Source organism: Geotrypetes seraphini, chromosome 10 (assembly GCF_902459505.1).
Source record: "Geotrypetes seraphini chromosome 10, aGeoSer1.1, whole genome shotgun sequence".
NCBI lineage: Eukaryota > Metazoa > Chordata > Amphibia > Gymnophiona > Dermophiidae > Geotrypetes > Geotrypetes seraphini.
In genome coordinates, this window is record NC_047093.1 from 81,898,949 (window position 1) to 82,043,127 (window position 144,179).

Consider the following 144,179-nt stretch of genomic DNA (forward strand, 5'->3'; position numbering starts at 1 on the left):
TCCATTCCTTCCTCAGCCCCATCCCCCATATGAACCTCCTTGAGCTCGAAGGCCATATTTGGAAGCCTTTGTGCATGCACATGCATTCAGGTGTGTGTATGATATTATCACGATGATGGCTGTGCATGCACAAAGGCTTCCAGATGCGGCCTCTGAGCTCAGGACTTCCAAAACCCGGACAAACTGCTGTACATATGGTAACCCTAGTTATTAGGTGTTCTGTTAAGGAAAGTAGACACCCACCTCCTTTTATAGAATGAGAACATAAGAATATCCTTACTGGGTCAGACTAATGCTCCATCAAGCCCAGTAGCCCGTCCTCATGGTGGCCAATTCAGGTCACCAGTACCTGGCAAAAACCCAAAGAGTAGCAATATTCCATGCTACCAATCCAGGGTAAGCAATGGCTTCCCCCTTGTCTTTCTCAATAACAGACTGGACTTTTCCTCCAGAAGCCCTCCAGCACAATCCTCGACCCCTGCCCATCCAGCCTCCTACTGTCCACAGAAGACGCCATGGCAGAATCTATCCTCCCCATCATTAACTCTTCCCTCTCCAAGGGGGCATTACCTCTCAGCTGGAACTCGGCTATTATCAAACCCACTCTCAAAAAACCCACCCTCAACCCTAATGAACCTGGCAACTACCGCCTGGTCTTCAAGAAACTCCTAGAATGAATAGTGCTCCGCCGACTACACCCTTTCATTGAAGAACAAGCTGCCTTTGTCCCCTGCACAATCTGGTTTCTGAACAGGCCACAGCACAGAATCGGTACTCCTGGATATCACTGATGACAGCTGGTCGATACTCGACAAAAGCAGCCACCTCCTCTTATTTAGACTCTATGACCTTGGAATCAAGGACTCTGCCTTCCAGTGGTTCACCTCCTTCCTTCATCAAAGAACCCAAACAGTCCTACTAGGGCACACAAATCTAACCCTAAGCCTATCAAATATGGTGTTCCCCAAGGCACCCTCCTATCCCCCCTCCTATTTAACCTTTACTTCAGACCTGTCATTGATATAGCCCAGAAATACAACATTAAAATCCACTCCTACGCTGATGACATCCAGCTGCTCCTCCCACTAGGCAAAAATTTATCATCCCAAATCGCCAACCTCCAACACTGCCTCTCCGAAATGAAAACCTATATGACAAACAACAAACTACAGCTGAACGCCTCCAAGACCGAACTTTTATGGATCAGGAAAAAAAGCACCAAATACACACGCCCAACACTATCATGGGACTCCACCTTACTAACAGCAGCAGATCAGATATGCAGCCTAGGAGTAACATTAGATGGCAACCTGTCCCTGTCTCCACCTCCTTCTACTACCTCCACCAACTGAGAAGGATCAAACCCTACATCTCCACCCCTGACCTGGCCCAACTCCTCTACATCTACGTCCTCTCCAGGATGGACTACAGCAACTCCCTATTTAATGGAGTAGCCAAAAAAGATCTCAAGCGCCTCCAGCTGGTTCAAAACGCAGCAATCTGCCTCCTGCCACGACCCCATCTCCCCAGCCCTCCGCGAAGAGCACTGGCTTCCGATTAACCAACACTGTACATTCAAGGCCCTGGTGATAGTACATAAAATAATTTACGCCCACCACTCCAGCCTACATAGAATCCAAGCTAACCTTGTATACCCCCACCCACCTCCTCCACTTGGAAATGGAGAAACACCTATACATCCTCCCAGGAAGGTATCTCCTGTTAGAAACCGCCCGCAAACACTCCTACAGCCACTTCATCCCCTAACTCTGGAACTCTGGAACCAACTCCCCCCGCAAATCAAGTTACAGAACTCTTTGATGATCTTCCGGAAAGCGATAATGCCCCTCCTCTTCAATTAAAATTCCAACTGCAATCTACCCCTTAAACTCCCCCTTCCTTCTACCCTCCCCTCTCCATTCTGAACCTCTACTTAAATTACTGTATAGTCCATTCTTAACCTGTACTCAAATTGCTGTATAGTTCATTCCTAACCTTACTTAAATTGCTGTATAGTCCTTGTATAGTCCAAATATACTCCATTGTGAATGTTTGCTTCTAGGCCGTTCTGAGCTATTGGGAAGACGGGATAAAAATCGAACTAAATAAATAAATGAATAAACTGTCCAGACCTTTCTGTAATGTTTGTGGCGCGAGCAGCACCCCCCCAACCCGTTGTCATGCCTGTGTGGGATCTACCTCTGTCACTCCCTAGGCATGGGTCCAGGAAATGACATCAGAAGAAGAGCCCATGCAGGTGCGACAGCAGGTTGGGGGTTGCTGCTCATGCCATGACCATTACAGAGGTAGGGAAGCAGTGTGCACTCACGTGCAGCAGTGGGAGGGCAGGGAAGGAGCGGGAGCAAAGAGGAGGATGGGTGCCACGGCCCTATCAAGACGGCATCCGGGGGGGGGGGACAATCCCTTGCTCCTCCCCCTTACTATGCCACTGATCACAAGGAGTAGCAGTGGGATTTGAACTAGGTTCTCCTGGGTCTTAGCCCACTGCTCTAACCATCAGGCTACTCCTGAATTTTTAATGTCACTATAACACAAATCCCCTTTTTTTTACAAAGGTGCGCTAAGCTTTTTAGCCCGTGCTAAATGCTAATGAATGCATGTTATCCTATGGACACGTAACGGTTAGCGCAAGCGTTGATTTAGTGTATGCTAAATCCACGTTAAAACACGTGGAGGGGCATAATCAAAAAAAATGTCTAAGTCCCCTTTTGGCCTAAGGCCTTAAACGTTGAAAGCAGAAGTAGGGAAAATGTCCTTAATAAAAAAAAAACGTCCAAAAGGAAGTTTTTTTTGATAATGGCCTGCCTCTACGTTCAGGCCCAGACCACCACTATATCTAAACTTATACCCCATAATGAAACAAAAAAAACGCCTAAGTCCCAAACGTCCAATACAAGGGCTTTTAGGTGAAGGAGGAGCCAGTCCTTCACCTAAAAGCTGGATTCTGTAACCGGTGTCTGTCAAAAACAACACCGGTTACAGAATCCACCCCCCCCCTTGACATCAGGGCAAGAGGGAGTCCAAGCCCTCTTGCCCCGCAGCACCCCTGACCTCCCCGACAACATCGGGGCAAGAGGGAGTCCAAGCCCTCTTGCCCTGCAGCACCCCCAAACCCCCAATGAAGATCAGGGCAAGAGGGAGCCCAAGCCCTCTTGCCCCGTGATCCCCAACCCCCCCCTGCTGAGTCCGATGGGGCCAGGAGGGAGTCCAGGCCCTCCTGGCATCTCAACCCCCACCCCCCTACAAAATCATGCAGGAGGGAGCCCGACTCCTCCTGCACAGGCGGACTCTAACACAACCCCCCCAACGACCACACCTCTGAACCCCCAATCAGCCCCCCCACCGACCCATGACCCCCCCACCCCCAATCCCACCCCCCATACCTGTTAAATGTTGACCGGACGGACGGGTGCCAAGCCCGCCCGTCCGGCAGGCCAGCCGGCTCCGTAATGGGGCCGGATTGGCCCAGGTGGCTGAAACCCCGCCCACAGGTGGGGCCTAAGGCACCTGGGCCAACCAAAATAGGCCCGGGAGTCTTAGGCCCCTCCTGTTGGCGGGGCCTTAGGCACATAGGCCGGGTTGTGCTTTTGTAAAGAGGGCCAAAGTGTAGAAAAGCATACTTGAACTAACAAGTATGAAACTTGATCATCTTATTTTTTTCAAGAAATCTCCAGATCAAGCCTGTTTTGGGAAGATTCACAAATATGAGCTTTTTTTTTATTTTTATAATGGTGGAACATCTTCTCACACTATGGTGGCACCCATTGAACAAAGAAGAGTTCTAATTTTCTTGAAAGAAGGTCAAAGGTTCAACAAGTCCTAAAGTTATCTGGGTTTTGTAGAAAAAAAAACCATTTTATATGCCATCTATCTGTAGCCAGTTCTCCAAGAAAATGGAAAAAAGAAAAAAACAAAAACTTCCTTTCACACAAACTGCTTCAAGCAAAACTTAATTACTTGTTTCTTGATTACTGGCTTAATGATTTTTCTAAATTTCTGTTTAAAGATGTTTGCATAGCTTGATTAAATGGGTCTAGCAGCACTTGAAGCATGCTTTTCAAGAGCAGCCTCTGTTATTTAGTCCCGTCCTTCATGCCCCACACCCACTCATACCCCTGATTGTCTCTCTTCTGCATGATAGACATCTCATTGTTATTGTTTTACTTAAAGTGGTCTTTTTTTTTTTTTTTTTTGAAATGTAACTTGGCAGAGGCCACTTTCTTTCATGCTTTTTGTCATTGTTCCTCTGTGCAAACCTTTTGGAAGTGTGCTGGAGCCTTTATTACACGCATTCTGGGCCAGCCCTTGCTGCTGTCTCCCGAGGTGTTCCTTTTGGGATTCTTGGGTTCCTGTGGAGTTCGAGGGAAGGGAGCTGGATTGTGGGTTCGGAAGCTTGGTATTTTGGGTTTGAAAGCGATTTTGAAAGTGTGGCTGTCACCGGATTCCCCCTCGTATTGGGTCGGAGACTGGCTATCCTTGAGTTAATAGGTTGGGAGGCTAAGGATGCAAGAGGCACCTCTAAGCAGAAAAAGCAGTTTTTAGCTGTTTGGGATCCCTATTTTAATTCTCTACCACCTCAAAAGCATAGCTAAATTTTGAATTTGCTTTAAGTCTACCCTGTTTTCCACTGCTTTTTGGTTTCCTTTCTACCTCGTCTCTATCCTGGTGGGATTGGGGGGGGCTAGTTTGTGGTGGGGAGTGTTTGGGGGTGGGATAAGGTGTTCTCTTTAGTTCTCTCATGTCTAGTCCTTTTTTTTTTTTTTTCTTTCTTGCTGATGGGCATTGGGATGTGGGACTGGACATGTGTTGGGGGAGAGGTTCTATCTTAGTTTGGAACAAGTGGGAAAATTGTTGATGTCTTGACTGTACCTTTTTGCTTACACTGTTATTATTGTTTTTTTGTCATCAATAAAAATTGTTTCAAATAAAAGGGAAGGGGAGGGGTTTTGGGTTGGCAGTATTTTTGTATTATATTGAACACCAATGTTCATTTGTTGAACATATCTTACTTTATTGTTCAATAAAAATTATATACATTTAAAACTGGAAAAAAAAGCAGACTCTGTCCCCTTGTTCCACTTTTCTGAAAATAATAACTAGTTTGTAAGTTTAGCAGATAAGTTATGGTACTTTTAGGCATCTCTAGTAGAGATGTTTCTATGTAGTAGCACTATATAAATCTTTTACAGTAGTAAAAGTTATTATTCTTTCTAAAAGTCTTCCTTGGAGACTCTATTGTATATGTCAATGTTCAGGTGGGCTGCTGGGTTGCTGATTGGAAGCTTGTTTTTACATGTGTTTACACGCTGGTAAAGCGATTATATATGAGTTTAATGTAAAACCCTGTCAGGCATTAATGTATTGTACATTGCATAGTTCAATGACACCCAATTTGTCTTCTAATGATTCCTCTACACATCATCAAAGCTCAGGTACAGTGTTTATAAATCTCAGTTCCCTGTAGACTGAGTTGGTAAATATAGTATCTTGCTAAAGATTGCTTTATGAGGTAGTGGCTATGGGCTTTGCACAGACTCAAAGTGGAGTTTCTTTTTTTTTTTTTAATTCTTTATTCATTTTATATTTACATCAAGTGCACAGCAAATATCAAACAATTAAAATACATCACTTGAAAATCTACAATAGCATACAACAAGAAGATTTAACCCTTATCCACACCCAAATCATATAAATCATACATATATTACTAGTAAAAATCCAACCCCCCCTCCCCCCTGATCCACATGAAAAAATTAAAATTGGGAAAAGTGTAAATTATTCATTATAATAATTTAATAATGGCCCCCACAGATCCCTAAATTTATTATAGTAACCTTTTTGAACTGCCAACGCTCTTTCCATTTTAAACACATGACAAACTGAATTCCACCAAAAACAATAATTAAGTCTTGTACAATCCTTCCAATTATACGTTATTTGTTGAATGGCAACTCCTGTCAATATCATCAAAGTGGAGTTTCTCTTTGGAAAATTGAACTTCATTGGAATTTATACATTGGAATCCACAGATTCAATGGCTCTTAGTCCTAGGGCTAATGCATTTTGAAAAGGTGCTGGAGGGTCAAATAAAAACCAGCATGACCTATGACCTTTGGAATTCAAAATGTAAAAAATTAATGTTGTCCATTCAGTCTTTGAATCTTTGTCTGTTGCTATTGAGTGGAATTTGAGAAAGGATGTCCAGCTCAGAATAAGGATACCGATGCCCATTTCTCATGTATTTTTAAGGTTAGTAGACTTTACTATAATAAAATCCAGACCCCTAGTTCTACCCTCAGGCTCACCCAGTTCTACCCATCCCCGCCCTGTTATGCCCCAGCCCCGCCCCCGCTGCCTTCTTTCGTCGGGCAGGAGGGCATCTGCACATGCGCGGATGCCCTCCTGCCCGACATGATTTTGAGGAAACTTTTCAAAACCCGGACAAAGTCCTGGGTTTTGAAAAGCCTTCCGGAGCCCTGGACATGTCCTCAAAAAAGGAGCTAACAAATGAAAGAACCTCCCTCACCCCAAGAAGTCTACAAAGATTAGGGAAAAGAGATGAAGTCCAACTCCAAACTAAGCAGAAAATGAAAATAATTCTATAATTTAATTTAAGAGCATTAACCGGACAAGCCCTCAGTCACACAGCAACCTCTGGAAACTCCAGGGAAAAGCTGTCGCGAATTTACACCCAGAAAGGTGTTAACTGCGAAACATCCCCGGGCTTGCTCCGGATAACGTTTGTGGTGCTTAACTAGTGCAAAATGTGCAATGTGTGAAAAAACTCAAATGAAAAAAACACACATTATCAAAATAAAGAAGGAATTCATCTCTTACCCCTAAGCTGGGGGCCAAACTGGAAAGTTAGTGTCCAAATCCAACCAAGCTCAAAAATACACAGGCTGTAAGGACTTAGCTTCTCCGTGTGTAATGGAAATGGTGATCCATAAGCAGTAAATGAAGTAAATGTCCAACGGACTCCGTTTCGGGGGTGAACCCCCTTCCTCAGGAACCGCACTGCTCGATGACTCTCAAGTTCGTGAATGAAGCAGGAAAGAAATGGCACTGGTTTGGAGAGGACGCCCTCTTTTTAACTCGCAGAAACAGAAACAGGTGAAATGAAAGAGTCAGGTGATCAAGCACCTGACCAAAGCAGCTTGCAAAGGAACTTGAAGCAAATCCTTTAAAGAAACATTCACACTTAATAAGTGTGTTGCCACTCTATATAGTCATTCAGACCATTAGGGGTTAAAGATTGAAGCTCGAATATCCAAAATTGTTCTCTGTGTTGAAGTCGAGTCAGTCTGTCTCCCTGGAAATCCTCAAAAACTTGCTCCATAACAAACCACCTGAGATCTTGAAAAGAGTGGTCGGCTAGTATGCAATGAGGGACCATGGGAGCAGTCATGGACCTCGTGTGTATACGTGACCTGTGTTCTATGAGACGGGTCCTAATCGGTCTCTGAGTGTGCCCAACATATAGCATGTCACAAGGGCACAGAATGACATATATCACCCAGTTAGACCTGCATGTTGTTGACGATTTAAAACTGTAGCACTTCTTAGTTCTCGGGTGCTGCCAACTCTTTCCTTCTAAAGTAGAAGTGCAGATGTCACAAGTTGCACTGCATTTAATGTGATGAGCTGTCACCGTGTCGATGTTCCTTGTGGTGTTGCTGGAATAACTGGAATGGACCAAATGGTCCGCCAAATTTCTGGCTCGGGAATAAGCAATCCTAGGAAGATCTTGAAAAGTGGAATGCAGTTGGAGAACGTGCCAGTGCTTACGGATGCTCCGTGCAACCCTGTTGGCATGGTTAGAGAATCTCAAGACGCAAGTGATACCAGACTCCTCTTGTGAGGAACCCGTGGGGGATAATAATAGTTCCCTATTGGCATACAGAGCCCAGTGATAGGCCCTCTGTAAAACCGAATAAGGATAACCCCTTTCCTGGAATCTGGTAAACAGTTCGCGTGCTTGTCTGCGAAATTCTGTTGTATCAGTGCACAGCCGTCTAACCCGTAGGAACTGGCTGATAGGAAGAGATTGTTTCAACCTGGTCGGATGGCAACTTGTATAGTCCAAGTAGTTGTTAACCTCAACAGACTTTCTGTACACAGTGGTCACTAAGGTGTGTTGGGACTTAATAACTGTCACATCTAAAAATGATATTTGACTGGCATTAGACTCCATGGTGAATCTCAGATTGCAATCTAAAGAGTTAAGCCAGTTGAGAAAATGCGGCAGTAATTCAGTTGGACCCGTCCAGACACAAAAGACCGTCAATAAAGCGGCGCCACATCTTAACATAAGTGAACCAGATGGAGTCGTACAGATAGCGTTCCTCAAAACTAGAGACATACAGGTTTGCAATGCTGGGGGCAACAGCAGTGCCCATCGCTACACCATGTTTCTGTAGGTAAAACTGGTGATCAAACTGAAAATAATTGTGATTGAGTACCAGTTGGGCTAGTTGTATAAGGAAATCAGCCCTCACCCGATCATGTTGAACATCCTGCATGAAAATCCTGGAAATTAGTTCCAATGCTGCTGACTGGGGTATGTTTGAATAAAGTGATTCCAGGTCCATGGTGACTAGGATATGAGAGTCCTGTATATCTGTCAGTTGTTCTATGCTGGTCAAAAAATGAGTGGTGTCTTTAAGGTAGGACCTAGCACTGCTTACTTGGGGTTTAAGGAACCAGTCAAGGAAATTGGACAAAGGCTCCAGCACAGTGCCCCTAAGGGACACAATAGGCCTGCCTGGAGGAGGTTTTATCATTTTGTGGATCTTAGGCAAGATATGAAAAGTGGGACGTCTCGGAGAAGTAGATTTGAGAAATTTGGCTTCAGCTTTGGTTAACTGGCCCTCATCGTAGGCCATATCTACTATAGTCGCTATGGTGGAAATCAAGGTCTCAGTGGGGTCCCCTGCGAGGGGAGAATACACCCGGGTATCAGATAAATGACGTTCAACCTCGGTAAGGTATTGCTGAGTACTGAGAATGACAATAGAGCCGCCCTTGTCAGCCGGTTTCACGACACAAGAAGTGTCCTTACTCAACCTGGCAAGAGCGGCTTTTTCTTTGGTGGTCAAATGGGAGTACCTACGAGCATGGATGTTCTCAAAACCCTCCAGTCCCTCCAGGTCTTTAAGAACAAGTTCACGAAATGTGTGGATAGCTGGATCCAGTGGACCTGGAGGGACTGTGTGTTTTTTTCATTTGAGTTTTTTCACACATTGCACATTTTGCACTAGTTAAGCACCACAAACGTTATCCGGAGCAAGCCCGGGGATGTTTCGCAGTTAACACCTTTCTGGGTGTAAATTCGCGACAGCTTTTCCCTGGAGTTTCCAGAGGTTGCTGTGTGACTGAGGGCTTGTCCGGTTAATGCTCTTAAATTAAATTATAGAATTATTTTCATTTTCTGCTTAGTTTGGAGTTGGACTTCATCTCTTTTCCCTAATCTTTGTAGACTTCTTGGGGTGAGGGAGGTTCTTTCATTTGTTAGCTTGTTGTTGTACCTCCTCCATTTAGGGTTCTATTTTTTGTCTTGCTCAAAAAAGGAGGACATGTCCGGAAAAATCCGAACAAGATCTGCCATCACACAACTTGCTCTAAAATACATGAGAAATAAACATTCAAGTGCTGACTAGGTCCAACATGAATATCCATTTTTCAGACTGCGAAGTCAAACTGTGAATGAGGCAAAATATGATTCAGTTTTCAACAAGTGTCAGGGCTTATGTCAGCGGCAGTGGTGATGAACCTACCTACATTTGTGCGCTTTGACATTCAGCCAGCGGTTTTCAGCATTTTTATGGATGCCACTACATTACAAATATCCCCCTCCTTTTACAAAACCGTGCAAGAGAATTTTAGCGCCAAATGGCACGCTAAATGTTCTGTGCTGCTCCAATGCTCATAGGAACTCTGTGACTGTCAGAGCAGCGCAGAGCATTCAGTGCCCTGAGTTGTCGCTGTTCATATACACTATTAATAACAGGTGAACCCCTCCCCCCCCACAAAATTTAGTCGGGTCATGCATGTAGGGAAAAAGAACCCGATGTTCAGCTACAAAATGGGGGGAACACTGCTAGGGGTGAGTAACCTTGAAAGGGACCTGGGGGTGATGGTCGACACATCACTGAAACCATCGGCGTAATGTGCAACAGCCTCAAAGAAAGCAAACAGAATGCTGGGCATCATCAAAAAAGGTATTACAACCAGGACGAAGGAGGTCATCATGCCGCTGTATCGCGCAATGGTGCGCCCGCACCTGGAGTACTGTGTTCAATACTGGTCGCCGTACCTCAAGAAGGACATGGCGATACTCGAGGGAGTGCAGAGGAGGGCGACTAAACTGATAAAAGGTATGGAACATTTTTCATACGCTGACAGGTTAAAAATGCTGGGGCTGTTCTCCCTGGAGAAGAGGAGACTTAGAGGGGACATGATAGAAACCTTCAAAATCCTTAAAGGCATAGAGAAAGTGAATAAGGACAGATTCTTCAAATTGTGGGGAGCCACAAGCACTAGGGGTCACTCGGCGAAATTGAAAGGGGACAGGTTTGGAACAAATGCTAGGAAGTTCTTTTTTTACCCAGAGGGTGGTGGACACATGGAACGCGCTTCCGGAGAATGTGATAGGCCAGAACTCTGTACAGGGGTTCAAGGAGGGTTTGGATAGGTTCCTAGAGGATAAGGGGATAGAGGGGTACAGATATAACTTGAGGTAGGTTACAGAAGTGGTCAGAAACCACTTCACAGGTCGCAGACCTGATGGGCCGCCGCGGGAGCGGACCGCTGGGCGAGATGGACCTCGGTCTGACCCAGTGGAGGCAACTTCTTATGTTCTTATGTTCTTATGGGTCGATATTCAAAACAATTTAACTAGCCAGACATGTTCCTGGCCAGCTAAATTGCCTATTTAGGGCTAACTGGTCATTTTCAGCAGTACTTAATTAGGTTGTACCACTAAAAATGTCCATTATAGAAACATAGAGTATGATGGCAGAAAAGGGCTGGCGGCCCAACAAGTCTGCCCACTCAAGAACCCTCCCTCAGCAAATTTGCCTACTCTAGAGTCTCCTCTCCCATGAGACCATCTTTTAAGCATGACTCTGTAGCGACCCCACTTGTTTGTCCCAACGTCTCTTGAAGTTGAGCACATTACTGAGGGCCAAATTCTATAAACAGCATCCCATTTATATAAACGGCCACTCCCTCCTGCCGGAACCCCCAAAAAGAGGGATGCCTAATCCCTCCTGCCAGGACCCTTGCAACATCCCCAGCAGGAGGGTTGGCCACTCCCTCTTGCCAGCACCCCCCCCCCATTAACCCCAACAGGAGGGATGCCCACTCCCTCCTGCCTGAACCCCTCCAAAACATGACCCCCCACCCACTGAAACCCTAACCCCTAAAGCCCCCCCCCAGACCTTTATCAGCATGGCCGGCTGGAGGGATTTCTACCTCTTCAGAATGAGGGGCTTTAGGCACCTGGGCAACTGGAGTCTTAGGACTGGAAGTGGCCTAATACTCCAATTGGCCAGATGCTTAAAGCCACGCCCATGGAGAGGTAAGTGATGCTTTAATATCATGTTCTCCCGAAAATAAGACAGTGTCTTATATTCATTTGGGGCCCAAAAAAGGCACTAGGTCTTATTTTTGCCATATGCACATGACCATCTTTCCCTTCCTCTCCTTCACCCCAATTCTTCCTCTTTCCTTTCTTCCCCCCACATGTGCAGCATCTTTCCTCCCCTCCCTCCCTCCATCCATCCCATCCCCCTGTGCAGCAGAAGTTTGCCCAGCTTCTATCCTTCCCTCCCTCCCATCCATCATGCAGCATAACCCTTGCCCAGCTTCTATCCTTCCCTCCCTCCCACCCTTGTGCAGCAGAACCCTTGAGCAACCCCCACCTCCATCGCGCAGCCGAACCCCTGCTGACCCTCCATCCTTCCCTCCCCGCCAACCGCAAGCGAGCCCTACCTTCATCCGAAGCAGCATTGGGCCAACAGCACTCTAAACAGGCTGCTTGGCCTTGTCCATCGGGGATTTCACTCTGCTGCGTTACTGATGAGATAATTTTATCCACTAAATAGCATCCTGGCACATGTTCAGACGTGTGACAATATGTTTTTCTGCTCAGACATGCACACAATTCTAGCTGTCCTCCGAGCACAACCTAGTGCATACTACGTAGGCATCTGGTGGGCTCTCCCTGAATAGTACACAATTTTTTCATGGGTCTGATTTCCATACAGTTTGTTTGCTGCATCAGTGAGCAAAAACTGTGTGCTCAACTTGCATTAGAAAACATGAGCTAAACAATTAGCTCATAGCTCTAACACAAGCCTTTTGCATTAACCCTTTATTTAGGGTTCCTATAAAGATATGATCACCATAAGTATACATATCAGAAGTTTAAAAAAAAAAAAGGGTAAATATTCAGTCGGCACTGAGGGTTTTTTTGGCTGACGTTGGCTTTATGTCCAGATATTGAATGCCAGGCCATGTCCAGGCACTGGCATTGAATATTTGAGCAAATGAGGCCCGAAGACAATTATGCAGTTAAATGCAATATTCAGCACTTATCCAGATAAGGTGAATTGTATAAAAATAGGATGCATTTTATGTGATCCTATATACAGTACAGTATGTGGCTAAGCAGTGAATATTGGCACTTAACTGTGTAACTGTCAATTCTATTTCCCAAACGCCCACAGATTAGCTAGTTTCAGCTTAGGTGCTAAGCAAGGATATTCCGTGGCACTGAATATCGCCTGACAAGTGATTAAAATAGCAAAGAGCCTCTTCCAGTCAATTAAATAACTTTTAATGTTGACTCCAATGTGTTTTGTTTTGTTTTTTTGGGGTAAATTGTTCCTCAACTTCTGCAATTGAGGAGTCAGGGGAGTGAGGTTGGGAGGACCATAACAGCAGCAGAACAGGAATACCAGGTACTTTTATGGATATGATTTTATGCTCCCATAAATGCATTTATCTTATCAATAGTGGAAGCTCTTCTGTGGCAACTGATGAATTGTGACTAAATTGTAATCTACAACAGTTCAGAAAGACTAGAGCTGCAGAGAAATGACATCTCAAATCCTGCACTCTACATGACTGAGCAGGAAATGTAAATAATTAGAGGAAGTGGAGTGTCAGGCTTGGAGCAGAATGTCCTTTCCACAAGGTGAGCTTGCAATGGGGAATGAAAAGATTATTGCCTATTAATAGTCTCCGTGTTTGACAATTAATGAAAGGATTTGCAGCCGTGCTAATCTGGTCATGATGGAGAAGGGAAAGAAATTGGATTTAGCCCCTGCCTTTCCAGTAGACGCTCAAGGTGAGTTACATTCAGGTACACTACATAGTAACATCCAGTCTGACCATTAGTTATACCCATTTAAAATATATGATTAAATTAATTTGTCTCTTCTTTGATATTTCTGGGTCATAGACTGTAAAGTCCACCTGGTATTGTCTTAGGTTCCAAATGCTGAAGTTGCCGTCCAAGCTCACTCCAGCCTATCCAACCAGCCTGTTTGCAGGATATCTACTCTAAAGTTTGGCTAGTAACATCCTCATGTTCCAAGTTAGTGTGGTTCCCATTGATGCCCTCACCAGCTCATTCTACACCAAATCACCACTTATGGGACATAGACTGTGCAAATTTGTCCAGACCGGACTTAGTTCTTTAATTTACATCCTTCATTTTCCAATTAGAGATCCTATATGTTTATCCCATGCTTTTTTTATTTTTTATTCCTTTTTTTTTTTTTTTAATAATTTTTATTAGCGAAGGCAACACAGAGTGTACAGAAATCCAACAGTACAAAGACACAAGGTCCAAATATAGTAAGCACAGAACCGAACAGTAAAACGAACTGGCAATCACAGAAAAGAACTAATGGAACGGACTAACGCCATACCCTCCAGTCGCAATCTGAAAATTTTTTCATATAAAGAGCAAAAACAACCCCTCCAGTCATACTACATGGACCCAGACTATAGACACTCCATACAAACCACAACAGACATTCCACAGACATGCCAACACACTCACACAAACACTCACCCCTACGTCGAACTGCACTGAAGGCCCCTAAACGGGAAGAAAGATAGAAAGAGAAAGAGAGAGAGAAGAAAGAGTTTTTTGGAATGTCCGTCCACTGATTTGTATTTTTTATTCTATTACCATTTTCCTTGCCACCACTTCCCTCGGGAGGGCATTCCAGGCATCTACCACTCTTTCCGTGAATAAGAATTTCCTAACATTGCTCCTGAGTTGTCTTCCCTGCAACCTCAAATTATGCCCTCTAGTTTTACCATTTTCTCTTCTCTGAAAAAGATTTGGTTCCATATTAATACCTTTCAAGTATTTAAATGTCTAAATCATATCTCCACTGTCCCTCCTCTCCTTCAGAGTACACATATTTAGGTCTTCCAGTCTGTTCTCATACTTATTTTGGTTCAAACCCCTTACCATTTTCATTGCCTTCCTCTGGACTGTTTTAAGTCTTTTTATATCCTTCACCAGATACAGCCTCCAAAACTAAACACAATACTCCAAGTGGCCTCACCAATGACCTATATAGGGGCATCAACACCTTCCTTCTTCTGCTGTATAGAAAGAGGTTTTTCCTCTTTCTATACAGCCTAGCATCCTTCTGGCTATAGCCACCGCCTTATCACACTGTTTAGATGTCTTTAATCCTCAGACACAATCATCCCAAGGTCCCTCTCTCCATAAGTGGTTATCAGCCTCTCACCTCCCAGCACATATGTTTCCCTCAGATTTCTATCCACTAAATGGATCACTCTGCACTTCTTCGTAATGAATACTAGTTGCCAGATGTTAGATAATTCTTCTAACTTTTGCAGATCCTTTTTCTTCCTTTTGCAGATCCCTCCGGGGTGTCCACTCTGTCTACTTGGTATAATTCGCAAAAAGGCTAACCTTACCTTCTAACCCTTCAGCAATGTCGCTCACAAACATATTGAACAGAATCGGTCCCAGCACCAATCCCTGAGGCACTCCACTAGTCACCTTTCCCTCCTCCGAGAAAATTCCATTAACCACCACCCTCTGGCGTCTGTCCATCAACCAGCTTCTAATCCAGTTCACTATTTTGGGCCCTAACTTTAACCCATGGAGTTTGTTTAAGAGCCTCATTTGAGGAACCATGTCAAAGGCTTTGCTGAAATCTAAGTAAATAAATTACATCTAGCGCAGGTCCTTGATCTAATTCTCTGAACACCCAGTCAAAGAATTCAATCAGATTTGTTTGGAACGATTTATCTCTAGTAAACCCATGTTGCCTCAGATCTTGTAATCCATTAGATTCTAAGAATTTCACTATCTTATCCTTCAGCAACGTTTCCATTATTTTTCCAATAACTGAAGTGAGGCTTACTGGCCTGTAGTTTCCCGCTTCATCTTTGCAACCACTTTTGTGAGGAGGGACCACATCCGTTCTTCTCCAGTCCCGAGGAATCTCTCACATCTCTAAAGATTTATTGAACAAATATTTAATAGGACCCACCAGAACCTCTCAGAGCTCCCTCAATATCCTGGGATGGATCCCGTCTGGTCCCCTAGCTTTGTCCACCTTCTTTTTTTCAAGTTGTTCATAAACACTTTCTTCTGTGAATGGTGCAGTATCCACTCCATTCTCAGGTGTAATTTTGCTAACACTAGGTGCTTCTTTATCCCCAGAGGGCTTATAGTTTTAAAGACACAGTTCTCAAACCTGCCCTGAGGGACTACCAGTCAGTTGTTTTTTTTCAAGATATCCCTAATAATTATTTTAAAATCCTAATTAAAGCACGCTGCTTAACAACTTAGGATTTTTAGGGAGAATTTTTAGTATTGTGGGTGGAGGGTTTTTATTGCTGTATTGGACATATTCACTATATGGTGCTATGACAATATGGAAAATGTATTATTAATGAATGAATAATTTATAGCTTTTATAAATAAATAAGCAAATTCATATATGTGTAAGGTTTTAGCTTCTTTTTTCTTGGAGTTAATAAATATTTTTGATAGAGATTTGAATATAATGGAGATGACAGGTATGTAAATGTGTCTCATGCATATTCATTAGGGATAATCTGAAAATCCTGATTGGCTGGTGGTGCCCCAGTTCAGGATTAAGAACCACTGGTTTAAAGAGGCAATGAAGGATTAATTGACTTGTCCAAGATCACATGAAATATCAGTGGGAGTTGATCCCTGACTTCCCTACTGTTCTAACCAGTGGACTACTCCTCCATGCCAACCTTTTGGCAGAGAGGATTTTCTGGAATTAGAGACTATCCATCTTCCCATTTTCTTATTTTTGAACCTCAAGGCTTACTAAAGGGCTTGTTTACTAAAGTGCACAACACATGCTAATCATTTGCACAGCCCTGAACTATTGTTACTGATGCGACAAGCAGCCATTGCAGTAAAGATGTTGCACTAAGTGATCAGAATGGGATGTTTAGGGACTGAGTGGATTATGGGCAGAGATTGAGAGAGGATTGCACATATCATTTAGCACACAGGGCCATATTCTCCAAACGGCATCCCAAAGTTAGGCGGTGGTAGGCGTCCTACCGCCATCTAATGAACCAATCGGAATGCACTTTAAAAGAAAAAAAAATGCAGGCGTCTGTCTTGCGCCTACAGAGGCGTATAATGATGCTTAAGGCTGGCATGCATGGGCATGGTTTGTGCTGGAAGTGGCCTTAGGTGTTCCTGGGCATCCCTATGCACCTCCACAGGTGCGTGACTGACACCTTAAATGTAGGCCTATAAAATGATGGCCTACATTTATGGCGCTTATGTTAAAAAAAAAAAAGGCATGATTCTGGATGCAGCACCTGCCAGTGATTGGCAAGCAGTAGGCACATGTTTTGCAGGCACCTTCCGCAGCAGGTCCTGCTTCCAGAATCAGGCCCACAGCTACTAGTGCATGCAAGATGTCATGTGTACAGTTAATGCAGGAATACTTGACATCTCCTCAAGAGGAGGCTTTAAAAAGGGCAATGTTGTACAGTAGAGGCTCACATTTATTTATTGAGATTTGTTAACCGCCTTTATGAAGAGATTCACCCAAGGCAGTGTATATTAGGTATAATTCAACATAAAACTTACAATTTTGTTAACAGCATAAGAGTAGTAAAAAGACCAAATATAAACATAAATACAATGAATGAGGCAGAGTTAAAATCAGTAAATTGAAACTTAATAATAGGACTACCATGAAACAATTTCAAAAATATATTTTATAATATAATTTTAATAATAATAATTTATTTTTATATACCCAAGAGTTCTAAGAGGTTCACAACAGTCAAGCTTAATACATGCAATGCTAATGAATACATCAAATTAAAATGAATCAGAAAAATTTGACAAAGTTAAATGCATACAATAGAGAGAAACTACAAACAATTTAAAATAGAATTAAAAAGTATTGAATTAAAAAGTAAGATACATTAAGGGCTCCTTTTACGAAGGTACGCTAGGGTTTTTAGCGCACGCACAAAATTACCGCGCGTAGCTTTGTAAAAGGCACCTTAAGATACCAGCCTGTTAAATAGTTGTGTCTTTAGTTTTCTAAAATCAAGGTAAGAGGTAGCTTCTAACACGAGCCATGTATTCAGTTTGGCCGCCTGAAATGAAAAGGTTGTCTCGAGGAACCTCTTAGAAACATAGAAACATAGAAAGATGACGGCAGATAAGGGCCATATAGCCCATCAAGTCTGCCCACACCATTTACCCACCCTCTTAAGTCTTCTGACCCCTTAAGTATAATTGTAATTATACTGTCACTCTACTGACCCGCTCATTCAAGTCCTAGTGACCCTATCCCTTGGCATGACCCCGTAGGGATCCCACATGGGTATCCCATTTGTTCTTGAAGTCTGGGATGCTGCGTGCCTCGACCACCTGCACTGGAAGCTTGTTCCAATGCTCGATCACTCTCTCCGTGAAGAAGTACTTCCTTGCGTCTCCACGAAACTTCCCTCCCCTGAGTTTGAGCGGATGTCCTCTTGTGGTCGAGGGTCCCCTGAGAAGAAAGATATCCTCTTCCACCTCGACCCGTCCCGTGATGTACTTAAATGTCTCAATCATGTCTCCCCTCTCCCTACGCTCTTCAAGAGTGTAGAGCTGCAATTTGCTCAGTCTTTCCTCGTATGGGAGACCCTTTAGCCCCGAGACCATCCTGGTGGCCATCCGCTGAACCGACTCAATTCTGAGCACATCCTTACGGTAATGTGGCCTCCAGAATTGCAATGACAGGATTTCATAGAAGGATATGCAAACAGATGTATTCTTCGTGAACTCTTATTAGTGTAATTCAAGGTAAAATGAGAAGTAAGATAGCCTGGTAGCATGCCAAAAACTGCTTTATAGCAGATGCATGAAAACTTAAATAAGACTCTAGATTCCAACGGCAACCAATGGAGCTTTTGATAAAAGGGGGTAATGTGCTCCCATTTTTGCAAACCAAAAAATGAGGCGAACAGCAGTGTGGATATGTTACAAGCATAACATGATATATAGGCACATATTTTCAAGAACAAGTTTTTGTTGTTATCAGATCTGGTTTTGTCACTGCAAAAATTGGGCTACTTGTGTAACTACCTCAATTTTCCCACATTGCGGTTGCTCACCCATGCTTTCTTAATTTCACGTCTCGATTATTGCAACACTGTTTACACAGGTATCTCTGACCACTATAAAGTGTCTACAATACGTGCACAACACTGCTGCTAAGCTTCTTTTTAATGCCGCCATCTGCTTCGCTGGCCGCGTGAGGCAGGAGCAGGGCAGATGGAAGACAGAGATGGCTGTGCAATAGATGCACTGATATACAAAAACATATATAATTACATGAAGACATGTAATTTCATAATGATGGCACTGGTAGAAAGTGTAGTTTAAAATTATGGAAAAGTTCCTGGAGGAACAGCTCATGGCTGCCACTGAGACAGACATGGAGAAACCACCGCTTGCCCTGGGATTGGCAGCACGGGATACTGCCACCATTTGGGTGCCCTCCAGTTACTTGTGACCGGATTTAGCACTGTGGAAACAGGACACCAGGCTAAGAGGTTTTACCACAAAACAAATTTTTTGGGTTTAAAATAAAAATTTAAGTTTAAAGAACAATTTTTATCTGATAATTATGTGATGCATTTTTTCTTGAGAAATTGGTAGCAGAAAATAGTCTTAAAATTTGAATCCTGCAATGCAATTGTCCTCAGCAGTGGTCTGCGATAAAACAAACCCCTAATACATGCTACAGAATCTCTCCTAGTTTCTGACTGTGGTAAAAATGTTTATCGTAGTTATTCTGCTCCGTTGTCGTCCCCCACCCTCAAAGCAGCAACCAGACTGCAATACATGCCCACAGCCTTGGGGGTTTTTTTTTGTTTTTTTTTTTACCAAACAATGCCAATCTCTGCCTTGCTTCTTTACTAGACAAACCCTGACCAGGAAAAGCCGTACACCTGGTCCTGTGCACGCGGCAGGAGCAGGGCAGCCGGAAGACAGAGATGGGGCCTTGGGCATAGGCCGTAGAGAGTGTCCGCCGCCCCCCCCCCCCCCGCCGCAGCAGACGGGATGTCGTGTGGCCCAGTGCAGCCCAAGGCTGCCATGGTGCCTGGTTCGGGGTGGGAGCAGGGCGGCTGGGAGGTAGCGACCCAAATCCCCCCTCCCCCACCGCCGAAGTGCTCAGGGGGGGGGGAAGGACACCAGCCACGCGGGGCGGGTGAGACCGCCGCCCCGCCGCGGCCGGAGATGGGACTCACAGCTAAAAAAAAAGAAAAACCGGCCGCGTTGGGGCCAGTAAGTGGCTGGCGCTCCAGGGCGAAGAAAACCCCCGATCCGCCCACACGCGGCCGAGCGGCTGGGACACAGCAATGGGCCCCTTCGGAGCCCGCGGCCGCGTGGCCGCCAGAGGGCGGAGACCCCAATCCCTCTTTTCCCCACCGCCGGACGCAGTGGGCAGGAGTAGTCGGCTGGCGCCACCAGGCCGAAGACCACCCCGATCCTTGCCCACGCGCCCGCGTCGGCTCGAGCCGACTGAGAGTGCACGCAGCAACAGCACTCCTGGCCACAGAGGTTCGCGGCACAGACGGGCCAGCAACGCCTCTCGAGACGCACAACCCCCCCCCCCTCCCGTGGCGTGTGCGGCGGCCCTTTTGAGACGCTCTTACCTCACAGGAACTGAGGGAGAGTCTCGGCGGGCTCTGGCATGCCGCGGTTCGATAAGGAGTCGGGGTGGGTGCGACAGAGTCGGGGTGGGTGCGACGTGACTCCGTAGGAGCCAGTGCACGCCGGGAGCAGAGTGAGCCGGCGAAGCACATGGGGAGACAACCTACTAAGTAGCGATCCCCCCTCCGCTCTCCATGGGTCGGGGACCGCCCCTGGCCGCGTGTGCCGCGGCCCCCACGTTCCAGCCCCAGTCGCTCACAGGACACCGGAGCCGGAGGCGCTCCAAAGACGCCCTGCCAGGCTCCAGCTCCGCGGGAGAGCTCCTGTAAGTTGAGAGGCAGACAAATTGTTGCTGTAGTGGGTGAGCGGAAGGGGAAGCTGCGTCCGCCTCGTGTGAAGCCGGATCGAAGGGGCGACCTCCCCTCCACTCACCCTAATCTATCCTACCTCCCCTTTCCCCCCCCCTGCACCTAGCCGATTGGCCCCCAAGGCTTCGGCCGATTTGTCATCGCTCCTCCCTATGTGGTTCGGAGCTTGTTCTTTTTTAATGCTAGAAAATGTGACCATTTTCATTAAAAATTTTCCTCATTTTATTAAATTACATTGACTTTCCATCCTTTTTCGCATTCAATTTCAAATCCTCTGCTTAACACAATAACTGCCTCTTTTACAAAGCCGTATGGGAACAGCCCCAAAGCCCTCTAAATCTCTATGGGCTTCGGGGCCATTAGTGCAGGGCAGCTGCTAGCCCGGCTTTGTAAAAGAGGCCGTAAGCATATTATCTCAGTGTTCCTTCTTTTCTCCCTTGTTATCCCAAACAGACCTTCTAGGAATTCGATGTCCCCAGATGCCTTATGCTTCCCAACCCTCAGGACAGCCCATTATGAGTCCACTAGGCAATCTGCCTTTTATTTCATAGCCCTAAATTTTGGAATAGCCTTCTACCTCTTATCCACTTAGCGCAGTCATTCCAGAAATTCAAGACTGTTGAAATCTCTTTTTTTTTTTCCAATTAGCTTTTGCACTGCTGTAATTGGTTTGTTTTATCTGCATGATTTTGTCTAGAGCATTTGTGTATCCTTTTATAATTTGGAGTGTCTTTCTTTCTTTTCCACCACTCAGACCTGTTTGCCAGCTTGAGCGGTATATCAAATACAATAAACATAAATATAAACATATATGCAAACATATGCAGGTAAATATTCTGCCTGTGTTCCATTCTGCAAGTAACAGCTTAACTTACAAAATGTGTCTTTTCCAAGGGAGTGGAATATGGGCGGGGCTCCCATGTACTAGCATAAGTTACAAGGGGGTGCTGAAAAGTTCAGAAGAGAATGACGTGGATATGGTTCATTCAATGATCTGAAACAGGGTCAAAACATAGAATTTTGTTTCTTCGGGTTGGCACTTAACGAAATAAGCTAACACTCTTTTTGGCTACAGTGGCAAAATAACGCTCAGAAATCAGGAAGCTGGTTGGTTGGGCTGAGAACTTTTTAGCATCCCCTCATACAGAATACTGTAAATTGCACGTGTTTCTGCTGACCTGAACTTACACCAACACTAAGACTGGAGCTTACATGCTATGTGCACCAATATTGGGTTACAGAACATTCTACAACGGAACATAGGTGCCTTGGTTCTATCATGTGGCCTCAGGGTATCTAAATGGAGGCTCCAAGTTATGGAATTGCTCCCTAAATGCATCCATGCTAATTACGAATAAACTCAACATGCGGTAAGGAACCTTTCTATGGTAAGTGCAGGGAAGACACTGGGCACACCTATAACAGTTACCATATAGCCTTTATACTTACTGCAATCTGCATGTTAACAGTAAAAATTAAGTACAAAAAAATTACCTCTAATAAAAATGCCTAAAGTTGCTTAATAACGTCTATATCAGGGGTTCCTAATAGGTCAATCGCCATCCCGGGCTACCACTTTGCCTTGACGATCTGCCAGGCTGATCAGCCTTCCTCTCCCCGACGTCAATTCTGCCGTCGGAGAGGAAGTTCGTGCCAGCCAATCGCAGCCTGGCTGGGCCGGAACTTCCTCTCCGACGGCAGAACTGACATCGGGGAGAGGAATGCTGGTCAGCCTGACGCAGGGAAGAAGGGAGAGCTTGGGGTGGTGGCGGAGGCTTGGGGGTCTGTTCCCCAATGGCGACGGCAGTGGCTTGGGGGAGGGCAGGGAGAAAGAAAGAAAGGGGGCAGGCAGGGAGACAGAAGGAAAGAAGGGAAACAGAAAAAAAGAAAGGGGGCATGAAGAGAGAAAAAAAGAAAGGGAGGCAGGGAGAGAAGAAGAAAAAGTTGGGGGAGGGAATGAGATCTGGAGGAGAGGAAGCATACAGTCTGAAAGAAGGGAAGAAAGAATGGATGCACGGTCAGAAGAACAAAGTGCAACCAGAGACTTAAGAAATCACCAGACAACAAAGATAGAAAAATGATTTTATTTTCAATTTAGTGATCAAAGTGTGTCTGAATTTTTATCTGCTGTCTATATTTTACACTATGGCCCCCTTTTACTAAACCGCAATAGCGTTTATTAGCGCAGGGAGCCTATAAGCGTCGAGAGCAGCGCTGGGCATTCAGCGCATCTCCCTGCGCTAAAAACTGCTATTGTGGTTTAGTAAAAAGGGAGGGGGTATATTTGTCTATTTTTGAATGGTTGTTACTGAGGTGACAGTGCATAGAGTCATCTGCCTTGACCTCTTTGAAAAAATCCCGGAACAGGAATGATAATTAACATTTTCTCTGCGTACGGTGTGCTTTGTGTTTTTTTAAAATTTTATTGCTGGTAGATCATTTTGACTTGGTCATTTTAAAAGTAGCTCACAAGCCCAAAAAGTGTGGGCATCCCTGGTCTATATAGTGCTGTTTTAACCTAGCACATTGACTGAATGACATGTAGGCAAAACCCCATTAATCATTTCCTATTAATAGCATAACTTTCAGAAATCTTTCTGATTTGTGTGCTTTGTGCGCAAGTTTCCAAGAGGTTCTCATCAGCTCTGCTTCGCCATCTGTTTCTCCTTACATTTTAGAGGACAGATTTTTCTATTTGTCTTGTAACTTAAGAATCAATAAACCAACCTGCAAGTGGTGATTCAGAGGAAATATGCAGCCTCAATGAAAGGGTACTACAGGGGTACAAAACTTCATTTTTGGAGGGATGTCAAGGTTGGTTTTCTGGATATTCACTATAAATATTCGTGAGGTTTATTTGCATGCAAGGGATTCTAGTTTACGATTAACATACTTGTTCTGGATATCCTGAAACTGAGGCCTGTTTATGGTCTTCAAGGACAGGAGTTTGACACTGGATAACTCAATCTGAAAGCAAAAGCAGAACCCAACATTTCCACAGTAAAGGGATAGCAGCCAAAAGCAAAGAAAACTACGGAAATGATGTTCGTGATTCAGGATTTTATTCAAACGGTGGAAAGTACCACATCAATAATATCCATATATGTGTTGAAAGATAGGGACCCAACACGGTCCATGTTTCGACTAAACCGTCTACCTCAGGGGTCCTAAAATTTATATCAATAAAATGTAATATGAATAAAACTGTTGTATGAAAAAGACTATGGGGCTCATAATAAAAAAAAAAAACAACCTTCTAAAAAGTGGCCTAAATGGCTACTTTGACGATCAAAAAGCCTGATCGTCCAAGTACCCATAATCAAAGCTGGTTTTAGACATATCTAAAACCAGCTTAGGCCTTTCCCCTGCCTCTAAATGCACAGAGAGAAAAGAGGCATTTTTAGAGGAGGGGAAAGGGTGGGAGGTGGGCCGACCTACACCTAGGCGTACAACACGTATAACCAAAGATTTTGACAGGTTACCTAGTTGGAACTTATACGTTTTGACTTAGACCAAGTCAAAACAGGTATAAGTGCCGAAAAAGGGGCCGCTGAGCTGATGGCGGCTGGCGCGATCAGTTCGGCAGCCAGGCAACCTACCCACCCCTCCACCGCAACCATCGCGGCAGGAGAGATGCCTCATCTTCCCTGCTGCGATGCAATCACCTCTCTACCTGAACTGCTGCGACCCGTGGCAGGAGAGATGCCCAATCTCTTCTGCCGCGGGTTGTGGCAGTTCGGGTAGAGGAGTGATTGCATCACGGCAAGGGAGATGGCCAATCTCTCCTGCCATGATACATCATCCCTCTTGCCCCGCAATCCCTAACCCCCCCCCCCCCGCCGCCGAGTCCGATTGAGCCAGGAGGGAGCCCAAGCCCTCCTGGCCCAGCAACACGCTCTAACCCCAACCCCCCACTAAAATACGGGCAGGAGGGATTCCAGGCCCTCCTGCCCTCGACACAGCCCCCCCACGACTGCAACCCCTAAACCCCTGATCGGACCCCCCGCCAACCCGCGACCCCCTGTCGACCCCACGACCCCCCCCCCCACCCCCTTTCCCCGTACCTTAAAAATTTTTGGTCAGACGGACGGGTGCCAAGCCTATCCGGCCGACAGGCCAGACATCTCGGGAATGGCGGCTCAAACCCTGCTTGAGGTGCCTGGGCCAACTGGAATCGGCCCAGTTGTCTTAGGAGGTGGGGATGGGGGGTCGTGGGGTCAGCGGGGGGGTCACGGGTCGGCAGGGGGGGCCGATCGGGGGTTCTGGGGGGGCAGTTGTGGGGGGGTTGTGTCGAGGGCAGTTGGGCCTAGGAACCTTCCTGCCCGTATTTTAGTGGGGGGTGGGGGTTAGAGGGTGTCGCCGGGCAAGGAGAGCTTGGGCTCCCTCCTGGCCAGATCGTATGGGGAGGGAGGTGGGTTGGAGATCGCTGGGCCAGGAGGGCTTAGGCTCCCTCCTGGCCCCATCAGACTTGGCGGGGGGGAGGGGTTGGGGATCGCGGGGCAAGAGGGCTTGGGCTCCCTCTTGCCCTGATGTCAGCGGGGAGGTCGCGGTTCGCCAGGGCAGGAGGGCTTGGGCTCCTCCTACCCTGATCGTGTTGCGGGGTTCAAGGGTGCTGTGGGACAGGAGGGCTTGGTCTCCCTCCTGTCCGGATCATTGTAGGGGGCGGGGAGTTCTGTAACCGGTGTTGTTTTTGACAGACACCGGTTACGGAATTCAGCTTTTAGGTGAAGGACTGGCTCCTCCTTCGCCTAAAAGCTCTTGTTTTGAACGTTTGGGGCTTAGGCTTTTTTTAGGTTGATTATATGGTGTAAGTTTAGACATAGTGGTGGTCTGGGCATTTAAACAGCTGAAAGTAGAGGTAGGCCATTATAAAATAAAAACTCCTTTTGGATGTTTTTTTTGATAATGGACATTTTCCCTGCTTCTACTTTCAACGTTTAAGGCCTTAGGCCAAAAGGGAACTTAGATGTTTTATTTTTATTATGATCCTCCACATATCAATTTATGAGTGAGTGTAGGCAATGTGACAATGTTGACCATGTGTGAAATAATGAAGAATAGTGACAAAAATATATCAGTGTTACTGAGTCAAGAGAAATCAGTGGATATAGTGAAAAAGTAAGGAATGTGTACCATGTGATAAGCGTGCTACTCTCGAATCAACCGAAATAGAGATGAAATACTGATTCTCAGTGTTACTCATTTGTATGTGAATACCAAGAAGTGAATTGGAGGGATGAGATGAAGCTATAACGTAGACTGCAGAAAGAGAGGATGAATGGTAATACATACCTAAAATATGAGGATTTGATGGTAAAAATAAATGTGGATATGGAACAAACTACTAGAAATCTCTAAGAAAATAAAGAATACAAATAAAGAATATATACAATTAATAAATATCAAATGAATATATTTTTATTAAAATAATTGTGTAAAAATAAACAAGCTGAAAAAACTAACTGATGGAAAAATGCTCCTGATGTCAAAATGAGTAAGAAACCGTAAGGACACACCAAAATAGTAAGGCATAATGGCTGAGAGCATCATTTATAGAATCAGGGCCTAGCTACCCCTCCACTGTCTAGTTAGATCAGGAACAGTCCATGAGTAGAATCTGGGTGAAACTCGTACTTAACTGGTTAGAGCAACGTTCAGTTCACTAACCAGGAAAGAAAGGGGATAAAGTTAAGACTAACCAGGCAGTGGCTTCAACATCAGCGGGGACTCTGTTAAATTCAAGGTGCCCACACATACCTGGATATTCAATTCTAGAGCCCAAACATGTCCTGGCTTTGAATATCTAGGCTCAGTTTTGCTCGCAGCTATCAGAGGCCTAAAAATCCCTGATTGCTGAGGGCTGAATATTCCCTTGCCAATCAATAGAATTCAGTATGAAGCTCAATCAAAAACAGAATAATAAAGGTTTTAGTGCACCAAAACGAGAACTTTAATTAAAAATTTATATACCAAAATCTCTTGTAAATTCAAAAAGATGGAAAATAAGATCTCAGATATACAATGCTGAGGCCCAAAGACAAAAAAAGGCTACACAGAGCATATCAACAGCAGACTGTCTCTTTTAACTTTGGAAAGGCATAGGGCCTCATTTAGCACAAGGGCCCTTAGATAATTACCTTGATTGAACTCCTGCTCCCTGGTACCAACTTCATTTATGCACGATTGTTTTTCACTGTTGGAATCCTTTTTTGGATTACAAGAACTCAATTACCCTTTTAACAAAACTGTAGCATGGTTTTTAGTACTGTCTACAGCGGTTTTTAGTACTGTCTACAGCGGTAAGAGCGCCGACACTCATAGAATTTCTATGAGCGTCGGAGCTGTAACCGCCACGGCCGGTGCTAAAACCCGTGCTATGGTTTTGTAAAAAAGGGAGGGGGGGAATAAATTACCACAATTGTGAACAATCTGAAAAGATATGGCAAGAAACATTTCCTCTTCTTGGCACATTTTTTGAAAAAAATGATTGCTGTTTAAATATTTTTTAAAAAAATTTATTTATATCATTTTCAAACTTATATCAAGCATAATAACTTGTACAGAAAGAAGTTAAACATAAGAACAAATTCCATCAAAGTTGACATTGCAACAAACAAAAAAAAGAAAAAAAGACATATATATGTTTAACTTTTACTCAAGTCCTACAAAGGGATCCAAGATTAATAAAATGCGAGAAAATGAAATAAATAGTCAAGGATATAAAGCCGTAGGGCTGAGAGCTAATGCCTAAATTAATCTGAAGAGCTAATGATGTTCTTCCTCCAAACGAGATAATGCCAAGAAGTTAGTTAGCTGAAAAGGTTCAAAGATAATATACTTAATTTCACCGTGATACACTAGACACTTGCAAGGGTGCCTTAAATAGAATGTAGCCCCTAAAGGTAAAACACCTGGCTATAAGAGAAGAAATTCACGTTGGCGCTTCTGCGTCTCATGTGAGAGATCGGGAAACATCTGAATTTTAAATACAATAAATTCTTTTTGTCTATTTTTGAAGAATAGTCTCAAAATCCATACTTTGGCTGGCTGAAGAGCCACCGTTAAGATTAATGTCACTGGGATTGCCAATTCTTTTTCTGATGTCTCAAGTAAGGTTGATACATCTAGTGCCTCCTGGTTATTAGTCACTTGACGTTGAACTTGATTTTTTGTAGGCAAGTAATAAACCTGAGAGATTGGAGGTAAGCATTCCTCCGACACTCCCAGTATTTCCTGTAGATATCGTTTAATCATTTCTCTAGGGGACACTATAGCGACCCTTCGGAAATTAATCAATCTTAGGTTGTTACCACAAGCGTTATTTTCCAAAGACTCAATTTTTCTCCTAAGATTTGTATTATCTTTAATTAATGCCTCTTGAATATTTTTAAAAGATACCAAGTCCTGTTCCACTTTTCCAATAGTTACTTTAGAAGAAACCATGTCAATTTTAAGTTCTTTTATCTCTTTTGTTTGTTGAATTAGTTTCCCTTCTATGTATTGAAAATGGGGACTTATGGCTTTACCAAAGTTAGCCTTAAGGTCCTATAATGATTACAGGGTCACTTCAGCGGGTTTAGTTATAACAATTTTTTCTTGCTTAGTGAAAAAAATGCTCACCGTCAGTTGAATCTGCTTGGCGCTTTCCCCTCTGGGCATGTCCTTCACTCAGCATTGATATTGCCTCAGTCTCCATAATGGGGCTTTCCTGCCGAAATTCCCCATCTCCTAGGCTCTCCGATGTTACTATACTTGCCTCCAGAGAAGGAGACAATCCGGACTGCAGGGTCTCCCCACTCCGTGGAGAGCTTGTGGTCCAAGGCTGTGAGGGGGTGCTCTTGCGTCAGGGCTAAGGGTAGTATCTGGCCCAAGGAGAGTCTCCTCGGTCCCGCCTACTCCCAGCGTCTCCAGCAGGTCAACTGCCGACACCAACATCCTCCTCAGCAGCTCATCTATGGTGCCAGCAGAGATTCCTCTGGTGTGCCGCAAGGCAGCAGCGGCGCTCCGGCCACATCTCTTCGGCATTTCTGGTAGGTAATGCCCGAAATTTTCTTCGAAATCGGTCGGACTCTGAGGAGCATTCCTCAGCAGTTCCAATGTGCGGCCATCTTGGATCCGCCTGCTATTTAATGATTTTGTTGCTCATCAATCTATCACTTATCTATCACAGAGAGACTTATAAATAAATCAGTATATCAATAATAATAATAATAAACCTATCTTCTCTTCCATGAATGAGACTCTGTTCAGTTCTACTGAAATTTAATTATTTTTCACATCTCTATCCTGCCTAGGTGGGTTACAATAAAAACAAAAAATAAAGAGGAACTGGAAAAAAATATTCAACTCAGTATATGTGCTGGAAAAAAAGCTCAAAGCTTAACCCCTTATGATTCTGAATATATCTGTCTTATGCAATCAGTTCTAAAGGTATACACAAACTGGGGAAAAAAACGCCTCAGAAGCTGCAGGGCAAACAATGCTCTGGATCTATAAAGGGGAGCTTAAATAGCTCATTAGCTCCCCTCCAACATTCTATCATAGGTGAAAATAACCCTGTCAGAGTAACTTAAAAATTCATTGTAACTTCAAATTGGAGTGAAAACTTCACAACGGGTGATGCAAGCACTAATGCACTAATGATTTCCCCCCCCCCCAGGCATAAGACAGATATTCAGAATCATAAGGAGTTAAGTTTTGAACTTTTTTTTCTAATGGGTATTAATTTATTGAGTTACAATAAAAACACACATAATTGAAATCACAAAATATCATATCAGTAAACACAGATACTGCTCTCAATGATCACAGAAACTACTCTTCATAATCTAGGTTAAAAAGCCTAAAATAAATGTGCTTCCAGAACAAGTCTCACAGTCTCTGGCAACTTGTTCCAAAGCAGGGCTCCACCAATTGAGAATGCTGCATCTCTAGTTGCTATATAGGGAGAATAGTTTATAAATTCTACTGTATTCTATTTAAAATATGGTTTGGATAGATTCCTGATTATATGCTACATCCCATTAAGGGCTCCTTTTTACTAAGATGCGCTAGCGTTTTTAGCGCGCGCTGAAGATTAGCGCGAGCAAACCCGGCGCTATACAGAAAATACAAACGCAAGCTGAGAGTCGAGTCAGTTCAGCGTATGGCCACCAGGATGGTCTTGGGCTCAAGGATCTCTTATACGATGAGAGGCTGAATAAATTGCGGCTGTACTCTCTCGAGGAACGTAGGGAGAGGGGAGACATGATTGAGACATTTAAGTATGTCACCGGTCGTATCGAGGAGGAAGGACCCTCGGCCACAAGGGGGCATCCACTAAAAATCAGGGGCGGGAAATTTCATGGCGACTTCAGGAAGTATTTCTTCACCGAAAGAGTGGTTGATCATTGGAATAGACTTCCTGTGCAGGTTGTCAAGGCCAGCAGCGTGCCAGATTTTAAGAATAAATGGGATGCGCATGTGGGATCTCTAAGAGGGTAATAGTGGGGGGAGAGTCATCGTAATAGGCAGACTCGATGACATCTCTGGGAGAATAAATTTAGGGAAGGGGATCTTGAGTGTGGGCAGACTAGATGGGCTATGGCCCTTTTCTGCCGTCATTTTTCTATGTTTCTATGTTTCTAAGCTCTATGGAGGCTTTAGCGTCTAGCGTGCGCTAAAACTGCTAGCGCACCTTAGTAAAAGGAGCCCTAAATAACCCATCTTAAGAAACATCTTAAGAAACAATGATATTTTTCAATATCCAGTTATTAGGAACATTAGATATGATAGAACTTTTAACTCCAAATGGGCATATCAAGCAGCAAAACTGTGGAAAGCATTACCAACTAATATTAACCAGCAATCTAATTTTAAATGTTTCAAAAAAGACCAAAAAAACCTAAAATCGACTCCATCTAAGTGCAAGTCAGTTAAACACATGCTTCGGTTATCCGCAGCCTACCACCACAGTCCCATTTTTTTAACATTAAAGTCAATGGACGTAAACTCCGGATATGTGCAATTCGGATAAGCACACAATCCGCTTATGCGCACCGATGTCATAGGTCCAACCTCTATTCTTTCACGTTACTTTCACTCCGGTTAAATGCAAGCACGTTCTTACTGGGAATGGCTAGGCTTCACACAGCAGCTTAAGAACTGGGACAGCTGAGAAAGTGTGTATTCCACTTCCACTCAAGCTGTAGGGCTTAACTTTCCTATACTTTAGACTCCAGCAGCCCATGTGCCATATTTAAACTGAGCTGGCTTAACTACAGCTTCCTCCTACCCTTCCACTCTCCCTCCACTCCTGTTAAGCGCACACTCTGTTTAAGCGCACATGGAGACCCGGTCCGAAGGGCGTGCACTTAAGCGGAGTCAACTATATCTATTTCAATAATTTGTTATGAATGATTCCTAAATATTGTAATACTTGTTTTTAATTTGTATCACCATAATTACTGTGAACTTCATGGAGGTATTGGCGGTATAGAAATAAAGATTGTATTCTATTCAAAGAGATGAGGTTTCACAAGACTTCAGATTTTAATGCATAAGCTGGAACATAAAAACACATTGCTTAAATCAAATAAAAAGGTGCCAAACCAGCCAAAATTTTATAAACAAACAATACAAATTTTAAGCTTAATTCTGGCTGGCTGGCTGACCATCCTTACAACAGCATTTTGCACAATCTGTAGTGTCTTACATCTCACTTTTGTCCAGGGCTGGCTTAACCTATTGACCAGGTAAAACTCTGGCCAAGAGAGCTGGTGCTATGAGGTGCCAAACTTCTGAGGCCATGATGTCACTGGCCCATAAGTTAAACTACCTTGTGGCTTTCCTCCTCCTCCTTTGGACGCCACTGACAATTGACCAGTTGCCTTGAGGGGGGAGGGCCAACATCAGCATCAGAGAAGGGAAGTGCAGCACTCTGATGCTACTGCTTGACATTGACGCTGAAACCAGCAGTTGTGTCAGAGGAGGAAGGAGGGAACTGGCTGGGGGCAGGACATGGAACAGGCAGGGAGGGACATGGACTGATGGGTGGGGCATGTTCTAGGGCACTTTAATCTCTTGAGCTGGACCTGCTTGTGTCAAATCCAAAACACGAACTGTTACAGTAATTAATTTTGTTAGCATCAAATTCTCTGAACTACATTAAGACTAGATTATATTAAGCTGCACCAAGGGAAGTTTTTAACCCTCAAGGAGGAATGCCTATTTTTGGCATTAATCACCGGACTTCTTGAATAGAAAACTCTGAAAAGATTAGTTTTTACTTTACGAAAATTAACAAAGCTAGACTTGTTTAAGAGTTGCACTAATCTTGGGGTCAATGCAACATTTCATCTATATAAACATCATGTCTAAACTATTGATCCCTGAATTTCTGTTTGAGAGCTATTGAATCGTTATTGCAAAATTTCAGGGATCACTACACTCACAGTTGTTACCATTCATGTATACAAATCTTATGCAATACATTTATGGAACTAGCAATTTATTTTCTAGCTAAAAAGCATGCTTGGCATTGTTGTCCTGTTTTGCTTTCTGGCTTTGCATAACAAGGGTTTTTGTGACCCAAAGATATGTCCACTGTAGACCCAGGTTGAGAACTATAGACCATAGACCAGGGGTAGGGAACTCTGGTCCTCGAGAGCCGTATTCCAGTTGGGTTTTCAGGATTTCCCCAATGAATATGCATTGAAAGCAGTGTATGCAAATAGATCTCATGCATATTCATTGGGGAAATTCTGAAAATACGGCTCTCGAGGACTGGAGTTCCCTACCCCTGCCATAGACCAAGGGACCCAAACTTTTCAAGATGAGGGTCTCACAGGAGGTTTCAAAACTCTGGATAGGCCAGTGGGGGCTCCCTAGAAGAGCTGGCTGAATTTGTTGCATGCTTTACTTCTATTGTCTTCTTGAACTGGTAGAACTAGGGAGTTCAACTAGATTTGCCGCTTTCACTCATGTCACATGTGCTAAAGAATCTTAAATTTCCTTGATGGGCTAGACTCAGCCACATACATGAAAAGTAATATGAGATAGAAATGGCTAGATCCAGTAAATAGTGCTCAAAAGTCTGTGCTGAAAAACATTGGCACTCATCACTGTTCTATAATGGGTACTCACAGATGAGCGCCCACTATGGGATAGTGTTGGATACTGATTTTGGATATATGCCTGCTGAAAACAGATGCAATTCCTGTCGCTCAATTTGGGCACACATCCCCAGTATTCTATAACACTACATGCAAATTTTAGGAAGGCTCTTGGACCTCCAATGGCCACAGCCCTTTTTTTGGATTGCATGCCATGGGATTTGGGCACATGTTCTTATACAATAGCGCATAGGGAAATGTGTGCCTAGGTCCAAACTGGTGCTGTTTAGTGCCAATTGATGCCCAATTATTGGCACAAATTGGCTCTTTAGCCAATTTAATTGGGCACACATCTTTGATTGGCACCATATATAGAATCCAGGCAAAAATGCACTCTGGGGGAGGTAGTGTTGTATCTGGCCTTTGGGTTATAGTTTACTGCCGTAGGTCTACAATATATCTACTCTGTTCCTCCCCCTCTTCCCCCACACTAGTTCTTCTCTCATTTCCCTTCATACCCTTCTGACCATCAATGTAGTTTGCATATTTTGGGTGTGCAAAAGATAAAGAAGTCATGTTAGTGGTAGGGTAGAGAGACCAAGTCAGTATTATGGCCCATAAATTTGAGGTCTTTCCATCCCCCCACCTACTGTATTCACAGCTCTAACTACACCTATGCTTATGGGGCACAGGCCTTAGGGTTCAAGGTATTGCATTTTATTCAGATTGTAACCGATGACTTAATAATATCTTTAACTAAGTTATTTTTATTCTGATGCCGCACAGATTTTTGCATAAATTCCTAGTAAAGCTAAATAAATAGAGCATAGGATTTTTGAACAGATGCTGAGGTAGCTGCTTGCCTATCTGGTTACACTGTTTAAAAGCCAATTTTAATACTTTGGAAAGCAAGGGAGGGAGAAAGTTATTGTGACATGGCCTGGTGGGCTTAGCTATGATGGTCAAATTCTGGACACGTTTCTCTGTCAAAATCTGTATATCTATCTCAGCACATTATAATATCTCATTGTACAGTAGAAAACACTCCCCCCAAAAAAACATATCTTTCAATGGCCCAGTTTTGATCTAAAGGCTCTCTCCCTTCTGCTTCTCCAGTATAGGCCTGTTCATAACTCTAACTACCAAAAAGTCATGGGACAGGAGTCGATGACCATTTTTACATGCTGATCACCACTGGTTAAATTATCCAATAATATTCAGTGCCAGGCCATGTCCAGGCACCAGCACTGAATATTCCTGGATAATGTTGGATGGACTGATGGTCTGGCTGCCTTGAGCTTATGTGGCCTCAGTTGAATACAGAGGCAGCGTCATAAGTTGTTTTTTTAAAATGATTTTCTTTTACATAAAACCAAAAATAAACCCCATGACCCTCCCCTTGCTCTCCCCTCTGATTCCCTGAACAGGCCCCCCTACCCTGTAACCCCCCTAAATCCACCCGATGTATAGGTTTCTCTTTTGAATGTGAGAAATGTCCATTAAAAAAAAAAAAAAAAAAAAATAGACATTTTTCTGTTTCGAAAATAGTTATGTTTGCTACTGGATTTTTGTGTATATTCTGCAATACATCCAAATTCTGATTTGGATGCCATATCGAAAAGGCCCCTCTACAAGTCTAACCTAAGCTGAGTTATCCAATAGAAATTTCTTTCTATTAACTCAGGCCTGCACAATTCAAAAATGATCCAGGGCCGCAACGAAGTCGGAAAATGTAGCGAGGGCCGCAGGTAGTGGCCATGGCTCGAGGCACCTGGAAGTGCATGGGTGTTGCCATGATGACATCATGCGCATGCGTGACATCATCATGTCAATATCCGCGCATGCGCAGAAGCCTTACAGATAGGCCCTGAGATGCCAGTAGGGGGTGCCAGCAGGGAAGATGGTGGGAGAGAAGGCGAGGGACTGGTGCTGGCTGATTGCCTTTAGCAATGTTTCTCAACTGCTTCAAGCTATGTACCTCCAACCACAGACCTCCCAAACTCCACCCTAAACCCACCTAAGCTCTGCTCCAGATCATGCCCCCTTTACTAGTTGTAATGCAATTTTTTCCTTTCATTTTTCATATATACGCAATACACACAGAAGATATAAATTCTCAAAACTGACACATTTCAATCACTAAATTGAAAATAAAATTATTTTTCCTACCTTTGTTGTCTGGCGATTTAATTAGTTTCTGGTTGGACTTCTTTCTGACTTTGCATTCTTTCACAATCCAGCCCCATCCTCCTCTTTGGGTCCAGGTCTCTCTCTCCCTCATCTGTTATGATCTTGCATCTCTCTGTTCTTCCTCAGGGTCTCTCCCCCTCTGTCTGCACCTCCCATGGTCCAGCATCTGCCTCCTGTCTTTCCCATTTGGTCCAGGCCTCTCTGTCTCTCTGTCTTTCTTCTGCTTACAACCCCCTCCCATGTCCAGCATTTGTTCTCCTTTCTTCCAGGTCTTTCTCTGCTTCTCTCTCTCTCTCTCTCTCTCTCCTTCCTTGGTCCAGAATCTTTCCACCTCTCTGCAGTCTCTTTCTCTCTCTTCCTGTTCCTTCTAGACCAGTGGTCCCCAACCCTGTCCTGGAGGACCACCAGGCCAATCAGGTTTTCAGGATAGCCTTAATGAATATGCATGGAGCAGATCTGCATGCCTGTCACTTCCATTATATGCAAATCTCGCTCATGCATATTCATTAGGGCTATCCTGAAAACCCGATTGGCCTTGTGATCCTCCAGGACAGGGTTGGGGACCACTTTTCTAGACACCCCAAGTCCAACATCTGCCCCCCTCTCTTCTGTCTCCCTTTGTTTCAGGTCTTTCTGTCTTTCTCACTCTCTCTGTCTTCCCCCTCCCCAGGGTCTGACATCTCTTCATCTTTCTTCCATTCTCCCCAGTCTCCCCATCCGCGGCCCGACTTCTTTCCCTCATTCTCAAACGCTCCATCTCCACGATCTACCTGTGTCGCTGAAGTTTCCAACAACACCCAAAACTTTGCTTCTTCAATGTCCCTCTCCCTCTGCCGCAACTTCTTTCCATGTTTTACATTCCGCCCTGCTGGAAACAGGAAGTTGAAGCAGAAGGAGCGAAACATAGCTGCTGGAAAGCTTTGGGGCAGGTTCCTGTCAGTGTCAGTGGGAGAAGCTGCGGCGCTGGCATGGTAGCTGAACCCCCATGGGCAGGAGAGCGGAGTGAGAGCCATATCGGGCCGTATGTTGTGCTGGGCTGTATTAACTGATCTAACATATCAGATCTAATTTACAGATTAATCAATATTCAAGTTTTTCAAAGGAATTGTAGTAAGCACCCTACAGTACTTCTTAGTTAGTCTGGTTGATATAGCAGTTGGTATCAATGCAGGCCTCAAAGGATATGAAAAACACATCTTAAGGAAAAACTCATACGTAAAAGCTAAATCACTGCACCAGTCACTGTACAAAGGAGCATACTAAGAAGTGTGCCTGTGGCTTGCATTTTAGGTAATGCACCAGGAGTGACAGGCAGCATCCGAGCAAGCACCCATGCCCAGACTATCAGCCTGGTTATCAAGTTCAGGCCTCACTGCCTATATCAAAAGATAAATAGACAAAAAGACAGAAAAGAAATTACACATAGCTTTCTCTTTGATATAATTTCTGGAGTAAGAACATATAGGAAATCCAATGCATTAGCATTTAACTTTCAACAAGGATACTATTGTAAAATGAGGTGAATGGTTAAAAAAAACAAACAAACCAAAACCTTAGAGGAGCATCTGCAAAGGTCAAATATTTTCATCAGTTGTAGATGCTATTCAAAAATATCATCCTGAAAGCCCAGACCAGATGTATATTTAATGCATTAAAAAGGAAGAAAGGGGTAGGGCTAGGGCATGCGATGAAGCTACTAAGTAGTAGATTTTAAAACAGACTGGAGAAAATATTTCTTCACCCATCATGTAATTTCACTCTGGAATTCATTGCCAGAGAAAGTGGTAAAAGCAGTTAGCTTAGCAGGATTTAAAAAATTTTGGATAATTTTCTGAATGAGTAACCATAAGCTATTAATAAGATAGCTTGGGGAAATTTGCTGCTTATTTCTGGCATAAACAGCATAAAATCTGTTTTTCTCCTTGGGATCTTGACCTTGTGACTTGGGTTGGCCACTGTTGGAAACGGATACTAGACTTGATGGAACTTTGGTCCATCCCAGTAGGGCAACTCATATGTTCTTAAGGCCAAATGACAGCCAACATGGTTAAAAAGTGAGATGAAGGAAGCTATTAAAGCTAAAAGAAAATCCTTCAGAAATAGAAGAATCCAACTGAAAATAATAGGAAATAGCATGAGGAATGGCAAGTCAAATGCAAAGCACTGATATGGAAAACAAAGAGAGATTTTGAAAAGAAAACTGAATGGGAGGCAAATACACATAGTTAAAACTTTTTTTTTAGGTATATTAGAAGCAAGAAGCTAGAAAAAGAATCAGTTGGGCAGCTAGATAACAGAGGGGTAAAAGGGTCACTCAGGGAACATATGGCCATAGTGGAGAGATAAATACATTTTTTTGCTTTGGACTTCATGGAAGAAGATATGTGGGAGATATCTGTTCCAGAAATGGTATTCAATGCTCATGAATCAGAGAAACTGAAACAAATCTCTGAAAACCTGGAAGACGTAATGGTGAGGCAGCTGATACTGTATATCTAGATCAGGGGTGCCCACACTTTTTCGGCTTGCGAGCTACCTTTAAAATGACCAAGTCAGAATGATCTACCAGCAATAAAATTTAAAAAAACACAAAGCACACTGTGCGCAGAGAAAATGTTAATTATCATTTGTATTTGTTGTTTTTTTTCAGAGATCAAGGCAGATGACTTTAAATATGCAATGTCACCTCAGTAACAACTATACAAAAATAGACAAATATACCCCTTCCCCTTTCACTAAACCGTGATAGCGGTTTTTAGCGCAGGGAGCTGCACTGAATCCCCTCGCAGCTCCCAATGCTAAAAACCACTATCGTAGTTTAGTAAAAGGGGGCCATAGTGCAAAATATACACAGCAGATATAAATTCTCAAAACGGACACATTTTGATCACTAAATTGAAAATAAAATCATTTTCCTACCTTTTTGTCTGGTGATTTCATGAGTCTCTAGTTGCACTTCCTTCTTCTGTAAATCCAATATTTCTTTCTTTCTGTCTTTCTTTCTTTCTTTCTGCCCCCTCCCCTTTCTATCTGTCTCTCGTTCTTTCTCTCTCCTCCTGCCTGCCTTTCTGTTTCTCTCCCCCTACTCCCCCCCAAGCCACCACGCCAATTTCTCCCTGCTTCTCTGAGCTAGGCGTACAAGGGCCGGGCTCACAAGCCTTCACCTCCGACATCAATTCAGACGTCGGAGAGGAAGTTCCAGATCAGCCAGGCAACAATTGGCTGGCCCAGAACTTCCTCTCCAATGCCAGAATTGACGTCAGAGGTGAAGTCTTGTGGGTCGGTCGCTTGTACGTGCCTGGCCTGGCTTGGGGAGGAAGGAAGGACAAGATCGCAAAGGCAACACGATCGACTCGTGTTGCCTTTGCGATCTACTGGTTGATCTCGATCGACTGTTTGGGCACCCCGATCTAGATTTTCAAAAGGCATTTGACAAAGCACCTCATGAATGACTCCTAAGGAAATTAGAAAGTCATGAGATAGAGGGTAATGTCTTATTGTGATTTAAGTACTAGTTAAAAGATGGAAAATAGAGATTAGGATTAAATGGCCAGTGATGGCATAGTGAAGATAGACAGTGGCACCCCCCAGTCCTTCCATGCCCTTACACCACAGTCACACCCTCCTTTCCCACCCCTGTACCTCTTTAAATATTCACCAGCATGAGCAGTTTTTCTAGCCTGCTGCTCATGCTGGCTTTTTCTCTGACATCACTTCCTGGCTCTGCAACCTGGAAGTGATATCAGAGGGAGCCAGGCTGGCATGAGTAGCAGGCTAGAGTAGTTGATCACACTGGCGAAGATTTTAAAGAGATACGGGGGTGGGGGAGGGAAAGGAGGGCACAAGCATGGCATGGGGGGCAAAGAAGTGCTGCGCCCCCACCAAAACAGCACCCGGCATGGTCTGCTCCCCCTTACTACACCACTGATGATCAGTATTCTCAATAGAGAAGGGTAGATAGGGTTCACCAGGAGCCTATGCTGGGATTATTGCTTTTAAACATATTTATCAATGAGGAGTCATGTAAACCACTGTTCTTCAATCGCCGGTCCTCAGAAAATTTCTGCCGGTCCGCACAGGGCTGGCGAGATCAAGTCAGCAGTTCAAGTTCCTGCCGACTGCCATTTCTCCCAGCCTCAGGTGATCAAGACAGGCTGCCGATGTCGGGGCCTTCCCTCTGTGAGTCTCGCCTGTTCAGAAACAGGAAGTTGAAACAAAATAGGCGGGACTCAGAGAGTGAAGGTCCCGATGTCGGCAGCCTGTCTTGATCGCCGCCCCTGCCGAGTTGCTGAAGAGGGTCGTGGGGAAGGTGCAAGTGGAACGGAGAAAGCTGCAGGTACATGTGCATGTGGATGGAGATGGTCAGCGTATGCAAGAAAGATCCTGGGGAGCTTTCACAGTGGCTGTCTCCCCTCCCAGCAGCTCTCCTACTTGCCAGGGCAGTGATTCACTGGCAACTTCCTGCAGGCAAGTACTGAGAGCTGCTGGAAGGGAAGGAAGCCACTGTAGGAGGCTGGGAAGCTGCTGGATAAAGGGAGAGCTAATACTGGACTTGGAGGGAGAGCTAATACTGAACTTGGAGGGAGGTAGCAGGAGAGATGCTGCTGGGAGGGGAGGAGGGAAAGGGATGGGAAGAGAGTTAATGTTGGATAGGGGCAGGAGGGAAGGGAGAAGGAAAAAAGGAAGGAGGGAAGGGAGAAAGAAAAAAGGAAGGAAACAGCTGGCAGGGAGATTACAGGAGGGGAAGGGGGTCAGGTGGAATGGAGAGATCAGATGAGGGAAAGGGGAGAGAGAGGAATAAGAAAGTAGAGAGAGATTGATGATGGAAAGGGGGCCAGCAGAGAAATGAGAGAGGGATAAAGATGCTAGATCTGATGTAGGCGAGATAAAAATGAAGAAAGCAGTGAAGCTGGAATGAATGATGTAAAAAGGAGAGAGGAGGCACAGGCTGGATGGACAGGAGAGAGGGGCATAGAAAGAAGTCAGATACATATGGAAGGGGGAGAGGGCAGACAGTGGATGGAATGGACAGATGCTGGATTGATGAGACAGGGCAGACGCTGGAAGGAAAAGAGTGAAAAGAAGATGAAAGCAGAAACCAGAGAAAACAAAAGGTAGAAAAATAATTTTATTTCTATTTTGTCATTAGAATATATCAGATTTGAAATATATATCCTGCTAGAGACATAACTGGGGACTGCAGTATTCTATTAGCATGATATTTCTGTATAGCATTCTATAATAACTTGGCTTGTTCAGTTTTCTTGATAGTAGAGGGGATATATGTGAAGGGGAGGGGAGACAGGGATTTGTTGATCCGTGCTCTGTATATTTGTATTTATAAAATCACAATTGTTCAGAATATTGTTTCTTTTTATACTTTAATAAAATGCGTTCAATATAAAATCATAACTGCGGCTTGTGTAAATGGGATCAGATGGTTTGCGGGGAATGAGCTCGCGAAGATGGGACGGAAACAGGTTTTTTAAATTTTAGTCCTAGTAGTTTGCCAGTCCACAAAATAATTATTTTATTTCTGCCAGTCCACGGGTATAAAAAGGTTGAAAAACACTGATGTAAATCATTTTGAGCTCCCTTGGGAGAATGGTATAGATAGGAATAACTAGTCAGATCTGAAGGATTGCTGAAAAGTTCTCAGATCAACCAACAAAGTTGGGGGAAGCATCGAGGGATATACACTTAGGCCCTGATTCTGTAAAGGATGCCTAAGGACACCTAATTCTCGTTTAAAGTTGTGCGAGACCTAGGCGTTCTAATTAAGTGGTTTATAAGCAATTTAAGGGTTTTAACAAGCGATAATTGGCAAGGATGTAAATGTGAGTTCTGAAACGCGCCCACAATTTTGTGGATCCCCATCGGAAAAAGCTGCACCTAAGGAATTAGGTGTGGGTGTGGTGTAGGCCTGGTGGGAGAGGCTTCGGTGTGGACATCTGTTGACTGATTTACATATCACTGAGTTACCTAGTGCGTCCATCTAACACCTACATTGTAGGCAAATGAAAAGCAGGTCTACTTTTGAGCGGGATTTGTGCTGCAGATAGATGTGAGTTCTGTGGAAAGGACTTAGGTGGGCTTTGGTCGTTTCCAATGTGATCTGCTAAATAGGTTTCTTGGTTGTTATTTTTGCTTTATTATGCTCAAAATACATTTATTAATGCAGCACATAAACAGGGCATATGAATATAATGATATTTAATGCAAAACCTTCTATTTTTGTGGGCAAACAGCAATGGTACTTGCTAATTATAGAAAAAGATCCATTAACTGAAGCACAGCACATGAAAAAGAAAGCTTTATATTTCTTGCTAAAAAAAATTACCCTTTTTTCAGAGTACAGAGTGCTGCAATGAGCTCATTCTTGAAAGAGGTGCATTAAGCAAGCAAAGTACTTGTTTATATATATATATATACACTAGTTGTTTAGCCCGTTACATTAACGGGTGCTAGCAGCCCTTCTCCCTTACTTTTACCTCCTCCCTGTCCAGCAGCACCCCCACCCATTCCCTGCTCCCCCTATATAGCAGTAGCCCTTCTCCTTTTATCTCCCCCTGTTCAGCATCACCCCATTTCCAGCTCCCCATATCCAGCAGTAGCTCTTCTCCTTTGCAGGAGCCCTTCTCCCTTCCTTTTACCTTCCCCCCCCCTCCACGTCTAGCAGCACCTCTTCCCTGCTTCCCCTATCCAACAGTAGGCCTCCCTTCCTGTTACCTCCCCCCCTGTCCAGAATCACCTCTTCCCTGCTCCTCCTGCACTGCAGCACCCCTTACCTGCTCCCCCTGTCCAGTCCGGTGATCTCCAGTCATCAGGCTGGCTCCTGCAGGGAGTTTAGTTCCTGTCCGGTCCCCGCCAGGCGTGCGAGCCTGCTCCGCCCCCTCTCGACCTGCCGGGAGTATTTGAATTAGACCTGACGGTTCCTGTTGAGGGAAGCACTCCTCACCGGACTCAGCGGTGAACTCCAGCCATTGGGCCGACATCCGCCTTGTTTTTTGTTTTTTTTTAGTTGAAAGACGTGGCGGTGGCTCCTCTCATGATCCCCGCCTGCGTCCCTTCCCATGGGCCCGACTACACATGGTGATTCAAACAGCATGTCAGCACTCTTCACTCGCTGCTTCGGGCCCTTCTACTGCCCTGATTTGCTCCGGACATGCCAGAGAAAATCAGGGCAGTAGAAGGGCCCGAAGCAGCATGTGAAGAGTGCTGACACGCTGCTTGAATCGCCAGTCGGGCCCGTGGTAAGGGAAGAGGGGGGCGGCAAATGAGTCGGGTCCCGGACAGTGGAAAGTTGCTGGGCTCTTCGGTGTGGCCGCGATCCCTCTCCTCCTAGAACCCCCCCCCCCGGAGGAACGGAGATCGATTTGCCGCCATTTTGAAGATCGTTCTGCCCTGCTCCTTGCCTTAGTATATTTTTAAGTTGAAAGACACGGTGGCGGCGGCTCCTCTCAAGATCCCCTACTGCATTGGACTTCCGACGCAGGTGGGGATCCTGAGAGGAGCCGCTGCCTGGTCTTTCAACTTAAAAATATAGTAAGGCAAGGAGCAGGGCAGAGCAAAGAACATTGATTCCCATAAGATCATCCGCCTCGGGGGAGACAAACGTCGCGTCCGACATCAGCTTCGGGGGAGGAGAGAGGACTTCAGGCAAGGAGCAGGGCAGATCAAAAAACAGCACGGGCCGACAGCCGCGTGTCCGACATCCGTCTCAGGGGAGGAGAGAGAGTGTTTCGGGCGCATGCCACTCCTATCTGAGATGCTGTACATCTCACGGAAAACGGACCCACACGATGGAACTGCGCATGCGCGGCCTAATGTTTTATTATATTAGATGAAGTTATCTATGCAATATATATATATATATATATCATAGATAACTTCGTTTGTAAAAGGTTAAAAACAGAAAAAAAAGAGATACACACCTCCTCAGCATAGCTTGTAGATAATTGCAAATGGATGTCTGCAGCTGCACAATGGTGACCTCATTTTGAGATCATCAAGGTGCACCTGTAAGGTAGAATGCCACAATTAAAATAGGAATATGTGCTGGGGGAGCTGGTTGGCAGTCAAACCCAAGAATTTCAGAGGATGGAAGAAGTGCCTTTAACCACTGAGCCACAGATGCTTTCTTTTCGTCAGGAGTTCCTACCATGAGAGCTTAGGAGATCCTACCCATGTCAAGGTCAAAATAAGTTTGCCTGTAAAGGGCAGAGTGCTGATGAAAATGGCAAAGTCTACCATCCATACTCTCTTATGAGAGCAAATAAGATGCTGTAAAGGTACTGGAGATGAGGGAGGATTTGAACCCATGACTTTTGGACAATGAAAGCAGTGTTTTAAACCACTGAGCTAGAGCTGCTTTTTTTTCAAATGGCTCTGATATGATACCTGAGGAGATCATGCCTTAGCAGATCCCTAAGGTATCATATCACATGTGAAGAAGAAACAACTGAATGGAAGCTGCTATGGCTCAATGGGTAAAAACCCTATTTCTACCTACCAAAGGGCAGGGATTCACATCTAAAAACTGATACTTTAAAGAACATCTATCTGACACTGAGCACCACAGAGCACAATTCTCTAAAGGACATCTAAGTTTTGCAGAATCATACCTATGAAGACGTCCAAACCATACCTAAATGTAGATGCACTTTACAGAATCAAGGCCTTATTGCAGTGATTTTCCACTTTTTTCATTCTGTCAGAGAAATATGGAATGAAAACTGTGGAAAATCGCTGGACTAAGTGTACAACCCTCAATGGAAACTGCCCCAACTTTGTTGGCTGAACAGAGAACTTTTCAGCAACCCCTAGTAATTAAATTTGCTGATGACACAAAGTTATTCAAAGATGCTAAATAGCAAGAGAATTGTGAAAAATTGCAAGAGGACCTGAAGAGACTGGGAGACTGGGCATTCCAATGACAGATGGTGTTTAATGTGAGGAAGTATAAAGTGATGCACGTGAGAAAAAGGAACCCAAATTACACATATATGATGCAAGGTTCCATATTAGGAGTCACTACCTAGGAAAAGGATCTAAGTATCATCATTGATGATATGTTGAAACCCTCAGCTCAGTGTGCAATGGCAGATAAGAACGCAAATAGAATGCTAGGAATTAATATGAAAAGAATAGAAAAGAAACATGAGAATGATATACAGTACTCCCCCGATATTCTCAGGTGTTCCGTTCCAAGAACCCCCCGCGAATATCGAAAAACTGTGAATATGGTTTTTCGCCTGTGGAGGCAGGAGAGGGCAGCTGGAGAGGCAGGAGAGGGCATCTGGAGCGCCGCAGCTCCTGATTGGTGTTGCCCGACTTTAGTACAGGAAGAGACGGTCGGAGAATACTGCAAATGAATGAAACCGCGAGCCACAAACCGCAAATTTGCGGGGAACACTGTAATGCCTTTGTGTCACTCTCTGGTGTGACCACACCTCGAATACTGTGTCCAGTTCTGGTTACTGCACCTCAAAAAAGATATAGAGGAATTAGAAAAGATCCAAAGAAGGGCAACAAAAATGATAAAGTGAATGGGATGACTTCCCTATGAAGAAATGCTAAAGAGACTTGTCTCTTCATCTTGGAGACGAGATGGCTGAGGGGAGATATTATTGAGGTCTATAAAATACTGAGCGGAGTGGAACGTGTAGATGTGAATCATTTATTTACCCTTTCCAAAAATATTAGGGCCGGTGGCTTGCAATGAAACTGCTCAACAGTAAATTTAAAAGAAACTGAAAAAAATATTTCTTCACTGATCCCCAAATTCTATATATAGCACCTAAAAATCTGGTGCCAACTAGAACAATGCTTAGTGTAATTCTTAGCACTTGTATCACCTAACTTAGGCACACTTATTTAGGCCAGCTAAAACCAGATCTACTCGTAAATGCCTGTGCCTAAGTGTTGCTGAGATTCAATGTATTCTATAACAATGACCATAACTTTTAAGAACACTCACAATCTGCCCATGATCTGCTCCTGGCCGTTTCTCTTTTCCTAATTGGTACACTACAACTGGCACATACTTTTTCTAGAATTGCATTTTCCAAGTTATCCCCCCCCCCCCCACCACCCTTTTACTAAGCCACGCTAGCGGCTGCCGTGGCGGAAACTGCCCTAAGGTCCATAGAGATTTAAAGGGCTTCAGGGCCTTTGCCATGCAGCAGCTTTGTAAAAGGGAGGGTATGTGTGTAACTTTTATTTAATGCCAATTAGTGTCAATTACAAGATGTTAATTTCCAATTATCGGTGCTGATTAGGCTAATCAATCAATTAAGTTGTGTATGCCAAGATTCTGTTTGCACCCGTTTGTGCGCATAACTTAAGGAGCCACATATAGAATTGGGGGAGTCAATGTAATTAAACTCTGGAATTCGTTGCCTGATAATGTGGTGAGAGCTGTTAGCTAAACAGGGTTTAAAAAAGGCTGTGCTAATTTCCTAAAAGAAAAGCCCATAATCCATTATAAAGATGGAAAATCCACTGCTTATTAATTGCGATTAATCATGCTGTGTGTTAGCGATTAATCATGATTAACCACAAATAATATATAGGATACTTTTTAAGAAAATGTCCACCAAAAATTCCTGAAATCAAGCATAAACCCCTTGTTTATCTGTAGTTTCATCTTTATCTTTCACCTACTACCTAATTCCCCATTTCCTTTTTCTGTATTCAACCTCTCAGCCCTCATTAGCCTCAGCCCCGTCCTAGTCTCTCCTTTCTCTTGCTTCCAGGCCAGTGTGTTTCCTCTTTTCTTTTCCTTCCACTCATTCCTCATATCCAGTAACTCTTTCCCTCCCTCTGCATCCAGTTTCCCCCCTCTCATCCTCAATCCCTCACTTGATCCCTCCCTTCCCTTCCCCAAGCTCAGCATCTCTCTTCCTCCTTACACCCCCAATGAAGCACTGCTGCTCCTGGCCTGAAAGAAGCTGTGGTACATTTATCACACCTATTCTCCACCCCTAGCCATGCCTACTTTTCAGGTAGTCATTGTTAGGCATCAGAGTGCACCTCAGTTTAGGCATTGCTCTGACTTCTGCATGGAACTTTCAGTGATTTTTTTAAAATTTAATTTATGTCATTTAACTTCAATTACATGGTCAAGTACCGTGCCATTTAAGCTAATTAATATAATTTGGGTTGTGTGCAGATTTTAGTTAGGCATCGCAAAGCATCCATGATCCAGTGTGCCTAGCGATGCATAGCATAGGTACCATGTATATAATCTGGCCCTTAGAACTGTCTTTTTTAACCATTATCGTGCAACTGACTCCTGTCGCCTAGAAAAGCACTGCTATTCCATTCAACCTTCCATATGACTGCACAAAGGCCTCAAAGTCATGTGGTTTTGATTAAAAGCCCACACCTCCCCCACATATACACATACACACATTGCCTTCAAAGACTGTTTTTAATTTAATATTTTTATCCAAAGCTGCAGAACTCAAATAATTTATTTTGCTGTTGAATCAAAACTGATAGCGGGAAAGGAGTCAGCACAGACTGAGCATTTCCTATTAAATTATGCTCTTGATGTGGAAAGCATATGAATTGATGTTATTTTGGCTGATGCAATTTGTGCATGCGTGTGGGCTTATACCACCATGTTGGCTGATAATGCAGCATGTACCGAGGCCCCTGGGAGAGAGCATTTTGCAAGCAGGACAAGAGGAGAAGGCAGGAAAAGTGCAAGGCAGATGCAAGACAAGATTTTGAGATTAAACAAAAAGATCCATATGGTGAACATGAGGGTGACACTAAGTACCGTGGTTACAGCTTTTTATGAGAAATCTCACATCAATCTAAAGCTTATTGAAATCTCAAAACATCTGGAAGTGGCTTATGTTGGTAGGTGAAGGGCTCAGAAGAATGAAAGGATATTTGAAAGTGTGCTGTAATTTAGATTAAACATCTTGTGTGAAAACATGTCTTTGAATACAGAGGCCTGGATCTTTCTGTACTAAATGATGGTGTTGCTTTCAGCAAGCATTGAAAGGGTGCAGGTTCAAGATCTCGAGTGGTTTAAATAGACGTGGTGCCAACCTGAAGGGATGGAAAACATCGGTGTAAGGGTAAACCTTTGTTGGATTCAGAACCGACTTAACCATTAGGCAAACGAGATATTGGCCTATGGTAACTGCTCCTATAGTGTGGTGAAAAGCAGCTACAGTCAAGGTAATATTACAGGTCCTGATATGCACTCTAACTTAGAGAGCCATTAGCACATATTTTGATACAGAGGAAGGGTAGGTAATTTTCAAATAACCCATTGATTCTGGTAATTCACCTTAGGAAATTATCTTATTGGAGGCAATTTTAGAACCAGTCACATAAGTGATGTGGGCACCGGGTAGAAGCCTATTCTGTAAAGGAATGTAGATACCTACTGCCTGATATTCAGCACCATTTAGCTGGCTGAGAATGGCTCCTGGTTGTCTAAATAGTGCAAAGCGGGAAACAGCCGTCTCGCTGAATGTCCCGGTCACTGACTAGCCGTTCTCTGCTTGCTGTTCATCAGTGTGCTGGTTTAAGGGCGAATAAACCTTTGTTCCAGGACTATTTCTGTCCCCTAGAACGTCCTTATGGTCTTCCTTGTTGTTTCTCTGAACAGTGGCAGGGCTAACTCTTGCTGCCAACCCCCGTGTATCTGGGAATTGCTCCCTTTCCCAGCCACAGCTGTCTGCCCGATATTTAGGTCTATTTAGCTGTCTGTAAACAGCTCCTGGATATCAGCGGATAGCACTAAGCTGGCTATCTGCTGATATTCAGTTAAAGATAGCCGTCTATCTCCTGCTGAATATCCCGATAAGTAGCTAGGCCGATCACTGGTTATATAAGATTCCTACACTCTCCTCTGATCCTCCTCTCTTTCCTCTCTTTGCTTTAGTGCATCAAAGTATAATTAAAAGCAAACAGGCAGCAGTATAAACTTTCAATATTCTACAATTCTCTAACCTCATAATATTTGCACTGCCGAGGATTACTACACTTTAGGGCTCCTTTTACGAAGCCACGCTAGAGGTTTTAGCGCAAGCACCGGATTTTCGTGCGCTATAGTGCGCGCTAGCTAAAAATCTACCGCCTGCTCAAAAGGAGGCGGTAGCGGCTAGCGTGCGGGTCAATTTAGCGTGCGCTATTTCGCATGTTAAGGCCCTAGCGCGGCTTTGTAAAAGGAGCCCTTACTCTTTATCTAACTTTATTGAGCACTTAGGTCCGGATTCTATAAATGGCGCCGCTCTCGATGACTATCTAAAACCAGCCACTGATCACGTATCAATCGTGCTGTTTATAGAATCACGGGTTTGTGAAAGGTAGGCACCGGAAATGTAGGCTAGGGTTTTCAAGGCCTACATTTCCTGTGCCTAACTTTTAAGTGAATTGCACCTACAGATGTGCTTTATGGTGCCTTCCAGCATTAGCCACACTTACAGTGCTATTAGGCATTCTACGCCTCAGTAGGTGTGTTTCAGGTGCCATTTTGTTAGGTAGGTGACTATATTTTTCTTTTAAATGCTTTTTTAAAAAAAAAAAAATAAACGGCATTTTAAACTTAATTTAGGCACATAACTTAAGGTGTCGTTTATAGAATCTGGGCCTTAGGAGCCAATATTAAGACCACAGAAGGGAAGCTAGCTAACTCCCATGGTTGACACTGACCACTGATATTCAATGCCAGGCCATTTCTGGTGACTGGCATTGAATATCCAGTCTATCTTGAGCCAGCTCAAACTTAGCCAGCTATGTGAATTTTAAGCTCTGGCCAGCTAACTTATAGCGGCCCAAGATAGACCAGATTTTTGCGCTGCCCAGTTTGGCCACTGAGTTAGGACAGTCAGTGCTTAAAATTGGCAGTTATTATGCGATATAGCTGGTCAAGTTTAAGCTGCTAACTGCTAATATTTGATGGAGAAAGCAGCCTCTCATCACATAAGCCAAACTGCTTAAAAATAGGACAGCTATTTATGTGGCCTGATTTAAGCGGTGCTTAACCTGACTCTACAGAGTTAGTTATCTGCTTTTAAATTTGGTGCTAGCTGGTCATGTTCAGTAGAGATAATCTGATAACTATGACTGAAAATGACTAGATAACCATGAACAAGCGATTTAACCAGGCAGAAGCCATTTCCAGCTGGATAAATCATTTTGAATATCATTTGGCAAATTTGGGCATGGAACCCAGATACGTGTGTAATTATTCAGTTGGGTAATAACCAATTATTAGTGTTAATTGGAATTAATTAACACTAATTTAGATTTACATGCACATCTGTCCATGCGCTATTCTATAACGCTGCACAAAATATCTCATCCGCATCCCAAAAGGAAGTGAGGCCTTGGGAGGGGCATGAGTAGGTCAGGAGCATTCCAAATATTTAGGTGCTGTGTAATAGAATACCAGGATTATTCATCCAACTTGTGTGTTAGGATTAATACCAAGGGCTCCTTTTACAAAGCCACGCTAGGGCCCTGGGAAAAATCCACACTAAGGGCACCCTTTTCAGGGTTAAGCGTTAAGCGTGAAATAGTGCGCGCTAAATTGCCACGCGTGCTAGCCGCTACCGCCTCCTTTTGAGCAGGCGGTAGATTTTCAGCTAGCACACGCTAATCCCGTAGGTGCGTTAAAAATGCTAGCACACCTTTGTAAAAGGAGTCCTAAGTTTCAGCAGAAATGAGTCCTTGCACCCAAAGTTGGCTGCATGGGTGCACTCTAAGTTCTATTCTGAAAAGGGTGCCCTTAGTGTGGATTTTTCCCAGGGCCTAAATTTGAGCATTATTTACAACCAGTTAATCTGACCCTATATACCTGTGCAACATGTATTTTGCTGGATCATGTTGATTTTCTCTCTCTTTTCCCCTCATTCCCCATTTCTCTGTAATATCTCAGAACAATTTCTATTTAAAGTTACAACAGGCAATTGGATTCTTTTCTACTCTTGACCATTGTCTTGTTTGGTCTGTGGTAAAAATATCTCACATGTATCCCAAAATTGTTTTAGAGGTTATAAAAACAAGGTACTGGGTTGAAAAAAAAACAAAAGTGAGAAACCAGGAAAGAAAGAGAAATATGATTTGCTTTGTTAGTTCACAAAAAAAAAAAAAAAAAATCAAAAACAAAGGAGATACAGGTATCCCACGAAAATAGTCCAAGTAAACAAAAAGAAGGAACCCAAGCATGCCTCCAAAACAATAACGCAGTATAATCAAGTCAATCAGCTCTTTATTGTAGAAATATGCCTACAGGACTCAACACGAGTCCAATAAAATCAGAATATCCAAAATCGTATACTAAAAAGCAAACAAAATAGAGCATAGTCTCAGTACTACTATTTTATTACATTCAGCAATGCACACGATGAAGGCTTACTGCTGAAACACGGCACATGTTGAGTTCTGTAGGTGGATGTCAACAATATAGAGCTGATTGACTTGATTATACCTTGTTCCAGATGCCTGCTTGGGTTCAAACTTCTTTTTGTTTGCTTTGCTTGGTTAGTTGTCAGCATCTGGTCAGGTCAAGGGGAATGTGTGCAGCTTTGCTTTCAACCTGCAGTAATTATTCTCTCCATTTCAAACCAAGTAAAAACATACCCAAGCAAATGATCTTCATGTGTCAGTGTATTTTGCTTTTAGTAAGGTGTCTATTTTATTTACTTAAAAAATTTATTCCCCACTTATCACCTAAGTGGGTTACAATAGAAAACCTAACGAAGGGACACAAGATGTGCTTTCATTCTCTGCATCTGTGAACCAACCTCTCATTTATGAAGCTGCATTAGGCTTTTTTTAAAATCACTGGCTGTAGTTCTGACGCTCATAGAATTCCTATGAGCGTCGGAGCTAATACCTCCGCGGTCAGCGATAAAAAATGCCTAGCATGGCTTCATAAAAGGGGGACCTTAATCAGAGTCTTGCAAGGAACACAATTTAGAACTCTTCCAAGAGGAGAGCAGATGAAAAAAGAAACAGGTACACCAAATAGCCTTTGAGCAGAAAAATGTGACTTTAAGTCATTTCTGGTGTCCACCTTAATGTTCTCAGAATTTGTCCTAAAATCTATTTGTCCCATTTTGGTAAAATTTAAATGATCAGTTTATAGTAAACACAGATTTTTTTGTTGTAATTAACCATTCTCAGTCCACCAGGGACCACAAATCACTGGAGGTCATCTGGAGTTTTTGCTATCTCTATCTTCTTTTTAGTATAATTTATGTCTTGATTTGTCAGTTTTTTTTAAACCAAATTTTATTTTGGGTCTGTTGGCTCTGCAGCACAGCCAGTCCAAGGGTATCTGATGTTCTAGGTGAAATTTTTGCCATGCTGTCTCTCTCTCCCCCTGTACTTGAACATTTCCCCTTCCCTTCTCTATACCCATCATGCAGGTGGCCAGCATCATCTCTTTTTGTCCTCTCTTCTTTCCCAGTGGCTAGAAGCTTCCTTTCCTCTCTCACCTCTCACCCCAGTTGGCCAACTTTCATCTCCCCTTCCCAGCCCCTACCCCACATACAGCATCTCTCTCCTTCCCTTCTCACTGCCAGGAATGCCACTACCACTATTACTCACCTACCTCCTCCTGGACCAGCCAGAAAATTAAAGAAGCATCAACACTGTGTGAGCCCTGTAAGCGCTTATTACTGCTACTACTTATCATTTCTATAGTGCTTAGGTTCCATCTACTGAATTCTATATCAAGACTCTCTCCAGCCCATCATCAACCAAACGGCCATATACGGAAATAGACCGTGCAAGTGTGCCCAGTACTGGCCTTAGTTCTTCAATATATACCATTATTTTCTGATTCCAGATCCTCTGTGTTCACCCCACACTTTTTTTTTAACTCTGTCACCGTTTTCCTCTCTACCACCTCCCTCGGGAGCATATTCCAGGCATCAACCACCCTTTCCTTAAAGAAGAATTTCCTCCAAGACAATCGGAGGACAAGGACGCAGAATTAATTGAAGACATTGAAAATATCACCTTTTGGGGGGATGTTGTTCTGCTAGGGGACTTCAACATGCCTGATGTAGACTGGAACACACTCTCAGCGACAACTTGTAGTAGCAGGAGGATATTAACGTCCATGAAGGGAGTAAGGCTCAAATAAATGGTACTAGAGCCCACTAGGGCCCAGGCCATCCTGGACCTGGTACTTACAAACGGGGAAAGCGTCTCGGAGGTCTCGGTGGGAGAAACGCTGGCCACCAGTGACCATAACATGTTATGGTTCAACCTTAGGAAAGGCTTCCCTAGATCACAAACAAAAACGAGGGTACTCAATTTCCGGGGCACTGACTTCGCATGCATGGGAGATTTCGTCCATCAGACGCTGCAGGCCCAAGAAGCATCTGATAATGTGGAAGCTATGTGGTCAACCCTAAAATCGACCCTTCACGAGGCAACTGTCCGCTACATAAAATCGGTAAATAAACAACAAAGAAAAAAGAAACCCCGATGGTTCACTGATGAGGTCTCGTACCTCGTCAAGGAGAAGAAAAGAGCATTTCTTTCATACAAACGCACCGGGGAAAAAGAAGCTAACATCGAATATAGGACAAGGTCTGCAGCGGTCAAAACAGTAGTCAGGGAGGCCAAAGTTCGAGTGGAAGAAACTCTAGCAAAGAACAATAAGAAAGGGGACAAATCCTTCTTCAGGTATATTAGTGACAGGAAAAAGAACACAAACGGGATAGTACGCCTTAGAACGCCAGACGGGAATTATGTGGAAACAGATTCCGATAAAGCCAGACTACTGAATGATTACTTCTGCTCAGTCTATACCTGCGAGGCACCAGGGCACGGGCCACAGCTGGAAGCAAAGCAAAGCAAGGAAGACCCATTTCAGAATTTTGAGTTCACACCAGCTGATGTTTACAGCGAACTGTCAAGACTCAAGGTGAGCAAAGCCATGGGACCGGACAAATTGCACCCAAGAGTGCTCAGAGAGCTGTGCGATGTACTGGCGGAACCGTTGGCATGCTCTTCAATCTCTCCCTAAGTAAGGGGAGAGTCCCCCTGGACTGGAAAACAGCCAACGTCGTTCCTCTGTACAAAAAGGGATGCAGAGCAGAGGCTGCGAATTACAGACCAGTGAGTCTCACATCAATAGTGTGTAAACTCATGGAAACACTACTTAAAGGTAAATTAGACACGATTTTGGACGAGGGGAATCTAAGGGATCCCAGTCAACATGGATTCACTAAGGGTAGGTCATGCCAATCCAATCTTATCAGCTTCTTTGATTGGCTAACAGGAAAGCTAGACTCGGGAGAATCTCTGGACATAGTGTACTTGGATTTCAGTAAAGCTTTTGACAGCGTCCCACACCGTAAACTGTTAAGCAAGATGAAATCGATGGGGTTAGGTGAGACACTAACTGCATGGGTTAATGATTGGCTGAGTGGTAGACTTCAGAGGGTGGTGGTCAATGGCACCCTTTCTGAGACATAGGATGTGACTAGCGGAGTGCCACAGGGCTCAGTCCTGGGTCCATCCCTTTTTAACATATTCATAAGGGACTTGTCCCGAGGGCTTCAGGGTAAAGTAACACTATTCGCCGATGACGCCAAACTATGTAATATAGTAAGTGAAAACAATCGGCAGGATAGTATGACGCAGGATCTGCTTACGTTGGAAAACTGGTCCTCGACATGGCAGCTGGGCTTCAACGCTAAGAAATGTAAGGTCATGCATCTCGGCAGCGGAAATCCATGCAAAACTTATACCTTAAATGGAGAAACACTAGCTAGGACTTCAGAAGAACGAGACTTGGGAGTAATCATCAGTGCAGACATGAAGGCTGCCAAACAAGTAGAGAAGGCCTCATCCAAGGCAAGGCAAATGATGGGATGTATCAGTAGAAGCTTCATCAGCCGCAAACCTGAAGTCATAATGCCACTATACAGAACCATGGTGAGACCTCATCTGGAATACTGTGTGCAATTCTGGAGGCCACATTACCATAAAGACGTGCTTAGAGTTGAGTCGGTTCAGCGGATGGCCACTAGGATGATCTCCGGGCTCAAGGGTCTCTCGTACGAAGAAAGACTAAACAAATTGCAGCTCTACACATTAGAGGAACGCAGGGAAAGGGGGGACATGTTTGAGACATTTAAATACATCACAGGACGTGTCGAGGTGGAAGACGACATCTTCTTTCCCAAAGGACCCTCGGTCACAAGGGGGCACCCGCTCAAACTCAGAGGAGGGAAATTTAATGGTGACACCAGGAAGTATTTCTTCACAGAAAGGGTAGTAGATCACTGGAACAAGCTTCCAATGCAGGTGATCAAGGCCACCAGCGTGCTTGACTTTAAGAATAAATGGGACATCCACGTGGGATCCCTACGAGGGTAGAGTTAAGGAACTAGGTCATTAGCACTCAGACTTAATGGGGTGGGTCAGAAGAGTGGGCAGACTTGATGGGTTATAGCCCTTTTCTGCCGTCATCTTTCTATGTTTCTATGTTTCTATGTTAAGTCTACCATCCCTCAACCTCAAATCATGCCCTCTGATTTTACCATTTTGATTATTGAGAGCTTCTATACCGCTACTAATGACTGGGGAGTCAATTCAGAGCAGTCTACATTAGCCTCTGCAAAGGCACTACAATGCATGAGCTTCACTAAAGGTGTTATGATACATTAGCTTCTGTAGAGAGGTTACCATAAGGAGTTGTGAGGTGTTACAATATATGGGCTCTATACTGAAATACAATTAGCCTGTGGCGGTTAGAGTTATTAATACCGGCATGATTATGCCATAATCCATCATCCTACTTTTATGCACATGTTTATCTCTGGAAAAGATTTTGTTCTACATTAATACCTTTCAAGTATTTGAACATCTAAATAATAGTGTTTCCTCTTTACACATAATCCTCCCCAAATCCTATATAATAATACCCTTAGTGCGCATGCACACTTCTATCTTTGTGGCTCCGTGCGTCCGTAGCTCTGTGGCTGGCAGAGAAATGTTAGAGAGTGCGGTGCATGCACGTTCGGCGCATGCGCACATTGGGAGCTACGAGGTGGTTTACTTTCCTGTGTGCCGGCTGCCCTTTCCAACACAACGTGTGATAAAAAAAAAAGATAGGTGAGAAAGTGGGCAGGGACATTTTGACAGACTGACAGAAATAGAGACACACACACTGAAAGACAGGTAGGTGGGAGTGAAAGACACACATAGAAGTATAGAGGGCCAGGGAGAGAGATTGAAAGGAAAAAAAAAAAACCAGACAGCGAACAAGGAGACAGAGACACACAGAAAAAAAGACAGACAGACAGCGGGCCAAGGAGACAGAAAGAAAGAAAGGCAGACAGACAGAAAGCGGCCAAGGAAAGAGAAAGAAAGAAAGACAGGCACACACATCTATTCTAGCACCCATTAATGTAACGGGCTTAAAGACTAGTAATAAATAATGCTTTTAGATTTGTGTTCAAATTTGGGCATATACCCAATTTTCATACACAACTTCTTTGAATAACAAGCTTTGTAACAAGAAATTATTAGTGCTAATTTATTTTAATGTAAAATTATGCAATGACCCACAACTATAATTTACATGTAGCAACAAAAAGGTGGCATAGAAGTTAGAGGATCATGGGCAGATTGGGGGAGTCCAGGGATTCAAGACAAAGTTAGACAAGTTTCTGCTGAACTGGAATGTACGCAGGTAGGGCTAGTCTCAGGGCGCTGGTCTTTGACCAGAGGGCCGCCGCGTGAGCGGACTGCTGGGTACGATGGACCACTGGTCTGACCCAGCAGCGACAGTTCTTATGTTCCTCACGGTTATGTGCACAACTACAGAATAAGAGACATCCATCCTAACTTTAGGCAGGAGCTTTTGCATAACGTTACTGCAAATAGACACACTTAAAGTTAGACAGGGCTTAAAGTTATCTGCCAGCTTGCCTGTTCACTCCTGATGTTTCATTAGCCGTTGATTGGTAGGAAGACATTAATACTTGCTTGGCTGCTCACTACATAATATGTTCTCTAGGCAACCACTTAGTTAAAATGGATGCCCTTGCCCTAAAGTTTAGAGTCTGTATGTACATGAAATGTTCTACTCAATATATATGGTTTGTTAATGTACCTTCTTGGAATCTAAGTTCTATCCTTTCTCATCTTGAATGAAGTGTGATTTTGCAGAATTAATGTATGGGTGAAGCTCTATTTCAAGGATTGGTATTAGACGTGCTAGCTGGAGCCCAGGATAGTATATGAGAAAGGGATCCCCAAATCCATCTGAATATGCTTCCTTCATATTCAGGCAGGCTTGGGGGATCCCCATGGAATCTCTACATCCCTGTCCCATCCCGTAAGTTCCGGCCCATTCCTGCAAGCTCTGTCTTAACTGCACAAGCCTCAAACACTTATGATTTTAAAGTGTGCGAGGCTTGTGCAGATGAGAATAGGGCTCGCAGGATGGGGCAGGGACAGAGCTCGTGAGGATGGGATGGAGATAGAGAGATCCCGTGGGGACAGGGAAAATTTGTCCCTTGTCATTCTCTAGTTTGTTTCTACTTTCTTTATTTTTGCTTGACTTTGTACTTGATTTTGATATAAGAACAGAGACCTTGAACACAAGCATTTTTGTACTTATACCTGGGGAGAGAATAAAACAAACCCAAGCACATAAAGAAAGGATTAGAATATAAATCACTGATTAGATTAGACAACTATTTATAGAGAGAACAACATCAAAACAGAGTCAGAACAGCCTGTACCAGTGATTTAACTTTGCTGAACTGATGTTTGATTGCAGAACAATCTTGCAAAAGGTAAAATATGTGAACAATTTTCTATTGTACGGTTGCTGTTCCCCTTTTCTGAGGGGGATATATTTTAAATGAATAGATCCTTAGTGAGGGCTGTTGACTTTCTTGGGTGACCATTTATACAGCTTGAAAATGTTCATGCTGTTTCATTTTTTTGGGAGGAGTGTTGGTACTGTTTGCACTGTACTTGTATAACCTTGTCTTATGACTTTTGTTTCTTGTTATGACTGGCTGCATTATCAATAAAAATTATTTTAAAAAAAAAAATAATAATTACGCTGGGAAGACTTTATATTTTTCAATGGAAGGTATATGAGAAGATCAGACTCAAGGTACGTAAAGGGAAAGCAACCAGCGAGGGAGGAAGTGGGGCCCTTGGATGATGGGGATAGAAAGGGAGTAGTGAGGGAGGAAAAAGAAATAGCTGACAAGTTAAATGACTTCTTTACGTCGGTCTTCACGAGGGAGGACACATCCAACATTCCGGAACCAGAGGAAATAGAAAATGGAGATCAAGATAGCAAGCTGGTCCAATTAGAGGTGAGCCAGGAGGATGTCCTCAGGCAGATAGACAAGCTAAAGAGCGACAAGTCGCCAGGTCCGGACGGCATTCACCCAAGGGTGCTCAAGGAATTAAGGAATGAAATAGCAGAGACACTTCAGCAAATATGCAACCTATCCCTAAAAACTGGAGAGATCCCGGAGGACTGGAAAATAGCTAATGTCACGCCCATCTTCAAGAAGGGTTCGAGGGGCGACCCGGGAAACTATAGGCCGGTAAGCCTCACATCGGTCCCGGGAAAGATGATGGAGGCACTGATTAAGGACAGCATCTGTGACCATATCGAAAAAAATGGACAGCTAAGGTCGAGCCAGCATGGGTTCTGCAAGGGTAGGTCGTGCCTCACAAACTTGTTGTACTTCTTTGAGGGGGTAAATAACCAGGTGGACAAAGGTGAACCCATAGACATAATTTACCTAGACTTCCAGATAGCCTTCGATAAGGTACCACATGAGCGGTTGCTCAGGAAGCTATGGAATCATGGGGTGCACGGGGAGGTCCACCGATGGATCAAAAACTGGCTGGCAGACAGGAAGCAGAGGGTTGGTGTAAAGGGCCATTACTCGGACTGGCAAGGGGTCACGAGCGGGGTTCCTCAAGGATCGGTGCTGGGACCGCTCCTGTTTAACATATTCATTGACGACCTGGAGGCGGGAACAAAATGCGAGGTCATCAAATTCGCAGATGACACCAAACTATTCAGCAAGGTTGAAACCACGGTTGACTGCGAGAATCTCCAAAGGGATCTTACGACATTGGAAGAATGGGCGAAAAAGTGGCAAATGAGCTTCAATGTAGGGAAATGCAAGGTCATGCATATAGGGAGAAGGAACCCGATGTTCACTTACAAAATGGGGGGATCAATGCTAGGGGTCAGTAATCTGGAAAGAGACTTGGGAGTGATGGTAGACACGACATTGAAGGCGTCGGCACAATGCGCCACAGCCTCGAGGAAAGCAAACCAAATGTTAGGTATCATTAAGAAGGGTATCTCGACCAGAACGAAGGAAGTCATCCTGCCACTGTACCGGGCTATGGTGCGCCCGCATCTGGAATACTGTGTACAGTACTGGTCACCGTACCTCAAAAAGGACATGGCAATGCTTGAGGGAGTCCAGAGAAGAGCAACTAAACTGATTAAGGGTATGGAAAACCTTACATACACTGACAGACTGAAGAAGCTGGGGCTGTTCTCCCTGGAAAAGCGGAGACTCAGAGGAGATATGATAGAGACCTTCAAGATCCTGAGGGCATCGAAAAGGTTGACAAAGACAGATTTTTCAATTTGAAAGAAACCACAAGAACAAGGGGTCACTCGATGAAATTGAAGGGGGACAGATTTAAAACAAACGCAAGGAAGTTCTTTTTCACACAGAGGGTGGTGGACACATGGAACACCCTTCCGGAGGCCGTGATAAGAAATAGCACAGTACAGGGTTTCAAGGATGACCTGGATAGGTTCCTGGAAGACAAAGGGATTGAGGGGTACAGATAAGAGCAGTGGAAGGTTTAGAGATAAGTGTAGAGGTAGGCATAAAATTAGTCAGGGACCGCTGACCAGGCAATATGCCTGATGGGCCGCCGCGTGAGCGGACCGCTGGGCTGGATGGACCTCTGGTCTGCCCCGGCGGAGGCGACTACTTATGTACTTATGTACTTAGATGCCTAGTGGATAGAGCTAGAACCTCCGCTCCCTGAGGTTGTGAGTTCAAATCTCACACTACTCCTTGTGACCCTGGTTAAGTCACTCAATCCTCCACTGCCCCAGATAGATAGATTGTGAGCCCACTGGGGCAGATAGGGAAAATGTTTGAGTGCCTGATTGTAAACCACTTAGATAATCTTGATAGGTGGTATATAAATACCTTAAATAAATATTTGCTCATGTTCCTCAGATAAAGGAGAAGAGAACAGGACAAGAAATCTCGAGACTTCTGGACAGGTCTATATTCTCACACAGAGTACATTTTCAAAGGTTTCAGCAATGTTTAAGCAGGCTTAAGATAGAGGCAACTATTTATGCATTCATTTTTTTTTAGCCTGTCCTCCCAAAGGAGCTCAGAGCAGGTACTTAAGCATTTTTTCCTATCTGTCCCAGTGGGCTCACATTAATGTTCTTGGGGCAGCGGAGGATTAAGTGACTTGCCCAGGGTCACAAGGAGCAGCACGGGGTTTGTACCCACAACCTCAGGGTGCGGAGGCTGTAGTTCTAACCCAGACATGGGCAACTCCAGTCCTCGAGGGCCGGAATCCAGTCGGGTTTTCAGGATTTCCCCAATGAATATGCATTGAAAGTAGTGCATGCAAATAGATCTCCTGCATATTCATTGGGGAAATCCTGAAAACCAGACTGGATTCCGGCCCTCGAGGACCGGCGTTGCCCACCCCTGTCTAACCACTATGCCACATTCTCCTACCTAATCAGTCACTAGTAGCATTTATACAGTACATGTAAATGGCAATTTCAGATAGCTACTATCTAAATATAGAGATCGATATCACACAGATTTCAGGTGTGTGGTCTGGGTGTGCCTTTGGTGGGTCAAAAATCTACAAATGAATTTGCCATTGTACAAAGAGAATGTACATTTATGGAAAATAAATTTCCCCATCAGGTTTTTCAGCAGCTGAAAGGCACACCCACTTTTTTTAAAAATGTGTTCCTTTTGTTCAGGGCTTTATAAAAGGGATTAAGGGGGAAGTTATCAAGCTATGATAAAAGATGAGCTTCACCACTCCTTGATTTACTAAAGAAGCCACCAATCTGTGCTCTCTCTGTACCACAGGTAGCTGACTCCTATGGTAAAGGGACTAACATTATCTGTGAGCCACCTTGGGAGCTTCGGGCCTCCAAGCGACTTAAAGTGGCTGGTATCCTGAAATTACCCTGCTGGCTAGAGACCCTCACCTCAAGAATGAATGTTCCTCTTGGACTCTCCACCATATAATTTGTTTTTATGTAAGATTTTATGGTTTTAATATGATCTTTTATATGTTACTGTTCTCCAATAGTGTCCCCTGAAGAAGACATCTTCTAATATGCCGAAACTGGGATCTTTGTTGGGACGTTTTTTTTTTTTTTTTCAAATAAAGACTTATCGATTGAAAAGAACATAAGAACATAAGAATTGCCATTGCTGGGTCAGACCAGTGGTCCATTGTTCCCAGCATTCTACTCCCGTGGCGGCCCCTAGGTCAAAGACCAGTGCCCTAACTGAGACCAGACCTATCTGTGTACGTTCCGGTTCAGTGGGAACTTGTCTAACTTTGTCTTGAATCCCTGGAGGGTGTTTTCCCCTATAACAGCCTCTGGAAGAGCATTTCAGTTTTCTACCATTCTCTGGGTGAAGAACTTCCTTATGTTTGTACGGAATCTATCCCCTTTTAACTTTAGAAAGTGCCCTCTCGTTCTCCCTACCTTGGAGAGGGTGAACAACCTATCTTTATCTACTAAGTCTATTCCCTTCAGTATCGTGAATGTTTTGATCGTGTCCCCTCTCAGTCTCCTCTTTTCAAGGGAGAAGAGGCCCAGTTTCTCTAATCTCTCGCTATACGACAACTTCTCAGCCCCTTAACCGTTTTAGTCGCTCTTCTCTGGACCCTTTTGAGTAGTACCGTGTCCTTCTTCATGTACGGCGACCAGTGCTGGACGCAATATTCCAGCTGAGGGTGTACCATGGCCTGGTACAGCGGCATGATAACCTTCTCCGATCTGTTCGTGATCCAATTCTTAATCATTCCTAACAATCTGTTTGCCCTTTTCGCCGCCGATGCACATTGCGCGAACAGCTTCATCGACTTGTCGACCAGTACTCCCAAGTCTCTTTCTGGGGGGGAGGGGTCTCTCCAAGTACCTTCCCAGACATCCCCCTTGCCTTTTCTTTTTACTTTGCTTGTACCGCAAGATGAGGGGCTCTTCTGCCTGTCTGCCCTACTACCTAATTGGCAATTCTTATATGTCTATATTTGTATTCTAGGACAGAGAATCAACAATACTTCAAAGTGGAACCTTCCAACTTTGTATCTGTTTTATCATGTCCTCTGTGAGAAGTTCCCTAATCCCTATTTGTCCTGTTTGTTTTAATTAGATTGTAAGCTCTATTGAGCAGGAACTATCTCTTATAAGTTTAATGTACAGACTGCGTACATCTAGCAGCGCTATAGAATTTATAAGTAGTAATAGTGCTTATTTTTTCCCTCTTTCTATGCTGGCAAATACATATGAACTCTTGCGTGTCCTTATATTTTACAAATGGCTCTGTTATTCAGTAAAATACTGTCAGAACTGAGCACATCATAATCTGAATATCTGAAGTCTGATCTCAACTTTCTATGTAAAATGGACCTTTATATAATGTAACACTTGAGACAAAATGAATTTTCCATGAACTGGGTGGCAGCCCCCAGGTGAAGAAAGAATGAAGATAATGCCAAAGATGAATGCATCATCCTCTTCAAACATGTTTCATGTTAAAACTACAAGGAAATACCAACTTTTCCCACAGTATGATTTTTAATTGATCTGAAAGCACTGGAGAAATGTTTTTTCGAGTTGCAACCACAAATAATATTTCAACTCTGCTGCATCCCCTAAACAATGGATTTCCTTTTCTTCCTCGATGGGTGATTTGTTTTGCATTAATGCCTTTCATAACTCATCCATTTCCTTATTAAAAATTAATGCTCCACACTGACATAAACAAATGAAATCTCTATTATTAATGCTTTACATAGGTAAGACTTTATAATAACAGATTCATCATAAGAGACTGTTTTAATTAAAAGACTTGCCTATTCACCAAACTGATTACAGACAGATCTTAACAAATTTCAGTTTCAGGAAACAAAGCTGGTGAACGCAGTGGGGAAAACAGTACAGTTTTCTTTCTCTGTTGATAACCTTCACTTCTTTCCAAGTGGTGCTTGCACTTTTATTATCCAGTTTCATTCACAACCACTTACATAAAAAAGTGAATGCATCAATTAATTATAGGAATAGTAACATACCCTCTCTTCTATGAAACCGCGCTAGCATTTTTTAGCTCAGAGAGCCGTGCTGAATGTCTCGCGTTGCTCCCGACGCTCATTGAGTTCCTATGAGCGTCGGAAGCAGCGTGGGCCATTCAGCGTGGCTCTCTGTGTTAAAAAAACACTAGCACGGTTTCATAGAAGAGGGAGATAGTATGATAAAGATATCATTAATTCATGATTAAATTGTCTTTCTTTGGCATTTCTGGGACATAGATTGTAGAAGTTTGCCTCGCACTGTCCTTAGGTTCCCCTGCAGTTGCCATAAAAGCCGACTCTAGTTTATCCGAACCATTTTCTCATTTGCAGGATAGGGACTGTAAAAGTCTGCCTGGCACTGTCCACATGTTCCAGATTGCTGAAGTTTTCATCAAAGCCCTCTCCAGCCCATCCTAAACCAAATTGCAAGATATGGAACACAGACCATGCAAGTCTGCCTAGTACCAGCCTTATTTCTTCACAGCTGGAGTTACATTACATTAGGGATTTCTATTCCGCCATTACCTTGCGGTTCAAGGCGGATTACAAATGGATTGTCCGGAGATTAGAAATATTTAGGGAGTAGATTGTACATTTCTTTGAGTTGTTAAGGATTACATCTGAGTTGTCATGATATTGGAAGTTCATATATAGTAGTTGTAGATGATGCAGGTGATGCTTGGGACATTTCTGATTGTGGTAGTTCGGTTTTATGTGTTTTATGAATAGAAGGTTTTTTTTTTTCTTTTTTGAAGGTCTTGTAGTCTGTGGTCGTGGTCAATAGGTTGTAGAGTTGTGGGTTGAGTTTTGCAGCTCGAGTGGCCAGGAGGTTATCATATAGTTTTTTCCTTTTGACGTTTTTGGTTGGAGGGTGTGTGAATGGTACGTGGGTTCTCCTTTGTCTGGTTGAAGTGGATTGAACTAGTCGATTGTTCCAATAGGCTGGGCTGTCTCCGTTTATTGCTTTAAATAGTAGGCAGTAAAATTTGAAGTGCATTCTCACATGTATTGGGAGCCAATGTGAGTCGTGGTATGCCTCTGTGATGTGGTCGAATTGCTTCAGTGAGTAAACCAGTCTTAGGGCTGTGTTTTGTATTGTTTGCAGTTGTTTTATCATGGTTGTTGTACATGGGAGATATAGTGTGTTGCAGTAGTCTATCAGGCCTAGGATTAGGGATTGTACCAAGAGTTGGAATTGTTTTCTGTACCTACCATCTAATTAATTGCAATTTTCAATTAATGGCATCAATTAAGGTTTTTTAAATAATTAAGTTGCACACCTAGGTGCATCTGTCTAAGGGCCTAACTATAGGTGTCATTTATAGATAAGCATTATCCCAGCGCCTTATTTTGAGTGACCTTTACTGAATTCCCCTCCCCCCATGTGATTCAAATACACTCTAGTGAGGATCTTCACATCACTGGAAATGAACGTGGTTATTTTTAACTACTCTGCTGAAGGACGTTTCATAATCCAGAATCTACTATAGGTGCCTTTGAAAATTGTATTTGAAATATTTCACAATCCAAGGCAAAACTAGCCTGAACATCACACTTTCAAGGAATATTTATTACTCAGTAATTCACAGGATATTTTGTGATGAAATCACTGGGAACTGTGTGAACAGAGAAAAGATTTACCAATAACCATTTTAATAGCATTAGAAAGCAAACTTGTCTGAACACACTGCTATACTCCCGCCTCTCCCATGTTTTATGTGGTCCTAGGTTGTCTAAAGGGTACAAACTGAAAAGCCAGTATGTCTGGAAATCCTCAATACCATAATATTAATAATTAAAATAATTGACTAGAGTGAGAAATACTTTTGAAGACTTATTCTCCATGTGGATGATAGTCAAGGATTAGAGCAAAGTTAGAAAATGCTGGATGGGCAAAAAAAAAATAATTAAAGAGTTGAACATGGAACAATGTCCAGCCCTGAAAGAAATCCTGAACAATACTCCCCAAAAATGAAAGATTTTGCCTTTTAAGAAGCTCTGTCCTCCAGGCAAAGAGTCAGTGGTGTAGTAAGGGGGAAGGTAAGGTGGGTGATCTGCCCCCGGCACCATCTTGGTGAGGGCGCAGGCACCTCTCCTCCTCTCTGCTCCCCACTCCTTCCCCGTCTCCTCCCCCCCCACTGCTGTGCATTTGTGCCACTTCCCCTCTCCTGTATCTCTGTAATGTTCCTGAATCTTAGATTGGCCCATGTGCCTAAGGTCCCTCCCATGGGCAGGGCCTTAGGCACCTGGACCAACAAGAATCTTAGGTTGGTCCCGCCCATAGGCACATGGGCCAACCTAATATTACGGTTGGCCCAGGTACCTAAGGTCCCTCCTATGGGCGGGCCCTTAGGTGCCTGGGCCAATCAGGCCTTAGGCCGCTCTCTGGTACATCCCACAATGCACTGAGAAGGGGCAGGCCCACCATTCTGATGGCCACTAGGAGGACCCGTCCATCCAACAAAAAAGTTTAGAGGGGGTCTGGGAGGGGTCCAGGGGTGGTTGGGTGGGGTTAGGAGGGGTTCTAGCGGGGGTACAGGAATCTGGGTGGGAGTGGAGGGGGATATGTGGGGGTGGCCCTGGCTGATCTACAGAGGGGGGTGGGGGGTTTCCAGCAGGAGGGATTGGGCATCCCTCCTGCTGCGTTTTATAGGGAGGAGGGTTGCTGAGCAGGAGGAACTGGACATCCTTCCTGCTGCAATCATTCGGTGGGTGGGGGAAGGAAGTTCTGGCAGGAGGGATTGGGCATTCCTCCTGCAGGTAGTCTTCATGAGGGATAGGGACGGGTTGCCATTAAACTTATTGATAAGCTCAGCGGCAACCCGATTCTCTAACTGGCATCTGTAACATGGACGTCAGTTAGAGAATCGGGTTCATTGTAGGTGGGTTTAGGTGCAATTCTGTATAGGATGCCCGTCGGCTTCTGAGACCGGGCGCCCTATACAGAATCCGGGCCTAAGGCTATGATTCTATAAAGGCATTTAAATCTGTAGGCACCCAGGAAAACAATATCTTCTGCATGTTAATCAAATTTAGGTACCATTTGTAGAATCATGCCTACCGGCGCCTAAATTGAGTTAGGCAAGCTTAGGTGCCAGAATATTAAGCCAGGATTTTCCTGGCCTAAAATACCAATGCCTAACATAAACACCTACCAGTGCCTAACACTTTCCATGCCCAGAGTCCACCCCTAACCATGCCTACTTTTCGTATAGGCTCCTTGGTGTAGGTGCAAGTAATCACTGTGCCGATTTCTGTGCGGAACTTAAATTAATAATTTTAATTGTTTTGTTTTTAATTGGCTTTGAATGGAATTTTCAATTATCACACCAAGGCCCTCTTTAATCAAGCCTCATTAGGGTTTGTTTGGTTTTTTTCCACCAGCCACTGGGGTAAAAGCTCCACGTGGCTTGATAAAAGGGGACCCAATTAATTTAATTAAAAAATGTTAAGTTCCACATGTAAATTGGCTAGGTGCTGCCAATCTAAACACCATTTATAGATTCAGACCCTAAAAGCCCATAGGTATAAAATGGGCTTTAGGATTCAGCATACACTAATTCCTTTAACATGCATTAAAGGTGCGTTAAACCCTAATGCTTCTTGAAGAATCCCCTCCCCTATATTTCTGTCTCATTTGGCTTAATGTTGCTTAATATGCTGTCTGCCTGTCAGTCGCATAGTAAGGGGTGTGTGGGAGGGGGGGTCCACCCCGGGTGTGGTCTTCCTTGAGCTGCTGGCATCCCTCCTGCTCTCCAGCCCCCTTCCCACTCCGCACCCTGCTGCTCGCACGCCCCTTCCCTTCCCCCCGTACATTTTTAACTTTGGTGCGAGCAGCCATGAACTTGCTTCGGCACTCTCTCTGACATCACTTCTGGGATCCGTGCCTAGGAAGTGATGTCAAAAAGAGTGCTGAAGCTGAGGTGAACATCTAGTTCAAGGCTGCTCGCGCCAAAGATTAAAAAGGTACGGGGAAGGGGCGTGTGTGCTTGGCTTGAGGAGTGGGGAAGAGGGCGGGAGAGGGATTCCATTGCCCCGTACGCCACTCAACACCACTACGCCACTGCTGCCTGGAATGATATTCTTTCAAGCATCCAGGTAATAAATAAATTATTAAACCTACTGAAATGCCATGATGGGATTAATTTTACTTTTTGGTGGGTAACAGTGTGTACCACTTATAAGTATGAAAGGATGATGGCGGAACGTATGGGGAATAATAAGTCCTTTAATGATGTATCGAATCCATTGACCAATTTTATTGCATTATAATTAGGGTCATGTTTCTTTCTTTTTTTTTTTTTTTCATTAGATTCCTTGCATATCCAGGGAGGGTGGGTGGGTGGGGGTGGGAAATGTATTTTGAAGAATTAAATTATTTTATTATACTACTGAAATCATATCATATGTATTATTGTTTTAATAATTAAGATAAGGAGGGGAGAAAATGAATATTTAATGTAATAATTGTATAGTTAATAGTGTTTTTCATGCAGTATTTCTGATTTACCATTTGTATTGCACTATCAAAGTTAAAAATCAATAAAATTAAAAAAAAACAACAACCTACTGAAAGTTGGTCTATCTGAAGCTTACAAGATGAGCAAATCAAGACAGATTTGTACCAGATCTGCATCCATACCATGTCTAGACTCCAGATCATGGATCAAATTGAAACATACATGACTATAGAATATAGAATGCCACCTCTATGTAAAGAATACAAAAGATAAGGTGAGATCAGGCTTGTTATGAAGAGACAGAATTTAAGGCTTTAATGATACAATTCACATTTTAACAACATTCTCTCTGCCAGCTCTACCTGTGAATGTGGTGCCTCTTTGCAAACTGCAAATGATAGTGTTACAGAATATCGTGTTTTTTGTTTTTATGTTTAACAGCGTTAGTAAACTCTGAGCTTCATTAGATACCTAAAGTTTACTTCTGTTCCTTGTTAAATATGATCGAGGCTTCCATTTTTAATGTAAATTTAGGTGTTTAATTTCCAGCTAATTCAGTCAGTGATGGACAACGTTTTCTGTACTCATCTGGCACTAAAGCCAGAAATTCAGTGCTGGGCCCTGTGCAGGCTTCGGTGTCCGATTTCTGATTTTTTTAAAGCCAGCCAGCGCATGACTCAGTTGAAATTCTTGGAACGTCTATACAGATTTCATCAAAAATTAGATACTTGAGTGTCATTTTTGATTTGCAACTATTTTTAAGGAGCATGTTCAGGCTATGATAAGGAAGATATTTTTCAAGTTAAGCTTATTAAATAATCTTAGATCATACCTTTGGGGAAGTGATTTCAAATTCATTCTACAGACTGTAGTTTTGTCTAGTCTTGACTATTTTAACCTTGTATTGCTGGGTGTACCTGTGACTATGATATGCGTGTTGCAGGTCCCTCGAAATTCAATCATCAGAGCACTTTTTAAAGTGGGGAAGTAGGAACATGTGTCATAATACTGGCTAAAAGTAGAATATAGGATTGAATATAAATTATTGTTGTTAGTTTACCTGTGCATAAACCGATTAGCACCAAATTATTTAGTGGATAGTATTCTACCATATATACCGCTTCAAAAGTTACGCTCTGTTGATCATAACGAAGCTGCAAGTAACTAGAGTTAGTACATTTTCATGCATAGATCCTCATGAACGCAATGAAATTCCCTTATATCTATGTCGGCAAAGAAATCTGAATAATTTTAAAAGACTATAAAAAATTGAACTAAGGCCAGTACTGGGCAGACATTATCGAGACGTTCAAGTATCTCACGGGCCACATCGAAGCGGAAGAAGATATCTTCTTTTTCAAGGGACCCACGGTAACAAGAGGGCATCCGTGGAAAATCAGAGGCGGGAAACTACGAGGTGACACCAGGAAATTCTTTTTCACTGAAAGGGTGGTTGATCGTTGGAATAGTCTTCCACTGCAGGTGATTGAGGCCAGCAGCGTGCCTGATTTTAAGGCCAAATGGGATCGACACGTGGGATCTATTCACTAGGCAAAGGAAGGGGAGGGTCATTAGGGTGGGCAGACTAGATGGCCCTTATCTGAAGTCTATTTCTATGTCTATGTTTCTATGTTTCTATGGTCTGTGTCTGTATATGGCCATTTGGTAGAGGATGGGCTGGGGTGGCCATTTGGTCTGTGTCTTATATGGCCATTTGGTGGAGGATGGGCTGGAGAGGGCTTCAATGGCCGGGAGGGTGTAAATGGGCTGGAGTAGGTTTTAATGGAGATTTCGGCAGTACCAGGTAGAGCTTTGGATTCTTGCCCAGAAATAGCTAAGAAGAAAAATTTTAAAAATTTAAATTGAATCAGGTTGGGCAGACTGGATGGACCATTTGGGGTTTTATCTGCCGTCATCTACTATGTTACTATGTATGTTACTATGCTTAGTCTAAACAAAATAAAACAAAGGGAGTGATAGGACAGGGTACAGTATTGGAGTTCAAGAAGGGATTAGACAATTTTTTGAAGGAAAAGGGTAATAAAAGGGTATAGATAGAAGGCTAGTATACAGGTCCTGGACCTGATGAGCCGCCGCGTGAGCGGACTGCTGGGCATGATGGACCTCAGGTCTGACCCAGCAGAGGCACGACTTATGTTCTTAATCAAAATTGAATCATTTTTAACCGAGAAGGTGCTCAGAACCAATGGATGGTAAGAAAATCACCAAACCAGGGACGAACCCCTATAAGTGCTTTCAAGAGTCTATCATCACACCATCTTCAATCGGTAGAAAGTTTTATATTGTGTCTGAATAATTATATCATTTTAAAGTGTCCATTTCTTAGTGAAACTGTTATCTTCAATAAATTAAAGTGCAAACATGTTGAAGAACTTAACTTGACAATAAAGGTGAGGTAGTTAGGAAGTTGTCTCACTCCAGCATATGAGTTCAAAGACTGTGGTTGGATCATTGGAAGAGGTAGGTTTCTCTGCTTTCCAGAAGTTCATTAGACCTTCCAATGATTGGAATATAGCTCTAAGACCTGGGTTTACTGTTTTAATATCCTTGGCTAGCAAGGACTGTATAGAATTGGTTTACCATGATGGTTTTACCTCCTATAAGGGGAATTTTGAAAGTGTGAGTCAGGAGAAGAAGGTTCAAAAGGAGCCTAAATCATGACTGGACATGTTTTGACTATTTACAGAGGCTGCTCTTGAACTTCTCACCTTTTAACCTACCTTCAGTCTGCTGTCACTTTCTATGGATTTTGGCGACATCATTGAAGAGTTTTCCATAAGAAAAGAAAGAAGAAAGTTATTGTAAAGTTTCTTATGAGTATTGTTTTTAGGCCAACGGATTTGCAATTATAGTTTAATAAATGTTTTAGATTGCTTCAATACTGCCACAAATCCCAGTTTACTAAAGTGAACTAATTAACATACTGGCTTGCAAATGGGTGTGGGCATTTAAAATGTTATTGCATTGGTTTATCATTGTATGGTATTGTATATTTGACTTGCCACTGTTTAGTGGGAAGTGCGAAATCAAATGGAAATCCCACAGTACTCTTTTATATACATATGGAAAGGGTTCAGAGTTTAAATCTTGGACAAGTAGGTGGGAACGGAAGGAAGGGTATATTTGTTCAGAGATGTTTGGGGGTTGCATCGAATAAAAACTATACACTGGCACTGGTATGATAATCGTTGTTGTTTGTTTTTAATTATAAAATAAAAGAAATAGAGAAATACAGGAGGAAATAAAGAGGTAAATAAGAAAACAGGTAAATAAATGGGGGTGGGGCAGGAGTGGGGCATGGACAGGACATGTGCGTGGCATGGGCGGGGTAGGGCTATGGCACCCAGTGTACTTGTGTGCCTAGGAGCCCTCAAAGAATTAATGCTGCCCTGCTTGCACATGCAGGTCGCTGTGCACTGCCTCACCATATGGTGTGCATGCAAAAATAAATAATCAACACTTCACAGATTGCACAGGGGAACAGCACATTTTTTCTGAAATGGTTGGGAATGAGGCCATTCTGGAAAATGGATTTTTTCCAGATAGCGGGTGTTCCTTCATATGTTAAAAAAAAGAAACAGAAGTAAATTATTGAATATAAAAATATAGGGTCTGAAATTCAAAAGGGTATAAACAAGGCAGGTGAGGCTTCTAACTAGTTAAACCATGCTAAGTGGGATAGAAGGGGGTATCTAGGAGTACTTAAATGGCCAGAACTGCTACCGTGTTTCCCTGAAAATAAGACACCGTCTTATATTAATTTTAGGCCCAAAAAAGGTACTAGGTCATATTTTCAGGGAGGTCATATTTTTTTCATGTATAATGATTATCTCTCCGTTCCTCTCCACCACCCCAATTCTTCCTATTTCCTTTCTCTCCCCCACATGTGCAGCATCTTTCCTCCCCTATCACCCGTCCCCTTCCGCAGTATCTTTCTATCCCTCCCTCTCCCTCCCATCCCCTTGTGCAGCAGAACCCTTGCAGCTTATATCCTTCCCTACTTCCCATCCCTTGTGCAGCAGAACCCTTGCAGCTTATATCCCTCCCTTCCTCCCATCCCCATGTGGAGTATTTTTAATACCGCCCATCCCCCCACACCGCCGAGGACCCCCTCCTCTCCCTGCTGGCCCTTTCATCTCTCCCACCCATCCGATCCCCGACCCTGAGACTGAAATACAGTGCCTTAAAACAAACCACATCGTCAGTAGCACAGGCCCCATTGCGGCTTTCTCATGCCTGGGCATTCCTCTGCTGCATTGCTGATGGCTTATTTTTGGGGAAACATGATAGTCAGCTCCTCTGACAGTCATGGCCCTGTCTGGGAGTGCTGGGAAGGTCTGAGGGCAGAGTCGGACCAGGATATATTGTTAGTGGTGATTTTCAGTCTGCTAACCGGTAAGTAAGCAGATAGTACAGAAAAAAGGCACAGCTCTGAATATTGGCCGATGCCCTGGTAACTTCTGTATAGCTGCACCGACCCTGATACATGAGGGTTCTTCATAAAATGCCCGTATTTTCATATTTGAAAATCCCTCGTACAATACCGTTATCTAGACGTGATCCGGCACTGAACATCTATGCCTAATTTAGCCCATAGCTATAAGTGACTTAAAAACTGCTGACTGCTGTGTGTTGAATAATGACTTCTGAAATGATTTAGAAAAATAAAAAATGATGTGAAGCTACTTGTGTGGAGTACCTAAGTTCATATCTATTTCAGACCAAGAACTAGTGCACATCCCAAGACTTCAAGTTGCATTTAATATGACTACATCACCTGGGGAGGAGAGATTTAATTTAATTTAATTTATTTCTATTCTCCATTTTCAGACAAATATTTGTTCAGTGTGAATTACATAATGAGTATGATGCTTCTTCAAAGATTAAAAAGCATTATCAGTAAAGATGGCCTCAGAGTGATGAATCCATAACAGGAAGCGTCTTACATTATTTGTAAATAGAGAAGGAACTTTGCACAGTAATCACTTTATAAAGACAACAGGCACCATGGTCACATTTATATCATTCTGCATGGCATGGCGTTTTTTTGATGAGACTGGATGACTTGTAGACCTCAACCACAAAGTTTGGGTAACTGAGTGCCTTTCCTGCAGGGCTCACTGCTGGCATGTCATTGCTTCTGTGAGCGCCTGGAGGAGCAATGTTGCTGAAGTCCCACATCTGCATTAGCTGCAACCACAAGGCATATAAACTCTGGATACTAGAAGTTTATCCAGTTACTGGATCAGAAACTAGGGACTGTGATTATTCTTCTAGATAATGAGAATTCCTGATTTATGGATGGTTGGATTCAAGGCTCATCCTCCCTAGAGAGAGACATTCTTAGAATATCTGGCCTGTGGTAAACTTGGGAGAAAAATAAAAAATATATATACGAGGAATTATCAGGAAAGGAGTGGAGAACTATAAACACTGATCAACAACAAAAAAAATATTTTTCTTAGCTACTGAGAACTTAAGAAGTGTTCTTAGTTAATTTAATGACACTGATTTCAGATCTGTAATTGGAATTCATCGAACACATCAGGTTTTAGAGATACACGTTACTGATTTTTTAGACAGTTTGCCATATCAGCACAATATTGCGAGTATGAACAGTGTCCCACCAATCTTGTGTTAAGGAGTATACTCTGAAAACAAACACAAAGACAATAAGAAGACATGTTACAGCATATATTTACCCCTGTCTTAACTCACACAATTCTGCTTTCTCCTTTGACAGTGACAAGTCTCTAACCAGATCATTAAGATCTGCTTGAGTTAGCAGGTGAGGTTGTTTTTCATCCACTTCAGGTTCATACAACTCCACAGCAGCAGAGGCATATTCTTCATCTGAACTTTCGGCACATTGTGCTGCAGATGTGGAAGGAGGAATTGGAACTGGATTCTCTGAGTCATGAAGAATGGGTTTAATTGCTGACAGACAATCAGGATACACAATTTTTTAATTTAATCCTCTTTGCGAATCCAGCAATTTTTGTCATGCAAAAATAACAGTCTGATTTGTTGGTTCACACCACACCATGGGTACAGCGAAAGGCATCTTCTTTCGTTTCCCATTCAGTCACTATGTTAATCCAGAATAGCAGACAGTGTAGCACACATGAGGTGCCTACGTTTTATCTTGGTCGCCAACTTTACAGACAAAATAATGCTTGTATGCACTTTAAAGTCTGCTGGACAGATTCTTTTGCTGATCTTGTGCAGTAAATTGTCCACACGAAAGCAAGAGAATTGACCCAATGATCTCCACAGACAAATCAAGAAGAAACAAAAAAACAATGTGGAGAAATGATGTTCATGAGATGGACTTTATTAATATTAAAATAATATTAAAATTTGGCAAACCACATAAAAAACCTTTAGGATACAATCCGCTGAAAAGCCTTGGACCCTGGACCCAACACGGTCTGTGTTTCAACAGAATGTCTTCTTCAGGGGTCCCTATGAAGTCCTATGGTAAAGATACATGGATAAAAATGCCAGTCGGAAATAAATTGATCCGTAAAAGCTGTGTGAAGGACAGGGGCTTTAGCATAAGACTTTACAGGGACCCCTGAAAAAGACATTCTGTCGAAACATGGACCATGTTTGGTCAGGGGTCCAAAGCTTTTCAGCTTAATGATTCTGGCTGGTTGTGAATAGACAGTTCTCATTATTCAAATTTTGCTGGTCCCAGCAGGGCCGCCATCAGAAATTTCTGGGCCCCTTACTGAGCAATCCTATTGGGCCCCCCATGTACCCCTTCCCCCCCCCGACCCCCCCCTTCTTCCATGGGCCGAATACACACATACTTTTCTGCTAATGCTCCACCTAAGCCAGTCCCGTAAAATCTTCTCACGTCCATTGGGTGATTTGGCATAGAGGAGATATTCATAAAAAGAACGTCCGTCAAGATCTTTACTCAGACTGTGCCATTTGCTTTAAATCATCTTCCATCATTAATCCAAATTGCACAATTCTTTCTCTGTCTTTGTCCTAAATGGCATCTGGCCACATTGCTGGATCCTTCCAGTCAACAAATTTATGAGCAGGCGCGGAGAACGCATTTTTAAACAAATGTAGTTTATCCTTGTACTCCTTATGTAATTTTAATCATCTATGGATATGTTTGTATGTTTATTGTTCAAATGGTTTTATTTATTTCCCCAAATTTATTTTTGTTATACACATTGAAAATATTTGATATTGCATTTAAATCAAAATCTCAGTAAACTTGAAACTTGCAACGAGTGCCCGTGAGATTGTGGGAGGGTTAAATACTCAAAACTTAGAAGAATAACAATTAACTTAAAGTTTTTGCTACGCCAGCTTTCTGGTATCTTTACATACAGTGGCGTACGTAGCATATGTAACACCCGGGGCCCATCATTTTTTGGCACTCCCCCCCATCTGTAAGAAAAACATGATTTTTAGTAACAAACCACACGTCACACATCACACGTCCACACGTCACACGTCACACGTACCTAGGAAAAGGCAGCATCTTACATATTGCAATGAGCAGTATATCAATACACCCATTGTAAAACTAAACAAGCCAGACCAATCAATCCTACACCGTCAATCCTAACAGAAAACCATGTCTTTCGAACACACAGAACACAGAAAACACCTTCGCCTAGTAAGGAATATGTCATCACAAACTAACCCCTCACTCTTTTACAAAACTGTAGTGTGGATTTTAGCCACAGTGGTAACAGCCCTGACACTCATAGAATTCTGAGCATCAGAGCTGCTACCACTACGGCTGGCGCTAAAAAACGCTCCACAGTTTTGTAAAAGGGGGGATAAAATAGAAATACACAGTTTCAACGCTCTAGCTCAGAGGTGCCCAAAATTTTTGAGCTTGTGAGCTACTTTAAAATGACCAAGTCAAAATGATCTACCAACAATAAAATTAAAAAACACAAAGCACACTATACGCTGAGAAAATGTTAATTATCATTCCTATTCTGGGTTTTTTTCAAAGAGGTCAAGGCAGATGACTCTATGCATTGTCACCTCAGTAACAACCATAAAAAATAGACAAATATACCCTCCATCCTTTTTATTAAACCACAATAGCAGTTTTTAGCGCAGGGAGCTGTGCTGAATGCCCAGCGCTGCTCTTGACGCTCATAGGCTCCCTGCGCTAAAAACCACTATTGCAGTTTAGTTAAAGGGGACCATATTGTAAAATATAGACAGCAGATATAAATTCAGAACTGTGCATAGTAGGTGAAGGGAAGTTTTCATCTCTGGGAATTTACCCAGTTAACTATTAAGTTATTTGGGCAAATTCCTTTGAAAACTGTGGTAATACTGCCTCCACTTTGCTAAATTTAAAATAAAATCATTTTTCCTACCTTGTCTGGTGATTTCATGAGTCTCTGGTTGCACTTTCTTCTTCTGACTGTGCATCCAATCTTTCTTCCCTTCTATCAGCCTGTATGCTTTCTCTCCTCCACACCTCATTCCCTCCCCCAACTTTTTCTTCCTCTCTTCATGCCCTCTTTCTTTTTTTCTGTTTCTCTTCTTTCCTTCTGTTTCCCTGCCTGCCCCCTTTCTTTCTTTCTCCCTGCCGTTCCCCAAGCCACTGCCACTGCCGCTGCCATTGGGGAACAGGACCCACCAATGGATAACAGGCCCCAAAGCCGACGCCGACACATGGTCTCCCTACTTCGGGCTGATCAGTCTTCCTCTCCCCGACATCAATTCTGCCGTCGGAGAGGAAGTTCCGCCCAGCCAGGCAGCGATTGGCTGGCCCGAACTTCCTCTCCGACTGCAGAATTGACGTCGGGGAGAGGAAGACTGATCGGCCCGATAGATTAGATCGCCAAGACAAAGTGAGTCCTGGGTGATCGACTCACTTTGCCTTGGCGAACTACTGGCGCCCCTGCCTTAGAACACTGCCTAGGACCCTGGGGGAGCCCGGGCCCCCTGTCAGCTCCGGGCCCCTGAATGCAGGACTGGTAGTACTGCCCTGATGGCGGCCCTGGGTCCCAGGCTCTGATTGTCTTCTGATAACTTGCTTGCCAGGGTCTCCTTCTTTCTCCATGCTAACCATCCATCTTCTATCTCTGTCCTCCCCTTCTGTTTCCCTTCCCTCCCCCAGAGGTCTGGCATCTTTCCTTTTTTTCATCTCCATCCACAGATCCACTTTTTCTCAACTACCCTCCTATCCAATAACTCTATCACTCCTCCACACCATCCCTTGTGTCCAACTTCTCTCCTTTTCTGTTCCTTCCTTCCCTAAATTCCATTGTCCATCATCTCTCTCCCTCTCCTCTGTTTTTAGACCCATTATTTCTTCCCCCCTCCAAAGTCCAGCATATGCATGTCTCTTTGAACCTCCCCTTCCCTCCCTCCCTCCGTGTATTTCTACACCAGGGCTTCCCTCCCCTGAAGGTCTGTCCCCCCTGAAGGCCTGTCCCCCCCCGAAGGCCTGTCCCCCCTGAAGGCCTGCATCTCACCCCTGAAGGCCTGCCTGTCCCCCCGAAGGCCTGTGCCACCATCCCTGAAGGCCTGTGCCACCACCCTTGAAGGCCTGTTCCCCCCTTGAAGGCCTGTTCACCCCCTTGAAGGCCTGTCCCCCCTGAAGGCCTGTACCCCCCCTGAAGGACTGCACCCCCCAAAGGACAGCGCACCCCTCCCCCCCAGAAGGCCTGTGTGTTCTCCCTGACCTCCCGCACACCATTTACCTAATATCAGCAGCCTGCAGAGAAGATCGCTGACTTCAGAGGATGGGGCAGGACCATGGCAGAGGAAAGAGCTCCGAAGACCTATGACAGCTTGCAAAGATCGTTAGCACCAGCGATCATCTCTGCAGGCTGCTGATATTAGGTAAATGGTGTGCGGGAGGCCGGGGGAAGCCAGACACCAGCGGGAGGCCAGGGGGAAAGCCAGACACTAGCACTTCCCTACTGACCCTCGCCCTCTAAAGCAGGTGTGGCAGTGGTTGGCCAGCAAGAGGTAACGCTGCCATTCCTGCTTTAGGGGTAGAGGAGGAAGGGTCAGTTACTGAATCGCGAGGCCTATTTATTTTGTTTTAAATCGATTTGAATTGATTCACCCAAAATGAATCGGTGAATCGATTTGAATTGTGAATCAGGCAGCACTAGTATGCAGTCCTTCGGGGGGTGGGGGGTGGCGGTGTGCAGTCCTGTTTCATTCATATCTTTGGGACAGGGTCTGTGACTACTGGGGGAGTGTGGGGAAGGGATCAGGCTTATATTTCTCCAGTGACCATCTAGTCAGTTTGGGCACCTTTTTGCCACTTATTCATTGTTAAGAGAGGTCTAGCCCAAAATATCCAATTTGTGCCCTGGATATATTCTTAAATTTTTGATTATGGCAGAAAAACGTCCTAGTCCTGCCCACACCATGGCTCTTACATAGCCCACTGAGATTTAGATGAACTGCAAATGAACAGCATTATAAATCTGTCTAGAAATAGGTTTCAAAAATAGTGAATTGAAAAGGTTTGGCAAGAAAAACATCCATCTGTCCCTTTATGCCACTTTTTGGACATTTTTCTTTTTAAAAAAAATAAGCTCCAGTGTTTCTGTACATTTTTTGAAGTACTGCGGTCAATTCTCCAAAAAGGATATAAAGAAGATAGAGTTGGTCCCAGTGGTTTTAGTCATAAGGCATAAAGAGGCAAAGTTGAGAAACTAAATATGTATGCTTTGAAAGAAAGGAGAGTTATGAGAGAAGCAATTAAATAACTCCATAATAGAAATGCACAGTTTTAAAGAAAGCTCTGAAAAGAGGGGTCATAGGATAAAAGTAAAAGGGAGTAAATTTAGGATTATCCTGAGAAAATATCTCTCTATGGAAAGGGTGATGATGAATGGAACGGCTTCTCAGTGGAGGTGTTGGAGATGAGGATGTTAACTTAATTCAAAAAGCATGGGGAAATCACTGATCATCTCTAAAGGATAGGAAGGAACTGTAGAGCTTAGTAGTTGGCATTGATGGAACAGACTTGAAAAGCCGTATGGTATTTATCTGCTGTCTTTTTCTCTGTTGCAATATGTACCACTGTAGTGAGGCAGAAATACCAGTTAGAACTTTTTGGCAGTCAATCATAACACAGGGATTCTATCTACTATGTTATTATAATACATATAATTATAACACCTTTGTGTGGTTTGTTGTAATATCATTCTAATTTCCAACAGAGCTCAAGATACAAAACGAATTTCTGGTCAGGGACTGGAAGCCAAGTACTGCGCTAATACAAATTGGTGTATCTCAAAATCTGCTGACAAAAACAGAAGTTGGCAGGATTATCAAAGAATGCAGACAGCAGAGGAATGAGCAGAGAATTGATTGGAGAGGACTCTGCCAAGTAGCGAACGTCCATTTTCCAAACTTCACATCAATAATTAATCAGACATAGTTTTACATAAACCTTAGCATAGAGTGATTACACAGCTGCCCCTGGAAGTTTCCAGAAGCACCTGACAAGACCTCTGTCAGCAGCTTGACAGGGTACCATTTCTTTTTTTTTTTTTCCGCTGGAACGACATGATGGGTGATGCAACGTTAAAAATTGCTTGGCAGGAGATGCAGCTCAAGTCCTCTAAACAAAAGTGTTCTATTTTTCCGTCAAATTTTGTTGCTGGGAGAAAAAAACCCCCAGAAAACATTTTGATTGTCTGTCTACAACCATTTTATTCTTCTATTCTCAGGGAATGAAAACAGAACTAAGGCAGATTAACTGCAAATACAGCACAATCCTTTGTGACAAGACCTCTGCAATATAACACAATTTGCAAACAACCAATGGCCCATGTATTACTTAAGAATAATAATATCCTTCAAATGCAATGAAATGTGATATGTCTTTGAACACCTTAAGGCATATCAAATTAATTGCTGATTAATTGCATTAAGAAAAGGTTTAATTCAGGAGCTGAAATGTGGGAATATCAAAGAGGATCCAATCAATATAATTTATTTATTTATATTCCACTCTATCAAAATGTTTCTAGGTGGATTCCAATTCAACATACACAATACAATCTTATCTAAAAACAACATAATTATACATACTTAACAACATAAACAGATCTTACAAAAATTATCATAAATCTAATATATTTTTTTTAAAAACCCTGCATAAAAGAGCAGTCATAATTAAATGGATCAACAGTTAAACACCATGGGTGTAGGTATAGCTGAGAAATGTGCCTCAGCTGGAAGATTCACTTAAACAGTTCTACTTTTACCTAATGGTCTGATTTGTGCTTTTATAGATGGCTATGGAAATCAAATCACGGTGTTTACATCAGCACCAGCTGAATAGCACCTTATGTTTGGAACCCTTTCTGAAAGCATTGGGTCTATGGTGAAACAAATAACTTATAGCCTAATATGCAAACAATCATATCTCCATTGTCCATATATTTTATGAACTTATAAGGATCGTAGTGGACTGAAAATATGATTGAAGGGCACCATATTGTCAGTGTAAGAAGGGTGTAATTTAGGGTGGGATGAGGATTGGCTAAAAAAATTATGTAGATAGCAGTGACATTGAAATGATATACACTTCTCCCTCCGTATTCGCTGTGATAAGATATTAACAGAACCGCAAATACAGAAAAACCGCAAGTAACTTTTTCATATGTTATTCTCTGTTTTCTATTAAAAACCATCGTGAATATAGTGAAACCGTGAATAACATGGTGGGAGACCTGGTCTATTCCTGAAGGAGAGGCAAAACACGGTGAAGAAAGTGCTGGGAATCAGCAATTTTCTCTGTAAACGCTTGGAATCAGCGATTTCTCTATGCAAGCTGATGTAATTTGGGGGAGGAGCCAGCAAGCTAAAAACCGTGAATAATCGAAACCGCGAATGCTGAAACTCATTGTCTCTCCTATAAAATACTCCTCCTCACTTTTAAAACAAAAAACTCTAACCAACTGATGTTCATAGATAAACTTTTGATCCCTTACTCAACATCAAGGGCCCTTCAATCAAATAATCAAAATTTACTCTCTATACCGTCAATACGGGAATTGTTTTACGACACTACTCGCAAATCCATCTTTTCAGTTACCGCCCCCTCTCTGTGGAATGCCCTTCCACTAGACATTTGATTACAGAACTCACTCGAAAAATTTAAAACCAAACTTAAAACTTTCCTCTTTAAAGATGCTTTTACTCTTTAGCATCAGCCTCCACCTTTTAATTCCCTGATTCACGTGTAGCTTTGAAACATCTACTACTTCTTTTGAAGTGATTCCCTTCCTAATGTCTTTACCACTCCTCATTTACCGTCCTTTTTTATTAATTTTACTTCGATGTATTTTAACCAACCTTTCCCTCCCCTACTTTCCTTCCGTTTCATGTATGTTAATCTGAATTTGTCCAGTATTTTTAATATTTGGTAAATTATTGTTTTTATTTACTTATTTTAATTGCTTCCTATAATCTTTTACAATGTGCACCATGTAGACATGTATTTTGATAGACGGTATATCAAAAATAAAGAAACTTGAAACCGCGAATACGGAGGGAGAAGTGTACAGATAACTTTTAGATTTGGTTTAGGCCTATCGAATAGCAGGCCTAAGGTAGATGGTATATTCACCATTGCTTTCCATATAGGTAAAAGTTCAGAATATACACGTTAAATTAAGCACTAGCATCAAAGCAAGGAATAGCCTAGTAGTTAGAGCACCAGGTTGGATATCCAGGGGATGCTGGTTCAGATCCTACTCTGGATCCTTGTGATCTTAGACACTTCACCTCAGCTTCTATTGTATCAGATACAAAAATTAGATTGAGTCCGCCAGTTGTGTCTGAATGTAACTCCCTTGAGCTACTACAGAAAAAGGTGTTCCAACTCACAGCCCTGTCAAGTCTCCTGCTTTCAGCTCAAGAGTCCCACTTTTATGGGTTTTCTCCCACCTTCCTGGCAATGAGCCTCAATCCCCTGCTGAATTGCCTCCCCATACCACGGCAGCAGGAAAAGCCTTCATAAAACATCATCTTCTGTTTGGGTCTCACAGCAGCAGGAGATGATTTGTTATGAAGGCCTTTCCTGCTGCTGTGGCACAGGAAGGCAACTCTTTTTGCCTCTGGCTGTCAGTCGACTGTGCCAGGGGTGCAGCAATGGGTGGAGCAATGGTCCTAGTTGGGCAGAACAATCAGTGGGACAGGCTGGGGTTCAGACCCTGAATCTCCCATTGAGTGGGCCAGCCCTCTTGTCAGCTCTGAGAAGAGTGAATGATGCTTCTATTTAAACCAGGTGTTAAAGGTAGCACAGTAGCTTATTCCTTGAGAAGTAAAACAGATACTAAAGCAATGCACATGGCAGATGCAGATGGAGAAAAAAAGTTATATATGGACCATCTACAATGAAATACAGTTTTTATGAACTGAAGAGTTTCCAATTAGAATCTGCCAGGTACTTGTGACTCCAAATGGCTACTGTCAGAGTCAAGATTCCAGGCTCTATGGAGCTTGGTCTGACTTAGCATGGCTTTTCTTAAGTTCTTATGACTGTTAGGCAAGAATATATATACCTTTATCTGCAATAGCCAAATCAGAGTTTCTTAATGTTTTTAAAATATCTCCTCTCACTCAGAAGAAGGTCTCACTGGAAAATTCATTTTCCTTCAGAAAACGAAATACTAATCACAACAGGATACAGTGTGCTGTGACACATTTTACAAATTAAGCACTGTACATAAAAGCCTAGTGTAAAATCGCCATACCTCTGCCCCAAACCAAGACACCTAAAAGCTGTCAAAAAGTATAGGTCAACAGCGATCTCTTATAATAATGGCATAGGAAACAGGAATCCAGAAGTTTAATGCTGAAAACAGCCCACATGGGTTCATACCATTATCATTTGCCCCTGTATAGCATGTACAAATGCATCTGTTAGGTCCTCATCATTTGGAAGCTGTCCATTTAGTGCCTGCAGGGAAAAATGTATAGTATAGCTTCTGGGGCATCACAAAATGTTTAGTCCTATTCAGCGGTACAAGATATCCAGTGCAATCAGCTGTGGCACAAAACGTGTAGCTCTGTCCAGGCTTTTAAGCCACTACACCCAATATTTATTTTGATTTAGTACATCAGTGTACTGTCAATCATTTGTAAAACCTATGGACACATGTACTGTATAAACCTAGACACACACACACACACACACAAAAAAAAAAAAAAAAGACATTCGATATTTGGCCTTGGGATAATCAGTTCTGCAACTTCTTGCCTCTATACACTAGAACACGACTCAGATTAAACAAAGATTGAAAGGTCAACCTGTTTATAGGTTGAGTTACCAAAATGTTGAGCTTGCTTCAATACTGAAAAAATGAAAGTCTTGTTGTGGTATGACTGCCTTGCCTGTTTCTGTGTGTGGAAGACATATTTTACAACAGTGGTTCTTAGCTTGTAAGTCAGAACACGAAGTAGGATATGGAAGGATTTCCAACTGAATCACAAAATCATCTATTTTATTAGACAAGAAAAGGGAAATGATTCAATAAAAAGGTTTAGCACTATTTTAGATATAACACAGAAAGTAGGAATTGAGATGTAGAGGTCGAAGTGTCTTCATTTTCACCTGTATGCGTATGCCTTCGTAGACCCTGTTCTAAAATACAGAGAAATGGAAGTGAATGCGGCATAAACATCCATTAACAACAGTTTGGAAGCACGATTCCAAAGTTCCTTGAAAACTGGATCGTCAGTCCACTTTGTGGGATGCTTCTTCAGGAATATTTTCACTTTTGCTGATTCTCCTTCAATCAAGAGAGAGATTTAAAAAAAAAAAAAAAAGTCAGCATTCTCTGTTTTACAAGACTTTCAAAGGTCACAGGTTCAGTTTCATCTGTACGCATGAGATGTTGTGGAATGTCTGGCAACGGTAGACACTGTAATTTTTGCACCATTCACAGCTTTGTTTCTGGTGTGATCCTGTCATTAAAAAAGGCAAGAGCTACTAGGTGCACCAACAACCAACAACCACAGGAGATGTTGAGATATTCTTAGGCATTTTTGTTAATGATGAAGTACTGGCAATCTCAGTAGACACTGATTTCAAAGGCTGATATTCATCTTCACTTTCAGACTCACCAGATGATGTTGAAAAAAAAAGTTCAGATGTTATATGGGAACTGTTTTGGTCTGCCTTTCCTCATACTTCACTTTTGTCATGATATTCTTTTCCTCATGTTGCCTCTTTCTGAATTCTTTTGCAGTTATTTGAAAGTCAACTCCACTCATACAGCAAGACAACATATTTTTCCTTTGCTTCTGTAGGAATTCTCAATCTTCATTTTTAAGTTCAGTCATAACATCTGTTTTCAAATATCAAACAACTGAGTTCACTCTTAAATATTTTTTCATTCTGCCTATCACCTTCTCATTGAGTTCTGTGTTTCTTTAGGGACAAATACTCTTCGGGTAGTTTTTTTCAACTTCCTAAAGCAAGAGTCTTTATGTTGTGTTGATATCCTGGCTCAATCCCATACCGCCATCGATGACTCACACATCAGCTTATAGCTTTCCAGTAAAGGTTTTCCTTCATCATAATGATGAAAATTGACCAGTCGAAGAATATCCAGTCCACGTGGCAGTCTAGCAGTTGACAGGTGACAGACTGACTTCCCAAGTAGCCAGTTTTCAAGTGCAGACTGCAAACTAGATGATGCCATACTAACTAATTATGTACAACCACCTACATACACAACATATAAGCAAACAGTGCATGCTGAGGTGACTTCTAAATATTGTCTAATCAAGCTGAAATTTAACACATAAGTAAGACATGTAGGTTCGCTCCGGGGAAATGCTTAAAAAGAGGGTTCCTGTTGAGGAAGGGTTCTTAGAGTGGGTTTGCTCAGGGAAATTCTTAGAGGGAGGGTTCTTGTTGAGGGAGGGTTCTTCGAGTGGGCAGACTTGTTGGGCCGACAGCCCTTTTCTGCCGTCATACTCTATGTTTCTATACCAAGTGGAAAAAATTAAGCCTCATGGAGACAAGATTTAACAAGGTTGATTTTTTTTTTTTTTTTTTTGCATACCACCATGGACCACTCTAGTGATCATCTCCTGCTGAATATCCAGCTTCGTGAATTGGCCAGAGACTGGTTATGTTACATGACATATCGGTCATCACTAATCAGTGACTCACTAGCTAATTTTGGTGGCCATATGGAGCCATCTAAACGGGTGGTATATCTTTGGCTCTTAAGATTTTGCCAGTTAACTAATAAATATTGACCTATGTCTTGGTTTGGCCAAAATAGACCATAAATTCAATGCCAGTTGCTGGATATGGCATCAGTATTGAATACCTGACGTCGCCATGGATCATGGGAGATCACTAGCTATCTTCTGCAGTCTGAATATCGGGGAGTGGGGTCTATGTTCAGAAGCATAACCAGTTATCTTTGCAATCTTAGAAACTAAGCTGGTTAAGTTGCCAACTCTGTCAGTCACCTGTTTACCAGTTTGGCATTTGAGGGGGACAAAATCCACTGAGGAATTAATGAGGCAACTCATCACCATTGCCTCCAGTGGAGTACTGCTCAATAGCAGCTGTTCACTAAATCCTAAATGATCTAAAAGGTGCAACTCCTAATATAGATCTTTAGTCTCCTTCTGAAATGGGGAATAAGGGCCGGATTCTGTAACCGGCACCCCAGTCGGTGGCCACTTAAAAAGTGGCTGCCGATCATCTGTCAATCCTTCTAGGGCGCTGGTTACAGAATCGTGCCGATAAACAGCTGAAATGTAGGCCCAGAAAACACAGGCATACATATCAGCCACTAATCTTGGCTGCTAGACAGCCCCCATCAGCTGAGTGGCAGGGAGAGGCCTTAGGGATCTGGCCAATCAGAATTTTAGGCCACTCACAGTGCATCCCAGAATGCAATGGAAAGGAGGCCTAAGACTCCAGTTAGCCCAGCTTCCTAAGGCTCCTCCTATAGAAGAAGTCTTAGCGCCCGGTCCAATCAAGGTCTTAGGCCTCTTCTTGGTGCACCCCTGAATGCACCAGGAAGGGGAAGGCCTGCCATTTGGAAGAGATGGGCCTGCTGGCTAGTGGGAGTTGGCATCCCTATGGCCAGCCTTCTATAAAAAGGTACAGAGAGGGTGTGGGTGGGTTTCAGGGGATGGGGGGTTTGAGGGGATACCAGCAGGAGGGATTGAGCATCCCTCCTGCTAGGGATGCTTGCGGGGGTTGGCGGCAGGAGGGATTTGGCATCCCTCCTGCCAGATATGTTGGGGAGATGTGCCAGCAATAGGGTATGCAACTTATCGCACAATCTTTGTTATAATGAAGTAATTCTCAATGTATCAAATATGTGAATCGCCTCAAATCTGTGCTCTAACAATCAATACTCCAGCAATATATTCAATATTATCCTTCAGATCCTCAGCGACACCACTTTAGGCTCAAAAGCTTTAATTGCCTAAAGATTTATGTGTCCAATCATCATCGGATCTTTTGTATTAGGTATAAACCTCAATAAATATTTAAAGTTTTAAGCTTTATAATTTCATATCCTATAGTACTTAGTTTTATAAGAGTACTTAGCTTTGTAGGGTTTGGGCATCCCTCCTGACGGGGATGTTTGTGGGGTTTGGCGGCAGGAGGGATTGGGCATCCCTCCTGCCAGGGATGTTAGGGGGGGCTACTGGCAGGAGGGATTGGGCATCTCTCCTGCCTGTTATATTGCGGTGGTGGCGTCAGGAGGGATTGGGCATCCTTCCTGCCAGGGATGTTAGTGGGGCGTGCTGGTAGAAGAGAGTGGGTATCTCTCCTGCCGGCTTATTTGTGGTAGGGATTGGGGGTTATCTGCCATGGCCACTCCCAGATGATCGCAGCATGGAAATTCCCCCTCCTCCATCAGCTGAGTGTCAGGGACTCACCAAAGCTGCAATTCTGTAACCCATGCCCAGAACTTGGGTGCTATTTACTGAATGATGGCTTTGGGGAATCCTTGATGCTCAGCTGATGGAAGAGGGGAGAATTTCCCTGCTGCAATCAGCTGCTACAGTCAAGGCAAAGATAAGCAGCTGAAATGTAGGCCAGGGTTTTCCGGGCCTACATTTCAGTGTGCACTCTTTCAAAAAAGTGCTCACTCAATGATATTCCCTCAAATACTCAAAACTATTTAAATGGCTAACCACTGACTATATCATGCAATGTAAATGGCTAGGCATGGATATTCAGTGCCTATTTGTGTTTAGTGGCTATAATAGGCCACATAAATAGTAGGCCTATCTTAAGCTGCTAAAGGCCATGTACTATATATGGTGCCTAAAAAATGGCGCTGACTAGAATGCGCTTAGTGAAATTCTACCAAGTGCATGTACCTTTTATAGAATCATGCTTAGCACCTGTGTGCAATTTATAATTTAGCCACACCCACTTAGGTCAGCTAAAATCAGGCCTAAATGCCTGCACCTAAATTGTGTGCCGATCAGGGCTGTTCTATAGCAATGCGCATAAATTTTAGGAATGCCACTGATCCCCTCATAGCCACGCCCCCTTTTCAATTTCACACACTGCAACTGCCACATATTTTTTATAGAATTGCACTTTTGAAGTTGTGGGTGTGAGTTTAAATTAGCTCCAATTAGCATCAATTACAAGATGTTAATTGCCAATGATCAGTGTTGAGTATGCCAATTAATCAATTAAGTTTTATGTGTACATTGGCTATGCGCACCTATGTACGGGTATAACTTTACGTACCATTTATAGAATTTGGGAGTTAGTACTCACCTTGTTAATGCTGAATATTAGAATAACTGGTTAAGCTAAAATATAACTGGTTAAGCTAAAATAACTGGTTAAGCTAAAATATAGTAAAAACAGCTGAAAATCTAATGTAGTGGCATAGTAAGGGGGGACGCTGACACCCCTCCTTCTCTCTACCCCCGCCTCTTCTCATTCCTCCCCACCATGCTTGCACTCCCTTTTCCTTATTCCTCTAGTTGACGTTGTTGTTCACGGTGGTCAACAATATGCTCTTTGTGATCCCGTCGGCTCTCCCGCTGACGTCACTTCCGGGTGGCACATATAGGAAGGCACATATAGGAAGGAAGGAAGATCGCAAGGAACACGTTGTTGACCACCGTGAGCAACAACTAGAGGTGCGGGAGAAGGGGAGGGGAGTGTGCGCACAGCAGGCGGGGTCAAGGAAGGAGCATGGGGTGGAGACAGGGAGGGGGAGAGGGCTCCACCACCCTGGGTACCTCTCACTGTCCCTACGCCACTGATCCAATGTTCCTTAAATCTCAATAAAGATTAACCAAAATAAAAGAAAAAATAATAATAATGTAAGAGGCATAGGAAACTAAAAATGAAATTTTTGAATTGCTCGTTTCTACTGTTTATTCCTCCCTCCCCAGCCCATAAGCAGCTGAAAGACAGCATAAACCAAACTTCACCTTGCCCAAGAGACAGGTCTATTGAGAATGCCTAAATGCATGATAGGACAATCCACCCCAGTCAGGTTTCTAAATATATTAGAGTCTATTGTCCCTTCCAAAAGAGACAGCAGGTATGTGCTTTGTTAACTGAGTGTATTTTTACACATCCTTGAGTCATCTGTTCCTTCAGCATGATAGTCAAACGGCATCACTGGGGTTCTTATAATTTGGATAATTTAGGATCTTTAGCAACTGCACTTCTGTTTCCTGTTTGTTAGCGAACTTCTGGTTGAATTTCCAATAAATCTGTTGTTGTTCCTGAGAACCTCCTGCTGCTCATCAGGATCTTGGTGAGAACCAGTGTATTTCTGTCAAACGCACCTTATTAAACATTAACAAGATCCTTGAAAAGCCAATGTGTGATAAACCTCCAAAGGTGTTACTTGTTAAAACAAGGTTTGTTTTTCTTTTTTCTTGTTATTTATTCCTTTGTCTGAGTCCACGAGAAACAAAAAAGGAGAAGCAGATGAGTTAGACCACTGTTCTTCAACCGCCGGTCCGCGGATCGGTGTCGGTCCGCAAAAAAATCTTGCCGGTCCGTGAAGGATTCGGGTCCCCGCCGCAGCGAAAGGTGCAGGTGTCAGCTGACTTGCAACTTCCTGTTGCCGTCGCTGTACCAGGACTCCTGCCGCATATGCTTCCTGCCTTTGTCTCTACACCTCCAGACCAGCAGCGACAGCTCTGTGTGCTTTTAACTTGGGCACAGAGCTGTCCCTAAGCAGTAGTTTAGCCGCGGTTTCATGAGACAGCCTCGGGGCCTTTGCTAGGCCGGCCCACTTCGATGATGCAATGTGGGCCGGCCTACCAAAGGCCCCGAGCTGCCTCATGAAACCGAGGCTAAACTACTGCTTAGGGGCAGCTCTGTGCCCAAGTTAAAAGCACACAGAGCTGCTGCTAGCCTAAAGACTCTTGGGTCTGCTGAAGGAGGGCAAAGAGCAGCTGTCCTGGAGGTTTCCCTTCCTCTCACCTTTGCATGTCCCTTTTTTCCACTTTTTTTTTTCATCAAACGGCGACGGGTCCCGGCATCGACGTCAAGTAAGTTCCACTGTTCCTTGCAAGCGGTTCTGCTCGGCCAAAGCGTCCCCTCTGACATGAGCCACCCTCAGGGGAAAGAAAGTTACTCGCAAAGGTGACGGGAAGGGGGGCAGGTGATGGAAGTGGGGAGGGGAGAGAGAGAAGGGGGCAAATGATGGAAGTGAGAAGAAGGGAGAGAGAGCAGAAGGCAGATGGATGTCAGTTGAGAGGGGAGAGCAGATGCTGAATGGAAGTGGGAAAAGAACACATACTGGATGGAAGGAGGAGATAAATAAAGGGGGAAGAAAATAGAGTTAGTAAGATAATGGAGGTGTGAGGGAAAGGGGTGACACGCTGTGGGTAGATACAGTGAAAAGAGGGAAAAAGGACTAAATAGTAAGAAAGAATTTAATTTAGATGGAGGCAGAAAACAGAAAAGGAAGACCAGAGAAGAAAAGGAAAGGGAAGAGGTAGGAGAGAACGATATCAGATCTGAGTGGAGGAAATGAGAAGAGAGAGATAAGAACATAAGCATCGCCTCTGCCGAGTCAGACCATAGGTCCATCATGCCCAGCTGTTCGCTCCCGTAGCGGCCCCCCAGGGCAATGACCTGTAAGCAATCTCTTACTTAAAATATTTTGTCCTGTATAGTATCCCTCTAATTATACTCTTCAATCCCCTTTTCCTTCAGGAACTCGTCCAATCCCATTTTGAAACCCAAAATCGTACCCTGCTCAACTACCTCCTCTGGAAGCACATTTCAGGTATCTACCACCCTCTGAGTGAAGAAGAACTTCCTAACATTTGTTCTGAATCTGTCTCCCTTCAATTTTTTTTGAGTGCCCTCTTGTTTTTGTTGCCCCCGCCAGTCTGAAGAATCTGTCCCTCTCTACCTTCTCTATACCTTCATCATCTTGTAAGTTTCTATCATGTCCCCTCTAAGTCTATGCTTTTCCAGGGAATAGAGCCCCAGCTTCTTTAGCCTCTCAGCATATGAAAGGTTTTTCATGCCCTTTATCATTCTTGTTGCTCTTCCCTGGACCGTCTCAAGTATCGCCATATCCTTCTTAAGGTACGGCGACCAGTATTGAATGCAGTAGTCCAAATGTCGGTGCACCATTGCCCGATACAGCGGCAGGATAACTTCCTTCGTTCTGGTGGTGATACCTTTTTTGATAATGCCCAATATTCTATTCGCCTTCTTTGAGGCCGCTGCGCTTTGTGCCGCCAGCTTCATTGTTTTATCCACCAAAACCCCCAAGTCCTTTTCTAGGTTGCCTTCCCCCAGTACCATCCCCCCTATCGTGTAGTTGTATATCAGGTTTCCTTTCTCTATGTACAAGACTTTACATTTCTCTACATTGAAGCTCATCTGCCATTTATTTGCCCACTCACTCAGTTTGTTCAGGTCCTTTTGTAGTTCTTTACATTCCTCAACAGTTCTAACCCTATTGGAGAGTTTTGTGTAATCCGCAAATTTTATAACTTCGCACTTCATCCCTGATTCCAGGTCATTAATAAATATATTGAACAGCAGCGGTCCCAGCACTGACTTTCAATACTGAACCTTCAATACTATGTGCACATTTAATCAACAAAGCAACAAAACAAAAAGAGAAAAGGTTCCAACCTAAATTGCAGTAAAAAAAAAAAAAACAAGAGCAAACAAAACAGAACTGCAGATCTGTACAAGACGTAGGCAAAATTTATTGTGACAAAATAATTATATACAAACCCTTTTACCAATCAAGGGACCCGACACGGTCCGTGTTTCGGACAAACCTTCGTCAGGGGTCCATGGTAAAAAAAAAAGGGATAACAAAAAAAAGTCACAAAGAATTGTAGAGTAGCAGCAAAGTATAAGCGATTTCAAAATTCGCCACTGCAATGAGCCTAAGGGGCCTAAGGCAACTGGGCCAATTCTGGTTGGGCGGGGCTTGAGGCACCTGAGCCAATTAGGCCCTAAAGTCTGCCTTTCTGAGAATGGCGGGCGTGCCAGTTGTACAGGGGGGTGTCGGGGTGGGGGGTGGGGTCGCAAGGTTGGGGGTCAAGGGGTTTGGGGGGCCAATCGGGTTGGGGCGATCATGGAGGGAGTCGAGGGCAGGAGGGCCTGGGATCCCTCCTGCCCATATCATAGTGGGGGTGGGGGATAGAGGGTTTCTGTGGGGTAGGAGGGGTTAGGCTCCCTCCTGCCCCGATCTTGTCGTGGGTGTGGGTGTAGGTTTCGGCGGGGCAGGATAGGTTGGGCTCCCTCCTGCCCCAATCTTGTCAGAGGGGTGTAGATTGCGGCAGGAGAGATTGGGCATCTCTTCTGCCGCGATAACGATTGCCATCGTGGCATGGGAGATGAGTCATCTCTCCTGCCGTGATGGTTGCATTAGGCGGTAGGCAGGGTGTGGGGGCCGCTGAGCTCAGTGCAGCAGCCAAGATCAGCTCAGTGGCCCCTTTTCGGCACTTATACCTGTTTTGACTTGGTCTAAGTCAAAACGTATAAGTGCTGACTAGGCATTCTGTTTTAGGTTTTGGTTATACCTGCTGTTTGACTATGTTTAGGTCGGCCCACCTCCCGCCCTTTCCCCTCCTCTAAAAACACCTCTTTTCACTCTCTGCGTTTAGAGGCAGGAGAAAGGCCTAAGCTGGTTTTAAATACGTCCAAAACCAGCTTTGGTTATGGGTACTTGGACAATCAGGCTTTTTGATTGTCCAAGTACCCATTTAGGCCACTTTTTAGACATTTTCTTTTTATTGATTATGAGCCCCAATATGTTTGCATATAACATAGTATTAAGCTGCAAATTTTGTTGCTGGAAATGTGGTCAATGCAGATAGCATAGCTATGTTTATAAGAAAGGATTTAGACAAATTTCTAGAGGAAAAGTCAATAAATCATTAGCTATACCAACTTGGGAAAAGCACCATTTATCACTGGATAGAAAAAAAAAAGATCCAGTGTTGGGAGATGGGGGACATTGCTTAAGTTAGATTTTTGGCAGTGGAGAGGGACCTAGTGACCAGCTACTGAAATTCATTTTTTTTTTCTTAAAACAATGCAGCTCTCACAAAAAAATTCAAAAGTAATGAAACAAAAAACTTGCATAAACCTGTTATACAAAACCTTTGAACGAGTTGATATCCAGTTCTCAAGTCTATGCATATGAAAAAAAATATACAGTAGATACAGACAGACCCTGGATTGAAGCATAGATATATTAAGCCTGTGTCAAGAGTGGCAAATTTCTTGTTCCCATCACTACTCTCCTCAATTCCCAGACCTCAGAGATTTCTTTCTAGCAATGCAATGCTGTCCTCAGATTACATGCGGTAGCGTTTTTAGCACGTGCTGCAGATTAGCGCGTGCTAACTGCCGCGCTACATGGAAAAACTAACGCCAGCTCAATGGAGGCGTTAGCGTCTAGCACGCGCGGCATTGTAGTGCGTGCTAAGCACGCGCCAAAACCGCTAGCGCAGCCCAGTAAAAGGAGCCCTAAGTATGCAGTCTAGGCTTGTGTTAAGAATAAGCAGTCCACATTTTTGTCATTTGTGTGATGTTCTTATTCTTTAGAGGGTTTCCCCCCAAACTATCATCATGGAAACAAGATTATACACTCTTTCAGAAACAACATGTAGTTTTATGAACTTTCTTTTTATGAAGTATTCATAAATTTTACAAGAATTTTGTTTTTTTCACTTGAACAAAAATAGAATTCCAAGAAGGGTATAAAATATTTTAAACTATAGAAATTACTTGAATATGAGAGAGTGCCGAAAGGTTCTCCACCCAACCAAGAAGAGAATAACCTGGACATGATTCAATCAATGGTCTCAAACAATGCCAAACCATAGACTTTTGTTTCTGAAAATTGTCACCTAACAAAGTGACACTTTTCAGCTACGGTGGCAAACTAACGCTCAATACGAAAAACGGCTTGACAAATTACAGCTATACTCGCTCGAGGAGCGCAGAGAGAGGGGGGACATGATCGAGACGTTCAAGTATCTTACGGGCCGCATCGAGGCGGAGGAAGATATCTTCTTTTTCAAGGGTCCCACGACAACAAGAGGGCATCCGTTGAAAATCAGGGGCGGGAAACTACGAGGCGACACCAGGAAATTCTTTTTCACTGAAAGAGTGGTTGATCGCTGGAATCGTCTTCCACTACAGGTGATTGAGGCCAGCAGCGTGCCTGATTTTAAGGCCAAATGGGATCGGCACATGGGATCTCTTCACAGGGCAAAGGTAGGGGAGGGACATTAAGGTGGGCAGACTGGATGGGCCGTGGGCCCTTATCTGCCGTCTATTTCTATGTTTCTAATTTAGGAAGTTGGTTGGTTGGGCTGAGAACTTTTCAGCACCCCTTCCTAAGATGGAAGAAGCGGAACATTCTTTGCAAGCCTGTCAGCTGAGATTTTTGAACTTTCCTAAAGTTCAAATACGATCAGCAAGGGAGATTATGGATTATATGGAATCTGAAACTGAACACTGTTTACATTAAGGGCTCCTTTTACGAAGGCGTGGTAGCGGTTTAAACGCACATAATAGCGTGCGCTAAACCGACGGCCACGCTAGCCGCTACCGCCTCCTCTTGAGCAGGCGGTAGTTTTTTTGGGCTAGCGCGGGGGTTAGCGCGTGCTGAATAGTTGTGCGTGCTGAAGCCGCTACTGCGGTTTCGTAAAAGCAGCCCTAAGTCACTTGATGGGGGTAGAAGCTTTTGTGGAACTGCGGAGATTTTTGAAACATTTTACATCTTACCAGTCAGAATCAGCATATTGTTACACTCACAGATAAGTGATTTCATTATTGTGTCAAGAGGGTAAAAATAAAAAAACAAAAGAAAGAAGAAAAAAGTAAAAATATATATATTTTTTTAGTATACTCAAAAGGCTGGTTTAAGAACACGTTAAATGCTATGATGGTTCTGGTGTCTCCCTTGCGGCTCCAATGCAAGAGGAGTAGGGACTGAGCATTTTATACAAAAAATATCTAATTTAATATATGTTGATGTTTTTTTATTAGCCTATACATGTGTATTTAAGTGATTTATCCTGTATTAGGTCTATATTTTTGATACTCCTTGAGGATTGTTGTGCAGGAGGTGTTGAAATTACCTAGTAATTCCTTTCCCCCTGTTCTTCTACTTGCCTTATGAGGACAGAGAAATAGTTGAGCCATCTAGTTGACCCTAATATGGATGCAAAATTGATCTCTCTGGATAACTGGAAAATATCTGAGCTATTGGCAATATCCTAAGATATAGTAGATATGATTGCTAAGCTCTTGGTATCTCATGTTCGAGTCAGACAAAAATTGAATTATTTGTTTTTGAAAAATAAGTCTATTTCATATAAAGGCCATAAATTGTGGAGGGGTAAAGAAACTGAGTGAAGGTGTATGTCCCTTTTAGATCTTCATCCTCATGTTCTGCAAAATAGTGGATAATTTTTGTCTCCCATTTTCCTGTGAAATATTTAGTGAAATTTCAGAATTTCAGGTATATCTTTTATGACCCAGCTCATTTTAATAATAAGTATCCATTACGCCAAGGTAGTATACCTTCTATTTGGATATCAAAGTGAATTCATACATGCACTCTTTGGAAACAGTACACCTCTTGTGAAAAAAATATGCACTCTTTCAGAAGAGCAAACACTGTTGACAGCATAGGAAAAACCACAATATTTTTTATATTTTTCTGCTCATTTTCATTTGCCAACAACATGAAATGACATAGGAAATGTCATTTCAATTGAATATATATCCCTATCTGCATTCGCAGGCCCTGCCTCCTCTGGGTTTCATTAAGGGAGTAAGGCCTGTGAGCACAGATTAAGTTCATATGCTCGTTGCAATCTGAGGATAGCCTCGCTTCATTGGAATGGAAATATTTCCAACAGCTTCAGCATAATTCAGGAAGTTCTGGCAGAAATACAGGGATTCCTTATTTGCACGTAAGTGATGGGAAATTTTACAGATGGGAAAATTTACAGATATGCATGGTCAAAATACACGTGGCTAATTTTTGTATGTTCTGAATTTTTATTTGGGTGTGTTTTTTCACACATTTATTTTAAAGGGGATGGGATTTGATATACTAACTTTCTGTGGTTATAACCAATGGAATGGAAATATTTCCAACAGCTTCAGCATAATTCAGGAAGTTCTGGCAGAAATACAGGGATTCCTTATTTGCACGTAAGTGATGGGAAAATTTACAGATATGCATGGATTGATTTTTTTGCTCCGTCAAAAATTACAAAGACTAGGGGACACTCGATGAAGTTACACGGAAATACTTTTAAAACCAATAGGAGGAAATTTTTTTTCACTCAGAGAATAGTTAAGCTCTGGAACACGTTGCCAGAGGATCTGGTAAGAGCAGATAGCGTAACAGGTTTTAAGAAAGGTTTGGACAAGTTCTTGGAGGAAAAGTCCATAGTCTGTTATTGAGCAAGACAAGGGGGAAGCCACTGCTTGCCCTGTATCGGTAGCATGGAATATTGCTACATCTTGGGTTTTGGCCAGGTACTAGTGGCCTGGATTGGCCACTGTGAGAATGGGCTACTGGGCTTGATGACCATTGGTCTGACACAGTTAGGCTATTCTTATGTTCTGGTTTGTAGGCTACTGCACTAACCCCCTCTTTTACGAATGCATAGCGCGAGTTTTAGCACTGGCAGTGGCGGTAACTGCTCTGACGCTCATATGAATTCTATGAGGGTCGGAGCAGTTAATCCCGCTGCCGGCGCTAAAACCCACGCTGTGTGTTCGTAAAAAGAGGGGGTAATCATTAAGATACTCCTCCAATATGTGTATGTGTTATATGTAAAAAGGCAGAGCAATTTTACACACATATGCACATGCAATTTGCATGTGCAATCATTTTTTTGCCACCAAAATGAACCAAATGCACACTTATGAGCAGTGGCATAGCAAGGGAGGATGGCGCCCGGGTCGGTGGTGCTAAGCATTGCTGCGCTATGCTCCCCTCCACTCTTCCCCGTATCTTGAGTGTCCCCACTCTTTCCGCCATTTGAGTGCCCCCCCCCCATGTACCTCTTGAAATGTTCACCGAAATGAACAGCACCTTCTCCAGCTGTTTGTGCCTGCCTAGGCTCCTTTCAGATGTCACGTTCTGGCCCTGCAGCCAAGAAGTGATGTCAGAAGGGAACCGACGGCAGCGCGAGCTGCAGGTGGAAGATGCTGCATTTAAAAAGGTACACGGGAGGGGGGAGAGGCACCGCGTCCCCCATGAAGATAGTGTCCAGGGCGGTCTGCCCCTCCCCCTTACCACGCCACTGCTCATGAGTGCAACCCCCAATAAGGTTAGAGATCCACAAGGGTCTAGATCAGTGTCTCGCAAACTTTCCAGCCGGTAGCACACTAAATCCAGTGCCACGGCAAGAAGGCACCCAGAAGTGCACGGACATCAAAAAAATGACATCACGCGCATACGTGACACCATCGCGTCGACATACGCGCATGTGTGGAGGTCCATCTGGCTGCAACCCACTTCGGTGGAGTGATCCGGGAGGTGCAGGGAGAGGAGGAGAGACGTTGGCCAGGAAGAGAGTCATCTGCGCCAGCTGACTTCCTACAGGACGTGCCTGTCACCGCAAAAGGCATGTCCTGTAGGCAGTCAGCCGGCTTGGACGACGCTCTTCCTCGCCTGTGTGTTTTGACAGTGGTGTGCTGCAGCACATAGTGTGCGATACACTGGTCTAGATTATTGCAAGAAAATTTAAATAGACTTGTCGTTATTTGCCAGCAGCACATTCTGTGTTTCTCCATTCTATGAGTTAACATGAGGACAGAGGCTTGTGAACATTGCCTTAAGAATTCCTTTTCTTGTCTTGGTTTGGAAAGAGTTGTGGGTGTAGAGCCATCTCAATGTAAACAGTACCAATGGTCTAACTCAGTGTTCTTCAACCTTTTTACACCTATGGACCGGCGGAAATAAAATAATCCGATCCCATCCGCACAAGCCTCAAATAGTTATAATTTTATATTGAACATATTTTATTAAAGTATAAAAAGAAACAATATTCTATACAATTGTCATTTTATAAATCCAAATAATACAGGGCAAAGATCAACAAAACCCCTGTCTCCCCTCCCCTTCACATATATCCCCTCTACTATGAAGAAAACTGAATAAGCCAAATTATTACAGAATGCTACACAAATATCATGTAACAGAATACTAGTCACACATGGCAGGAATGGTGTTAGGGGAGTGCAACTAGGGCAACTACCCCCTGGTCAGAGAGAGCCCTAAGCCAGCTGGAAGCTAAAGAAGCATTGCCTGGGCTTTGCACTCCCCAGTTATGTCTAACATCAGCTCTAGCAAGATACATATTTCAAATCTGATATATTCTAATCATAAGATAGAAATAAAATTATTTTTTTCTACCTTTTGTCATCTCTAGTTTCTGCTTTCATTGTCTTTTCACTCTCTTCCATCCAGGGTCTGCCCTCTGTCTCTTCAGTCCAGTATCTGCCCCTTCCATCCACTGTCTGTCTTTCCCTGCCATCTCTCCTCCTGCCCCCCCCCCCCCCCAATTTGGTCTGACATCCATCATCTTCCTTCTGTTCCCCTCATGGTTTGCCATCTCTCTCCTTCCCTCCCCCCAGTGATTTTTAGCATCATATATCCAAAAAGTCATCGTATATCTGGACTTCCAAAAAGCCTTGGACAAGGTACCCCACGAGCACCTACTAAGGAAACTGTGGAACCACAGGGTGGAAGGGGACTTGCACAGATGGATCAGAAATTGGCTGGCGGACAGGAAACAGAGGGTAGGAGTACAGGGACACTACTCTGATTGGAAAGGGGTCACCATGTGTCGATACAAAGGCATTACAATATTCTCCCATCAGTACTACCTGCACCTCTCTTCCACAAGGCTTTGCATTCAGCTATTTTGATCTTGTGTTATGGAACATACTGTATTTTTTGCTCCATAAGATGCACCAGACCATAAGATGCACCCTAGATTTAGAGAAGGAAAACAAGAAAAAAACCATTCTGAACCAAATTCTCCCGGCCAGGCTCTGCACCCAACCCCATACTCCTTGCCAGGCTTTGCACCCTGTCCCCCATCCCTGCCAGACTCTATACCCTGTCCCCCCTCTGGTGGACTAGTGGTAGGTCGGGAGAGGGCAGGCTGGGACAGGGCACAGGGCAGACTGGGACAGGGCACAGGGTAAGCCGGGATAGGGCAAAAGGCAGGGGCAAGGCACAGGTCAAGCAGAGACAAGGCAGGCAGGCTTGGTAGCAGGCAGGCAGGCAGGCAGGCCTAGTGGCAGGCAGGCCCCCCCCTGGCAAGGTCCCTCCCCACACAGGGCCCCCACATCGAAACAAATAGGCAGGCAGGCCCCTCCCCTTTACCTCAATTCCTACCGCAGTTCAAGGATGTAGGGTAGGAGCTTTCAGCCTCCTGCCCTTTCCTCCAGCTGACTCCTGAGCGGCAGGAACCTTCCTCTGGCTGACTTCCTTCTGCCCTTTCCTCCAGCTGACTCCCGCAGTGCAGGACAAGGCAGGAAGCAAAACGCTCGCACCTGCCTTCTGCACTGCTTTGACTCTGATGTCACCCTAGATACGAGATTTGACTTTTGATTACAAATCAAATCCTAAAATGTTTTTACAAGCTGTGTATGATATGCTTCATCACATCTCTTCATGAACCATCTTCACTCAATATTCTTGTTCACTCCCTCATTATTCACATTGTTTACTTTAATGCTCTTTACTCAGGTATAAGACAAAAAGATATGGATTGACTGCAATTGATCCAAAATATAGCAATAAAACTAATATCTAGCAAAAGAAAATATGATCATATTCTAAAATCTTAAATTACTTCTTAAATCTGCTCACTGGCTTCCAGTCAACCACAGAATAGCTTAAAAAAATCCTTCTACTTGCATTCAAAATATGACTGTTCCATACTCCCACCTTAGTAGACCATCTCCTGATCCCCTATGCACCATCCAGAACATTATGTGCTACTCAGCAAAATCTCTTAGTCATTCCATCCCTAGACAAAATACTACTAGATCTGCCATATTTTCAGTAATTGAGTCAACTCTCTGGAACGCTTTCCCGACTCACCTCAATATGAATTCCTCCCCAGATAAATTGAAAACCTACCTTAAAACTTTTTTGTTCTCTGATACAATTAATACGTCTTTCGTACTTACAAATTATTTGAGCAACTTGAAGAAATTTAAAATGTTGTCCAACATTCCTCTTCACTTCAGGTGATAGCCTAGGAAAGTCATCCCTTCCCTTTCCCTCCGTTTCCCCTTCTTCTTTCTTATGAAAAAAAAATTTATTCTCCCCATTTTCCCTATAAAACTGACCCTTTGTTTATATTTCGACTTTTTTTTTTCTATTAATATATTGTAATTTTAAACTGCTCAGACAGTTCTGATGGGCGGTATCTCAAATTGTCATTGAACTTGAAAAAAGCCCCTACACCTCTGAAGGCATGCTTCATTATTTGGCAACCTGTTCTTTAGTGGCACTGCCACAAGATTATTGCTAGGGGTCATCAGGTAGCATCATTTTAACAGCAGCAAGTGGGAATCCTTCCTATCCCCAACATGCCATGGACTCCTAGTGCCCAATATTCAACGCTATTTAGCCCCCATGAATGGCTCCTGGCCGGCTAAATAGCCCTAAGCCAACTATCCACTAGTATTCAGCAGCAGACAGCTGGCTATCTCCCACTGAATATCCCAGCCACTGGCTAGACTGGTCACTGGCTATGTCATGCAACATAGCTGGTCAGCGCCAATATTCATTGCCTAACTGGCTAAGTTGAGCAGCCAGATAGACCTGCCTAAATAACAAGTCTATTTTGGGCTGCTATGTCTTAACCAGTCAAATGATATAAGCTTGGACAGCTATGTCAAGTGTGCCTAAAAATAGACTGGAAATTCAGTGCTGGTCACTGGCCCCATCATTGAATTTCCCGGTTCACCACTGACCATAGAAAGTAGCCGTGATGCCTCATGTTGTCTGAAAATCAGTCCCCAGTGTTAGTTTATGGGGATGTAGGATGGAGAAGGAACAGCCCTCAGATTTATGGACTGTAAGGGTGGAGCTTCAGGATGATCACTACAGAAAACTTCACTGGTTATCAATAGAAGCAAGGGTCATCTTCAAATTCGCCTGCCTCTGCTTCAAAACCTTAACTGGCTCATCCCCAATATAGCTGTCATGCCACTTCATGTTTCCAGGTACCAACCGCACACGCAATGCCTACCTGTTTGCCTACCCCTCTCCAAAGGGATGTATCTACAAAAGATTCCTTGACAGAATTCTCTCATTCCAAGCTGGCAGATGGAATGATTGCCTGACCACCCTCATTTCATATGCTCCATCCTACCTATCTTTCAGGAAATCTCTCAAATCATACCTCTTTGATAAATTTCTCTAACCCCTTCCCTCCTGGCCAAACTACCAAACTCTAACCATCTCCCCTCCTTTTCCTGTCCCTCCTTGTAATTGAAAACTAGTTACCAATACACTTGACAATTACTCTTTGTATCTTCGCTGTATATGTACAGTCTCTTCCTCTGTAAACTGCTTTGAACTGTATGTGGTATAGCGGTATACAAAAATAATGTTATTATTATTATTATTTATGCCTATTGGGGCTGAAGGCTGATTGAATGTGTGCTTTTGAATATCGATCTCAATAAGGGCAATTCTATAACTGGGCGCCTAACGTTAGGTGTTAAGGCCATGCGTATGATATAGAATAATTGCATTAATGTTCATCAGATGTGCCAATAGTTGGCAGTTATGTTCATAATGTAACTTTACGGAGAGCTGTGAGGGGACATACAGGTGGGTGGAGCATAGGTGGGGTCATGGGAATGTCGCCAAGCAACACATGCAACCACTGTTCCCTCTAAGCTGAGCACTATCACATTTTCAGTATTCTGAGACGGACAAACTCTACAGGACTCCAGGCAAACCTGCCTGTCCTTAGCAATTGAAAGCATAGTATCGAAACGTCACCCTCCTTTGGCAACAATGCAGTTGGAGAACTCCTGTTCAGCTTAGAGGGAACAGTGCATGCAGCATATGAAATACTATCACTAGCTCACCTTGCATGTCACCCTTAAACTCATAAACTTATACCAGCATTAACCTGTCATAAGTGGACATGCCTGTATTTTGGCATGTGACTGCAGCTTTTTGCTAGTATTCTATAGCAATTTGAACACCTCAACACAGGAGAAACATCCAGTGCAATTGAACAGTGATTGACAAGAGCTGGTAATATGATTAGTGGTTCACCTTATGTGAAGGTCCAGGTTGGCAATACTGGAGTGATATAAATTTAAACCAAGGACGTTTGGAAAATTAAATGAATTCAAGGAGAAGATAAACAAAAGCTGAGCTTCTTCTTCAAGCAAACAAATAAACAGACTTAATCTCGTTATGTAACAGGAAAGGTCAGGAGAGGTATGGCCCAGAAACGTAAAGAAAACTCATCAAAATCGAAAGGAAAAATGTCATGGGTGCAGGAAAGTCTCAAATAATTCTGGTGGCGTATTAAACCCTTTCCCCATTCTTTAAAAAAAAAAACCCTGGCATATTCTGTTTTGTTGCCCATAGCACAAACTGTAATGAACAACTCCAATTGCAACTAAAGCTGCAACAATCATTATTCGTGTTCTTAATGAGTGCAATGAATCACGATGCGATTCCCTGGCACTTTTACTTATCTAGAGACAGACCCAAACACTCTGTATTAATCAAAGCCCAGTTTTCGAATTACATTCCATTGCTCAAAATCTGTACACATTGGGTGTGATGATGTTAACCAAAATGAATGGCTCACATATTTTGGTCCTCAATCCTGAATAGCTGAAATATATCAAGGGGGGGGGGGAAGGGAACAAAAAAATGAAAGTGGCATTTTGATAGCTTCTGCCTTCTATTTAAAAACATACATGTTTGGCATGTGCAACAGATTATTATTACAGTACTCCCCCGATATTCACGGGGGTTACGTTCCAGAAACCCCCGCAAATGTTGAAAAACCGCGAGTATGATTTTTAGCGGGGGAGACAGGAAAGGGCAGCTGGAGCAGCGGCGAGTGAAGGAAATCACTCGCGGTATGCTCCGACCGCCTCTTCTTTCACTAAAGTCGGGCCTCACCAATCAGGAGCTGCATATCAAAGCAGCTCCTGATTGGTGAGGCCCGACTTTAGTGCAGGAAGAGGCGGTCGGAGCATACCGCGAGTGATTTCCTTCACTCACCGCTGCTCCAGCTGGTCTCTCCTGCCCCTCCGGCTGCCCTATCCTGCCTGCTCATTCGCGGTCAGAATGACCGAATGACTGGGACTGCAAATGACCACGAATGACCGGGGGAGTACAGTATTTCATTTTATCAGTTTTGGAGGGGGTGGGAGTTGGCTGGCAAAGTTTCATTTCATTTTTTATTGTTTTGTTTCTGTTCATTTCAGATGTAATGGGCTTCATATTCAAAAGTGTTTAAATGGTTTGAGCCTCTCTTGCCTGGTTAAACCCTGCTGAGCAACCGGGTATCTGATATTCAGTGTCATTTAACCAGTTAATGCCGTGGAATATCATTACTAATTGTCCATCTCCTAACTGGTCAGGGGCAGGCTGATGGCAAAGCAAGGACAGAGCACCAGCACAACTGGATGGTGATGGGACAAAAGCGTGTGAGCCAAACGCAAGCTGACAAATGAGCGCTGACAATTCACCACAGGAAAACCTTCTTTTAAAGGGCTCTGATGGGGGTGTGGGGGGAACCCCCCACTCTACTTAATAGGGATCGCTCTGCCGCGCGCTGCTGTGTTGGGGGGTGTGGGGGTATACTGAAAACTTAATTTTTTCCTTAAAAAATAGAGAAAAGTTAAGTTTCCATTATAATGTGGGGTTACAACCCCCAAACCCCCCCCCCAACGCCAGCGCGATCCCTATTAAGTAAAGTGGGGGGATTACCCACCAACACCACCCGTCGGAGCTCTTAAAAAGAAAGTTTTCCTGCGGCACGCTGAAGACTTGCGCTGAATTGTCGGCGCACGTTTGTCTCGCATGCTTAAGACTATGAACCCAACTGGATATCCGCTAACTACATAAAGTTATCCAGTGTTCCCGCTAAGCTGCGCTGGCGTGCGCTGGCGCACAAAATATTACATCACAGCGCACAAGTTTCACGTCACAGCGCACACTCGAGCGGAGGTGAGAGGAAGCGGCGGCGGTCTGCCCTGATCGCCTAAGATGCAGCAGCGGCGGCATCCCCGTAATTTACGGGGATCATGAAAGGAGCCGCCGCTGCTGCATCTTAGGCGATCAGGGCAGACCGCCGCCGCTTCCTCTCACCTCCGCTCGAGTGTGCGCTGTGACGTGAAACTTGTGCGCTGTGATGTAATATTTTGTGCGCCAGCGCACGCCAGCGCAGCTTAGCGGGAACACTGGTTATGACTGTCATAACTTTATGTCCCCACCCCCCTTTTACAAAGTCACAATAGCGGTTTTTAGCACAGGTCACCATGCTGAATACTTTGCGCTGCTCCTGACACTCATATAGTTCCTATGAACATCGGGAGCAGCACAGATGCATGCCAACCTGCACTAAAAACCGTTATCGTGGTTTTGTAAAAGGTGGTGGGGGGGGGGGGGATAATGCACTAAAATTAACTGAGTGCTGGTCTGAATATCAGTCAGTGCCCGGTTAATTTCTGGGTGACCACTGATACTCAGATATTGAATGAGCCATCCATACCCCAGTAATGAATATCCAAGATCAGGTCAGCCCGCAGCTGTGAATGGCTCTAGCACCACATACTGCCAAGGGTTGTATATCAGGCAAAATATGTTATACTTACCTCCTTGGAGCCATATGGTAACCCTTGGGCAGTAATCTCTACTAATTTTTAAGTGAGGGCCGTTTTGTGTCCAAAAAGGTTAAAGGAGAGCCGACAAATATCTTCCTACTTGAGCCATGACACCGATAATGCTTCTCAAACTTCATTCCTACCAGAACACCTGGCTTCGGTCACACGTGCAGACCACGGATAACCCCTATCAAATATAGGATCACAAAATAAAAATACTAATTTATATAAACAAAACCCTAAGATGCCATATTCTGCATGCAGTACAACACCAGAGAAATAGAAAGAAATGAATTTCTTCCTGAACAGTACAAAATATAGACAGCAGACATAAATTCTCAAATCTGACACATCACAAAACTGAAAAATTCATTTTTTTCTACCTTTATTGTCTGGTGATTTTATTTTTTTAATCATCTTTTTCTCGTCTCTGGTTGCACTTCCTTCTGTCTCTGTTCTTAACTTTTTCCAGGTCCTTCTTATTCAAATGCTGTTTTTTTTTCTCTTTCTTCACTTTCTGCCCTACATCCATCTTTGGCATTAATTTATAACATTTGTGGTACTTCTTTCTTATCAAAATTATTGTAGTTCCTTTCTTATTTTCTGTTTCTGTTTTAGTGCTGTAAACTGCTTTGATCTGCTAGTTAGAAAAAAAGGTATGACAAGAATAGCATCCCTAGGGGTAGCACATAGGCAAGACATAGATAGGGCTCCCACTTATATATGAAACTTACAGAATATTGTATGGATAAGTTAGGTGCATCCCTACCACATTTATGCACCTGCACTTACTTAATATAAGAACATGAGTTGCCATACTGGGACAGATTGCAGGTCCATCAAGCCCAGTGTCCTGTTTCCAACAATAGCCAGCCCAGGTCACAAGTACCTAGCAAGATCCAAAAAAATTAAATAGATTTTATGCTGCTTATCCTAGAAATAAGCAGTGAATTTCCCCATCCATTTTAATAATGGCTTATGGACTTCTTTTTTAGAAGATTATCCAAACCTTTTTAAACCCTGCTAAGCTAACTGCATTCACCATATTCTCCAGCAATGAATTCCAGAGTTTAATTACACATTGAGTGAATAAATATTTTAAATTATTTATTTTAAATCTACTACTTTAGGTGATCTATATAGATTCTGGGGGTTAGTGATCAAATTATCATGTGCTAAGTGTTGTGACTATGTGGTAGAAGTTACCACATGCTGATTCACATGACGAATGCTTATCACACTGAAGTAAATAGGTCTTTTATTGACTTAACTATATATAGCCTAGAGGAGGAGGAGAAAGGTACATGTTATAAATATTCAAATGTTTCAAAACATTTAAATAAAGCAGAAAAGGCAAGTATTCTCTATGGATAGGAAGTTCCAGAACAAGAAGTGATATTAGGCGACTCAAGACTAATATTAAGAAATATGTTTTCACAGAAGCTGTCTGGCAGTGGAAGTACTGAGGCCAACATTCTCAGAATTCATGAAAGCATGAAATAAACACAGAGGATACCTGGTTCTGAGAATATTAAAGGTAAAGTTTGAAATGCAGCATGTTCTGTGATGCCACAACATGAATAAATAATGGATAAAGCTAACTTGAACATAAGAAATGCCCTTACCGAATCATCCAGTCCGGTGACCCGCACACGCGGAGGCCAATCTAGGTGTTCCTTGATGGAGACCTAGGTGTTCCCTTATGATGACCATATTTAGCCGTATCCCTCAATGTGATTTGCAAGGAGGTGTGCATCCAACTTGCACTTGAATCCCATAATGGAGGTTTCCATCGCAACCTCCTCCGGGAGAGCATTCCAAACGTCCACCACTCGCTGTGTGAAACAGAACTTCCTGACATTCGTCCTGGGCCTGTCGCCCCTCAATTTCAGCCCGTGCCCTCTTGTCCGAGTCTCATTTGACAACGTGAATAACAATGCTTCTTGCTCTATTTTGTTGAGTTTTTAGTATTTTGAAAGTCTCTATCATATCCCCTCGCAGCCCAACTATCTCCCATGGTCAGTGGTGAACCTGGAAATTCAATGCTGGGCTATATTTGGCAACCGGTATTGAATTGTCCATTTTTTAGGCTTTTTTTTATAAAGCTGGTTAAGCCGATATTTACCAGCTGACTGGCTAAGTAATAATGGCCAAAGATAGACCTGCTATTTTTGCGGTTCTATCTGGCCACTCAGCTAAGCCGATCAGCCAATGAATATTGGCACTAAGACCAGGCTAGCCACCAAGAGGGGCATAATCAAAAATGTGCCTAAGTCTGAGGTTCGATGTTTTGTGCAAGATGTCCACAAACCCAGCAGGAAAAATGTCCATTTCCAAAGCTGGCAAATGTTTATCTTTTATTTTTATAAATGAGCTAGGTATAAGTTTTGGTCCTTAGGGACGTCTACCTTTTCCCCCCATAAATAGCCAGTTATGATTTAGGGCTCCTTTTATTAAGCCACGCTAGCGGGGTTAACGCGCGTGACTTTTCATCACGCGCTAACCCCCGCGCTGGCCTAAAAACTACCGCCTGCTCAAAAGGAGGCGGTAGTGGCTAGCGCGGCCAGTGGTTTAGCGCACGGTATTACGTGCGTTAAACCGCTAGCACGCCTTTGTAAAAGGAGCCCTTGGTTACTAACTAGATATATTCAGCAACACTATCTGGTTAAGTGCCACTGGATATGCCTGGTTAGCCCCAGACAAGCGATTTAAACAACGAGGAACCATTTCTGGCTGTTTAAATCACTTTGAATGTCGACCCCTTAGTTTTCTTTTTCTTCTGTTGGTTTTTGTGCTGGCTATAGACATAGTACTATTCAAGGCTCTTTGGATACATCAGTGGGTTAGCTCCTTGTTGCACTTCCTATTCTAATTTTCCTTATCGCCAGCCCAAAATCATATTTCTCAGTTTCTGCTCTTATTAACCAGTTTGCAATGTGTTGTCTCCTGTATCGTAGTCCAACATTTATGCTTAAATCTTTTATTGATTTTTCAATTTAAATTTCAAGTATTACACTTGTACAGAAAGCAATAATAGAATAGATATCAAATACAATGCAAATATAACTCATAAGTTAACAAATTTACTATTTATGCTCAAGTCCTCAACTTAGGATCCAAGAATCAAAGAAAAATTGGCGAAATAATAAAGAAAAATAATAATAATACATAAGAAACTGAGAGCTATAGCAGTGAAATGAGGTCATCAATAATCAAGTTATAGGGCTCAAAGATTATTTGCATTCAGACGAGACATTGCCACAAAGTTTGTCAACTGGGATGGTTCAAAAAACACATATTTAAGAGTACGGTAACACACAATACATTTACACGGATGTCTGAAATAAAAAGTCGCCCCCAAAGATAAAACCCCAGGTTTCAAAAGAAGAAATTCACGGTGGTGCCTTTGCGTCTCCCGTGCCAAGTCTGGAAACATTTGTATTTTGTGACCAAGAAAACTTTTTGTCTATTTTTAAAGTAAAGTTTTAACAACCATGTTTTATCAATTGGCAAAGCTAAGGTAATAATCATAGTGGCTGATGGTGCTAAGTCCTTCTCAGATGTCTCTAAAATTTGTGAGATATTTAAGGGTTCTCGGTCTGAAGATTTTACTTTTTGTTGTTGGTTTTGTTCTTTATCAGGCAAATAATAAACCCGTGAGAATGGTGGTAATGATTCTTCAGGTATCTCCAAAATTTCCACTAGATATCTCTTGAGCATATCTCTAGGTGTTACCAAATCAAGTCTTGGAAAATTAATTAACCTTAAATTGTTACTACGTGAATTGTTCTTAAGCATTTCAATTTTCTTCCTTAGGTTAATATTATCTTTAACTAAAGAGTCCAACATATTTAATTGATGGGACTAACTTATTCAAAGCAAGTTCCAGCCTCTTTAATACTTTACCCAGTAGTTATAGGGCAATTATATTTGCCCTGGGAAAAAAAATGGACTCAACAGCTTGTGATACCTTTTAAAGGAAAACAATAAAAATGGTAGAGCATGTGCTTTTCAGACTGCACAGAGGTGGACAGTAATTAGCCATTAGTCAGAGTTCCCTCTGGATTCTGTTGAAGGCCACAGTGATTAACTAGCCTCTAGTCTCATCAGTGTAAGAATAAGGCTCTTGTCAGACAACATTCGGAGATTCAGCCTTTCTTGTGCTGATTGAATTTCTCTATTGCTTTTTAACGATAATCACACTTTATCTAACACAGAGGACTTTCTAGAAAAGATTAAGAGGCAGGGATTTGCAGCTTACCATCTTACCAGCTTTTCCATTGTGTTCCATTCCCAGAATATCCTGGCAAGAAAGATAAGAGATGTTGTCTGAATTCCAGTCACTGTGGGCAGGATGCACAAAGCTCTGACACCAACGGTAAAAAATATCATGGTGAGAGTGATTTTTATTTTACTGGTGATGCTCAGCACAATAACGTGCAAATTATATGCATGCTATTTGTGTGGAGCAACACCGGTAAAAGGGGGAGGAACTGTGCCTGGCGCCTGCTCAGAAGAGCAATCGCTAGGCACAGCTCTTCATGCTTGCCTGCAGCTGTTCTTCCCCCCTCTGCCCAGTGGGGAGAGTGGCAGCTGCTGGCTCAGCTGATTTGGGGCTTCCCTTGCTGGCTCAGGAGCCAGCAGGGAAAGCCCTGAATCAGCTGTTTTGTTTTAATGGATACAGCTGTTGTGTGCGTGTTGTGTGAGCACAACAGCTGTACCCATAAAAATATAATAGCACTGATCCCCCCCAAAGTGGTCCAAAATCCCCCTTTCTCTCTCCCGTCAAGCCCTCCAACACCCAAAAAACACCTGGTGGTCTAGGTATGGGCCAGGATCCCCCCCGGGACCCTGTACCTTTCCATAGAAAAGTTTGGCAGGAGGAATGTCCACTCCCTCCGGCTCGAGCCCACCTCTTCAAAAAAACCAACATTTTTACATTAGGAAATTATTAATTGCAGGATTAATGACTTTTCTCGAAACATCAGTTATCTTTTGTTGTTGAAAACTTCAAGTCAGCTGGGGAGACTGTTTTCTGTGAGTCAGTTATCAGAAAGCAGGAGCCTAACATTTGTTGAACAGGTAATACCATGCCAGGGACCATCACTAGCAGCTCAGCTGAAATCACTCAAGAATAATTCCAAGGCTTTATAAAACTCCTCATATGTAGTTATCAGTCTCTTATCACTATTTATAATGTGCTTGACTGCCTTCAGGAAAAATAGAATCAGAATTCAAGGAACTCAACTTTTTATAAATTAATTTTCATATTTCAAACATCTATTGCTACCCTTTCCATCTTGCTCTTCCTTCTTCTCCCATGGTAACTTTTTTCCTCTCTCCTCATAATATCCTCCTATTTTTAATTCCTCTCTTTCACATTTATTTAATTTTTTATACTGTTCTCCCAGGGGAGCTCAGGTACTCAAGCATTTTTCCCTGTCTATCCTGGTGGACTCACAATCTATCTAATGTACCTGGGGCAATGGGGGAATTAAGTGACTTGTCCAGGGTCACAAGGAGCAGTGTGGGTTTGAACCCACAACCCTAGGGTGCTAATGCTGTAGCTTTAACCACTGCGCCACACTTCCCCTCCCAATCATCTTCCTCTTATGACTTCTTCCTTCCTCTCCCTCATGTGTCTCTGAGCTCCCTCTTTCCTACCCATGTTTTTCCTTTCTCCGCATATATTAACCATATACACAGACATTTCTGGTTACAGTTGGTTAGTGCCTTTAATAAACAAAAAGACTTCATACTGCCTTATTCAGAAGTAGTTTAAATGGACATTGACAATAGCATGAATAAGTAAGCTTAAGTGAATGATTTATATAGAAATCAATCACATCTATATTCTTAGTGCAGTGTTTTACAAGGTGGTTAACCAGAATGTCAGCGAAATGAAAAAAAAACAAAAAAACATTTTAAAGCTGTTTTTGCTTTAACCAGTGGTCTCAAACTCATGGCCCGGGGGCCACATGCGGCCCGCCAGGTACTATTTTGAGGCCCTGGGTATGTTTATCATAATCACAAAAGTAAAATAAAACAGTTTCTTGATCATATGTCTCTTTGGCTATAAATTACAAATATTATTAAGACTTAGCAAAAAGAAAGATTTATAAACTATAAAGAGTTTACCTCATGCAAAAATGTCATTTCTTAAATAAGACATTCACTATTTTTTTCTGAGGCCCTCCAAGTACCTACAAATCCAAAATGTGGCCCTGCAAAGGGTTTGAGTTTGAGACCACTGCTTTACACTTATGTAGCACTGGGACATTGCGTAGGCAGGGTCTAGAGCAGGGGAGTCATAGTTCCTCCTCGAGGGCCGCAATCCAGTCGGGTTTTCAGGATTTCCCCAATGACTATACATGAGATCTATTAGCATACAATGAAAGCAGTGCATGCAAATAGATCTCATGCATATTCATTGGGGAAATCCTGAAAACCCGACAGGATTGCGGTCCTCGAGGACGGATTTTGACACCCCTGGTCTAGAACAAGATGGGTGAAAAGGGCCGGCTGCGAGGTAAAATAACATTATTCGCCGATGACGCCAAACTAAGCAATGTAGTGGGCAAAAGCACAACAGACATAAATTCAATGTCCGACAACATGATGCACGACCTACTCCTACTGGAGCGCTGGTCTAGGTCCTGGCAACTCAGCTTCAATGCCAAAAAATGCAAAGTCATGCACCTGGGCAGCCAAAATCCATGCAAGACTTACACCCTTAATGGCGAGATCCTAACAAGAACTGAAGCAGAACGAGACTTAGGGGTGATCATCAGTGAGAACATGAAGACTGCCAATCAAGTGGAGCAAGCTTCATCCAAGGCAAGGCAAATCATAGGTTGCATACGCAGGAGTTTCGTCAGCCGTAAGCCTGAAGTCATTATGCCATTGTATAGATCCATGGTGAGGCCCCACCTGGAATACTGTGTGCAATTCTGGAGGCCGCATTACCATAAGGATGTGCTGAGACTGAAGTCGGTCCAGAGAATGGCCACCCGGATGGTCTCGGGACTCAAGGATCTCCCGTACGAGGAACGGCTGGATAAGTTGCAGTTGTACTCACTCGAGGAACGCAGAGAGGGGTGGCATGATCGAGACATTCAAGCATTTCACGGGCCGCATCGAGGTGGAAGAAGATATCTTCTTTTCCAAGGGTCCCGCGGCAACAAGGGGGCATCTGTGGAAAATCAGGGGCTTGAAACTGCACGGGGACACCAGGAAATTATTTTTCACTGAAAGGGTGGTTGATCACTGGAATAGTCTTCCACTTCAGGTTATTGAGGCCAGCAGTTTGCCTGATTTTAAGGCCAAATGGGATAGACACGTGGGATCTATTCACAGAGAAAGGTAGGGGAGGGTCATTGGGATGGGCAGACTAGATGGGCCATGGCCCTTATCTGCCGTCTATTTCTATGTTTCACTATAATTCCTTAACCCCTGTTGGCCATTTTCAAGGCCTGCATCTGTAGAAATCTTTCTCATTTTACTTGTTAAGCAGTGTTTCTGCGCAATTCAATGTCCAGTCTCACAGGTTATTCAAAGTAAATATGTGTTTTACTGATGAATGTTTTCAAAACAGAAACAAAGCAAAAAAATAGGCTTCATCTCAGATAGAAAGAGCTGAAGCCTACTTTTTGCTTTGTATCTGGATATAATGTCAGCAGCAGTCAGCAAAATGCCAATCACCCCTGGCTGAATATCGGGCCCCATTATAACTAATAATGCTAAAGTTTCTTTCCTTATCAAATACAGTCCCCTCAATATTTTGTAGTACTTTTCTGGCCAGGAATGACTCCTAGCAGGCTATTTACCGCTTAACCAGCTATCCACCAATATTCAGCTTCTCTCACTGAATATTCAGTTCATCGGATTGCCAATGACCAGCTATGATGCATGGCATAGTCAGCCACATCCAATATTCATCGGCTGACTGGCTAAGGAGGCATGTGGACAGATAGACCCATCTAAATGGTAGGTCTATCTTTGGCCACTAGGCCTAAGCTCACCAGCCAATGGATATGGGCTTGGCTGGCTAAGTCCATGGTGGTGAATCTTGACCTGGATATTCAATGCCAGTGACCAAATGTGGCCCCTGCATTGAATATTTGGAATCACCACAGACCATAGATGGTAGCTGGGCTGCCTCTTGGTGTTTCAACATTGGGCTTAGTGTACCATCATTGCTACTAAACACTAGGGGTATGTGCTTATTTCCAGTGACATTAGAAATATCAACAATGTTTCCTATATTATTTCATGACATCAAAAGAAAACAAGAAAAGAGCACATAAGAACATAAGAATAGCCTTACTGGGTCAGACCAATGGTCCATCAAGCCCAGTAGCCCATTCTCACGGTGGCCAATCAAGGTCACTAGTACCTGGCCAAAACCTAAGGAATAGCAATATTCCATGGTACCAATCCAGGGCAAGCAGTGGCTTCCCCCGTGTCTTTCTCAATAACAGATTATGGACTTTTCCTCCAGGAACTTGTTCAAACCTTTCTTAAAACCAGCTATGTTATCCGCTCTTACCACAACTTTTGGCAATGCATTCCAGAGCTTAACTATTTTCTGAGTGAAAAAAAATTTCCTCCTATTGGTTTTAAACGTATTTCCCTGTAACTTCATTGAGTGTCCCCCTAGTCTTTGTAATTGTTGACAGAGTGAAAAATCGATCCACTTGTACCCATTCTACTCCACTCAGGATTTTGTTGACTTCAATCATATCTCCCCTCAGCCGTTTCTTTTCCAAGATGAAGAGCCCTAACCATTTTAGTCTTTCCTCATACGAGAGGAGTTCCATCCCATTTATCATCTTGGTCGCTCTTCTTTAAACCTTTTCTAATGCCACTATATATTTCTTGAGATATAGAGACCAGAATTGAATGCAGTAGTCCAGATGAGGTCGCACCATGGAGCGATACAGGGTCATTATAACATTCTTAGTCTTGTTAACCATCCCTTTTTTAATAATTCCTAGCATCCTGTTTGCTGTTTTGGCCGCCGCCACACATTGGGCAAAAGGTTTCATCGTATTGTCTATGATGATACCCAGATCCTTTTCATGGGCGCTAATCCCTAAAGTGGACCCTCGCATCTGGAAACTGTAATTCAGATTATTCTTCCCAATGTGCATCACTTTGGATTTGTTCACTTTAAATTTCATCTGCCATTTGAATCCGCATGCGTTTTAACAACTTTGAACAGTTTAGTGTCATCTGCAAATTTAATCACCTCATTCGTCGTTCTAATTTCCAGATCATTTATAAATAAGTTAAATAGCACCGGTCCCAGTACAGACCTCTGTGGCACTCCAATGTTTACTCTCCTCCATTGAGATCACATCGTTTCATGTTTTTTTTCTTTTCCATATCGTTAGTGGTATGCACACTCTTCTGAAAGTGTACACGCTTTTTGCAAAGTGTTTATACTATTCACAAAGAGCGTGTACTGTTTGTAAAGGGGGCACACTTTTTTGAAAATTGCATTGAATATCAGTCACTCAGTCCTCCATAGCCCCAGGTACGTTAGATAGATTGTGAACCCGCCGGGACAGATAGGGAAAATGATTGTAACTGATTGTAAAACTGCTTAGATAACCTTGATAGGTGGTATATAAAAAACCTAACAAACTTGAAACTTGAACCCCATTGGTGAATAATTGGTGTGATAACTGTAGTAAAAGAACATATGTAATGGAATTATATATATTTTTAATCTGGAAATATGAAGCTGTCGCAGGTGATAAATGGAAGAAGCAGCACTCGTATCAACTTGCATTTGCATAACTTAAATATTAGTATGGTAATTATATAGTCATCCTAGTTGTTTTTGGATGTTGCTATTATTTTGTGGTTAGCACTACCTAATAAAGAAATGTGAAATCTATGAAATTGCTCATAGTCTGACAGAACAAATAAGGCTTATTATACTCTATTTGCACTGTCATTACGTACAAAAAGAAAAGATGTCACCCCTGAGTTTAAGGTAACCCGCATGCATGACTACAGGACAGGACAATGTGGATCGCCGTACACATACCTGGTTTCTTATATACTCCCTTCTAAAAACCTAGAGGTAGCTACTTAAATGATCCATATACTTCCTTAAGGATTTAGGTGACTAACCACCCTTTTACTAAACCACAATGCGGTTTTTAGCGCAGGGAGCCACGCTGAATGCTCCATGCTGCTCCCGATGCTCATAGAGTTCCTAAGAACGTCAGGAGCAGCGCGGAGCATTCTGCGCAGCTTCCTGCGCTAATAACCGCTATTATGATTTAGAAAAAGGGGGGAGGGGTACATTTACATAAGTGGGAATATTCCCCTGTTGGATGTCTACTTTAAGACATCCATTTTTTGCTATGCAGAACTAGAGGCAGAGTTAAGTTGGGAAAAATTAGGCATCCGGCTCTGATTTCCATCTCATCCAGAATATAGCTCTTACTAATGGCTCAGCACGGGCAACTCATCCTGCTCAGAATTAAACGCAAGATCTTAAAGATAACATTGCTCAGAGCCAGTGGCGTACCTAGGGGGGGGCGGGGGGGGCGAGCCGCCCCGGGTACCAGCCCTGAGGGGGTGTTCCCGGCCTTGCCGCTCAGTCCCCCCCCACGCCCGAAGGACCGCTCGCCCCACTGACCTTCCAGCACACCTATGAAGCAGCCCGCAGCAGGATCGCGACGTCAGCAATCCCTCAGCTGCTTGGGCGCTGCTTCCTCTGACGTCAGAGGAGGGGGCGGGACCGCGACGCAGGAAGCAGCTCCTAAGTAGCGCAAATATAGCTGACGTCGCGATCCTGCTGCGGCTGCTTCATAGGTAGTGCGGGGAGGCCAGGGGGGCGAATGGTCCTTCGGGGTGGGTCGGGGATCTGACCCAGTTCTAATACCTCTCCGTCTCCGTGCCGACCGACCCCCGGAAACATGTTTTCAGGCTTGGAATCCAGTTAAAAGGCAATAGACGCTCTGTCTATACCTGGGACCAAACTGAAAGAAATTTGTCCAGCCCTGGCAAGTTCAAACCCAACTCAAACCAAATTCTGCACTCCTGGGGAAGGGGGAGGTTTTGCTTCTGAGAAAGTGCTCCTTAGTACATCAGAATCTCTGTCTGCTTCTTGGCACCAGCACTGGAGAAATAATGAGACGCCCTACTTTCTTTCTGCATGTGAAGCCATCTGGAGGGGGGGGGGGTGTTTGTGAGTACCAGAAGGCACTGCGAGGAAGGAACGGGGTATATTAGTAGATCTGTGTGTGATGGAGGGCACTAGGGCCAGCAGGAGTGAGGTACATAGTTAGAGCTGTAGAGGGGGGGGGTGAGAAGGAGGGTGTCCCTATTGCAAGGGAGGAGTGAGGTTTTCCCTCGCCTTTTCTTCAGTCCTAAAGTTCACATTTTCTGGCTTTGGCTGCCTTCAGCAGTCATGCGACCGGGTAACAAAGCCCCCTGACCCTGCACGCTGTCTGATTCGGCTGCTGTTGAACAGTTTGCGTGCCGGAACCCTTCTCAGGCTGAGTGGAATTTGGGTTATGAGCTGCAGGGAGTGGTTGTGAATTTCTCCGTGAGAACCTTGTGCATCCTCCTCCAGCTTGAGTCCGCACTAGACGCCCGCACTAGACGTCCCCACGTAGACGTCCGCACTAGACGCCCGCACTAGACGTCCCCACTAGACGCCCGCACTAGACGTCCCCACTAGACGTCCGCAATAGACGTCCCCACTAGACGTCCGCAATAGACGTCCCCACTAGACGTCCGCAATAGACGTCCCCACTAGACGTCCCCACTAGACGTCCCCACTAGACGTCCGCACTAGACGTCCCCACTAGACGTCCGCAATAGACGTCCCCACTAGACGTCCGCACTAGACGTCCCCACTAGACGTCCGCAATAGACGTCCCCACTAGACGTCCGCACTAGACGTCCGCACTAGACGTCCCCACTAGACGTCCGCAATAGACGTCCGCAATAGACGTCCCCACTAGACGTCCGCACTAGACGCCCGCACTAGACGTCCCCACGTAGACGTCCCCACTAGACGTCCCCACTAGACGTCCCCACTAGACGTCCCCACGTAGACGCCCGCACTAGACGTCCCCACTAGACGTCCGCACTAGACGTCCCCACGTAGACGTCCGCACTAGACGCCCGCACTAGACGTCTAGTGCGGACGTCTACGTGGGGACGTCTAGTGCGGACGTCTAGTGCGGACGTCTACGTGGGGACGTCTACGTGGGGACGTCTAGTGCGGACGTCTAGTGCGGACGTCTACGTGGGGACGTCTAGTGCGGACGTCTACGTGGGGACGTCTAGTGCGGGCGTCTACGTGCGGACGTCTACGCGTGCGCGTCCTCGTGCGCGCGTCTTACATTCAGCACCAAGTGGCAGAAACCTAAACCCCAAACTCAGATAAATGCATTCCCAGGCCTTGTTCTCCCCTCCTCCAGGTCAGATTGCTGTTGAAAGCTGAGGCAACAGGAAATACGTCAGCCTCGGGGAGGATCGGAACTCAAGCTGGAGGAGGATGCACAAGGTTCTCACGGAGAAATTCACAACCACTCCCTGCAGCTCATAACCCAAATTCCACTCAGCCTGAGAAGGGTTCCGGCACGCAAACTGTTCAACAGCAGCCGAATCAGACAGCGTGCAGGGTCAGGGGGGCTTTGTTACCCGGTCGCATGACTGCTGAAGGCAGCCAAAGCCAGAAAATGTGAACTTTAGGACTGAAGAAAAGGCGAGGGAAAACCTCACTCCTCCCTTGCAATAGGGACACCCTCCTTCTCCCCCCCCCCCTCTACAGCTCTAACTATGTACCTCACTCCTGCTGGCCCTAGTGCCCTCCATCACACACAGATCTACTAATATACCCCGTTCCTTCCTCGCAGTGCCTTCTGGTACTCACAAACACACCCCCCCCCCCTCCAGATGGCTTCACATGCAGAAAGAAAGTAGGGCGTCTCATTATTTCTCCAGTGCTGGTGCCAAGAAGCAGACAGAGATTCTGATGTACTAAGGAGCACTTTCTCAGAAGCAAAACCTCCCCCTTCCCCAGGAGTGCAGAATTTGGTTTGAGTTGGGTTTGAACTTGCCAGGGCTGGACAAATTTCTTTCAGTTTGGTCCCAGGTATAGACAGAGCGTCTATTGCCTTTTAACTGGATTCCAAGCCTGAAAACATGTTTCCAAGGGTCGGTCCTTGAGGGGGGTCGGTCGGCACGGAGACGGAGAGGTATTAGAACTGGGTCAGATCCCTGAAGAAGCTCATTCTCCTTCTATCAGTTTGGTTCGGTGCAGTGGCGTACCTAGGGGGGTGCGGGGGGGGCGGGCCGCCCCGGGTACCAGCCCTGAGGGGGTGTTCCCGGCCTTGCCGCTCAGTCCCCCCCCACGCCCGAAGGACCGCTCGCCCCACTGACCTTCCAGCACACCTATGAAGCAGCCCGCAGCAGGATCGCGACGTCAGCAATCCCTCAGCTGCTTGGGCGCTGCTTCCTGCGCCGCGGTCCCGTCCCTCCTCTGACGTCAGAGGAGGGGGCGGGACCGCGACGCAGGAAGCAGCTCCTAAGTAGCGCAAATATAGCTGACGTCGCGATCCTGCTGCGGCTGCTTCATAGGTAGTGCGGGGAGGCCAGGGGGGCGAATGGTCCTTCGGGGTGGGTCGGGGCATCAGGCCTTCAGGGTGGGGCGGGCGGGCGGGCAGGCAGACTTTCAAGGGGGAGGGGGGTGACAGGCAGGCAGGCAGGCCTTCAAGGGGGGGTGCAGGTCTTCGGGGGGGGTGCAGACCTTCAAGGGGGTGCAGGCCTTCAAGGGGGGGACAGGCAGGCAGGCCTTCAAGGGGGGGACAGGCCTACAAGGGGGGGGGGACAGGCCTACAAGGGGGTGCAGGCCTACAAGGGGGGGGACAGGCCTTCAAGGGGGGACAGGCCTTCAGGGGGGGTGCATGCCTTCAGGGGGGGTGCCGACCTTCAAGGGGGTGCAGGCCTTCAAGGGGGTGCAGGCCTTTGGGGGGGTGCCAACCTTCAAGGGGGGGTGCAGGCCTTCAAGGGGGGGGACAGGCCTTCAAGGGGGGACAAGCAGGCAGGCCTTCAAGGGGGGGACAGGCCTACAAGGGGGGTGCAGGCCTTTGGGGGGGTGCCAACCTTCAAGGGGGGGGACAGGCCTTCAAGGGGGGACAAGCAGGCAGGCCTTCAAGGGGGGGTCAGGCCTTCAAGGGGGGGACAGGCCTACAAGGGGGTGGGACAGGCAGACCTTTAAGGGGGGACAGGCCTACAAGGGGGTGGGACAGGCAGACCTTTAAGGGGGGATAGGCCTTCAAGGGGGGACAAGCAGGCAGGCCTTCAAGGGGGGGTCAGGCCTTCAAGGGGGGGGACAGGCCTTCGGGGGTGCAGGCCTTCGGGGTGGGTGCAGGCATTCGGGGTGGGTGCAGGCCTTCGGGATGGGTGCAGGCCTTCAGGGAGGGACAGACCTTCGGGTGGGGGGTACAATCCTTCGGGGAGGGTGCAGGCCTTCAGGGGTGGGGTTTAGGCCTTCAGAGGGGGACAGACCTTCGGGTGGGAGGTAAAGTCCTTCGGGGGGTGCAGGTCTTCAGGGGTGGGGTGTAGCCCTTCGGAGGGGGGACAGACCTTCGGGGGAGGGGGGTCCTGGTGTAAAAGTACACAGAGGGAGAGAGGGAAGGGGGGGTTCAAAGATACGTGCATATGCCAGACTTTGGGGGTTAGAAATAATGGGTCTAAAAACAGAGGAGTGGGAGAGAGATGGTGCATAATGGGATTTAGGGAGGGAAGGAACAGAAAGGGAGAGAACTTGGAAACAGGGGATGGTGTGGAGGGGGATAGAGATACTGGATAGGAGGATAGTTGGGAACAGAAAGGGAGAGATGGTGGATCCTGGGGTGGTGGGGAGTTGAGAAAAGGTGAATCTGTGGATGGAGACAAAAAAAAGGAAAGATGCCAGATCTCCGGGAGAGGGAAGGGAAACGGAAGGGGAGAACAGAGATGGCAGACGGATGGTTAGCACGGAGAAAGGAGACCCTGGCAAGCAAGACAACAAGAGCCTGGGACCAACAAGATTTGAATATTGATCAGAGAACAAAAGGTAGAAAAAATAATTTTATTTTCTGTTTTGTGATTACAATATGTTAGATTTGAAAAGTGTACATGAGACAGCTTGAAATGGAACTTTTCTATTTTTGTGAATGGCAAGGCTGAGTTCAGTTAAAATATATGCTTTATAAGAAAATATAATAATGTGTTTTATAAAGTTTATAAGCATTGCTGGCATACTCGGTGAGGTGTTCCTAGTGTTGGTGGTGGTGGTAGCATGTCAGTGTGTTGAGAGGAAGAGGTAGTCTGGGAAATTCTGCTGAGCAAACTCTGGGCCCATTTCCACCCCCAGTTAGTCCACTCCACTCAACTGGTTCACACACTGAGTGGGTCTTTGGGTGTTATTTCTGGGTAGTTGTTTTAGAATCTCTTCCAGTGGTTTGTCAGTATCTCCTTCTGGTCCAAGGAAGGAAACTTTGTCAACCTTAGCATTGACCTTCAGAATATGTTTGTAACAGCGCTGCTTGTGTGGCATTAGGCTATGTAGTGATCGAAAGAAAAAAACAGACCTTTGCACATTTTTGCACTATATGGTGGGTGTATGAGGAGATTCATTTCCTGCACAGTTAAGTCCATGTGAAGTTACCTTGTGCTGTATTTGACATCTAGCAAGGTCTCTGTTTGGAAGGAAAGATCTAAGCTTAAAAATGAAGTGGCCAGAAGTTATGTTAAAAGTAGATAGCGTAGCTGGTTTTAAGAAAGGTTTGGACAAATTCCTGGAGGAAAAGTCCATTGTCTGTTATTAAGACATGGGGGAAGCGTCTGCTTGCCCTGGATTGGTGCACTCAGTTGTTCCCACTTGGAGAACCTATTGACTTTTACTGCTTTTCTGTGTGGCTTTAACATTTTTGCTATTCAGTATACCTAAACTATTATTCAGTAGAAAAAATTTGTTTGTTCAATCAAATCCTGTGTGGACATTGGACTTCTATGAGTGAATGTTCTGCTTGATTGAACAAACTAAATTTTTTCTACTGAATAATAGTCTAGGTACAATGAAAGTAAATAGCAAAAATGTTTGAGTAGATAATTAAGGAAATCTTTTTCATATTGCTTGCTTATGGACTGGGAAAAAAGACTGTTCAAGCAAATGTCTCCAGAACTGCTTTAATGGAAAAATGTGATTTTTTTTTTTTAAAGTACTTTGTGAAATTTATTGTTGTTGTGAAATTTATTGTTATACTTTGTTTAAACTTAAAAAGCGGTGTCATTAACAGTGAATCTAATCGAAAAATCGATTCAACAGGGTGAATCGGATCGAATGAAATATTTTTCTCTGAATCGGGCAGCACTATTGGCTACCATGAGAATGGGCTACTGGGCATGATGGACCATTGGTGTGACCCAGTTAGGCTATTCTTATGTTATGTTCTCATCTGTAGGGGCCTTTGTTTTCACTTCTTATTTTAATGTATTTTTTTCCTGGGAACTTATCAGTGTTTTTTTTATAATGGGAACAAAAATGGAAGAGAATTAATGTGTGTGGAATGGGGGGGGGGTAACTAATTTCTTCAGCTAAATAATTCAATCCACTTCAAACAGACATAGGAGAACTCACGCACCATTCACACACCCTCCAACCAAAAACGTCAAAAGAAAAAAACTGTTCGACAACCTCCTAGCCATTCGAGCTGCAACACTTGACCCCCAACTCTACAACCTATTGACCTCGACCACAAACTACAAAACCTTAAAAAAGAAATAAAAACCCTTCTATTAAAAAAACACATAAAACCAAACTAACATAATCAGAACTGTCCCAAGCATCACCTGCAACTACTCCATATGTACTTCTGATGTCATGACAATTCAGACATAATTTATGTTATGTTATGTTTGGAATAATGGTTACATAAATGAGGTTCAATAAAAGAAAATTTTCTGTGGGAGCATTTGTTGGAACTTCTGTTATCCTGATTTCTTCTATCTGTGGGCTTTCTTTAGCTAACCTACTTATCTGGGGCTTTCCACTTCTGCAGCTGCCCTTTTCACGGTCCACTTTGCGCTTGCACTCTCTGGGGAGGGGGGGTTGGGTCTGGGCTTGGTGGGGTAGGTGTGTCTGGTAGTTTTGTCTGGGTGGTGGCTGGGTGTTTCTTGGGTGCTTGTTGTGCGGATTGGTGTGTCTGGTGAGCGGTCTGGGTGTTGTTGCTTGTGGGGGTTTTTTTCATTATAAAATATGGCTGAGGGTCTAGTCCGGCTTATTATTCTTGTGGGTTCTGGGGTGGGATTTGTTTGCTTGCCCCAAGTTTTGGCCTTTTGTTGTGTATTGCTATGCCTCTCATTGGCAATTTTCTCTTGGGAGAGGCTTGTTCATGCTTGTTGTTGCTGTTACTCTCATTCTGTGTTCTTTTTGATAATGTATAAGTTTCTGTACAGACCATGGTTGCTTGTCTGGACCTTTTGCCATTCTCAATAAAAATACTTTGAAAAAAAAAAAAAAAAAAAGAAAATTTTCACTGCCTGTTTCTATTCTGACCATTTATTCCATTTCATGGTTATTGCAAAAAAAAAAAAAAAAAAAAAAATTTTTACATGAGGGGGGGGGGGGTGTCAAAAAATGATGGGCCCCGGGTGCCACATACCCTAGGTACGCCACTGCTCAGAGCATCTAAGTCTTCCTATATATCTTACTGATTTATTCATACCCTACAGCCCTTCTTGGTTTCTCAAATCTACTCGACATAATTTGCTCTGTTTCCAACTCTGAGCTGAATCTGGTTGGAATACACACAATGTTCTGACTTTAATCACTTAGTATCTCTTATTTCTCTTATGAAATATCCTGAAAAGTCTGTAGGTATTTTTACCTGTAAACATTGTACCAAATTGGAAAGAGAATGTGCCTGCTTTCTCTTTGATACTTGCTATGGGCCTTTTCACTTGCTTTATAGCATAGGCAGATTGCCATAGAAAACAAAATTGGAAAGTCATTTTTTTCAGGTCAGTTTCTGGACATATGGGTTTGAGCCCCCATTCATATGCTGCTTTCCTGGTTGAACTTTCTGAAATCCACCCAACTCTCTCTTTCTTACTATGTGTGGCTGTGTGCATTTTTTCTATCTTGAATCTACTGTTCATTTCCTTAGTTTGTATAATTTTGATTTTGCAAACCACCTTGACTTTCTTGCCAGATAAGGCAGTATATCAGATTTACATAATAAAATTAAACATGAAATACAACCTCTTGAATATTAGTTCCTAAGGGTGTGCAGCCAGAAAATATTTGTTTTGTGTCATGTTCTGTGTGCTTTCTATGAATTTTTTTCCCCTCATTTGTTTTCATTCTATCATCAAGGAAGCAATGTTATTAAGCATGCACGCTTTCAAAAGAGTACATATTTTTTTCAAGAGCGGGTGCTATTGATGGCACATGCAGAAAATTATATTTCATGGGCTTTTATTCTGCTTAGTTTTATTTGCAAACAACATGGGGATATATTATTGGCATTTCCTATGTCATTCCAAATGAATGCATTCAAACCCAATGTGACTTTATTGGTTCAAAGAAGCAACTCAACACAAATCATGTTTCGGCCACAAAGACCTGTATTGAGTCTAATTATGAAGTTATACAAATGCAGTATATAATTAAAATGTTTTCAACACAGCACAGGCGGTACAATTCAGTAAAACAAGCAGTAAAATGCAATGTTGAGTAGCTTCTTAAATCGATCCACCCTGCAAAACCATCTTTCAATTCCTTCCATTCACCAGATAGTTTATGATACTACCCGCAAAACTATTTTTTTCCAGTAGCAACCCACATTATGGAATTCTCTTCCTAACAATCTCAGATAGGAAAACTGTGCTTCTAAATTTAAATCAAACCTTAAGACATTTTTGTTTAAAGCTGCTTTTGAAGTTTAAGATGAGATATTCTTTTTAGCATTTTGAATCTTTTTTTAAAAGCTTGTTATCCCTTTCCCTCCATTGTTCTTTCATTTTTTCCGCTTTTTTTATTGTAACTTTTCAATCTACTTTCCTTTTGTATCTAGTATTGCTTTCTGTTGGTTGCATTAGTCCCTGTTTTTATTTACCTTTTATATACATTATAGTATATTTGTTAATGTTTATGTAAACTGCTTAGATTCTTCAGTAAGTGGTATATCAAACTAAAATAAACTTGAAACACCATTTGGAGCATTGAGATAAAGCATCAAATTACTGCATCTCAATGGTCACATATTTGGGCTTGGAGGATGAGATGTACAGTGTCGGCATCTATGAGACAAACTTGGTTTTTTCTGTTACATAGAGAATTTTGGACCCTGGTTCATTTACAGAAGTCAGATAGCTCTAAATCTAATAGATGCTGGCACTGTCATCTTGAAGCTGGGACATTAGATCATTTGTTATTCTATTTTCCATTAATACTTGCTTTTTAGAAATCAATTTAGGGTCAAATAAATAATTTGTTAGATAATCCGGTGGCATTATCCTATGATACCGTATTGTTTGGCATGTCAATTAGGGCAAAAAGCCAAATATCCTCTAATAACAATAAGCTTCTACTCATTATGACAGGGGTTGCCATACAACAGATTACAAATAATTGGAAAAATTGGGATAGGCTGAATTATAGCTTTTTGTGGAACTCTTTATGTCACATATTCAAAATGGAAAGGATAATTGCAATGAAGCAGGGAAATTTTAAGAAATTTCAGGTTGTTTGGGAGCCATTAACAAGATACTGTAAAGATTGAAATTACTGCATAGAAGAAATATTAATTTTTTCCCTTTTGTTCATACACGTCCAGGGTGGGGTGGGGGGTGGGTGGGAATATTTTATGATTTCTTTTGCTTATGAATAATTTGGGTATAAGGGATGGGGGTTATTTGATGCGAGTTAGAATTTGAAGATTTATTAAGTAATGTTAAAGCAGGGGTAGGGAACTCCGGTCCTTGAGAGCCATATTCCAGTCGGGTTTTCAGGATTCACCCAATGAATATGCATGAGATCTATTTGCATGCACTGTTTTCAATGCATATTCATTGGGGAAATCCTGAAAACCCGACTGGAATATGGCTCTCGAGGACCGGAGTTCCCTACCCAAGTATAAATGAGTGTATTATTTGTTACACTTATTGTGAGGTTTAAAAATTAATAAAGATTAATAACCCCCCTACACAAAAAACACCATCAGAGCAAACACTCTTGACTGCGGTTGGAGTGTGTATAGTTGGGGGTTTCTTCTTATCTAAAATGTCAATTGTGATTGGCATCTGACTAAAGGTATATTGTCCTCTCTCTTTTTTAAAAAAAATTCTTTATTCATTTTGAAGCCATAAATAAGTGCAACAAATTATACAATCATATTCCACTATAAAAGCACTTAAATTCAATCCAAATTGTAATCTATGACAAATAGATATTCACCCCATACTCATATTAAAAAATTGCACTCAAATTAAAGAATTAAAAATATTTTCCAACCCACCCTGACGTGCATGATCAAAGGGCAAAATCAACAGTCACTCTTTGCAAAATTTTTGTCAATGGTTCCTAAATCTCTTATTATTGGCCTGCTCTACCACTTGCTGAGACAATTGTTTGTTTATTTTGCACTGTTCCTCTTTGTCCCTTTGGTTGTATATCCTTTTCGCAATTGCTAATAAACATAATTGACAAAAAAAAAAAAAAAGAAACACCATCAGAGCTTACTGACATTACCATCTTCTCCTTTGGTGCTTTGTTGTGCTGATCGCCTGTAGGGAACTTTGTTCTTCTCTTTTGTCGTATTCCAAATGAATTCACATCTCCATTATTTCCAAACCCATCCAATGATTCGAGATTAAGGGTATGACTGGTTGTAGCACAGCGAACACACTTTCAGTTGAGTAAGGGAGGCCAGTTTTCAAACAGCCAGTTTACACAGGTAAATCACTAATTACCTGAGTAAATGGCCTTGAAAATTGCCCTTCAAATTATATCCTATATCTATCCAAACACAGAAACTGTAAAGCAAAAAAAAAAGCAGAAGCCATAAAGAAGATTGATTATTTTAATACCATTTCATTTTCAGTCCCTGTTTTACAACATATGCTCTCTATAATATGTAATTAGAAACTTGATTTAATAAACAGAACTGTGGAGCATGACAAGCTGAAGTATTCTTAGGAGTAGCAAAAAAAACTTGGAAGATGAACAGGTGGTGGAATAACGTGGAATGTGGCTAGTAAAAAAAAAAGGGAGGGGGTGTAATTATTCTTTTAATGTAGACAAAAAATGTTCCATTTCAGTACAGAAGGTCTAGCCATTGTAAGATCAGGTCTTCATATACCAGGGGGTAGAATGTGTCAAATATGTTTTTTTGAAATGCACTTTTTTTTTTTTTACTGACACTATTTATAGATGCGAACAGCGTTAAGATTCTCTCTAGATAGGAATGTTTCTGAGCAAGAAACATGGCTGTCAACATAGTTCACTGTTCTGATATAAGAAAGAGAGGCAGCTCGGAAAAGCTAGTCTAGAAATATATTTAGCCCAATAAGAAAGTATCATCTTGTTTGTATTCTCTTTTCTGATTTTATTTTTCCATCTTTATTTCTGTAAGTTAATGGAACAGAGGCATATAAAGTGATTGGTGTTATATATACACATAAATGTTTTCTCTCTTCTCTTTCATCACTTTTTTGGATCCACATATCTGAAGTAGTGTAAGAAGACCACAGTTCTTCAAGGCAGGGGCAACAAAACACCTTTTTGGTCAGTAGGCCTCAAAACTAACCAAGCTGTGTCCCTGGCTCCCTAGTTACTGATGCCATGTTAGGCAGAAAGGTTTTTATGTCCAGCCCAGTGGTCGATCCTATTACACTGTTTATTCACCAAAGGCCCTTGGTGATTAAAGGCCTCATTTGCAGAGGTGCTAACCTTATGAAATGAGACATCCAGCTCAGGGCATTCACATTTTACCACCGTGCTTTGGCTAGTGAGAAAGTGTTTATATCATGTGTCTCCTCCTCCTTTCTCACTAGCCAAAGCACGGTGGTGGAATCCTGCGGAGCCGTAGTCAAAAGCAATTATTTATGGTGGAACTGAGAACAGAGTCATTAAGAAAGATAAGTGCCTCTATAAGTTTTTGATAGAGATTTAAGAAAAGAATATAAGATACTGGTTTCACCTTATGTAAGAACAAGATAAGAGAAGGGACTTATAGGTGTAATGATGGTCCCTAACTAGTCTCTATGTGGCTCCAATGCAGGAGATTGGGCACTGAGCACTTATACACAATTCACAAATATGTTTCAAATAGAATTTTACTAAGTATTTGTCTAATACCCTGTGTTTTGGTGAATAGTGCTTTACTTTATAACATTGGGATTTAAATGAAATAAACTCCTATTGATAATTAGGTGCCTAACTTTTGGGTGCCATACTTACTCTTGCAAAAACAGGTCTAAATGCCGGCACCCAATTTAGATGCACTTTGGGTGAATTCTATGAAACTTTGTGGAACTTTTTGGAATGCTCCCCTCTTTGTAGAATAGCGTATGGCAAGATGCGCATGCAAATTTTTAAGACCATCAATTAACATCAATAATTGGTTGATAGCACTTAAATATGGATGTTTCCAAGCTCATTGGTTAATTTATTTGTGCACTTATCTCTGATAAGTGCACAAAGTTGGGTGTGTAAATTTGGGCCTGACGGACAGACTACTGGGCTAGATTGACCATTGATCCGACCCAGTAAGGCTATTCTTATGTTCTTATAGGCATGGTTTATGGAATCTACTACTACTATTAATTATTTCTATAGTGCTACTAGACGCACGCAGTGCTGTACAGAGTCCCAAAGAAGAAAAAAAAACAGTCCCTGCTCAAAAGAGTTTATAATCTAAACAGACAGACAAGACAAACAGGATGTCATGGATACAGTTAAGGGGAACAGTTAATCTGCTGGCTGGGTTGGTGGGCAGTGGGGAATAGGGTTATGGATTGAATGCTATATCAGAAAGGTGGTTTTTCAGTCCCCTTTTAAACAAGATAAGGTAAGGGGCTTGGTGGACAAACTCGGGTAATTTATTCCAGGCATTGAGGGCAGCTAGATGAAAGGAATGAAGTCTGGAATTGGCAGTGGAGGAGAAGGGTACAGCTAAGAGCAGCTTATCTGAGGAACGGAGTTCTCTGGGAGGTGTATAAGGAGAGAGAAGATAGGAGAGATATTGAGGGGCAGCAGAATGAACACACTTGTAGGTCAGCAATAGGCGCTTGACCTGTATGCGATGGCGGATAGGGAGCCAGTGAAGTGATTTAAGGAGAGGGGTGACATGAGTGTAGCAATGATAGAAGATGAGTCATGCAGCAGAGGTTTGCACAGATTGCAAGGGAGAGAGGCGACACTGCGGAAGACCAGTTAGAAGTAGATTGCAGTAATCTAAGCGTGAGGTTACGAGAGTGTGGACAAGGGTCAGGGCAGTCTGCTCAGAGAGGAAGGGGTGAATTTTGATGACATTATAGAGACAGAAGCAATAGGTCTTAGCAGCTTGTTGGATGTGCGTAGAAAATGAGAGGTCGGAATTGAAGACGACTCCAAGGTTGCGAGCAGAGGAGACTGGAACAATGGCAGTATTATTTACTGAAATGGAGACAGGAGGAGGAGGAGCAGAGGATTTAGAAGGAAAGAGGAGCAGCTCAGTCTTGGACGTATTTTGCACTGTTCCCTCTAAGCTGAGCAGGAGTCCTCCACCCACAGTCTCACCAATAGAGGGTGCTGTTTTACTGTCACATTTTTCAATTGTGAGGGACAGGCAAGTTCTGCAGGACTCCAGGGAACATACCTGTCCTTAGCGACTGAAAATATTCCACCCCCTAGTGGTAGCAATGCAGCTGGAGGACACCAGCTCAGCTTAGAGGGAACATAATCCAGGCAGCAATGTCAGCAAAACAGGCAGAGACTTGTTCTTGGATTTTAGGTGATATTTCGGGTGTAGAAAGGTAGATCTGGGAGTCATCAACATATAGGTGATACTTGAAGCCATGGAAGGAGATCAGGGCACTGAGGGAAGAGGTGTAGAGAGAGAAGAGGTCCTAAGACAGAACCCTGGGAAATGCCACTCGCAAACGGGGTAGCAGCAGATGAGGACCCACCAACACATACATTAAAGCTGCGATGGGAGAGGTAGGAGGCAAATAAGGAGAGGACAGATTCACAGAATCCAAGCGAGGACAGCATATCAAGGAGTAAGCTGTGATTAACAGTATCAAAGACAGCAGACAGGTCAAGAAGGATGAGGATCGAGTAAAGGCCCTTAGATCTGGGGGAATGTTTTTTTTTTTTTTCTGCTTATCTTCCTTAGTTAATGACATACAATGACATGGGATATGTCATTGACATGTTGCATGTCATTGCAAATGACAGCCCATCCCTGCTATGCCCCTTCATTAGATTGATATACTGGTCTAGCATAGCAGTCATACTGTTTTATCCATCCTGCTCATAATTCTAGTTTTATTACAAAGGGTTTTATTCTGTTGGGTTTTATTGCTCTGTAAGTTCCAGTGATCTGTAACTATAGAACTAAGATTGTTCGGCAGCCAGAAATATAGATTCACAATCCTGCCCTACTGGTCTCTAGAGTCTGGATTTGGGTAATTGGAGCCAAGTGTGTTAGCTGTGCTAAGAAGCAGGGAGGAGCAGTTGCCTGGATACTTAATTGACCCCAGAGTGTATTTAAACTGGAGAACCATATCAGCCCCAGGGGAGATAGAGTACGGCTTGAAAACTTTCTGAAAATGCCTGTTTAAATTGAGAATAGTTTGTTTTATTTGGCAGGTCTTAGGAGGTAATTCCACCACCTGGCATTAAAGCTGCTGTAATTAGTGCTATGCTTTCAGACCTGGTTTGCACATACCTACTGTGACTAGCTCTGCAGATGAATGCCTGATCCAGTTAGTGTTCAAAGCAGGATGGAAAGCTTCACATCTTCCTAGAAAAACAAAACAAACAACAAAACCCATGCCAGCACGAGTATAGCTTGAAATCACCCACCCTACAGAACAAAAGCTGTAGTCATGATTTCCCAGCTGCCTGGTCTCTCTGTTTATTAAAATCTCAAATACTTGGATTGACATTTGGAATGATAAACAAAACCATAATTCTGCAGAGTGGCATCTTCACACCTTTATAATCTGAGCTGTTAGTAGCTGTACTGATTTCAGAGAGAAAAAAAACCCCAAATTGTAGTGTGCAAGGCAGTTATTTTTTTGTTTTTGTTTTAGGTAAATGTATAACTTTTTTTGAATATTATATAACTGTGGATTACGGCAAAATGAAGGGCTATGAAATGAAATTCATTCCCTCAGGTATAAAACTTCTGTAAGGATTCTTTCAGGATCCTCACTAGCTCAGTATGCCCGCTCAGGCCCACTCAAATTTTTCACGCACTTGCAATGGCTGGTGGGGATCCTCCAGCGCCAAGGGCTCCTCCCTCTCCCACTTGCTCCATCCCACAGCTCTGTCCAAGTGCTGTAAAAACCCTGGACTCCCCCTGCCACACTCACTCAGTTTCGTACATGCTTGAAAACTGAAATGCATGGGAAGGGCGGGGCAGTGGTACACACAGACAGAGCCACAGGGTGGAGTAAGTGGAAGAGGGAGGGGTTCTTACCGCAGGAGGACTCTTGCAGCTGGTGTAGCTTGGGGATCCACACCAGTTCATGAGTTGACCTGGGGGGGGGAAGGAATGTGGAGACCACATGTGCCCACCCAGTTTTCCTAGTGGTCCACCCAAAATTTGAAGTCTGGCTATGGTTTGCTCCTGCATTTAAGAACATGCCAAGTCAAAAGAGATAAAAGATATGTACCATATGGTTACAGCACCATCCTCCCTTACTGGCATAGCTGCAACAGTACTGCCTATCCTTACATATCAGAGACCTTTAAAGCGTGATAAGATTTTTTTTTTGAGGTGGCTTTAGTGGATTTTTGCCTGTAGATTGTATGTGCTTAAGACTCATGTTTTGGGCCTACCTGATTTGCATCCAGTTTGAAGCCTTCTTGATGTGAGGTGACAGTAAAAGGTTTTTGCTTCACCCCCCCCCCCCCCCCCAACTGTTCTTAGATTAAAGAGTGGAACAACAGCTTGACACTGAAGTTGAAGGCTTAAAGAGCGAGAAGTTTTACACAGGAGTAGACCTACTGGAGAAGGAATTGTGTGTAAGATTATCACTATTAGGAAGAATCTGTGTGAAAGTGGATCCCAGAGAGGAGTGTTTTATTCAGAAGGGAATAGGTTTGCCCTTGTACATGGAAACACTATGCTCCTGTTACAAAAATGTAACACTTGAAGAGAAAAATATCTATCTATATAGATAGATGTTTGAACAAGGGAAATGCACCACAAGATAAAATATTGTTAGAGAAACAGAATAATTATTTTAAGCTGGATTGAAAGTAACTCACTCTGATACAGGCCTTGCTGGAAGAAAAGTTCTTCAGCTGCAGATGAGAGCACATGGCATCTTGATTGTAGAGGAAAAATTACAGCAAGGGGTATTGAATGTCCAGTGATAATCCAAAGAAGAAAAAGCGCAGATGAATCCTCTTTCTATGGACTATAAGGGTTTGAAATCCAGTCCAATCACCAGGCAGGAGCTCAGGAATATTGGCTAATAGCAATTCAAGCATATTGGCAAATCACAATGCAGGAGTTCTATTCAAACTTTTTCTGTTCTAGCTTGATGATGCCATCTGGTTTGCTTTCTGGCAGGGCAGGGCAGGGCCTGATTGGATTTTATAGGGTCTTTGTCTATAAAGTTTCAGGTGAATGGTTATCTTTTCAATCTTGAATGGCTTATTTTTTGTTATGTATTGATAAGGTTAAAGAGAGTCATTTTCTTGAAGTTTCAGGTCCCAATCTCTGATTACTAAGCAATGTCCGTACAGACAGTGGTAGTCAACACTTTTGTCTTGTAAAGAAAAGGTCTGAGAAGATACTTTGCCAACACCCAGCTGTAATCTGATAAGCTGATGTCCCCAAAATGTAATCTTTCATGTTAAAAGTGTGTTTTTTGGCTAGTCTTTTATGGGTGTGCTAGAGGTCCTGGGTTCAGGCCTCAAGAGGAACAGCAGGTAGTGAATTAATGGCAATGATAATAACCAGGTAGTTGCATAAAAAGGTGGGTGTGTGTATAGAGTATACAATTGAATTTACAGTTGTTTCTATGCTTTTGTGAATGAGAGAGAAAAGACAGTTTTAACTTTCTGTCTCTAAATAGTTGAGATGTGGAGGTGCTGTGAGAGGGCAGAGAGAGAGAAATAAGCTAGGGTTGGGTCGCAAATAGACAGAGATGCACTTCAAAGAGATTTGAACCAACTGGAGAAATGGGCGGAAAAGGGCAGATGAAATTTAATATAGAAAAATGCAAAGTGATGCACCTGGGCAAGCAAAACAAAGAACAAGAATATAAAATGTTAGGTGTAACATTGGGCAAGAGCGAACAAGAAAGGGACCTGGGGGTACTGATAGACAGGACTCTGAAGCCGTCGGCTCAATGCGCAGCGGCGGCAAAGAAAGCAAACAGAATGTTGGGCATGATAAAGAAGGGCATCACGAGTAGATCGGCGGATGTCATAATGCCGCTTTATAGAGCAATGGTCAGACCACACTTAGAATACCGTGTCCAACATTGGTCTCCCTACCTAAAGAAGGATATAACCCTACTAGAGAGGGTGCAGAGACGAGCCACGAAACTAATAAAAGGTATGAAAAATTTGAGTTACGAAGAACGCCTCGAAAAACTGGAATTGTTTACCCTCCAGAAGAGAAGGCTGCGAGGGGATATGATAGAGACTTTTAAAATACTAAAAGGTTTCGACAAAATGGAGCAAGAATCTTCGTTATTCACATTGTCAACAGTGACTCGAACAAGAGGTCATGGACTAAAACTTAGGGGAGGCAGACTCAGGACTAATATCCGGAAGTTCTGCTTCACACAGCGAGTGCTGGACGCCTGGAATGCTCTCCCGGAGGAGGTTGTGACAGAGACCACCATTCTGGGATTCAAGGGCAAGTTGGATGCACATCTTCTTGCAAATCACATTGAGGGACACGGGTGAACAAGGTGTCCATTAGAGAACACCTAGCTTGGCCTCCGCGTGTGCGGGTCGCCGGACTAGAAGGACCTAGGGTCTGATCCGGTGAAGGCATTTCTTATGTTCTTAGGGTTGATAGAGAGAGAGGTGGGGGGTGGGGCTGTCAAGAGAGGAGACATTTTATAGTTTGGAATCTTGTTCTAAAAATAGTCTCTATTGTTAGTAAATGTAATCTTAACATATTTCCCAGCATCTTTCTGTGTTGTGCTTGTTTGAGACAATGGTCCTTAATTGATAAGGACGCTAAAGACAGGCTGGCTGGATACTTAAGGTATGTGTGTTCTGGGCAGGGGCTTTTAGGATCTGTCTACATTAACATTCCAGAGTCGGAATGTTTAATATAGTATCTCAGAGACCTTTGCTGACCCTTTGGTTAGGCCATATTATATGCTGACAAGCAGCATTCAGTAATATAAGGCTGACACCAGCCATCCTTTGTTAAACATTGAATAGGTGCTTAACTTCTTGGGTTTCAGGTTTACATACAGATGGCCAGAGTCTCTCAGAAACACACTTTAGTCCAGACAATAGTTTACATTTTGTAATTGCTAAATCCAGCAAAAATTAATCATTTCATGCTATACTCCAAACAACTAATTGCTTTTAAAAGGGATCATAGACACAAATAAAGGAAGAGTGAGGAGTATTACAATGTACAGGTATACTCAATGTTGTATTCCCTCAGGACAGAAAGTCTACCTCAATACAGTAATTGTTTTGCATTTATCCATTAGAGAGTTGGTGTACCCCGTACCTGTCTCTGAATGAGTGACTGACTGGCTGAAGGGACATCTATGCCAGGGCCTTGAAAGGAAGTCCCTCCCCCAAGAGAACCTGCTCTTATGGATAAGAGTGTGAGTGCATAGAGCAGAAAAAGTAAAGAAAAAAAGAAGTGTATCAGGAAAACTAAATGCTTTGTGAGGACTCTACAGTGTGAAACTTTCTATGCATTGCCCTGCAAACAGAACACCTCCCCCCCCCCCCCCCCCCCCCCCCCCCATTTTAAGAAATAAAGTTTTCAGTATATGTTGGTGAATAAATCAACAAAATTGGTTTGTTCCTATCTTCTTTATTTCTTAAATTTGAATTTTAAAAGTAGTGCCTGAGACTCTAGAAAATCCAACAATCTGGACTTACCCAATCTCTGAGCAATCTAGATTTTTGGACTATTACTGTACATGATGAGGCGCTTCCACCTTTTAGGTCCTTAGTGTTGTTTCCATAAGATCATAAATATTTGCACTTCAAGAATTCATTAACACTCTTTTCCATCAGTACAGCAAGTCCCCTATAATTGGATTCACAATCTTATTTTCATATCAAGATGTTTTAGTCTTGAATTTATTACCAGTGTATGTTAAATTAAAAATGAGAATTCATGAGGAATCTAAAACCTTATCTATTTAACAAATATTTACTGGATTAATGTTGGAGCAATTTCATTTTGAATTGTTGTAATCTTATCAGTAGGTTATACTTGCTTAATCTTTTGTACTTCACATTGAACCACTGGGGTGGAATCCTATGAAGTATAAATGTAATTTCAATTCAATTCAGTTCAAGAATTCCAGATGTTTGCTATGCTTTTTCTCGGGCTATTACCATTTCTCTGTAAAGAAATACTGCCAAATCATTAGGTAAGACTAGTTATGATGAACTCAGCGACTAGATTGATTAGCGGGGTAATGAGAACATCTCTTATTAACTCTGTATTGAAAAGTCTCCACTGGTTACCGATTGAAGAGAGGATTTATTTTAAAGTGTTATCTTTGGTGTACCAAACTTTACATCAAACAGTACCATATTGGTTTCAATGTCTCTGGGAGGTGTACAGATCCGGTAAAGCTCTGCGATCAATTGGTAGTGTGAAGTTTGAGTATGTCAATCAATTATGAATATAAGATATGTGTCTACAAAAATGAAAATGTTTATAACTGCTGGGATGTTTTTGTGAAGTAACTTATCAGGTCAAATATGATTATGTGTGGAATATTCTACCGTTAAAAAATTGCTTAAAACTAAGCTATTCATCGATGCTTATTTATGGTATGTGAATTATTCCTCTGAAACTGTGCTGTTACAATACTTCAGAAGGTCAGGAATCCCCTGAATCTGCAAGTTTTGTCTCCAACTTTTATTGGACAGAATTGAAGATTTGGAGAATAGAAATTGGAGATAAAACTTGCGGATTTGGGGGATTCCTGACCTTCCGGAGTATTGTAATTGTATAGAGGTGATACAAAAGTTTTTTGTCATACTTGCTATCCCTGGTGAACTCAGAACGACAACCTGAGCAAATTAAAATTGATCGGGCTCTAGGCTCTGCTAGACCTAATAAGCCTGTTTAAATCATTGGGCTGGGGGTGAGAATGGAGACACTATGTTAGAGCACTCATCTGTGGTTTCTTCTCCACCCAAGTGGCAATGTGTGGGCTTGGGCTTGGGCTCGATCATACTGCTGCGTCTGCTGATCATATTTCGATTCCACAGAGTTGAGTTGTACAGCCATTTCCTCCACCCTGTGCTCTGCCTCTTCTATTCTCTGGCACTGTAACATCAGCCTTCAGTTCTGTTTGCAGAGAAGCAAAATCTTCCCTCGAGGCAGCGATGTCTGTCTTTAAATCCTGGAACCATCCACGAATAACCTCCATAGACGGTGGACAAGCATGTATGGCCTGAATATCTGAGTCCTCCAGAGTATTGTCAGAAAGCAATGCGGCTGTAGACTCCATATTGCCAATCTTGTAGCGGGATGCTGTAGGACAGGGGTGGGGAACTCTGATCCTCGAGAGCCGTATTACAGTCAGGTTTTCAGGATTTCCTCAATGAATATGCATGAGAACTATTTGCATGCACTGCTTTTAATGCATATTCATTGGGGAAATCCTGAAAACCCGACTGGAATACGGCTCTCGAGGACCAGAGTTCCCTACCCCTGTCCTACAGCATTCCTACACACAATGATGTCGTACAGAAGTATACTAAAGCTGTGGGGGAGGTCAAGATGGCGGCGGTGTGTGGAGCTGTGAGAGACGCGTTAAGATCTCTCTCCGCGTTTAGCTTTTGCCTGAGTTTATTTACCTCGTTTTCTTTATGCCTCCGAAGAGAAAAGGGGTGGTTAGGGGACCTTCCTTGCTGGCCCTGGCGTCTACCCCCCGGCAGCAAACGATGGAAAGCTTCTTTTCGGCTCTTCCAGCACCAGCAATATCCGGAGTAGAGAGCCCGGCGTTGGGCGGCGAAGAGAGGGAGTCGCTTGCTCTTTCGGGCATAGAAACATCGCTGTCTCCTCCGGTTTCCCACATTCCTCTGTGTCCAGCAACTGCCGGAACGAAGTGGCGAGAGACACCCGATCCCGGAAGTGGAGGCACGGGGGTCTCCCGACGAGGGCACAGCGTCTGGAGACAGTTTGCTGATGGAAGCCAACAAGAGAGAGGGGGATTTGTCCTCTCCGACGGAGGTCTCCCTTCAAAGCATCTGGTCTTTACTTCAGCGGATGGAGTCAAAAATGGAAAAATCATCTGAAGAGGTAACAAAAATAGTGGAAAACTTGGACTCGTTGACTAAAACTGTGGAAATAATGAAAAGGGATTCTAGTGCTCAAACTAAGCAGATGCAGGAGGATATATTGCATTTACAACAATTTAAGGTGGCTTCAATTAAAGATAGTTTCCTTATAAATAAGAAATTGGAGCAATTTGAAAATTTTAATAGGCGTTTGAACCTCCGTATTTTAAATTTTCCTCAAATTCCGGGTATAATGCCTTTGGACTTATTAAAAAGATACCTGATTGAAAATTTAAAGATTTCATCAAACTGTATTCCCCCTATAAATAAAATCTATTTATCAAATAAGAAGATACCCGGAAGACAAGAAGGAGAAAACGAGATTGAGAAAGAGATAAGGAGGAAAAATAATGAAGTAGAATTTGCTAATGTGACTGCTCTTCTTGAACAAACAATTACTACTGATACTGTTAGAGCTACGCTCTTAGTATCATTTGTTTTCGAACAAGACGTGAATATGATTATGAAACTATTCTTTAAAAACTCACAGAAATTATTTGGGGGAGAAGTATACTAAAGATGCTTTTAGCAGCGGATGTTAGCAGATTCCCCCCGATCATAGAGTGTTTGCAGGCTTAAGAAGCCATTCAGCCCAATGACATCACTTCCTCTTCTACTGAAGTAAATTTTATACGTTATCTAAAAAATCATCACCCCAAAAATTGGTGCTTAGCACTATTATATAAATCACCTCTGGAGTTAAGTGTGGTTTATAGAATCATGCATAGAGTATGACGGCAGAAAAAGGCCGGCGGCCTAACAAGTCTGCCCACTCAAGAACCCTCCCTTCTTGAGAATCCATCTTTTAAGTATAACTCTGCAGCAACCCCACCTGTTTGTCCCATCGTCTCTTGAAGTCCAGCAGGTTACTGGCCTGGAAGACCATTTCATCGATCAATCACCCTTTCGGTGAGGTGTCAGGTCAAAAGCCCGCCGGGACAAAGGTGCGCGCAGACAATTGAGCGCAGCGCGGAGGCGCGCGCCGAAGAAAATTACTGTTTTTAGGGGCTCCGACAGGGGGGCATGGGGGGAACCCCCCACTTTACTTAATACAGATTGTGCCGCATTGTGGGGGCGTTGGGGGGATTTCAGGGGTTGTAACCCCCTACATTTTACTGAAAACTTTACTTTTTCCCTGTTTTTAGGGAAAAAGTTAAGTTTCCAGTAAAATGTGGGGGGTTACAACTCCCCAAACCCCCCACAACTCCGCCACGATCTGTATTAAGTAAAGTGGGGGGGCTCCCCAACAAAACCCCCCATCAGAGCCCCTAAAAACAGTAATTTTCTTCAGCGCGCGCCTCCGTCTTGTGCTCAGTTGTCGGCGCGTGCCTTTGACTTCCGCAATTATGTCTATGAACCTTTCGGTGAAGAAGTATTTCCTGGTGTCACCATGAAATCTTCCCCCCTTAAGTTTTAGCGGATGCCCTCTTGTCGCCGTGGGACCCGTAAGAAAAAAAGATTTCTTCCTCCACCTCAATGCAGCCCGTGATATATTTGAATGTCTCTATCATGTCCCCCCTTTCTCTGCGTTCTTCAAGAGAGTATAAGCGCAGTCTGCTCAGACGTTCTTCATATGAGAGATCTTTAAGTCCAGAGACCATCCTAGTGGCCATTCTATGGATCAACTCCATTCTCCTCACATCCTTTTGATAGTGTGGCCTCCAAAACTGGACACAGTACCCCAGGTGAGGTCTCACCATGGATCGGTATAATGGCAGTATGACTTCAGGCTTTCGGCTTATAAAGCTCCTTCTGATACAACCCAGCATTTGCCTAGCCTTGGCTGAAGCTTTCTCCACCTGATTGGCAGCTTTCATATCTTCCCGGATGATTACTCCCAAGTCCCTTTCTGCAACAGTTCTTGTTAAGTTCTCACTGTTCAAGGTGTATGTTCTGCATGGATTTCTGCTACCAAGATGCATTACCTTACATTTTTTGGCATTAAACTTTAGTTGCCAAGTACTGGACCATTGTTCTAGTAAAAGTAGGTCCTGCTCCATAGTGTTGGGCCTGATTGCGCTGTCAGGTTCTGTTGCCTTGCCCACAACATTGCATAGTTTAGCGTCATCGGCAAATAATGTAATTTTGCCTCGAAGTCCCTGAGTTAGATTCCTTACAAAGATATTAAATAGCATCGAGCCCGAGACTGAACCCTGTGGCATACCACTGGTCACTTTCGACGTTTTTGATGGAATACCATTACCCTTTGAAGTCTGCCGCTAAGCCAGTCTTCTACCCATGTAGCCAGTGTTTCTCCTAGTCCTAGCGCGTTCATCTTGTTCAGTAATCTACGGTGTGGGACACTATCAAAAGCCTTACTGAAGTTCAAATATACGATGTCCATGGACTCTCCCCCGTCCAGTTTTTTTGTTACCCAGTCAAAGGAGCTTATCAGGTTGGACTGACAAGACCTTCCCTTCGTAAAGCCATGCTGGTGGGGATCCCTTAATCTTTCATCGTCCAGAATAGTGTCCAGTTTGTTTTTAATCAATGTTTCCATGAGTTTACTCACTATTGATGTGAGACTCACCGGTCTGTAATTTTCAGCCTCTGACCTGCATCCCTTTTTGTGGAACGGAATAACATTGGCAGTTTTCCACTCCAAGGGAACTTTTCCCTTGCTCAGGGAAAGATTGAAAAGCTCGGCTAACGGTTCTGCCAGGACATCTCTCAATTCTCGAAGTACTCTGGGGTGTAGATTATCTGGGCCCATAGCTTTGTTTACCTTTAATTTTGATAGCTCGTGGTAGACGCTGCTCGCTGTAAATTCCATGTCCTGGAATGGGTCCTCTGAGCTCCCCTTTATCTGTAGCTGATGTCCGGATCCTGGTGCTTCACAGGTGAAGACTTAGCTGAAGTAATTATTGAGTAGTTCTGCTTTGTCTGTGTCCGAATCTGCAAAGTTACCATCAGGTATCTTTAGGCACCCAATACCGCTTATGTTCTTCTTCCTGTTGCTAACGTATTTAAAAAAGGATTTATCTCCTTTTTTAACCTGCCTAGCTATGTTTTCTTCCATCCGGAGTTTGGCCTCTCTGACTGTCGTTTTAACTTTTCTAAATTTCGCCAGGTAGGTTTCTTTAGATTCCGGTCGTTGTGATTGTTTGTAGGTTACGAAAGCTTTTTTTTTCTTTTGTTTTACTAGTTCTGAGATCTCTGCAGAGAACCACTGTGGTCTATTTTTTCTGCGTCATTTGCTCATGGTTTTTATGTATATGTTGGTTGCTTCTTGCAGAGTAGATTTCAGAGCCGTTCATAGCACCTCTACACTGTCCGTCGTGCTCTGGTTTTGCAGCGCTTTGTAGACATAGTCCCCCATGCCCTGAAAGTTAGTTCCTTTAAAATTTAGGACCTTAGTTGATGTATTTGACCTAGTGGTCCCTTTCTTGAGGTGGAACCACATCATGTTGTGGTTGCTGGAGGCCAAGGTTTCTCTGTGACACTGTCTCCGTTGGTGAGTAACAGGTCCAGGATTGCCTGATCCCTGGTGGGTTTAATTACCATCTGCTTGAGGCATGCTCCTTGCATGGAGGCTAGTAGCCTCTTGCTGCCACTGGTTGTAGCGGAGGGTTTGTTCCAGTCCACATCAGGCATATTGAAGTCCCCCAACAACACTGTATCTCCACACAGTGTGATGGTCTCAGTTTCTTAAATTAGTTCATCATCTACATCCTCCCTTTGTCTTGGTGGTCTGTATACAACACCAAGGTACAGGCATTTGTTATTGCCCCTGGCAAGGTTCACCCAGAGGGATTCTCCCTTATACTTGATGTCTGTGATTTTAGTAACTTTGATGTCTTCTCTAATGTACAGAGCTACTCCTCCTCCTAATTTGCCTTCTCTGTTGCGACGGAGTAAGTTATATCCTGGTATGACCATATCCCATCCGTGGGACTCCGAGAACCACGTTTCTGATATCGCCACTACGTCAAGGTCGGCGTTCCTCATTTCTGCTTCTATTTCCAGAATTTTATTGCCCAAGCTACGGGCATTTGCATACATGGCTGTCCATACTTTCTGTTTATTTGGAGTGTTTTCTGTCCTAGATAGTTTGTCCCCCTTTAATCTTGCTTTTGTTGCCCTTATTATTGCCTTTGTCTCCTTCTGTATTCTCCTCCACTTTACCGACTTGATTACTTACCTCTGACTCTCCTGACTCCAAGATGGAGTCTCCGTCTCTCCCTCTGTTCCCCACATTATTGACTCGAATACTTACCCCAGATACAAAGTCTCTGTCTCTCGCTTTGGCTCCCTGTGAATTGACGCAAGATAATTTGCTTTCCTCGATCATGCCTATGTCTCCTTTAGTATTGCCTCTGTCCCCTTTAGTATTCACATGATTACTTGCCTCAGGTTCCAAGATGGAGTTACTTACCCTACCGGTGTGAGAGGTGTCCCCTCCCCCAGCTCACCTAGTTTAAAGCCTTCCAGAGCAGGTGAGCCAGGCGTCATCCCAGGACGTTCTTCCCTCTTCTGGTTAGGTGTAACCCATCTGGTCCCTGCAGTCCCTGAAGTGCCTCTCCGTGGTCCAGGAAGCCGAAGTTCATCTCTTTGCACCATCCCCGTAGCCATTCGTTAGTCCTCTGGATCCGTTCTTCTCTAGCTCTCCCCTTGTTTCTTACTGGTAGGATGGATGAGAAGACCACCTGTGCTTCCAGTTGCTTCAGCTTCTCACCTAGGGTTCTAAAGTCTTCTGGTATCTTCTCCGGTGAGTTCCTGGTGGTGTCATTTGTCCCAACGTGGATGAGTAGCATTGGATAGTGCATAGTGCCCATTCGTGTGACTAACATTTAGGTGCAGAAATTTGTGCCAACGAACAACAGGACTAAATGTCTGTACCTAAGATGTGTGTAGATTGGGCATATTCTATAATAGTACACCTAACTTTTAGGACCAGATTTCTTCCAGATTTCTCTGCCGTATAGGTATAAGTCTCCATGAACCCTCCCACCACTGGGCTTCCATCCTCTGCAGCACCAGTCCCCCCTGTCTGGACCAGTCAGCCTGACCACTCTACTCAGCCCCCCTGTCAGCACTGGTCAGCTGTGGCCTTCAGGGCTTACCAGGAGTTAGGCCAAAGCCAGCAATCCTCCTCCCATGGGTCACCCACCTTCTGAGATCTCTGTGCTGGGAACTGTTCTTTTCAGCACCACAGTCCACTCAAGTTGAGTGGACAGCTCCCAGCAGCACTTGCAGCTCTACGCAGATTAGCTCTTTACTTAGGCTCAATGAGCTCCACTGCTCGGGCTCCCTCCACTGGCCAGTGACAGGTAATCCACCCTGTCATAAAATTGTTTTACATGGAAAAAGAAAAAAATGGCTTAAGATCAGCCCCTCAGTTTCCCCCTCCTTTACAAAGCCGCGCTATTGTTTTTAGTGCCGGCTGCAGCGGTAATTCTATGAGCATAGGAGCTGTTACCGCAGCTGCTGGTGCTAAAAATGCTAGCATGGTTTTGTAAAGGAGGGGGGTTTGTGAATGCACTAAAACAATTAATATATATTAATCTGAATTAGTACACACTGAATTGTTACTGTGCAATAAATAAGTTTTATCTTGTACTAAAATAATTTTGTGCAAGCTAACATGAAATGACATGAAATGAAAAAAAATATTCAAATAATTTTGGATGCACACTTTTGTCTTTTGAGGATCAGCCCAGTGTTTCCTCTGATTTGCTTAAAATTCATAATAGAAACATGATGGCAGATAAAGGCCAAATGGCCCATCTAGTCTGACCATCCGCAGTAACCATTATCTCTTTCTCTCTCCGAGAGATCTCACGTGCCTGTCCCAGACCCTTTTGAATTGAGACACAGTCTCTGTCTCCACTATCTCTTCTTGTAGACTATTCCATGCATCTACCACCCTTTCTGTAAAAAAAAGTATTTCCTTAGATTACTCTGGAGCCTAATAGAAACATGATGGCAGATAAAGCTAGAGACACTTTCAGAAATTTTAAAACATGGACACCTACATAATATCACTTATTCCAACAGCCAGCCAAATTATTTAGCAACATGTCTGTGATGGTGGTGGTGTTTTATTTTTAGCTTACTGAAACAGCTACATGCCATCTAAAGAAATTGAACTCATTTGGTACCTCTTAGAACCTGAATTGGCTTGCACTTTAGCCACTGAATACAGATGAAACCAAAACGGAAAAGTAGGGGTGGGAGCAATTCATCCTGAATTATCCTATTAATTTTTAAGAAGAGACGGTTTCTGTGATCTCATTTCCGTATTTATATTTCCCAGAGTGGTTGCAACACTATTCCAGTATAGTGCAGCACACTTAATTGAAATCAGTAATTTCTGCGCTCGTTAATAACAAATCTCCAGAGAGAAATATTCTGGCTGCAGTTAATGATCATTATAAAACCAAGTGAGCTCTTTTACTATAATTAGGAGCTCAGTTCGTTTTATAGATGATGAGACTGTTAAACGCTGCCCTGTCGGTAAGCAATGTACTTAGTATCTGATGCTTTGATAACTTCACATATGGACAAAGTCTGAGATCCATAGGAACAGGAAAAATTGTTTGCAAACCCATTCAGTTTGGTGGTATAAACCAATAAAAATTGTTTTGTATTATAAGGAAACAGTAATCATACTATAGTGCCAAAATGTGTACTATATAATTATGAGGGGCCGCTGAAAGGTTCTCAGCCCACCAATAAAGTCTCCTTCGAGGGTTAAACACTTACAGTAGTTCAGCGATTTTCCACTCTTTTCATTCCATATTTTTCCGACAGAACAAAAAAAGTAGAAAATCACTTGTCTAGGTATATAGCACTCGATGGAGACTGCCCCAACTTTGTTGGTTGGATTGAGAATTTTTCAGCAGCCCTTCATATGTTGACGAGAAACATTTCTGAAAGCTGACATATTTCATTAAATTCAGAATAAATTTGTTTTCTATCTTTTGTTGTCTGAGCAGTTTATTTTTCCATTCACTTAGGTCCCAGAGTCCCTTTTCTACTTTTCTTTGTTTTGTTTTTTTGCAACTGTCTTCCCAGGATTGCCTGTCCATTTTACATTTTGTCTTCTCTAGCATCTTTCCCCCAGTCTCTATCCTGAGCTTCTCCCCTCTGTGTCTCTCTCCATTCCCCTTCATCCATCATCCCTCTGTCAGAATCACCCCATTTTCAAGTAATGTCCCTGTGTCTAGCAGTCCTTCTCTGCCCCTGTCTCAATGCTCTCTCCCCATCAAGCATTCTTCTCCATGATAAAGGTCTATAAAATAGAATGGAGTGGAAAGGGTAGATGTGAATTACTTGTTTATTGTTTCCAAAAATACTAGGCCTAGAAAGCATGTAATGATGCTACTTAGTGGTAGATTTAAAATAAACTGTAGAAAATATTTCTTTACTCAACGCATAATTAAATTATGGAATTTGTTGACGGAGAATGTGGTAAAGTCAGTTAGCTTAGCAGGGTTTTTTTTAAAAAAAGATTTGGATAATTTCCTAAAAGAGAAGTCCATATGCTATTATTGAGATGGCTTGGGGAATTCCACTGCATATTCCAAGGATAAGCAGCATATCTGTTTTACTGCTTGGGATCTTGCCAGGTACCTGTGACCTGGGTTGGTCACTGTTGGAAACAGGATACTGGGCTTGATGGACTTTCAGTTGGTCCCCAGTATGGCAATTCTTATGTTTTTATGTCTGTCCATGTCTGTCCCTTTCTGTGCCCATCATTACTTCAGTATCCCTGTTTCTATGCTCTTTCCCCATCTAGGATCTATTCTCTATGTTTCTGTGCTCTAGGTCTGAAGAATCTTCTACCCCTGAGTCAGCTTCTCTCCTCTACCCCCTCAAGTCTGCATCTTTCACTTATCTCTCTCACTCTCTCCTATCCCCTCCCAAGTCAGAATCTCTCTCCTCCAACACCCCCAGCCAGCATCTCACATTATTCCCCCAGCCCCATGAGCAAACACCTCTCTCTTTAGTCAGAATCTCTCACCATCTCTCATCCTGCCCCCCCCCAACATTTCTATCACCCCTGTCCCCCCCAGCCAGCATCTCTCTCACTCATGACCTCCAAGCTAGCAACCCTTACCCCTGCAACTCTTAGATGTATATGTTTTAACTATTTATATATTTTCAATAAATTAATTATCCTTGTAGTTGGTTGACCGTGTCCCTTCCCCACTCCTTTTCTTGGTCCAGATATTTTGTGGAACACGCACAAAAATCCAGTTGTGAATGTGCTCATTTCTTTTTACTTTTTATAATTTATTTATTCATTTTCAATATTTTCAATAAGTGCAATACAAATTAAATACATTTTATATTTAAGACATCACTTAATATTATTTCAAGAAACAAATCAATCTATATCCCTCCCCCCACCCTATCCCATAACTATTATAAATTTGTATTTAATAATCAAATCTTCAAAAAGCTCATTATGATATACATTTCATATCCATAATAGATAATAAGCACTAATAAATAATGTCATTGCATCACACATGCGCAGATGCCTTCCCGACGTGGCTTTGAGCAAGAGAACAGGTTGAGGGGACAGGGCTGGGGTAGAACGGGGCGGGGCTGGGTGGAACTGCGCAGGTCTGGGGGTAGGGCCATGGGTCTGGATTTTTACAATAATAAATTAAGGATTATACAATAGTAAAATCTGGTAACCCTAACCATAAGTACAGTGATTAGAGTGGAATATGAGGCTGAGTCCCCATCTCTATGGTTGACTATACCGCCTGCTAGGTTGCTCTAGAAACCTGCTTGCTGCTCCACTAGGACTAGCCATAACATCTGAAGCTGTCATACAAGCTGTTGTGTACTGTTTCATTCACATCTTTGGGGGTGGGAAGGGGGTCAGTGACCACTGGGGTATTGTGGGGTGTCATGTTTATATCCCTCCAGCGGTCATCTGGTCCATTTGGGTACCTTTTTGATACTTATTCTAACTTGTGCCCTGAACGTATTCTTAAATGTTTGATTATGCTGAAAAATGTCAACATATTTTACCCATCCTTCGAACTTTCAGACATTAATGCACAAATCTGTTAAAAAAAAGTCCCCAAAAATAGAGTCAGAAACCCTAGTCTTTTGAGTTTTGAGCGCATCTGGAAAGACTCCTACAAAACATGTCTGCCCTAGACCAGTGTCTAGTTTTCCTTTGCATTAATCTAGTCCTGCTAATATAGAATATTGTGCAATTTATTATTATGGGATTTACTATCCTGCTTATCAAGTATAGCTGTCTTCCCAAGTTGGTCCCGGAGTATCCTTTTGTTAGTCAGGATATCCACAATGAATATGCATGAAATTGA

The 144,179-nt window shown here is 43.3% G+C and overlaps 1 long non-coding RNA gene across 1 annotated transcript; it reads left to right on the forward strand.

The window, feature by feature from the left end:
- Positions 1-20,045: 20,045 nt before the first annotated feature.
- Positions 20,046-69,916, forward strand: LOC117367451. The gene is made up of 2 exons (XR_004540767.1): positions 20,046-20,570; positions 69,432-69,916. It is a non-coding gene; the product is annotated as an uncharacterized LOC117367451 (long non-coding RNA).
- The last annotated feature ends 74,263 nt before the right edge of the window (positions 69,917-144,179 follow it).